The sequence below is a fragment of the Erythrolamprus reginae genome, chromosome 1 (genome assembly GCF_031021105.1).
Source record: "Erythrolamprus reginae isolate rEryReg1 chromosome 1, rEryReg1.hap1, whole genome shotgun sequence".
NCBI lineage: Eukaryota > Metazoa > Chordata > Lepidosauria > Squamata > Dipsadidae > Erythrolamprus > Erythrolamprus reginae.
This window is the reverse complement of record NC_091950.1, coordinates 5932598-6076776: the sequence shown is the minus strand read 5'-3', so window position 1 is coordinate 6076776 and position 144179 is coordinate 5932598. Positions and strand designations below refer to the sequence as shown.

The 144179-nt window shown below is 41.8% G+C and overlaps 4 protein-coding genes and 1 pseudogene across 4 annotated transcripts; all 5 read left to right on the top strand.

The window, feature by feature from the left end:
* The first annotated feature begins 7780 nt into the window (after positions 1-7780).
* Positions 7781-23517, top strand: LOC139158195 (vomeronasal type-2 receptor 26-like). The gene is made up of 3 exons (XM_070735613.1): positions 7781-7957; positions 21230-21359; positions 22613-23517. The coding sequence occupies exons 1-3, from the start codon at positions 7781-7783 to the stop codon at positions 23515-23517; spliced, it is 1212 nt and encodes a 403-aa protein (XP_070591714.1).
* Positions 23518-41648: 18131 nt separating this feature from the next.
* LOC139158194 (vomeronasal type-2 receptor 26-like) lies at positions 41649-47267 on the top strand (annotated as a pseudogene).
* A 9248-nt stretch (positions 47268-56515) lies between these two features.
* Positions 56516-64916, top strand: LOC139158193 (vomeronasal type-2 receptor 26-like). Its single transcript, XM_070735611.1, has 4 exons — positions 56516-57169; positions 59892-60110; positions 61111-61240; positions 64012-64916. The coding sequence occupies exons 1-4, from the start codon at positions 56516-56518 to the stop codon at positions 64914-64916; spliced, it is 1908 nt and encodes a 635-aa protein (XP_070591712.1).
* An 11053-nt stretch (positions 64917-75969) lies between these two features.
* On the top strand, positions 75970-84395 carry LOC139158192 (vomeronasal type-2 receptor 26-like). Its single transcript, XM_070735610.1, has 4 exons — positions 75970-76623; positions 79794-80012; positions 81194-81323; positions 83491-84395. Exons 1-4 carry the CDS (start codon positions 75970-75972, stop codon positions 84393-84395), a joined length of 1908 nt encoding a protein of 635 aa, XP_070591711.1.
* A 1881-nt stretch (positions 84396-86276) lies between these two features.
* Positions 86277-112555, top strand: LOC139158191 (vomeronasal type-2 receptor 26-like). The gene is made up of 8 exons (XM_070735609.1): positions 86277-86398; positions 87333-87624; positions 91851-92684; positions 93932-94150; positions 94272-94580; positions 96476-96569; positions 106431-106592; positions 111651-112555. Exons 1-8 carry the CDS (start codon positions 86277-86279, stop codon positions 112553-112555), a joined length of 2937 nt encoding a protein of 978 aa, XP_070591710.1.
* The last annotated feature ends 31624 nt before the right edge of the window (positions 112556-144179 follow it).

The window sequence follows — 144179 nt, the reverse complement described above, 5'->3', positions numbered from 1 at the left end:
CCCCATTATTATTCATACTATCTAAACAAACTGGAACAGGCCAAAATCCACCTTGTGGGCAGATGCTCAGTTTCATGTAGGTCAAATACCAAACTTCCTCTTAACTATCAAGTCCATTTGTTCTGTGGATCAATAACAAGATAAACAAGATCATGGTTTTCCCCTTCTGGTGTAGGTATTGCTAAGTAGATAGGACAATTGCTTTTGTTTGCAATTATCAGAAAAAACAGCAATTCTTATCCCTGTGGATTGCTACACATAAATATTTTCCAAGATAAAACCTGCTTTAAAAATATACTCTGAGTTCTCCCAGTGAAGGTAGGACATTTCATCTTGGTTGGTCTTGCAAAGAGCTAATTCCTTGGGAGATTAAGATGGGAGATAATTCCTTAGCATATTTTTCCTTAATTGCAGCCCAAACACAGGTAAAAATAGAACATAAAAGAATAGAATTTTATTGGCCAAGTGTGGTCAAACACACACTTGGTGTGCATGCTCTCAGTGAACTTAAAAGAAAAGATAAGTTAAAAAGAAGTGTGGTTGATATAAATTTCCTTTGAGGCCATTCAAGTGGCACAGCCTATCTCTATTTTGTAAATCTCTGATGAAGTCTGCCTGCAATTCATCTTCTACACAAATTTTGATATCTGTTCCAGGAAGGAAAGTGATAAGAATGACTGTCTTGTCTCTCTTTATGCTGATCTTCTGGCTCCTGACTCCATATACTGCTACGAGAACGCCAATCAAATGTGTGTTGACAACCTCTTTCTTGATTCGAGAAAAATGGGATTATTACAGATCTGGTGACCTGATTATCGGTGGGAATTTGGCCCTGATGGCTATGACTTCATTCAAGGATACACAATTTAAAAAATTCCCAAGTCTGCTTCCTGACCAATTTTCGTATGTTTCACTGGCAGGGAAAGATGTAAATAATAGTTTTCTTTGTTTTGAATACAGGGACTCCTTTCAGATATATATATATATTTATTTATTTATTTATTTATTCTGTCCAATACACAATAATGCACAATGAAGGTAATAGAGAACACCTTCGAGGAAATAGAATTAGAGAAAGAATAGAAAAGAGAGTATAGGATAAAATAATCAATGAGAGAATAGAAGAAAGATATAGGGATAGAAGAGAAGATATATGGTATATAGGAGAGACAATAGGACAGGGGTCGGAAGGCACCCTAGTGCACTTATGCACGGCCCTTACTGACCTGTTAGGAATCTGGAGAGGTCAATTGTGGACAGTCTGAGGGTAAAATGTTGGGGGTTAGGGGATGATACTACGGAGTCCGGTAATGAGTTCCACGCTTCAACAATTCGATTACTAATGTCGCATTTTTTACAGTCAATTTGGAGCGGTTAATATTGAGCTTGAATCTGTTATGTGCTCTTGTGTTGTTGTGGTTGAAGCTGAAGCAGTTGTTGACAGGCAGGACATTGTAGCAGATGATTTTATGGGCTATGCTTAGGTCGCATTTAAGGTAACATTGTTCTAAGCTTTCTAAATCTAGGATTGAAAGTCTAGTTGCGTAGAAACTAAGAACCAGGATCAGAACATGGGGGAAAGATCAAAAGCAACATGAGAAAATATTATTTTACTGAAAGAGTGGTAGATCCTTGGAACAAACTTCCAGCAGATGTGGTAGATAAATCCACAGTAACTGAATTTAAACATGCCTGGGATAAACATATATCCATCCTAAGATAAAATACAGAAAATAGTATAAGGGCAGACTAGATGGACCATGAGGTCTTTTTCTGCCATCAATCTTCTATGTTTCTATGAACATAAGATAAAATTCTCAATCCATCCAGTTCCTTAATCAGGAAAATAATAAATCACCTAAAAATCAAGGAGGAACAAATTAGAAATTCTCCTGGCTTAGTGAAGAAGTTGATTTATAATGTTAATTTGGACAGAAAGTCAGGGTGGCAAATTCAAAGAAAATAGCCAGTCCTTTTTCAGTGTGAGTTACTGTGAAAAAAAAGTGAAAATTTGATTTTGAAATCAGCAATGCTCATGAATAATAGCCTTCAGCAAATCTATCTTATGTCCTTCACTGGAGTCTTGCACTCAGTAAGTTTACTGCTCCAAGAGAGAAGTAAAATTGATTTGGGAAGGATTATAGTGCCTGGAGCAAAGTAATTTAATTTAATTTATTCAACTTCTATTCTGCCCAATCCTGTAGGACTCGGGGCAGTTTACAACAATAAAAACAATACAATAATATAATAATAAAAAAGAAGTCGAACAACAACAGTAAATAAAACCCCATGACCCTAACAACCCATTATATATAAAGGTTGTGATTTCACTGTATAGAGCGCGGGTGAGACCACATTTGGAATAATACTGTGTTCAGCTCTGGAGACCTAACCTACAAAAAGATATGGATCAAATTGAACGGGTCCAAAGATGGGCTACAAGAATGGTGGAAGGTCTTAAGCATAAAACATATCAGGAAAGACTTCATGAACTCAATCTGTATAGTCTGAAGGACAGAGGGAAAAGGGGGGACCTGATCGAAATATTTAAATATGTTAAAGGGTTAAATAAGGTTCAGGAGGGAAGTGTTTTTAATAGGAAAGTGAACACAAGAACAAGGAGACACAATCTGAGGTTAGTTGGGGGAAAGATCAGAAGCAACGTGAGAAAATATTATTTTATTGAAAAAGTAGTAGATGCTTGGAACAAACTTCCAGCAGACGTGGTTGGTAAATCTACAGTAACTGAATTTAAACATACCTGGGATAAACATATATCCATCCTAAGATAAAATACAGGAAATAGTATAAGGGCAGACTAGATGGACCATGAGGTCTTTTTCTGCCATCAATCTTCTATGTGTCTATGTGTCTATGTGTCTGTGTGTCTATGTATCTTTGTGTCTATGTTCCTATGTTCCTATGCTTCTATGCTTCTATGCTTCTATGCTTCTATGCTATGTTCCTATGTTCCTATGTTCCTATGTTCCTATGTGTCTATGTGTCTATGTGTCTATGTTCCTATGTTCCTATGTTCCTATGTTCCTATGTTTCTATGCTTCTATCCTTCTATGTTTCTATATTTCTATGTTTCTCCCCCAAATCAATCTAACAAACATTCATACCAAACAAACATAACTCAGGCACGTCTGATGTCAACAAAGCCAGGTCTTAACAGCTTTTGGAAAAGCAAAGTAAGCATACAACATACAAGAGATTTTCAATGTCTAAGTGTGGAGCTGGGTAAAATAACAGATTCAGTGACTTTCTCAGAGGTGTTACCGGTTTGTGGCCAAGAGGATAAAACAACATGTATCAGAGAGTTTAATGTGTGGTTAAGGCAGTGGTGTAAAGCTGAAGGTTTTGGCTATGTAAGTCATGATGTCAGTAGGTGGTGTAATAGGGAGTTGTTTAAGAGGGATGGTTTGCATCCATCATACAGAGGTACCCAGGTACTCGGTGAGGAATGCAGAACTTTTTTGGACAGGCATTTAAACTAGGTAAAGGGGACAGAGATGTAACTGATGTGGGTGATTTCTGTCCCCAACCAATGAGGATAAAGCAGTTTTTGGAAGCTTATGAAAAGGGAGCTGCAAATAAAATAGATGTAGTTGTTGATGATAAGGGGCAAACTAATAATGAAAATAATGTTCTTCGGGTAATGTGCACGAATGCTCGAAGCTTGAGCAACAAGCTCTGTGAATTAATGGCCATAATATCTAGAGATAATTTGGACCTGGTTGCCATAACTGAGACATGGTTTAAGGATTTTAATGAATGGGAAATATCCATACCAGGATATACACTGTATAGGAAGGATAGAATAGAGAGAAAGGGAGGTGGAGTAGCCATTTATGTTAAAGAAAGTCTAAAAACAACACTAATTCAAAATACATGTCAAGATCTAGAGACTCTGGATTTGCATGCAAAATAAAGAAGGTTCTGTCATTAGAATTGGGGTGATCTATAGGCCTCCAGGGCAATCCGAGGAATATGACAACAAGATGGTGGATGAAATTACCCAAATGGCAGTAAAGGGAGATATTGTGGTTATGGGTGATTTCAACATGCCGGATGTTGACTGGAATATCCCCAGTGCCCTTACATGCAAAAGTAAGAATATAGTAGAGGCCTTTACAGGAGCAGCTCTGGCACAGCTGGTTAAGACACCAACTAGAGGGGAGAATATTCTAGATTTAGTTTTTACAAATGGGAATTGGGTTTCAGAGGTCAAGGTGGGAGAAAATTTAGGTTGCAGTGACCATCTATGTTTGTGGTTTGATGTAAAAACTCATTGTGAGCAATCCTATAATGCAACCAAAGTATTGGATTTCAGAAAAACAAATTTTAATGCAATGGGGGAATATTTAGATAATGAATTAAAGGGGAGGGATAAAATGGCAGGAGCGAGCACCCAGTGGACTGTATTAAAAAAGGCCATCTTAAAAGCCACTGGACTCTATGTAAGACAAATAACTAAAGGTAAAAGGAAGAAGAAACCGCTATGGTTTAGCAAAGATGTAAGGGCTATAGTCAATGAAAAAAAGGCTGTCTATAGGAGGTATAAAGAGTCTGGAAGTATAGCTGATAGGGAGGTGTATAAAATGAGACAGAAGGAGGCGAAACAGATAATATATGCTGCTAAAGCCTCAAAAGAGGAAGAAATTGCCAAATCTCTAAAGAAGGGGGATAAAACCTTCTTCAGATATATTAGTGATAAGAAGAAGAAAAACTGCGGCATCACGAAGCTTAGTACCGGGAATAACACATGCATTAATGGGAATAAAGAGATCGCTGACCATTTCAATAGCTACTTCTGTTCAGTTTTCTCAAAAGACACCTTACAAAATAATACTATAGAGCGATATAGCATTGCTTCCAGCTGTACGGATTCAGCTCCAGTGATCTTAGAAGCCGATGTCTTAGAAGAACTTGAACGATTAAAGATAAATAAGGCAATGGGTCCAGATGGCATCCACCCCAGAGTTCTTAAAGAACTCAGATCTGTCATTGCTACCCCCCTGACTGATTTGTTTAACCAATCCTTGTTAACAGGAGATGTTCCTGAGGATTGGAGAATGGCCAGTGTTGTGCCTATCCACAAGAAGGGCAGTAGAGAAGAAGCTGGTAACTACAGGCCAGTTAGCTTGACATCAGTTGTAGTTAAAATGATGGAGACTCTACTCAAAAAGAGGATAAATCAGTACCTAAAAAACAATAACTTATTGGACCCAAATCAGCATGGCTTTACTGAAGGCAAATCATGTCAGACTAATCTCATTGATTTCTTTGACTATGTCACAAAGGTGTTGGATGAAGGTGGTGCCGTGGATATTGCCTACCTGGACTTCAGCAAAGCCTTTGATATGGTTCCACATAAAGAGCTGATAGATAAATTAGTGAAGATTGGACTTAATCCCTGGATAGTTCAATGGATTTGCAGCTGGCTGAAGCGTAGACATCAGAGAGTAATTGTTAATGGCGAGTATTCTGAGCAGAGTCAGGTTACAAGCGGTGTGCCACAAGGGTCTGTTCTGGGTCCTATTCTTTTTAATATGTTTGTGAGTGACATAGGGGAAGGTTTGATAGGGAAGGTTTGCCTATTTGCCGATGACTCTAAAGTGTGCAATAGGGTTGATATTACTGGAGGCGTCTGTAATATGGTAAATGATTTAGCTTTACAGTGATCTCTCGGTTAGCGCGGGGGTTACGTTCCAAGACCTCCCGCGCTAACCGATTTCCGCGTTATACTGGATGCGGAAGTAAAAACCACCATCTGCGCATGTGCGCCATTTTTTTCATGGCCGCACATGCGCAGATGGTGGAGTTTGCGTGTGGGCGGCGGGGAAGACCAAGGGAAAGTTCCTTCAGCCGCCCAACAGCTGATCTGCTCCGCAGCGCGGAAGCAGCGAGGAGCCGAAGATGGGGTAAAGGCAAAGGGGAAACCCCATCTTCGGCTCCTCGCTGCTGCCGCGCTGCGGAGCGGATCAGGTGTTGGGCGGCTGAAGGAACCTTCCCTTGGTCTTCCCGCCGCCCAGGCAAAGGGGAATCCCCAAGATCGCTTGCCGCTTGCCGCTTTGCAGCTTGGAGCCTTGCTTCGCCTCCTTCGCTGCAATAGGCAAGCGGCAAGCGATCTTGAGAAAGAGAGAGAAAGGAGGGCGACTTGCCAGTCCACGCCCCCCTGGATGAACAGCCTCGCATGGCCCCAGCGCCGGGCTCCGCTGTTGCCTCCGCCCCCATTCGGCTCTGCAGCTGAGAGGCCTTCCCGGCAGAGCCCTCCCCAACAGCTCCCGCCGCCAGCGCAAAAAAGAAAAGAAAAAAAAATCCCCAAAAGAGGCAGGCACAAAGCGGGGGCACAAGGGGAGCTGCCCGGCAGAGGTTGCTTTTTTTCTTCTCGTGGGCAAGTGGAGGGGGGGAGAGAGAAGGGAGGAAGAGAGTGTGAGAGAGGAAGAAAGAGAGAGAGAAATAATAGAAAAAAGGGGAGAAAAAAGAGAAATGAGAAAATGATTGAAGCATAGTGACAGGAAAGAAAGAGAAAGAGACAGAGAAGTGACTCTTGGTGATGACGTATGACGTCATCGGGTGGGAAAAACCGTGATATAGCAAAAAAACCGTGGAGTATTTTTTAATTAATATTTTGTGAAAAACCGTGTTGTAGCGTTTCGCACTAATCGAGACCGTGCTAATCGAGGGATCACTGTATATCCATCCTAAGATAAAATACAGAAAATAGTATAAGGGCAGACTAGATGGACCATGAGGTCTTTTTCTGTCGTCAGACTTCTATGTTTCTATGTAACATAGAATAGTAGTGTTGAAAGGGACTTTGGAGTATTCTAGTCTAACTCCAGTCCAGTCTTTTCTTGAAAGCTTCCAGCGATGAAACTCCCACAACTTCTGGAGTCAAGCTATTCCTTTGGTTGATTGTTCTCAGAAATTCCTCCTTCATTTTAGCTTGGTTCTCTTCTTGGTTAGTTTCCTTCTATTATTTCTTGTTTCTTTTTTTTCTCACCAAGCCACCCAGCTTTAAGCAAGGAACATTCTTTAAGCAAAACCCCAAAAATGAATGAAATCTGAGGCTTGCTCCTCCATCAAACAATAAAACAAGACAATGCAAACCAAAAAGCAAAATAAGAAACAATGGATGGAAATTAATCAAGGCGATAAGCAACATGGAAGTAAGGAGAAACTGCCTAACAGTGAGGACAATTAAGCTTCAGAAGTTGTGGGTGACATAGACATAGAGACATAGAAGATTCACGGCAGAAAAAGACCTCCTGGTCCATCTAGTCTGCCCTTATACTATTTCCTGTATTTTATCTTAGGATGGATATATGTTTATCCCAGGCAGGTTTAAAGTCAGTTACTGTGGATTTACCAACCACCTCTGCTGGACGTTTGTTCCAAGGATCGACTACTCTTTCAGTAAAATAATGGAGGAAGAATAAGTCTAAGAGTAAGGGTGCTTCATCATTGGAAGGTTTTAAGAAGAGACTAGATAGCTACTTGTTTGAAATGGTATAAGGTCTCCTGCTTGAGCAGAGGGTTGGATTAGAAGACCTCCAGGGTCCCTTCCAGTTCTATTCTGATAGATTCTGATTGAAACTCCACCTAGACATAATAGCTTTCATGAGTTTTTTCTTTCACATTTCTCTCTCTCTCTAGACCCATACCTAAGAACTACCAGCAAGTCTTGGCCATAGCATTTGCAGTGAAAGAGGTCAACAAGCATTTGGGCTTCCTCCCAAACATCACCCTTGGCTTTCATATTGGTGTTAACATGCAGTTTGCAATGTCAATTTTCTCAAACAGCCTCTCCTTGATCTCCACCCGAAACAAAATTGTTCCCAGTTATAAATGTGACAGGCAGGACTGTCTGCTCTCTGTCATTGGAGATCTCAACCCCAAATCCTCAAGGCAAATGGGCTCCATCTTCAGCATCTACAAAGTCCCACAGGTAAGAGGGCTCCACTGGATGCAGTATGAGGTAGACAAACTACAGAAGTGTGCAAAAGCCAAAAAGGAAACTAAAGGGAAATTTGGGTGGCATAGGAGGGGGATAGGACAACTGTTTGACTTACAGAATCCATAGCAATAGCAATAGCATTTAGACTTACAGTCATAGTTCCCTCTAAGCTGAGCAGTGAGCAATCGCTCACTTAAAAATCATCATCAACTCAGAGTTTTCCAAACCTGCCCAGAAGCTGAGAGGGAAAGAGTGAGAGGGAAGGAGAGAGAGAGGAAGAGAGGAAGAGAGAGAAACAGATAAAAAAAGAGAGGAAGGAAAAGAGAAAGAAAAAGAATGGGAATAAGGAAGAGAGAAAGAAAATCAAAATCTAGTTTGAAACTAGCTCAACTATTTAAGTGGCATTTTGATATTGATAGAGTTGCCCTATTATGAGCTCACTGTTATAGACAGTGTTTTATTTTGAAATTCTCTTAGGCAAAACAGGGTGGGTTTTTTATTTATTTGTTTGTTTGCTTGTTTGTTTGTTTGTTTGTTTATTATTTCTGTGCCGCCCAGTCCCGAAGGGACTGCCGCTCAGACACTATACTTTTCTGCCCACCCCCCCAAAAAATTAGAGGGAACACTGCTTACAGTGATCCCTCGTTTTTCACAGGAGATGCGTTCCAAGACCCCCTGTGAAAAACGAATTTCCATGAAGTAGAGGAAAGATATTTTTTAATGTATTTAACGAGTATTTGGACTTTTAAAACCCACCCTTTGCATTTAACAGTCATTCTATAATGTTTCTCAGCTGGAACTATATGTGATATCCTACCAGTTTCTTTAATAGAGTACAGTAGAATTTTATGCATTTTATGCATTTTTAATGGATTTAAAATTTTTAATGGATTTAAGCCCCCTTTGAAAACCCGTGAAGTAGCGAATCCGCGAAAGATGAACTGCGAAGTAACAAGGGATTACTGTATATACCGCTTCAGAGTGCTTTAGTGCCCATGACTGTAACTTGTTGCTTGTATCCTAAGATTTTTATTAATATTGATTCTTTCTTCATTGCTTATTTGACCCCTATGGTAATATGTTCCATTTTTCTTTTGTCATTTCCAACATTTTGGGAATATATTTGGATACATTTTTGATAAACATGCTGGCGGCAAATTTTGTAAATATTTTCTTTATAAGTGGATGATATTGTTAATTTGTAATTAACAGTCCATATTTTTCCCATTCATCTATGTTAATGGTATAGCCAAAATTTTGGGCCCTTGCTATAATGGAACCTTTGACCTGATCTTCTATCATTTTCATAGTTAAGGAGGAGTTTATATAGTTTTGAGACTAATTTTTCTTCTGAGCCAAATAATATTTTATCTAATTGATTTTTTTTGTTGAAATCTTATACTTTTTTTTCAAAACCTACAAATCTTTAGTTTGTTTGACTCAAGCCTTCCAGCAGATATATTCTCATTGTGCCCAGAAAGAGAAATATCTTTCTCTACCTAGGATCGAATTTACAGCCTCCTGATTCTGACATAGCTCTCTACATGGGGCTACCTCTGAAAAGTGTTCAGAAACTTCAGATCGTGCAGAACACAGCCACGAGAGCCATCGTGGGGCTTCCAAGATTCGCCTACGTTTCTTCAACACTCTGTGGCTTGCATTGGCTGCCGATCAGTTTCCGGTCACAATTCAAAGTGTTGGTCATGACCTTTAAAGCCCTACATGGCAATGGACCAGATTACCTCTGGGACCGCCTGCTACCGCACGAATCCCAGCGACCGATAAGGTCCCACAGAGTTGGCCTTCTCCGGGTCCCGTCGACTAAACAATGTCGTTTGGCGGGCCCCAGGAGAAGAGCCTTCTCTGTGGTGGCCCTGGCCCTCTGGAACCAACTCCCCCCAGAGATTAGAACTGCCCCCACCCTCCCTGTCTTTCGTAAACTACTCAAGATTCATTTATACCGCCAGGCATGGGGGAGTTGAGATAGCTCTTCGCCCTAGGCCATTACAAGTTATGCATAGTATATTTGTGTGTATGTTTGGTTTTATAATAGGGGTTTTTAGTTGTTTTTATTATTGAATTGTACATGTTGTGTTTATTATTGTTGTTAGCTGCCCCGAGTCTGCGGAGAGGGGCGGCATACAAATCCAATAAATTTTATTATTATTATTATTATTATTATTATTATTATTATTATTATTATTATTATTATTATTATTATAAGAGCTTCACCTCTAGGCCACCGTAGCTATCAGGAAACCACAGATTGATGACCCCTAAAGTCAATGCTAAACCTTTACTATGTCTTTGAAAAAAAGAATCTCACTTTCTCCAGCTTGGTGTTGGCTTTGAATTCACTGAAGAAGACAGAAGAGTTTATCCTTCCTTCTTCCAGATTAATCCCAAGGAACTTCCTCGTTATGTGGGTTTAGTTCAGCTGCTCCTGTCTTTCCAGTGGAACTGGGTTGGCCTGGTGTTCCCTGAAAATAATGATAGAGAAAATTTCATCTTGTCTTTGATGCCAATGTTCAAGGAGAAGGAGATCTGCCTTGCCTTTGCTGAAATATTGAAATCTGGTATATCTGAAAATATACCTTTGGATTTAGTTCATATTTTGAGAACATGGTCTAAAGCTGAAGTGATTATTCTATTTGGAGATTCCACTAGTATCGTACAGGTGGCAATGTACACACATCAACTATGGTCAAAGACATCAATTAAAAATGCTTGGGTCCTACCATTTCAGTGGAAATTTTATATGAAACCGCTTTTGGAAGGTATAAAGACCTTGCATGGATCTTTGCATTTTACTGAACAAACCGGTGATGTCTCGAAATTCACCCATTTTCTGCTGTCTTTAGACCCTTTGAACCCACAAGGGAATGTCTTTCTCCCTCTATGGTGGCAAATTGTCTTTGACTGTATTATCCACAAACCAGGACAGATTCTTCCAGAGGGGGGAAACCTATGTACAGGAAAGGAGAATTTGCAGAGCCTGCCCTCTTATGTGTTTGAAACAAGCATGACAAGTGAAAGTTACAATATCTACAATGCCGTTTATACTGTGGCACACGCATTGCATGCGATGTATGGATCAGGAGTGCGACCAGCCATCACGAGACTTGGAAAGAGGATCTCAGATATTCACTCATGGCAGGTAATTTTTTCTGATGTTCTATTCAATCCAGATATCATTAGAGAGAAAACAGATGAGCCGCCCTGAGTCTGAGGAGAGGGGCAGTATACAAATCTAATAAATAATAACGATAACGATAACGACAACAACAACAACAACAACAATAATAATAATAATGATAATGTACGTAATATATGACCTGAAGTTGTACGGAAAATCAGAAACTGAGATACAGTCACTAACCAACACTGTGCGAATCTTCAGCAATGACATCAGCATGGAGTTTGGCCTGGATAAATGTGCCACAGTAGCACTGAAAAAGGGGAAAATCACTGAAAGTGAGGACATTTAAATGCCAAATGGTCAAACCATCAAGTGCCACCAGCCAGAAGCCTACAGATACTTGGGCATCTTGCAACTGGATAATATCAAGCATGGCCATGTGAAAACTGTGATCAGCAAAGAGTACATCCAGAGGACCAGAAAAATTTTGAAGAGCAAACTGAATGGTGGCAACACTATCAAGGCTATAAATACGTGGGCCATACCTGTCAATAGATACACAGCTGGCATAGTGAACTGGACTCAAGCAGAGCTGGACAACCTGGACAGGAAAACCAGAAAATTAATGACGATCCATCATGCACTACACCACCACCCCCCGCAGTGATGTTGACAGGCTGTATTTACCAAGGAAAATAGGCGGCAGATGACTTTTGCAAGTGAAGCAGACAGTAGTAGAAGAGAAGCATGCATTAGCTGACTATGTGAAGGGGAGCAAAGAGTTGATGGAGGTCAACAATAGGAAGCTTCTCAAGGTGAAGCAAACTAAGGACCAATACAGAAAAAATGTAACTCAATGTTGTATGGACAGTTGGCAGAACAAAGCATTGCATGGACAATTTTTGGAGAAGATTGAAGGCAAAGTGGATAAAGAAAAGACCTGGTCATGGCTTACAAGTGGAACACTCAAAAAGGAGACAGAAGGACTAATACTGGTGGCACAAGAACAGGCCATTAGAACAAATGCTGTCAAAGCCAGAATTGAAAAATCAACAGACGATCCAAAGTGCAGACTCTGTAAAGAAACAGATGAAACAATCAATCACATACTCAGCTGCTGCAAAAAGATCGCACAGACTGACTACAAGCATAGACATGATGCTGTGGCACATATGATCCACTGCAACTTGTGCCGGAACTACCATTTACCAATGGCAAAGAACTGGTGGGATCATAAGCCCAAAAAAGTGGTCGAAAATGAGCAAGCAAAACTACTGTGGGACTTCCGACTTCAGACAGACCGAATTCTGAAGCATAACACACCAGACATTGTGATCATGGAGAAAAAGAAAGTATGGATCATCGACATCGCAATCCCAGGAGACAGCAGAATTGAGGAGAAGCAGCTAGAGAAATTAGTGAAATACGAAGATCTAAAAATCGAGCTGCAACGACTCTGGCATAAGCCAGTGAAAGTGGTCCCAGTGGTACTTGGCACGCTGGGTGTAGTGCCAAAGGATCTCAGCGGACATTTGAAAACTATCAGAATTGACAAAATCTCCATCTGTCAATTGCAAAAGGCCGCTTTACTGGGATCGGCAAACATAATTCGCCGCTACATCACGCAGTCCTAGGTGCTTGGGAAGCGCCCGACTGGTGATGAAATACGAAATCCAGCATAGTGATCTCGTTTGCTGTGTTGTACTGACATAATAATAATAATAATAATAATAATAATAATAATAATAATAATAATAATAATAATAATAATAATATGTATTTTTTGAATTGCTGACTAAGTATCTGTAGGCTACTATATAGCAATAGCAATAGTACTTAAACTTATATACTAGTTCACAGTGCTTTGACAGCCCTCTCTAAGAGGTTTAAAGAGTCAGCATATTGCCCCCCACCAATCTGGGGCCTCATTTTATCGACCTTGGAAGGATGGTAGGATGAGTCAACCTTGAGCCGGTGGGACTTGAACTGTCGAACTGCAGGCAATAAGCAGTCAGCAGAAGTCGCCTGCAGTATTGCACTCTAACCATTGTGCCACCATGGCTCTTGTCAATGCCTCTCAGAAATCATTAATGCTACAATAATCTTTTTTAAAAATTAAGTGCAATGTTTTGTTGAAAGAGGGTAGAGGAGTGAGAGGAGACGTAAACCAGTTGTTTTAAGATCCACTGAGGAAAGATCTTCATTTAAGATCCTGAAAGGATCTCAAGGTTGCCTGAGTTTCAGATAGAGGAAGTATCAATTCTGAGCAAGAAGACATCCTGCATGTATTTATACAAGAAACACTAGCAGGTGAGCTGAAGTTGTAGTGGCCACATTTGCAGAAATACCACAGTCTCTGAATCCAAGCTTTTTAAAAAAGATTTATTTATTTATTTATTTATTTATTTATTTATTTATTTATTTATTTATTTATTTATTTATTTATTTATTTATTTATTTATTTATTTATTTATTTATTTATTTATTTTATTAGAGTTGAAAGGGACCTTGTAGGTCATCAAGTCCAACCCCCTGCTTAAGCAGGAAATCCTATAGCACCCCAGCCAAATGACAGTCCAATCTCCTCTTGAAAATGTCCAAAGTTGGGAAGTTCACAACCTCCATTGGCAGGCTGTTCCACTGGTTGACCGCTCTGACCATCAGGAAGCTCTCCCTTATTTCTAGGTTGAATCTCTCCTTGGACAGCTTCCAACCATTGTATCTCGTCTGGCCCTGGAAAACAGTGTGACCCCCTCCTCTCTGTGGCAACCCCTCAAGTACCTGTAAAATGCTATCATGTCCCCCCCTGGCCCTTCTTTTCTCTAGGCTATCCATGCCCAGTTCCAGCAATCTCTCTTCATAAGTCTTGGTTTCAAGTCCCCTAATCATTTTGGTTGCTCTTTTCTGCACCTTCTCCAGAGTTTCAATGTCTCTTTTGAAGTGTGGTGACCAGAACTGAATGCAGTCCTCCAGATGTGGTCTGACCAGGGCGTTAAAGAGTGGTATTAATACCTCTCTGGTCTTGGAGTGTATCCCTCTGTTGATACAGTTTAGGACTCTGTTGGCCTTTTTAGCCACTGTTGCACATTGCTGGCTCATATTTAGTTGATTATCCACCAAGACCGTGAGATCCCTTTCACAGTCACTATTGCTAAGTAGGGTCCCTCCCAGACTGTATGAATGTCTAGGTTTTTTTTACCTAGGTTAAGGACTTTATTCTTCTAGACGTTGAACATCATTTTGTTAGTTTGGGCCCACAGCTTTAATCTATCTAGGTCTTTCTGTATTTGGAGCCTATCTTCTAGGGTGTTGGCTATCCCTGCCAGCTTGGTGTTGTCTGCAAATTTGATTAGTTTCCCCTCTATTCCCTCATTTAGGTCTTTGATGAAAATAGAAACATAGAAAAAAAAACTAGAAACAAGGAAACAATCAATCAATGGAAAAGCTTGCCTTCAGATGTTGTGGGTGCTCCATCACTGAAGGTTTTTAAGAAGATTGGAGAGGGATCTGTAAAAAATGATATAGAGTCTCCTGTTTGAGCAGGGGTTGAACTGGATTACCCTAAAAGTCTCTTCCAACACTGTTATTCTAACCTTGTGATGGCAAACCTTTGGCACAAGTAGATCTGTATTTGCACTCCAGGCTTTAAAGCTACTAGCATTACTAGATAAGTGGTCAAAGCAATGGAAACTGCAGTTTAATGTTTCCAAATGTAAAATAATGCACTTGGGGAAAAGGAATTCTCAGAATATTATATTGGCAGTTCTGTGTTAGCTAAAACTTCAGAAGAGAAGGATTTGGGGGTAGTGATTTCTGACAGGCTCAAAATGGGTGAACAATGCGGACAGGCAGTAGGGAAAGCAAGTAGGAAGCTTGGCTGCATAGCTAGAGGTATAACAAGCAGGAAGAGGGATATTATGATCCCACAGTATAGAGTGCTGGTGAGACCACATTTGGAATACTGTGTTCAGTTCTGGAGACCTGACCTACAAAAAAATATTCATAAAATCGAACTGGGTCCAAAGATGGGCTACAAAATTGGGGGAAGGTCTTAAGCCTAAAACTGATCAGGAAAGACTTAATGAACTCAATCTGTATAATCTGGAGGACAGAAGGGAAAAGGGGGACATGATTGAAACATTTAAATATGTTAAAGGGTTAAATAAGGTTCAGGAGAGAAGTGTTTTTAATCGGAAAATGAACACAAGAACAAGGGGGCACCATCTGAGGTTAGTTGGGGGAAAGGTCAGAAGCAACATGAGAAAATATTATTTTACTGAAAGAGTAGTAGATGCTTGGCACAAACTTCCAGCAGACATGGTTGGTAAATCCACAGGAACTGAATTTAAACATGCCTGGGATAAACATAGATCCATCCTAAGATAAAATGCAGGAAATAGCATAAGGGCAGACTAGATGGACCATGCGGTCTTTTTCTGCCATCAGTCTTCTATGTTTCTATGTTTCTAAGTACCATAGGTGGCACACAGTGTCATATTAGAGGGCACGCAAAACATTGCCCTATGTTTGTTCCAGCACATATGCATGCACTGGCCAGTTGATTTTCGGCCATGGAAAAGGCTGTTTTCCCCTCCAGAGGTTTCAGCGATGCTTCACTGAAGCCCTGGAGTGCAAAAAAACCCCACCCAATGGACAAACTGGAAGTTTGGAAAATGTACTTCCATTTTACCTGTTATGCTTTTTTCTTTTTTTGCACTCCAGAGGGTTTAGGGAAGTTTCCTGAAACCCCAGAGTGCAAAAAACATCCGGGTGTTTGTTTGTTTGTTTGTTTGTTTGTAGTTTTGCCCATTTGGGTGTTTTTTTCACATCCCAGTGAGGCCTGTGCATATGCGCAGGGACAGGGAGAATTGTGCGCTGGTGTGGGGGCAGCGCAAGAGGGCGTGGGCATGTGCAAGCATGCTAGCATACCCCCACCCTTCATTTTGGCCTGAAACCTCTAACCTCTAATCCAGTGTTTCCCAACCTTTTTTGAGCCGCGGCACATTATTCATGTTTTCAAAATTCTGGGGAACACTGAAGGGGGGCGGGGGGGGCTAAAGAAAAGTTTGGACAAAAAAAATATATCTTCCTCCATTTCACTCTATTTCTCCCTCCCTCTTTCTCTCTCTTCCTTCCTTCCCTTCTTTCTCTCCATCCCTCTTTCTTTCTTTCTTCCTCTCTTTCTTCCTCTCTTTCTCTCTCCCTCCTTCCCTCCCTCTATGTCTTTCCCTCTCCCTCCTTCCCCCCTTTCTTTCTCTCTCTCTCTTGCTTTCTTTCCCTCTCTCTTGCTTTCTTTCTCTCATTCTCTCTCCCCTCCTTTTTCTCTCTCTCTCTTTCTCTCTCGTTCACCACGCCAGCAACAGAGAGAAAAAGAAAGAGCGAGAGAGAGCCGGAGAGAGAGTGGAGTGTGCAGCAGCCATCAGCCTCCTCGCCCTCCCAAACGTCCCCAGCGCCCGGCCTCGCGCCGCCTCCCGTTAGCCCGGCCGAAAGCCACACAGTCCCGGACTCCCGGATCACTCGCTTCTCCGGCCAGCATGGCGCTTTCCTGGGCAGATGGCTTTGCTGACCGGAGAAGCGAGCGATCCGGGAGTCCGGGACTGTGTGGCTTTGCGCCATGAAGAGAAAACGGCAGCAGGGAAAAGTCGGCCGTTTTCTCTTCATGGCGCAAAGCCACACAGTCCCGGACTCCCGGATTGCTCGCCCCAAGGCAGGAGGCGGCAGCGGAGGAGAGTGGGCAGATCGGGCGGGCAATGGGGCAGGGCGGAGAAGCCAGGGGCGCGTTTGGCCGGAGGCACCGTGGGGAGGCAGGGGCAGGGAGGTGCGGCAGTAGGTGCCTCCGGCCAAATGCGCCCCTGGCTTCTCCGCCCTGCCCCATTGCCCGCCCGATCCGCCCACTCTCCTCTGCCGCCTCTCACCGTGGCACACCTGACGGTGTCTTGCGGCACACTAGTGTGCCGCGGCACACCGGTTGGGAAACGCTGCTCTAATCAGTGAAGGGCCACCCAAAATTTTTACTACCACACTGTGGGCGTGGCTTATGCAGGATGCTCTGCATTTTCTTTCAACATCTGTGCTCAGTTCTGGAGACCTCACCTACAAAAAGATATCAATAAAATTGAACAGGTCCAAAGACGGGCTACAAAAATGGTGGAAGGTCTTAAGCATAAAACTTATCAGGAAAGACTTAATGAACTCAATCTGCATAGTCTGGAGGGCAGAAGGGAAAGGGGGGACATGATCAAAACATTTAAATATGTTAAAGGGTTAAATAAGGTTCAGGAGAGAAGTATTTTTAATAGGAAAGCGAACACGAGAACAAAGGGGACACAATCTAAGGTTAATTGGGGGGAAAATCAGAAGCAACGTGAGAAAATGTTATTTTATTATTTTACTGAAAGAGTAGTAGATGCTTGGAACAAACCTCCAGCAGACGTGGTTGGTAAATCCACAGGAACTGAATTTAAACATGCCAGGGATAAACATAGATCCATCCTAAGATAAAATACAGGAAATAGTTTAAGAGCAGACTAGATGAACCATGAGGTATCTTTCTGCCGTCAATCTTCTGTTTCTATCTTTCAGTGCAAATTGGGTGCTCTGGGGTGGATCTCCATTTTCGCTACCCCACTGCATTCCCCCCCCCGCGCCCGTCCGGTTAGTAGCCCACCCCTGCCTCTAATGTATTCTAACTTATGTAGGTATCGTTCTGTTAAAACGGAAGAAACAGGGATATAAATGTCCAAAAACAATGAACACCTTTTGTAGGGTTGGGAGCAGAGTCAAATATTTGATGTTAGTCTTGATTGTTCAGATCTCCATCAAGGGAACTCCTGTATTTTGCGTTCATATTCTAAGATAATGGACATGACCGTGATGTCTCATTTGTGGCTTTCAGACAATTGCTCCAATTTCTGAAGGCCTCTTTCCTTCCCCAGCTTCTTCCCTATCTGAGGAATGTCCAGTTCAACAACAATGTTGGAGATGAAATTTCCTTCTCAGGAAATGGACTGGGGTCTGGTCGTTATAATCTTCTCAACTTGATTCTCCTCCCCAATCAATCTTTAGTCTCTGTGAAAGTTGGACAAATAGATCCCGGAGCTCCTCCAGGCCAGGATTTCACCATTAACTCTAATGCAATTGTCTGGGCAAGAAAGGTGAGCTGGAAGAAAATGTGGATGTGCTGTCGGGCTCTCTGGTAGAATCCTCCCCAAAATTCATAGGTACAAATTTCAGACACACACTCGTTTGAAAATTCAAAACAATATTCTTTATACCAAAAATGCAAATAAATGAAGCACTCTTTTTGTATAGCAAAGAGCACTCGTCTCCAAACAAACTGGTAATTTGTACAAGTCCCTTATCAGTGATATTTAGCTTGCAGCTGTGAGGCAGTTCATAGTCCTTCTTCTTTCACAAAGTGAAACACACTTTGCTCTGGTTTAGTTTCAACGCGGGGGAAAATCAGCACACAAAAGGTCAAAGTCAGTAAAGCAGTCAAGAAACACAACGATCAGATAATCCTCCACAATGGCCAAACCCACAGGCTGCTCTTTATAGCAGCCTCACTAATGATCACAGCCCCACCCAACCACAGGTGGCCTCATTTTCTTTGATAATAATCTCTCAGTTGTTGTTCCCTGTGCATTGCTCTCCTCATGCGTGGCTGTATCATTAACTCTTGTTTGAATCCAAGGAGGAGCTAGATAATTGATCTCCTTCTGAGCTGTCTGCCACACTCTCCTCCTCCCTGTCACTCATGTCTTCTTGGACAGAGGAGCCGTCATCGTCAGATTCCACCGGGGGCAAACCAGGCCTGCAGCATGTGGATGTCTCCTCCTCATCCACAGTCCTTGGGGCAGGAGCTGGGCCAGAGCTAACCACAACAGTGGATATGCAGAACATTTATTCTGCAGGAGGTTTATTCACTCCTGGATATGCAGAACATTCTTCTAACTGCAAAATGTGTCAATTGAATCAGAAAACATGGCAGCCATTTGGTGAAAAACCTGGTTTCTGCGGAACATATTTGAAGACTGATTTGTCACTGATCCATGAAAAGTTGGGATTGGGAAGAATTTCTGTGGAAAGTCAAAGGGGAATTAGAGCAGGTAATATTTATTCCCATGAACTATTCCTATTCAATTGGGCCCTTATAATTGAAAAACACAGTTGGAAGAGAACTTGGAGGTCTTTTTCTTTTTTTAAGAATAGAAAAATATAGAATGGAATGGAATGGAATGGAATGGAATAGAATAGAATAGAACAGAATTCTTTATTGGCCGTGTATGATTGCACACACAAGGAATTTGTCTTTGGTGCAGATGCTCTCAGTGTACATAAAAAAAAAAGATACACACTTGGAATACTGGATGCAGTATTCCAAGTGTGGCCTTACCAATGTATTATAAAATGGTATCAACATTTCTTGTGACCTTGATTCTAGCCCTCTGTTAATACAGCCTAGAACTGTGTTGGCTTTTTTGGCAGCTGCTTCACACGGCTGGCTCATATTTAAATGGTTTGTCCACTAGGACTCCAAGATCTCTCTCCCAGTTGCTACGGTTGAGCAATGTACCACATATACTATACCTGTGCATTTTGTTTTTCTTGCCTAAACCTTACTTTTCACACCATTGAATTTCATTTTGTTAGATAGCATCCAATGTTCAAGTCTGTCAAGATCCTTCTGTATCTTTAACCTATTTTTTGGAGTGTTGCATCCTCACAATTCTTTTTTTAGGGAAAAATGTAGTCCAAAATTATAAGCTTTCCTTTACAAGCCAACATTCCAGTTCCAATTTCCAGCATCCATTGATAGTTTGGGAGTGCTGATTGCCTGAATCTCCTCAGAGATTAATAATAATTAATAATAATTTATTAGATTTGTATGCCACCCCTCTCCGTAGACTCGGGGTGGCTCACAACAGCAATAATAACAATATAACAAATCTAATACTTAAAAACATCTAATACCCATCATTAAAACCATACAACACAAGCATACCATACATAAACTATATAAGCATGGGAGGGTATCTCAATTCCTCCATACCTGGTGACCTAGGTGGGTCTTAAGCAATTTACGACAGGCAAGGAGGGTGGGGGCAGTTCTAATCTCAGGGGGGAGTTGATTCCAGAGGGCCGGGGCCACCACAGAGAAGGCTCTTCCCCTAGGGCTTGCCAGATGACATTGTTTTGTCGACGGAACCCGGAGAAGGCCAACTCTGTGGGACCTTATCGGTCGCTGGGATTCGTGCTGCAGAAGACAGTCCTGGAGGTATTCTGATGCCATGTAGGGCTTTATAGGTCATTACCAACACTTTGAATTGTGACCAGAAACTAATTGGCAGCCAGTGCAGGCCAGAGAGTGTTGGGGAGATGTGGGCAAATCTAGGTAGCCTCACGATAGCTCTCACGGCCGCATTCTACACGATCTGGAGTTTCCGAACACTTTTCAAAGGTAGCCCCATGTAGAGAGCATTGCAGTAGTCAAACGTTAAGGTGATGAGGGCGCAAGCAACTGTGAGCAATGATTCCCTGTCCAAATAGGGCCAGATCTGGTGCACCAGGCAGACCTGTGCAAACGCCCTACTCGCCACAGTCGAAAGATGATTGACCTGGTTTCTGTTATACCATTGTGAATCATCTCTTATGAAGTCAGATGGAGGACAGAAAAAAAAGAGGGGACATGATCGAAACATTTAAATATGTTAAAGGGTTAAATAAGGTCCAGGAGGAAAGTGTTTTTAATAGGAAAGTGAACACAAGAACAAGGGGACACAATCTGAAGTTAGTTGGGGGGAAAGATCAAAAGCAACATGAGAAAATATTATTTTACTGAAAGAGTAGTAGATCCTTGGAACAAACTTCCAGCAGACGTGGTGGTTAAATCTACAGGAACTGAATTTAAACATGCCTGGGATAAACATATATCCATCCTAAGATAGAATACAGAAAATAGTATAAGGGCAGACTATATTGACCATGAGGTCTTTTTCTGCCTTCAGACTTTTATGTTTCTATGTTTCTAAGTCATTCTGAAAAGAAAAACAGGAATGTGAAAAAGAATTAATGAAGCAAACACATTACTTAGATCACCGCAGCCTTTTTGTCTTCCCCTTTAGAAGGTGCCCTTTGCCAGGTGTGGCAGGAAGAGGTGCCAGGCAGGAGAGAAGAGAAGAGTTCCAGAGGGAAAGCCGGTTTGCTGCTACCAATGTGAACATTGTCCAGAAGGGACCATTTCTAATCAGACAGGTAGGGCAAATCTGTGGGACCCCTTTCAATTGCAGATCTTCCTAGGGAAAAAAAACCCCTCTTATTACTTTCAATCATGGGGACATGGAATGACAGCTAAGATGGTGCTCTCTTGTTTTATGTGCTTTAAAAATAGATTTTATGTTTAACAGTTATTGCTTTTATAGCTATTTATTGGGAGATTCTTAATTACGTTTTGTCCATCGTTCAGAGTTTTTCTCTTGTGTCAAACATGAACATGCAGACCCAGATATGTAAAATTCAAACTAGCTACTTTATTGCTCCATACCTATTTCACAGGAATCTGCTCCAGACTGGCAATTGTCACCTGGAGAAAGCCAGATAAAGTTGAAAGGCATTTGGGGGAGTCAGATAAAATACAACCACCATCCAGAAGCCAAACCATGGTGGCAACTCCAACTGCTGCATCCCCCTCCAACACACACCCAAAGCAAATTGACACACACCATAAATACATAGCCAGACCACAAATTTGGAGTCAAAATCCGGGATGTTACACCACCGACATACATTACAAAACAGCTGACTAGTCTGCAGGCATCAACTGCAACAACTACTCAGGTTGTCCCCCTCCCCTCTAATCTGCAAACGTCAACTAATCTGCATACCTCAATTGCATCAACTAGTCAAGGTGTTAACCCACCAACTAATCAGGATGTTACAACACAGCCAACCAACCTACTTGCAGCAGCCGAGCTATCACTCCACACCAACCCACCAGCATTTATAGAAGGATGGCAGCTCAGACCATGCTTTGTTCACACTAGCATGAAGCCCAAGCTCTTTTGGTCTCTTCAGCTAGTCATACTCTTACCGGGGGAATTTTGAGGTCCATGAATTTCAACTCCCAGAATTCCCCATCAGGTATGTATTCTCAGAGTTGAAGTCCACACATCTGAAAGTTGCAGAAATGGAGAAACACTGATGTAGATAAAAATGCAATAGGGAGATACAGTATATGGCTGAGAGATCTATTCATGTTCCAATATAAAGTTTAAAAAAACCTCGACCAACTTATCAGACCATTGGAATTCAACAGGTGTCTCTGATCATCTTGAACCAACAAAGTTTTGACATTTCTGGTTGCCATAAGCTATACAGGGGTCCTTTCATCTCTTATTTTTTGTAGTTGACCCCTGTGGGAGGATTCACACATGAAACATTTGCTAGAACAGAGATCTTGCTCATGGCTGTTGCAATTAAAATATTGAGACAATGACTTTTGATTTCAGATGCAGCTTACTGCGATCCTTGCCCAGAAAATCAATATGCCAATAACAATAATGACAACTGCATTGTAAAGAAGATCCACTTTCTTTCCTATCAGGACAGCCTGGGATACTCTTTAGCATCTCTTGCCTTTTCTCTTTCTGTCATCACATCTACAGTCCTGGTGATTTTCCTTAAACATCATGACACACCAATTGTCAAGGCCAACAACCGAGATCTCACCTACATCCTCCTGGTCTCCCTCTTGCTCTGTTTCCTCTGCTCCTTCCTGTTCATTGGTCAACCTGGGAAGCTCACATGTCTCTTCCAACAATCTGCCTTTGCCATTCTCTTTTCCCTGGCGGTTTCCTCTGTGTTGGCAAAAACTGTCATGGTGGTTCTGGTCTTTATGGCCACCAAACCAGGGGGCAGGACAAGGAAACTCATAGGAAAACCACTGACCAACTCCATTGCCTTTGGATTTCCCCTGATCCAAGTGGTTCTTTGTGTCAGCTGGCTGGTAACCTCTCCCCCATTTCTTAACCTTGACTTCCACTCCTTAATGGGAGAATCCATCTTAGAATGTAATGAAGGCTCAGTTTCAATGTTTTATGCTGCCCTGGCCTACCTTGGTTTCCTGGCCCTCATCAGTTTCACTGTGGCCTTCCCGGCTAGGAAATTGCCTGACAGCTTCAATGAAGCCAAGTTCATTACTTTTAGTATGCTAATCTTTTGCAGTGTTTGGATCACCTTCCTCCCCACCTACCTGAGCACCAAAGGGAAATCCATGGTGGCTGTGGAGGTCTTCTCCATCTTGGCCTCTGGGGCTGGTCTCTTGGCTTGCATCTTTTCTCCTAAATGCTACATTATCCTACTGAAGCCCAATCTGAATTGTAGGGAGAACATAATGAGACACAAGAATCTCTGATTTATGTGGAGATTGGAAACCTTTATTTTGACTTTGGGCTATTTTTGTACTTAATCTCTTTTTTCCTTTAAAATGGTGAATATTAAATAATTGGTAATCAAATGATTGGCTTTATTTATTTATTTATTTATTTATTTATTTATCAGATTTGTATGCCGCCCCTCTCCGCAGACTCGGGGCTGCTCACAGCAATAATAATACAATGTAAACAAATCTAATATTTAAGTTAATTTAAAACCCCAAGTTAGAAACCAATCATACATACTAGCATACCATGCATAAATTTTATAAGCCTAGGGGGAGGGAAAGTATCAATTCCCCCATGCCTGACAACAGAGGTGGGTTTTAGGGAGCTTACGAAAGGCTAGGAGGGTGGGGGCAACTCTGATATCTTGGGGGAATTGGTTCCAAAGGGTCGGGGCCGCCACAGAGAAGGCTCTTCCCCTGGGTCCCGCCAAACGACATTGTTTAGTTGACGGGACCCGGAGAATGCCAACTCTGTGGGACCTAACTGGTCGCTGTGTATGTTATTCATTAAGGAAAATCTGTCAATTTATTCATTAAGGAAAATCTGTCAAATTATCATTTTATTCATTAAGTAAAACCTATCAAATTATTATTTTATTGTACCCAGTGATCAATATGGAAAAAATGTGGTTATTAGTGATAAAATTGTTAAGGTTAAACGTAACACTTTGAAAGACACAAAGATTTTGTTTTTCTAATATTAGCAAATAGTGCTATCATTTGTTCTAAAAATCCCATTAAAAGTTGGGATTGTGACATGATCTCACATCATCAATTTTGTAGACAAATTATTTTCTTCCAAAGCTTCTAATCCTGGCTGTAGGTGGGTTAAATGCAACTGGGTAGTTGGTGAAGAATTTTAAAAAGTGCCCCAGAGAGAAACCAGGTTAATGTGAGAAAAGTCAAGTGAGGTAAAAAAAGCGGAGTAGACTACAACACATGCAGATGGATCAATAGCTGGCTGACCAGCCGCACCCAATGAGTTGTCCTCAGTGGTTACAAATCCACATGGAAGAACGTAGGCAGTGGGGTACCACAGGGTTCTGTCCTGGGCCCTGTGCTCTTCAACATTTTCATCAACGACTTGGACCAGGGAATAGAAGGGCAACTGATCAAATTCGCAGATGACACAAAGCTGGCGGAGGTAGCCAATACCATAGAAGACAGGCTCAAATTACAGAAAGACCTAGACAGACTAACACAGTGGGCCCACACCAACAAAATGATGTTTAACATCGACAAGAGCAAAGTCCTTCACCTAGGCAGAAAAAACCCTGGACACACATACAACTGGGAGAAACCCCTCTGAGCAGTAGCGACTGCAAAAGAGACCTCGGAGTCTTGGTGGACAATCAACTAAACATGAGCCAACAATGTGCAGCAGCAGCTAAAAAAGCCAACACAATCCTAAGCTGCATCAACAGGGGAATAGACTCCAAGACCAGGGAAGTCTTAATACCACTCTACTACGCCCTGGTCCGACCACACCTGGACTACTGTATTCAGTTCTGGTCACCACACTTCAAAAGAGACATTGAAACTCTGGAGAAGGTGCAAAAAAAGAGCAACCAAGATGGGATTGGAAACCAAGACTTACAAAGAGAGACTGAGGGAACTGGGCATGGATAGCCTAGAGAAAAGGAGGGCCAGAGGGGACATGATAGCAGTCTACAAGTATATGAGGGGATGTCACAGAGAGGAGGGGATCACTTTATTCTCCAGGGTACCAGAGGGCCGGACGAGGAACAACGGCTGGAAGCTGACCAAGGAGAGATTCAACATGGAGATAAGGAGGAACTTCCTGACGGTCAGAGTGATCAACCAATGGAACAACCTACCAGCGGACATTGTGAACTCCAACACTCTGGACATTTTAAAGAGAAGATTGAACTGCCACTTGACTGGTGTACTATAGGGTTCCTGCTTGGGCAGGGGGTTGAACTCGATGGCCTTCATGGTCCCTTTCAACTCTAACAATAAATAAATAAATAAATAAATGAATGAATGAATGAATGAATGAACGAATGAACGAACAAACAAACAAACAAACAAACAAACAAACAAACAAACAAATAATACCACTCTATAAAGCCTTAGTATGTCCATACCTAGAGTACTGCATCCAGTTTTGGTCACCATACTGTAAAAAAGATGTTGAGACTCTGGGGAAAAAAAGTGCAGAGAAGAGCAGCCAAGATGATTTTTTAAAATATTTACTGGTATTTGTTTGTCAAACATTTACAAGATAGCAGGTATATGTATAAACATATACAAATCAAGCACAGATAAATGAGAACAGTAAGACAGGAATGGTAAGCACTATGGTGTGCTTATGCATGCTCCTTAAAAACCTCTTAGGGATGGTGTGAAGTCAACTGTTGACAGTCTAAGGTTAAAGTTTTGGGGTTTGGGGATGAAACTACAGAATCATGTAGGGCATTCCAGGCATTGATCACTCTGTTACTGAAGTCGTATTTTCTGCAATTGAATTTGGAGCGGTTTACATTAATTTTATATAGAAACATAGAAGATTGATGACAGTAAAAAGACCTTGGGGTCCATCTAGTCTGCCCTTATACTATTTCCTGTATTTTATCTTAGGGTGGATCTATGTTTATCCCAGGCACATTTAAATTCAGTTACTGTGGATTTACCAACCATGTCTGCTGGAAGTTTGTTCCAAGCACCTACTACCCTTTCAGTAAAATAATATTTTCTCAGGATGCTTCTGATCTTTCCCCCAACTAACCTCAGATTATGCCCCCTTGTTCTTGTGTTCACTTTCCAATTAAAAACACTTCCCTCCCGAACCTTATTTAACTTATATTTACTGTGTGCTGGTGTATTGTTGCAGTTGAAGCTGAAGTAGTCCTTGACAGGTAGGACATTGTTGCATATAATTATTAGGTCATACATAAGGAAGCATAGCTGCAAATTGTCTAAGCCCAAAATTTCAGTTCTGGTGGTATAAGGTATTTTGTTGCAAGCAAAAGAACGGAAGACTTTTCTCGTGAAATATTGCAGGACCCCCAATTGTATTAATGCTTGATATGAAGTGCAGGTTCCAGACAGGTGAGCTGTATTCGAGAAGGGGTCTGGTGAATGTTTTGTATGCTCTGGTTAGCAGTGTAATGTTGCCAGAGAGAAGGCTATGCAAGATTAGGTTAACAACCCTTAGTGCATTTTTGGCAATGTTGTTATGGTGACCTTTGGTACTTAGATCATTAGATATAAGCATTCCAAGGTCCTTGACAGAGAGAGGGTCATCTACAAGGTCGTGTCCTCAGAGCATTTGTTGGTTGAGATGTGAAGTTGCCATGGTTTGACCATTCTGATCCATAGTCAATGTCTTTTTAAAGGGTAGTACTATTGTTAGTGGTGTTAAATAGTTTAACATCGTCAGCGAATAGAATACAGTTACTTATAATATAATTACAAAAGTTAAATGGTTATAGGAACTGACCATGGCTAGTCTAATGAAGAGAAGGACAAGGGAAGACATAATAGCAGTGTTCCAATATTTGAGGGCCTGCCACAGAGAAAATGGGGTCAAGCTATTATGCAAAGCACCTGAAGGTCATACAAGGAATTATGGATGGAAATTGACCAAGGAGAGATTCAATCTAGAAATAAGAAGGGACTTTCGGACAGTGAGAACAATGAACTAATGGAACAGAAGTTGCCCTGAGAAGTTGTGGGAGCTTCATCATTTGAGACTTTCAAGAAGAGATTGGACTGCCATTTGTCAGAAATGGTGCAAAGTCTCCGGCTTGAGAGGGGGGTCAGAGTAGGAGACCTTCCAACTCTGTTAATCAAATAAACTTCACCTTGACTCTCAAGTCCATCTACTCTATGGATTAGTCACAAGAGACATAATCATGTTTTTTACTATATGATGTTCAAACAACATCTTTTGCTAAGAAGGTAGGATAATTGCTTCTCCGTGGTTATCAGAACAGTAATTTTTTAAACGGTCCCTGTGGGAACATGCATACTGTAAATCTTTCAACCCACAAAAATCTTCCAAGGAAAAACCTGGCAGAAGACTTTGCCTTCTCTTTCAAAGAGCGAATGCCTTGGTTTGGTGAGACTTATCAGACCATGTCAAAGCCCAAACGCAGATAAGAGCCCCAAGGCCATCCAGCAGGCAAGGCCATCTCAATTTTTTAAATCTGTGAAGATTTCAAGGGCTATCTGCAATTCTGCTTTGGCACAAACTTTGATTTCTAATCTGGGAAGGAAGGTGAGAAGAATGGCTGGGCCACCTCTCCTCCTCCTGCTGCTGATCTTCTGGCTCCTGCCTCCAACTTCTGCTAAGAAGATTCAAACCATTTGTGTTCCACCAAAAGGTTTAAACAGTCAGAATGAATGGGAATTTTACAGATCTGGTGATATAGTTATTGGGGGGAATTTACCCTTGGTAGCTCCTTTGTTCCCCATTCCTCCAGACTTTCAAAATGACCCATTCCTGCTTATTGTTAATTTCTAGTAAGTTTCACTTGAGTGGAAATATTTATATGCTTTTTTTCTTGCTTTGGATTCAGGGGCTTCTTTCAGAAATAATTGTTCTAGTATTGTCTGCAATGTCTTTGTGTAATTCAGATCTTTGTCCTTTTCTCAATAATAAGCCAAACTCAAGAAATGGACTAGAATTCCCAGCCTTAATAGAAGATTCATCAGCATGATTCTAATGCATATAAAAATGGGAAGGGCAGCACCTTAAAGACTCTGCTATGCTAGTGAACAAGTTGTTTCATGATATTAATTTGGACACAATATCAAGGTGAAGAAAAACCTGAAATTTCACAACCCTTTTCCAATGTGGGATAAAGCCAAAATCCCTCTGCTTTGGAACCAGCATTTCTCATGAATAATATCAAGGAAGCAATCAAGGAATATTTATTATAAAAAATCAATGAAGCTTGGGACTTCTGCTGTTGCAAACTAAACCAAAAATATGGCAAATATGCCAATGTTTTATTTCCTCTATAGCGTCATACCCAAAAACTTCCAAGAATTCCTGGCCTTGATGTTTGCAGTTACAGAAGTCAACAAGGATCTGGTTTTGCTTCCCAACATCACTCTTGGCTTCGATATGTATGAAAATCACCAGAGTGAGAGGAATACTTCTTTATTCAGCTTCTCCCTGCTCTCCACACGAGGCCAAATGATTCCAGGTTATAAATGTGACCAGCAGGACCCCCTGCTCTCTGTTATTGGGGGTGACAATCCCAAATCCTCCAGGCTGATGGACTCCATCTTCAGCATCTTCAAGGTCCCACAGGTAAGGGGAATACAATGAGGAATAGAGAAACAACAAAAGGACACACATTTTTATCCTAAAAATGTAAGATATTTGCAGAGTTTGTGGAGAGGGGCGGCATATAAATCCAATAAACCTAATTTTACACATAATAACAGCGGCAAGGATCGCATTCGCAGAGAAATGGAAAAAGCCACTAATACCGGAAGACAAAGAGATAATCAAGAAAATCTACAAATGTGCCGAGATGGACAGGCTGACTATGGAACTAAATAATCCAATTGATTCGGACTATTACTCAATCTGGACAAAATTGTATTCATGAACTAAAAAGAGGAATCCACAACAAGAGTAGGAATAAGACATATATATACAGTGGTACCTGATGATACGAACCCCTCGTCTTACGAACATTTCGTGATACGAACCTGGGGTTCATGATTTGTTTGCCTTGTCTTAAGAACCATTTTCACCTTACGAACCCGAGCCGGGGGTGTGGGTTCTCCTACTGCGCATGCGCTCTACCTTGTACTCTCTTACTGCAGCAGGGATTTCCCTGCCTTGTGACTGTCATTTCCGGAATTTCCTCCCTGCCTCCCTCCTATTCCTCCTCCTCCTTCTGTATTCCGCCTCCCTCCCAGCCTTCGGGCAGCATTCGCCTTCCTCCGCCGCCATCGGCACCCAGCTGCTCCTTGTCTTCTCACTTCTTTACAAGTTGACAGTCGGGCGGCGGCGCAGAGGCTGGGGGCGGTGAGGGTGTGTGGAAGAGGCACCTAAGGCAGAACTTTCAGCTTCTTGGTGAATGGGAGGAGTTAAGTGGCTGGGCTGGCAAAATCTCCGTGCTGCTTAGTTTCTCCCAAAGCTGAAAGAAACGCTGTTAAATAAAAGGCAGAACTTGCAGCTTCTGGGTGGATGGGAGGAGTTAAGTGGCTGGGCTGGCAAAATCTCCGTGCTGCTTAGTTTCTCCCAAAGCTGAAAGAAACGCTGTTAAATAAAAGGCAGAACTTGCAGCTTCTGGGTGAATGGGAGGAGTTAGGTGGCTGGGCTGGCAAAATCTCCGTGCTGCTTAGTTTCTCCCAAAGCTGAAAGAAATGCTGGTAAATAAAAGGCAGAACTTGCAGCTTCTGGGTGGATGGGAGGAGTTAAGTGGCCGGAGGAATCAATGTAAAACGCCGCTGGGCTGTAGCTCCTCCCATCCACCCAGAAGCCGAAAGTTCTGCCTTTTGTTTACAAGCCTCCACGCGTTTCTTTTGGCTTCGGACTGCTTGCTCTCCCGGAAAGACCCCAGCCCACACCTTCAGGAGCTTCCCAGCCGGGTCCCTTCCACGGGGCAGTGGCCACGGCTCCCCCCAGTTCTCCCGCTGACCCTTTCCATACACGCACACCATCCCCAGCCTTCGCGCCGCCGGCTGTCATCTTCTAAAGAAGCAAGAAGAGGAGGAGGAGCTGGGCGCCGGTGGTGGCAGAGGAAGGCAAATGTGGCCCGGAGGCTGGGAGGGAGGCGGAATACAGGAAGAGGAGGAGGAGGGAGGCCAGGAGAGAGAGGGGAAAGGAGGGAGGGAGGAGAGAGAGAGAAAGGTTTCTGCCTAAACTTACAGATAGGGTGGCGGCGCAGCGCGAATCCGGCAAGGGCTTCCCCAACCTTTCCCCAACTGCTACCGGACTCCCGCAAGATGATCCTAGAACCCCAGTGGGGCCTCCCAGACACAAAAAATCAGAGAAGACGCACGTACAAATCGCCCGTGCGTTTCCCTCCCTTCCCTTCTCGTCATTGCAAGCCGGACAGTAACTGTTGACTTTTCGGTTAATCCACCCATGAGGGTCCCTCCGGGCAGCCTGCGCTGTCTCCCCCTGTCTCCCCCCCTCCACCCACCTCCGAACAAAATCCGAATGCTAGCGGTAATGAGGCAAAAGGGGTGAATTTGGGGCTTGCACGCATTAATAGCTTTTCCATTGATTCCTATGGGAAACATTGTTTCGTCTTACGAACTTTTCACCTTACGAACCTCCTCCTGGCACCAATTAAGTTCGTAAGATGAGGTATTACTGTATGTATATATATATATGTGTGTATATATGGCTAGCTGATGAGGCCAAAATAAGGCCGAAATAGATCTATCCTAGTCTCCCTTAATTTTCAAATTCAGCTTAAACATGTGACATATATATATATATATATATATATATATATATATATATATATATGTATATATATATATATATATATATATATATATATATATATATATATATATTTGTTTTCGTAAATTTTCACGGGTATATGTATGTAGATTGTTCTGAGTTCGGGTTTTGCCCTGTGTAATGTTTTGCATGTCTATGCGACGTTTCGGTGAAATCACATTCACCATCTTCAGGCTGGAGTTCCAATCTTTGTGTTGTTGTTTACAACAACACAAAGATTGGAACTCCAGCCTGAAGATGGTGAATGTGATTTCACCGAAACGTCGCATAGACATGCAAAACATTACACAGGGCAAAACCCGAACTCAGAACAATCTACATATATATATATATATATATATATATATATATATATATATATATATATATATATATATATATATATATATAGATTGTTCTGAGTTCGGGTTTTGCCCTGTGTAATGTATATATATATATATATATATTTGTTTTCGTAAATTTTCACGGGTATATGTATGTAGATTGTTCTGAGTTCGGGTTTTGCCCTGTGTAATATTTTGCATGTCTATGCGACGTTTCGGTGAAATCACATTCACCATCATCAGGCTGAAGTTTCAAGCTTCGAAGCTTGAAACTTCAGCCTGATGATGGTGAATGTGATTTCACCGAAACGTCGCATAGACATGCAAAATATTACACAGGGCAAAACCCGAACTCAGAACAATCTACACACACACATGTGTATGTATATATATATATATATATACCTGTATATATATATATATATATATATACATTACACAGGGCAAAACCCGAACTCAGAACAATCTACATACATATACCCGTGAAAATTTACGAAAACAAATATATATATATATATATATATATATATATATATATATATATATATATATACCTGTATATATATATATATACCTGTATATGTTTTCGTAAATTTTCACGGGTATATGTATGTAGATTGTTCTGAGTTCGGGTTTTGCCCTGTGTAATGTTTTGCATGTCTATGCGACGTTTCGGCGAAATCACATTCACCATCTTCAGGCTGTAGTTCCAATCTTTGTGTTGTTTTAAATGGAATGTTTGCAACTGACATTTCTTCCTAGTATGTAGTGTGGGGGTGGAGATTTGCTTTGAATGTAGCAAATAGATTGGGTGACCACGTTTCAGTGATCTGATTGGTTGGTGAAATCATAGTTATTAGAAGGAATGATATGGAGATTTTTTTGAGGTGTTTTGTTTAAGGCTGATTTCCAAATATAAAATTCTAAAATCATAATTATTAGAAGGATTGACATGCTGATTATTATGAAGTGTTTATTTTGTTTAAGGCTGGTTTCCAAATCTCTGGCAGGCGGGAGGTATCATCTCTTTTATTTAGACAAAGGGGTCTTCTCTCAATTTCGATAGCTTCTAGAGAAATTCTTCTATATAAATTCTCTGTTTTGTGGAGTAATTTAGTTTTTTCAAAGTCAATTTCGTGCCCTGTTTTTTTAATGTGCTGGACAAGGGAGGAGGTCTTTTCTTGTTTTTTGACTGCATTCACATGTTCTGCTATGCGTTGGCTCACTCTTCGGTTAGTTTGTCCAATGTATGTGGGTTTTAAGGAGTTTACGGAAGGCAGGAAGAGTAGGGGCAGTTCTAATCTCCGGGGGGAGTTGGTTCCAGAGGGCCGGGGCCGCCACAGAGAAGGCTCTTCCCCTGGGGCCCGCCAACCGACATTGTTTAGTTGACGGGACCCGGAGAAGGCCCACTCTGTGGGACCTAATCGGTCGCTGGGATTCGTGCGGCAGGAGGCGGTCTCGGAGATATTCTGGTCCGATGCCATGAAGGGCTTTAAAGGTCATAACCAACACTTTGAATTGTGACCGGAAATTGATCGGCAACCAATGCAGACTGCGGAGTGATGGTGAAACATGGGCTTACCTAGGTAGGCCCATGACTGCTCTCGCAGCTGCATTTTGCACGATCTGAAGTTTCCGAACACTTTTCAAAGGTAGCCCCATGTAGAGAGCATTACAGTAGTCGAACCTCGAGGTGATGAGGGCATGAGTGACTGTGAGCAATGAGTCCCGGTCCAGATAGGGCCGCAACTGGTGCACCAGGCGAACCTGGGCAAACGCCCCCCTCGCCACAGCTGAAAGATGTTGTTCTAATGTGAGCTGTGGATCGAGGAGGACGCCCAAGTTGCGGACCCTCTCTGAGGGGGTCAATAATTCCCCCCCCAGGGTGATGGACGGACAGATGGGATTGTCCTTGGGAGGCAGAACCCACAGCCACTCCGTCTTATCCGGGTTGAGCTTGAGTCTGTTGACACCCATCCAGGCCCCAACAGCCTCCAGGCACCGGCACATCACTTCCACCGCTTCGTTGACTGGGCATGGGGTGGAGATGTAAAGCTGGGTATCATCGGCATATTGATGATACCTCACCCCATGTCCTTGGATGATCTCGCCCAGCGGTTTCATGTAGATGTTGAATAGCAGGGGGGAGAGGACCGACCCCTGAGGCACCCCACAAGGGAGAAACCTAGGAGTCGACCTCTGGCCCCCCACTAACACCGACTGCGACCGGCCAGAGAGGTAGGAGGAGAACCACTGAAGGACAGTGCCTCCCACTCCCAACCCCTCCAGCCGGTGCAGAAGGATACCATGGTCGATGGTATCGAAAGCCGCTGAGAGGTCAAGGAGCACCAGGACAGAGGAGAAACCCCTGTCCCGGGCCCGCCAGAGATCATCCATCAACGCGACCAAAGCGGTTTCCGTGCTGTAACCGGCCCTGAAACCCGACTGCTGGGGACCTAGATAATCGGCTTCTTCCAAGGACCGCTGGAGCTGGAGTGCCACCACCTTCTCGACAACCTTCCCCATAAAGGGAAGGTTGGAGACTGGACGATAGTTGTTAAGTACGGCTGGGTCCAGAGAGGGCTTCTTGAGGAGGGGGCGCACAAGCGCTTCTTTATAGAGTGATGGAAAAACTCCCCTCCCCAAGGAAGCGTTGGTAATCTCCTGGGCCCAGCTCCGTGTCACCTCCCTGCTGGCCGAAACCAACCAGGAGGGACACAGATCCAGTAAACAGGTGGCGGAACTCACAGCTCCGATGGCCTTGTCCACTTCATCAGGTGTCACCAGATCAAACTCTTCCCAGACAGGTGGACAAGTACGTGCCCCAGTCATCTCGACTGACTCGTTGTCAGTCGACTCTGTTACACAATTGGAGTCGAGATCGGCCCGGATCCGAGCGACTTTATCAGCGAAAAACGTGTTAAAATCCTTGGCACTACTCTGTAAGGGCTCCCCAACTCCCCCCTGGTTAAGAAGGGAGCGGGTCACCCTAAACAGAGCGGCCGGGCGGGATTCCGCTGATGCAATCAAGGCGGCATGGTACGCGCATCTTGCCGCCTTGAGCGCCACTTTGTAAGTCTTAATAAAAGCTCTTACAAGTGTTCGATCGGATTCAGACCTACTCTTCCTCCATCGCTTCTCTAGACGTCTCTTTTGGCGTTTCAACTCCCGGAGCTCCTCGTTGAACCATGGGGCTCTACGGGGTCTAGCGCCATGGAGAGGTCGCAAAGGTGCAATCCGGTCAAGAGCCCCCGCTGCAGCCCTGTTCCAGGCCTCCGCGAGAGACTCCGCCGAACTGTGGACGAGTGCCTCTGGAATAACCCCAAGCGCCGTCTGAAAGCCCTCTGGGTCCATCAGGCGCCTGGGGCGGAACATCTTCATTCGTTCCGCCTCCCTGCGGGGGAGGATTGGAGCCAGGAAGTCAAGCCGTAGTAGAAAATGGTCTGACCATGACAAAGGCAACACTTCTAAGCCCCTTAGTCTCAGACCATTACTCAATTGCTCAGAAAGGAATACCATGTCAGGTGCGTGCCCTCCCTCGTGAGTCGGACCCTGAACTACTTGAGTCAGGTCCACGGCTGTCATGGTGGCCATGAACTCCTGTGCCAACCCAGAGGTTTCGCCGAGTGACGGCAGATTGAAGTCCCCCAAGACAATAAGTCTGGGGAACTCTACCGCCAACCCGGCTACCTCCTCGAGTAGCACAGGCAGGGCTTTTGACACGCAGCTGGGAGGCAGGTACGTGAGAAATAAGCCCACCTGAACTCCTAAGTCCAACTTCATCAAGAGAGACTCGCAACCCGCTATTTCCGGAGCAATGAGTCTACGCAGGCAAAGGCTCTCCCTGGCTACAATAGCCACTCCTCCCCCCCTCCCCTGGGGTCGCGGTTGATGCCATATCTGAAACCCGGCTGGGCAAATTTCAGAGAGAGGAACACCTCCCTCCGGGCCCAGCCAGGTTTCAGTAATACATGCCAGGTCGGCCTCCTCATCCAGGATCAAATCCCGGATGAGGAGAGCTTTATTAACCACCGACCTGGCATTCAACAGCAGCAACCTGAGCCCAGGGCCAGAGTTACACTCATCACCAGTACCCAAGATTGGGCTCACAGAGCCAGAACAGGGGACCGTTATTAAGCAACGGTCCCTCGTTCCCCTGGAACGGCTAACTCTGTGGCCCCCGCCATATCTGCCTCTCCCCAGCAACACAGGGATATTCCGACCCCCTGCCACCCCAGAGATCGGTGCCCCTCCCTCTCCTGTCTCCCGGGCGTCAGGTGGGCCAGACATATCATTCACACTACTATCGGTACATTCATCCATACCATACCCCCCCCGCCCCCGCCCATCCAATCGTACCAGTCATTCCATTCGTAACCACAAGTATGTTTATCCCAGTCATCCATTACTTAAAGCCCCAATTTCGTTAAAAATCAATTAAATTAATAATAATATAAAAAGACAGTTAACAGCAATTTAAACACTAAAAACATTAAAATATAAATATATAAAATATACGCTAAAATTATAAATTAGTATAAAATTGATATCGATGGTGGTATAAACAGATCTTTAAAAACTCTTCAATCATCAGAAGTTAGTCAGTCCAGGCATGATGGTCTTCTGGTCTTCAATGGTCTTAGGTCTTGATCTAATTTAAGAAAGTCTTGGTCTTAATTTTCTCTCTTCCTGATGTCTTTTTTAAAACAGTCCACAAGGGGGCGAAGTTCTTCAATTTATCCACAGTCCGGAAGGGGTATAGTCTTTTAGTAATAGTATACATAGATCACAAAATTAAGGATTAAGAGGGGGGGAAGGGGGGGAGGGGGGAGGGGAAGAGAGTTCATGGAATAATTTCCAGTTTTGAACAAAGATATAAACAGATAGAGGGAGCCCCCATGGGATCACCTCTATCACCTGTCATAGCCAACCTCTATATGGAATATTTCGAAAATAATGCTTTAGAGCAAGCCAAATACAAACCCAAACTTTGGCTGAGATATGTTGATGATACCTTTGTAATTTGGCCACATGGTAAAGAAAAACTAGACAATTTCCTCACACATCTCAACAGCCTACACCCCAAAATACAGTTTACTATGGAAACAGAAATCAATGATCAACTTCCCTTTCTAGATGTACTGGTCTATAAAAAACCCAATGGCAGCCTAGGACATACTATCTACCAAAAGAAAACCCATACCAACCGTTATCTAAATGCACACTCACACCACCACCCCGCACAAATCACCTCAGTGGCCAAAACTCTCATCACCAGAACCAAACGCTTAGCTGACCATGAGCACTTAAAAACTGAATTGAACAAACTCAAAGATGTACTAATTTCTAATGGATTCAAAGAGAAAACAATAACAAACCTAATCAATAAAGAGACACCCCCCAAAAAACAAGATCAAGAACAGGACAATGGCACCACCATCCTTCCTTACATCAAAGGCACCACGGATAAAATTAGTAAAATTCTGCACAAACATAACATCAAAACCTCATTTTGCACTAACCAAAAAATATCTAATATCCTAAGGAGCCCCAAAGATAAAATCCAATTGGAATACCAAGGAATCTATGAAATCCCTTGCAAAACATGTGCAGCCACATACATTGGACAAACTAACCGAAGAGTGAGCCAACGCATAGCAGAACATGTGAATGCAGTCAAAAAACAAGAAAAGACCTCCTCCCTTGTCCAGCACATTAAAAAAAACAGGGCACGAAATTGACTTTGAAAAAACTAAATTACTCCACAAAACAGAGAATTTATATAGAAGAATTTCTCTAGAAGCTATCGAAATTGAGAGAAGACCCCTTTGTCTAAATAAAAGAGATGATACCTCCCGCCTGCCAGAGATTTGGAAACCAGCCTTAAACAAAATAAACACTTCATAATAATCAGCATGTCAATCCTTCTAATAATTATGATTTTAGAATTTTATATTTGGAAATCAGCCTTAAACAAAACACCTCAAAAAAATCTCCATATCATTCCTTCTAATAACTATGATTACACCAACCAATCAGATCACTGAAACATGGTCACCCAATCTATTTGCTACATTCAAAGCAAATCTCCACCCCCACACTACATACTAGGAAGAAATGTCAGTTGCAAACATTCCATTTAAAACAACACAAAGATTGGAACTACAGCCTGAAGATGGTGAATGTGATTTCGCCGAAACGTCGCATAGACATGCAAAACATTACACAGGGCAAAACCCGAACTCAGAACAATCTACATACCTGTATATATATATATGTCACATGTTTAAGCTGAATTTTTTTGAAAATTAAGGGAGACTAGGATAGATCCATTTCGGCCTTATTTTGGCCTCATCAGCTAGCCATACCCACTGGGACTTGAACCTGCAACCTTTGCCTTGTAAGGCAGAGAATTATCCTCTAGGCCAGTGTTTCCCAACCTTTTTTGAGCCGCGGCACATTATTCATGTTTTCAAAATTCTGGGGAACACTGAAGGGGGGGCGGGGGGGGGCTAAAGAAAAGTTTGGACAAAAAATATCTCTTCCTCCATTTCACTCTATTTCTCCCTCCCTCTTTCTCTCTCTTCCTTCCTTCCCTTCTTTCTCTCCATCCCTCTTTCTTTCTTTCTTCCTCTCTTTTTTGCTCTCTTTCTCTCTCCCTCCTTCCCTCCTTCTATGTCTTTCCCTCTCCCTCCTTCCCCCCTTTCTCTCTCTCTCTTGCTTTCTTTCCCTCTCTTTCTCTTGCTTTCTTTCTCTCATTCTCTCTCCCCTCCTTTTTCTCTCTCTCTCTTTCTCTCTCATTCACCACGCCAGCAACAGAGAGAAAAAGAAAGAGTGAGAGAGAGCCGGAGAGAGAGTGGAGTGCGCAGCAGCCATCAGCCTCCTTGCCCTCCCAGACGTCCCCAGCACCCGGCCTCGTGCCGCCTCCCGTTAGCCCGGCCGAAAGCCACACAGTCCCGGACTCCCGGATTGCTCGCTTCTCCAGCCAGCGCGGCGCTTTCCTGGGCAGATGGCTTTGCTGACCGGAGAAACGAGCGATCCGGGAGTCCGGGACTGTGTGGCTTTGCGCCATGAAGAGAAAACGGCAGCAGGGAAAAGTCGGCCGTTTTCTCTTCATGGCGCAAAGCCACACAGTCCCGGACTCCCGGATTCCTTGCCCCAAGGCAGGAGGCAGTGGCGGAGAAGAGTGGGTGGATCGGGCAGGCAATGGGGCAGGACGGAGAAGCCAGGGGCGCGTTTGGCCGGAGGCACCGTGGGGAGGCAGGGGCAGGGAGGTGCGGCAGTAGGAGTAAAGGGAGCCGCGGCTGCCCCTGCCTCCCCACGGTGCCTCCGGCCAAACGCGCCCCTGGCTTCTCCGTCCTGCCCCATTGCCCGCCCGATCCACCCACTCTCCTCCACCGCCTCTCGCCGCAGCACACCTAACGGTGTCTCGCGGCACACCAGTGTGCCGCGGCACACCAGTTGGGAAACGCTGCTCTAGGCTACAGTATCCAATCCCTTCAGCTCTGTACCAGGGAAGGGTTACATTTTGTGTCGAATCACCCTGGTATATTGAAGGAACATCACAGCTCCTTTTTTGCCTCTCGGCCCAACCCAGGGCCATTTCCAAGGCAGTTAATTTTATTGATAGCCGACAATTCTATCTGTATGTGTCACATGTTTAAGCTGAATTTTTTTGAAAATTAAGGGAGACTAGGATAGATCTATTTTGGCCTTATTTTGGCCTCATCAGCTAGCCATACCCACTGGGACTTGAACCTGCAACCTTTGCCTTGTAAGGCAGAGAATTATCCTCTAGGCTACAATATCCAATCCCTTCAGCTCTGTACCAGGGAAGGGTTACATTTTGTGTCGAATCACCCTGGTATATTGAAGGAACATCACAGCTCCTTTTTTGCCTCTCGGCCCAACCCAGGGCCATTTCCAAGGCAGTTAATTTTATTGATAGCCGACAATTCTATCTGTATGTGTCACATGTTTAAGCTGAATTTTTTTGAAAATTAAGGGAGACTAGGATAGATCTATTTCGGCCTTATTTTGGCCTCATCAGCTAGCCATACCCACTGGGACTTGAACCTATATATAGATATATATAGATAGATAGATATAGATATATTTGATAAGAATGTATATACATGATGTAGATTCACCTGTAAATATGCATATACGTTGTATCAAAAAATAAAAAAGCATTAATAAATATTATTTTTTAAAAAAGAAAGACACACAGAAGCCAAGGTTGGACACAAAGTTCTGACAATAAGACTTAGCTAATCTTTCCTGAAGTTCAATTTATTGTTATATTTTACATATCAAGATACATTTTATATAACCAGAAGTAAATATCGATATACTTCATTGAGAAATTGTTAGCATACTGAATTTAGTAGCCTACAATAGGTGAATAGGTTGATTACTTAGTGCTGGCTCATTCATGAGGTAATCTGCATTATGATTGGTTGCTATAAAGGTGGCATTTCCCTTCCCCCCTCCTTTTTCTTCTGTGTTCTGTATATTATTTAGATTTACCTCATGATCCTCCCCTGTTCCTGACTATCTTATGTTTTTTTTTTTCTGGATGATGACAAAGTGCTGTAAATTTCAATGTGAAATATATTCATACAAAATATTACAAATTTGTGTCAGGTTCTCTGACTTTATCTGGGCAGCGGCCCTGCAATACCTTGAGAGAAATCAATTCCTGACTTCCATAAAAAATTATCATATTCCTGCAGCTTTCAATGCAGTATATTCCCTGTATTAGGTTAATAGTTTGAGTTCTGATCTATAGAAACATAGAAGTTTGACGGCAGAAAAAGATCTCATGGTCCATCTAGTCTGCCCTTATACTATTTTCTGTATTTTATCTTGGATGGATATAAGTTTATCCCAGGCATGTTTAAATTCAGTTACTGTGGATTCATCTACCACGTCTGCTGGAAGTTTGTTCCAAGGATCTACTACTCTTTCAGTAAAATAATATTTTCTCATGTTGCTTTTGATCTTTCCCCCAACTAACTTCAGATTGTGTCCCCTTGTTCTTGTGTTCACTTTCCTATTAAAAACATTTCCCTCCTGGACCTTATTTAACCCTTTAACATATTTAAATGTTTCAATCATGTCCCCCCTTTCCTTCTTTTCTCCAGACTTTACAGATTGAGTTCATTAAGTCTTTCCTGATACGTTTTTTGCTTAAGACCTTCCACCATTCTTGTAGCCCATCTTTGGACCCGTTCAATTTTGTCAATATCTTTTTGTAGGTGAGGTCTCCAGAACTGAACACAGTATTCCAAATGTGGTCTCACCAGCACTCTATATAGCGGGATCATAATCTCCCTCTTCCTGCTTGTTATACCTCTAGCTATGCAGCCAAGCATCCTACTTGCTTTCCCTACCACCTGACTGCACTGTTCACCCATTTTGAGACTGTCAGAAGTCACTATCCCTAAATCCTTCTCTTCTGAAGTTTTTGCTAACACAGAACTGCCAATACAATACTCAGATTGAGGATTCCTTTTCCCCAAGTGCATTATTTTACATTTGAAAATATCAAACTGCAGTTTCCATTGCTTTGACCATTTATGTAGTAAAGCTAAATCATTTACCATATTACAGACGCCTCCAGGAACATCAACCCTATTGCACACTTTAAAGTCATCGGCAAATTGGCAAACCTTGCCTACCGAACCTTCTCCTACGTCACTCACAAACATATTAAAAAGAATAGGACCCAGAACAGACCCTTGTGGCACACCGCTTGTAACCTGTCCCTGCTCAGAATACTCGCCATTAACAATAACTCTCTGATGTCTACGCTTCAGCTAGCTGCAAATCCATTGAACTATCCAGGGATTAAGTCCAATCTTCACTAATTTATCTATCAGCTCTTTATGTGGAACTGTATCAAAGGCTTTGCTGAAGTCCAGGTAGGCAATATCCACGGCACAACCTTGATCTATCACAACCGGACAAAATAGGTAACTGGTGGCTCTTCCTAAGCAGTGAGAAATATGAAGCTTGCCACTCACAATGAGTAAATCTGACAGATAGGGCAATCAACTACTCAATGAGGATACTTAAAGTCAGCATTAAACTGTAATTTGTGCTTTAAAGAGGATTCTCGTTTTCTTCAGCTTGGTGTTGGCTTTGAGTTCACACAGGGAGACAGAAGAGTTCATTCTTCCTTCTTCCGGATTAACCCCACGGAATCTCCTCAGTATGTGGGTTTAGTCAAGCTGCTCCTGTACTTCCAGTGGAACTGGGTTGGGCTTTTTGCCCCTGAAAGTGACAGTGGAGAACATTTCATCTCAGCTCTGATGTCAGTGTTCAAGGAGAAAGAGATCTGTCTGGCCTTCATCGAAACAAGGAAATACAATTTTTCTGGTATTACAGGGTCAAAATTTCTTCATATTTTTAAAACTTGGTCTACAGGTGAAGTGATTATTCTGTTTGGAGACTCAAATGCTGTCGCCAATGTACAAATGGCTGTGTTTATTTATGAAACATGTATCAATGCATCATTTCTGAAAGTTTGGATCTTTACATCCAGTTGGAAACTGAATGTGCTGAAACCTCAATATCTATTGCAAGGTATAAAGACCTTCCACGGGGCTTTGCAGTTTAGAGACCACTCCAGTCAAGTCGCAGAATTCAGTTATTTTCTCATGTGTTTAGACCCTTTGAACCCACGAGGGGATTTTTTTCTCCCGCTGTGGTGGGAAAAGGTCTTTGGCTGTGAAATCAACAAGCCAGGCAATATGCCTCCAAAGGGGAGAAAACCATGTACAGGAAAGGAGGATTTACAGAATCTGCCATCCTATGTGTTTGAAACAAGCATGACAGGTGAAAGTTACAATATCTACAATGCCATTTATGCTGTGGCACATGCATTGCATGCAAGATATGGATCCAGAGGGTGACCAGCAACAATAAGATTTGGAAAGAAAATATCAAATGTCCAGTCGTGGCAGGTAATCTCTGATTTTTTTTAAAAAAAATCAATTCCACAGATCATTAGAGAGGAAGCTCCCAATTTCTACGTGACATCATATCGCTGTATGAAATCTGCATCAAACCAGATTAAAACTGTAATTATGATTATTTTTTAAAATCAAACTTATTAAGTACAATGTTTTGTTGAAAGGATATGGTGGTGGGGGGCAGGAAAAAAAGCAAACCAATTGTCCATAAGTTTCATGTATGAAGGAGTTTCCTAGATGTTCTTCAAAAGTCTTCAAATGTTGTTTATGTTTCATAAAACTTTCATTATGGGGAGGTAGTATAGTTCCAGAGCAACAAAGAACATAAAACAAGATTACAATTTTGCCCAATGTTTCAACTGTCCTAGTGGGCATATTTGCAGAACCATCTCAGTTTCCTTCTGGATGTAGCCTCGGTGGTGGTGGTGGTGGTGATGATACTGATGATGTAATCCATTCAGTCATGTCCAACTCTTGCTGATTCTATGGGGCGAGTCTCCCCACCAATGTTCCCTCTAATTTTTTTTCGGTGTGGGCAGAAAGGTATAGTGTCTGAGCGGCAGTCCCTTTGGGACTGGGCGGCATAGAAGTGTATATATATACTTGGTATATTCGGGTTTCTTCACATGTAGGATTTGGAAATTTCTGGCGACGTTTCAATGAGGTCCCACTAATCATGTTCAGGCTGGTGTTTCTGTCCTTGTTCTAGGGCGAACACAGTGAGACCTGAGCTGCCTTCCTTCTATAAATACTGGTGGCTGGGTATGGTTTGATGGCTCAGCAATTGCCTGCTGTGTAGAAACTTCCTGGTGAGTCAGTGGGGTAACACCTGGGGTCGTTGATGTAGCTGAGGTATGCTGATTAGTTAATGGTTGTAGATTAGGCGTGATTAGTGATATCCCTTATCTACAACCATTAACTAATCAGCATACCTCAGTTACATCAAGGAACCCAGGTGTTACCCCACTTTTGATTTTGTTGGGTCTGTTACTTGGAAGCCTGACAGTCTTTTTTCTTTCAGCTTCTTCCCTATTTGAGGAATGTCCAGTTCAACAACAATGCTGGAGATGAAATCTCTTTCTCGGGAAATGGACTAGGATCTGCACGTTATGATCTTCTCAACTAGGTTTTGTTCCCCAATTTATCGTTTGTCCTTGTAAAGGTTGGACAGATATATCCAGGGGCTCCCAAAGGCCAAAATTTCTCCATCAATTTTGATTCAATTGTCTGGGCAAGAAAGGTGACCAGGGAGATTAAATAAATCAAGCAAAAGACTTGTTCTCTTCTAGGGATTCAAGATATTCTCCTTACTGGAAAATAGATTCCTGTGTCAAAACTTTAGCAACCATTTGATGAAGAATTTATTGCATGTAACATATTTGAGGTTTGATTTGTGACAGATCAAAAAGGTGGAGATCAGGAAGAAAGTCTGGATGAAACCCAGGATGGAGTTTGGATTCTGTTATGCCGGGCTTTATGTTACGAGCCCTAATTAAGTCAGAAGTGTAAATTCATACGCTGTTGTAAAGTAAACAGAGAGTTGGTTTATCAAAACAAAAGTATTGTACACACACACATTAAACAGCCAAAGTGCTCTCCCACAAACCATAAGCCTGGAATGCTGTGAAAAGCAAAAAACAAAAACAGAGCAGATAAAGGCAGCTGTGAACATGTCACAACCACCCCCCTTCAAGAGTCCACAAACTGTACTTAACTGTGAAATATTCAAAAGGTCTTTGCAAATCCTGGTACAGTCCAAAACAAACAACACTGGTTCTTCTCCAAATAGATAATCTCCCATGCATGCTTTCAGCAATGCTGGCAATTTATCAGCAACCCCATTAGCATAATTGCCCCAGCCACAGGTGTTCTCCCTTATCTTCTATAATATTTGCGCAGTTGTTCCCTTCCCGTCATAAACCTGCGCATGCGAGCATCTATTAATCCCTCTTCCTCTGAGTCTAATGATGACCCACTAATGGGGTCATTAACTAATGGGATGCCTATATCAACCTCATCATCCGGTTCTGCTTCACTCCCAGAGTCTGCCTTTGACACAGAATCTTCACTGTCTGAAGCTGTTGGCAGTAAAACCGGTCTTTGATAATGTGAGGATTCTCCCAGTACTCGGAGTAGGAGCTGGCCCAGAGCCAACCACAATAGATTCCATGGACCATTCCCATTCAGTTGGATTTCCATCACTGTTTGCTTCAGAAAAGCTATAGCTCGATTCATTTGCATACCAGTTCCATTCTCCGGCATCCACTGGTGATTTAGAGTGGCACTCAATACCCCAGAGCATTTCCTTATTTGTGCTAACCATTGCTTTTGAAGACATTCTGATATTAGAAACAGAAATATACAAATGAATAAATGAAGCATATTAATTGCTAGGTGGTTTTTTAAGCATTTTTCTTTTGTCTTTTAGAAGGTGCCCTTTGGCAGGTGTGGCATAAAGAGGTGCCAGGCAGGAGAGAGGAGAAGAATTCCTGTGGGTGAGCAAGTTTGCTGCTACCAATGTGACCTTTGTCCATAAGGGACCATTTCTAATCAGACAGGTAGATCACACTTTCACCTCTAGACTGCTATCATGTTCCCCCTGGTGCTTCTTTTCTCTAGGCTATCCATGCCCAGTTCCAGGACTCTCTCTTCATAAGTCTTGGTTTCTAGTCCTCTAATCATTTTAGTCGCTCTTTTCTGCACCTTCTCCAGAGTTTTTATGTCTCTTTTAAAAAGGTGGTGACCAGAACTGAATGCAGTACTCCAGATGTGGTCTGACCAGGGCGTTATAGAGTGGTATTAATACCTCTCTGGTCTTGGAGTTTATCCCCCTGTTGATACAGTTTAGGATTGTGTTGGCCTTTTTAGCCGCTGCTGCACATTGGTGGCTGATATTTAGTTGATTATCCACCAAGACTCCGAGATCCCTTTCACAGTCACTTATCTTGCATCCCATCAGGAAAATCAGCTGCCAAATTTTTCATGAAGTAGAGGGGTGTCAGATTTCATTATATAGGGCAGTGATGGTGAAACTTTTTTTCCTCAGGTGCCAAAAGAGCATGTGTTGTATAAGGGCAGACTAGATGGACCATGAGGTCTTTTTCTGCCATCAATCTTCTATGTTTCTATCATGCATGCACATGTGCCCACACCCATAATTCAATGCCTGGGGAGGGCAAAAGCAGCTTCCTTCATCCCCCCAGAGGCCCTTTGGATGCCAGGAACAGTCCATTTCCCAAATTCTGGTGGGCCCAGTAGGCTCGTGTTTTGTCCTCACCAAGCCCCAAAGGCTTCCGCAGAGCCAAAGGAAGGTAAAAACGCCCTCCTCCATCCCCCCGGAGCTCTCTGGAAGACAAAAACATACTCTCAGAGCCTTGTGTGAGCCAATGCATGGTGGAGTTGAGCTAGGGCAACGAATCACATGCCAGAAGATATGGCTCTATGTGCCATGTGTGGCACCCATGCCATAGGTTTGCCATCAATGATATAGGGTAGGTATATTCCATCAGCATTTAAAGTTTTCTAGCACCCGTTGGGGAAGAGGAAGATCCATCTAACTGTCTCTGCCTACCCTTCTCTGCAAAGTTATTGTCTGAATGAGTTAAGGCAAAATACAAAGCAACTTGATCCCCAAAGGTGAAAACCCGCTTGCTCATTTTTGACCACTTTTTCTGGGTTATGATCCCACCAGTTCTTTGCCACTGGTAAATGGTAGTTCCGGCACATCATCATCATCATCATTATTGTTATTGTTATTGTTGTTGTTATTATTATTATTATTATTATTATTATTATTATTATTATTATTATCGTCATCAGTTTCCTAGCAGATAGACAGACCTGTTGGGGAAGAGGAAGATCCATCTAACTATGTCTGCGTAACCTTCCCTGTAAAAATATTGTCTGAATGACTTAAGGCAAAATACAAAGCAGACAGCTTGATCCCCAAAGGCGAAAACCTCCTACCCTCATATCTGCAGGATAATCAATATTGAAGGATGATTTGTCCTTTTTGAGAGACCATCAAATACAAAATGATTCTTAATTTCAGATACAGCTTCCTGTGATCCCTGCCCAGAAGACCAATATTCCAACATGGACAAGGACCATTGCATTGCCAAGAAGATACACTTCCTTGCCTATCAAGAAATCCTTGGATACACTTTAGTTTCTCTCATACTTTCTCTCTCTGTTATCACATCTGCAATCCTGGTGATTTTCCTTAAACATCGTGACACACCGATTGTCAAGGCCAACAATCGTGATCTCACCTACATCCTGCTGTTGTCCCTCCTACTCTGCTTCCTCTGCTCCTTCCTTTTCATTGGTCAACCTGGGACCCATATCTGTCTCTTCAGACAAACTGCCTTTGCCATCCTCTTTTCCCTTGCAATTTCCTCTGTGTTAGCAAAAACGGTCATGGTGGTTCTGGCCTTCATGGCTACCAAACCAGGGAACAGGGCAAGGAAACTCTTAAGAAAACAACTGACCAACTCCATTGTCTTAACCTGTCCCTTTACGCAAGCAGTTCTTTGTGCAACCTGGCTGGCAACCTCTCCACCATTTCCCACCTTTGATTTCTACTCCTTAATAGGAGAGGCCATCTTGGAATGTAATGAAGGCTCTGCTTTAATGTTTTATGCAGTCCTTGCCTACCTGGGTTTTTTGGCTCTGGTCAGTTTCACAGTGGCCTTTTTGGCTAGGAAATTGCCTGACAGCTTCAATGAAGCCAAGTTCATTACTTTTAGCATGCTTATCTTTTGCAGTGTTTGGATCACCTTCCTCCCCACCTACCTGAGCACCAAGGGGAAATCCATGGTGGCTGTGGAGATCTTCTCCATCTTGGCCTCTGGGGCTGGTCTCTTGGTTTGCATCTTTTCCCCCAAATGCTTCATTATACTATTTAGGCCCAATTTGAATTGTAGGGAAAACATAATGAGGCATAAGAATCTCTGATAAGCAGGGATTGGAAACTTTGATTTTGAGGCATTTTTTGTATTTAATCTGACTTCTTAAAAATTATGAATATTAAATTATTGGTAATAAAATTATGTAGCTCTTAGCAGCATACAAGTTTATCATCAATATTTTTTTATTTTTCCTTTACTCAAGTTGTCCCCAATAAGGCTCTATTGACCTTAAAAATAAACATTAATATGAAAGATGTGGTTTTTAATGTTTCCCAAAGTAAAATAATGCACTTGGGGAAAAGGAATCCTCAATCTGAGTATTGTATTGGCAGTTCTGTGTTAGCAAAAACTTCAGAAGAGAAGGATTTAGGGGTAGTGATTTCTCAAAATGGGTGAACAGTGCAGTCAGGCGGTAGGGAAAGCAAGTAGAATGCTTCGCTGCATAGCTAGAAGTATAACAAGCAGTTTTGGGAGCTTCATCATTTGAGACTTTCAAGAAGAGATTGGACTGCCATTTATTAGAAATGGTGCAAAGTCTCCTGCTTGAGTGGGGGGTCAGACTAGGAGAGATATAAGGTCTCTTCAAACTCTCTTAATCTGTTATAGAGAAAAACAGTCCTGGGAGCATCCCTCCCACAACTTCTGTACTGGACAGAAATTCCTTCCTAGATTTGGTCTTTTTGAAAGATGTTTTCACTTGGAAACAAGTTTGAACATTTCTGCAAACAATGAAATGAAAATTGAAATGAAAAAATTAATGCCTATTGGTTTATTTTGATCATAAAATGCGCCCCACCCCCGTTTTTGTGAATTATTTTCAATTTATAAATAGTTTTGCCTCCAAAATGCGTTCTATGTAACTAAAGTTGGTGTGGGATTGGTAGCTTGAACATTTCTGAACATAATGATATGAAAATTGAACTGAAAAAAATTGATGATTATTGGTTTATTTTGCTCATATAAGGGCCCTCATGCTTGTACTCAAATAGGCTTATACTCAAGTATAAGACCATATGATCTTATATTTGAAAATAAACCGGTAATCATCATTTTTTTCAGTTCATTTATATTTTTCTTATGATCAGGAATGTTCAATTTTGTATTTCAAACCTTTTGGGGGAAAATCCCTTGGAGATTTGTAGCCTAAAAAAAATATAAACTGACACAAAATGCTCAAAAATGGGGGGGGGCTTCTTGATCAAAATAAACCAATAAGCATCAATCTTTTCAGTTCAATTTGCATATCATTTTGTTCTGAAATTTTCAAACTAGTTTCCCAGTGAAAAAAGTTTTGAAAATAGCCAATTTTAAGTACCTAAAATATTTTTTTTGTTTCGGATCAAATAGACCCGGGAACAGTACAAGTGTAGGTAAAATTTTATCCAGAAAAAAGTTTGCCCCCATTCCCAAAAATATTTTTATGATGATCAACAATGTTAAATTTAGTAGATCAATGCCTAAGATATTATAAATATTTCTGATTTGGAGCCTAAAAAATTTTTAAAGTGAAAATGGTTGCAAGCATTTGGGGGGGGGGGTTTAAGGCCTCATTTCTGATTTAAAAAAAAACCCAATAAGCATCGTTTTTTCAGTTCATTTATATTTTTGTTATGTTCAGAAATCTTCAATCTATCAATTCCACACCAACATTATTAAAATTGAATGCATTTTGAAGGCTAAACTATCTATAAATTGAAAAAAGTTCACAAAAATGGGGGGGGGGCTGCCTTTAAGATCAAAATAAACTAATAAATTCAATTTTCATATCATTGTGTGCAGAAATGGTCAGACTACTTTCCAAGTGAAAAATGTTTTCAAATTGACCAAACATAAGCACCTCAAATGAAGAATTTTTGGGCCGGTTCAGGGTAACCCAGGAAACAGAACTTTGGGGACTTTTTTTCAGCAAGAAAGAAGCCCCCCAGCCCCCCAAAAATTCAAACTCTGTTAATCTGTTAAATCTGTTAAAGAGAAAAACAGTTCTTTGCAAAAAATACTTTGCAAAAAATACTGGACAGAAATTCCTTCCTAGAAGTCGAACAAATAAACTTCACCTTGACTCTCAAGTCCCTCTACTCTGTGGATTAGCCACAAGAGACATAAACATGTTTTTCACTATATGATGTTCAAACAACATATTTTGCTAAGAAAGTAGAATAATTGCTTCTCTGTGGTTATCAGAACAGTAATTTTTAAAACTGTCCCGCTGGGAACATACATACTGTAAATCTTTCAACCCACAAAAAACCTTCCAAGGAAAAACCTGGCAGAAGACTTTGCCTTCTCTTTCAAAGAGCTAATGCCTTGGTTTGGTGAGACTTATCAGACCATGTCAAAGCCCAAACACAGATAAGAGCCCCAAGGCCATCTCAATTCTTTAAATCTGTGAAGATTTCAAGGGCTATCTGCAATTCTGCTTTGGCACAAACTTTGATTTCTAATCTGGGAAGGAAGGTGAGAAGAATGGCTGGGCCACCTCTCCTCCTGCTACTGATCTTCTGGCTCTTGCCTCCAACATCTGCTAAGAAGATTCAAACAATTTGTGTTCCACCAAAAGGTTTAAACAGTCAGAATGAATGGGGATTTTACAGATCTGGTGATATAGTTATTGGGGGGAATTTACCCTTGGTAGCTCCTTTGTTCCCCATTCTTCCAGACTTTCAAAATGACCCATTCCTGCTTATTGTTAATTTCTTGTAAGTTTCACTTGAGTGGAAATATTTATATGATTTTTCTTCTTGCTTTGGATTCAGGGGCTTCTTTCAGAAATAATTGTTCTAGTATTGTCTGCAATGTCTTTGTGTAATTCAGATCTTTGTCCTTTTCTCAATAATAAGCCAAACTCAAGAAATGGACTAGAATTCCCAGCCTTAATAGAAGATTCATCAGCATGATTCTAATGCATATAAAAATGGGAAGGGCAGCACCTTAAAGACTCTGCTAAGCTAGTGAACAAGTTGTTTCATGATATTAATTTGGGCACAATATCAAGATAAAGAAAAACCTGAAATTTCACAACCCTTTTCCAATGTGGGATACAGCCAGAATCCCTCTGCTTTGGAACCAGCATTTCTCATGAATAATATCAAGGAAGCAATCAAGGAATATTTATTATAAAAAATCAATGAAGCTTGGGACTTCTGCTGTTGCAAACTAAACCAAAAATATGGCAAATATGCCAATGTTTTATTTCCTCTATAGCGTCATACCCAAGAACTTCCAAGAATTCCTGGCCTTGATGTTTGCAGTTACAGAAGTCAACAAGGATCTGGTTTTGCTTCCCAACATCACTCTTGGCTTCGATATGTATGAAAATCACCAGAGTGAGAGGAATACTTCATTATTCAGCTTCTCCCTGCTCTCCACACGAGGCCAAATGATTCCAGGTTATAAATGTGACCAGCAGGACCCCCTGCTCTCTGTTATTGGGGGTGACAATCCCAAATCCTCCAGGCTGATGGACTCCATCTTCAGCATCTTCAAGGTCCCACAGGTAAGGGGAATACAATGAGGAATAGGGAAACAACAAAAAGACACATTTTTATCCTAAAAATGTAAGATATTTAATTTTGCACATAATAACAGCGGCAAGGATTGCATTCGCACAGAAATGGAAAAATCCACTAATACTGGAAGACAAAGAGATAATCAAGAAAATCTACAAATGTGCCGGGATGGACAGGCTGACTATGGAACTAAATAATCAAATTGATTCAGATTATTAGTCAATCTGGACAAAATGGTATTCATGGACTAAAAAGAGGAATCCACAACAAGAGTAGGAATAAGATATGTATATGTACAAATGTAATCAGGGATATATTCGATAAGAATGTATATACATGATGCAGATTCACCTGTAAATACGAATATATGTTGTACTGAAAAATAAAAAAGCATTAATAAACATATCTTTTTTTTTAAAAGAAACACACAGAAGCCAGGGTTGAACAATTTATTTTTTTATTATTATTATTTTTAAATCCACAGTAACTGAATGTATTTTTAAAAAAAATAAATTGTATTAAATTGATTTTAAAAACAACATAATAACCAATGAAAAAACAACAACAAACAAACATAACAACAAACAAACAAACATTTACATATTTGCAACTACAAAAAGAAGAAAATGCGAATAAAAACAAAAAACAAAAAACAATAAACAATAACAACAATAAACAGATAACAAAGTATACAGTGTTCCCTCGATTTTCGCGGGGGATGCATTCCAAGACCACCCGCGAAAGTTGAATTTTCGCGAAGTAGAGATGCGGAAGTAAATACACCATTTTGGGCTATGGACCGTATCACAAGCCATCCCTTAACACTTTAAACCCGTAAATTACCATTTCCCATTCCCTTAACAACCATTTACTCACCATTATTACTGGTACTCACCATTGAATAAGACACTTAGTGATCCTGATATTTATAAACATAATTATTTATTAACAATAATTTTTTTTTGTTATTTATTTGCAAAAATTATTAGTTTGGCGATGACGTATGACGTCATCGGATGGGAAAAACCATGGTATAGGAAAAAAAACCACGAAGTATTTTTTAATTAATATTTTTTGAAAAACCATGGTATAGGCTATTCGCGAAGTTCGAACCCGCGAAAATCGAACACTGTATATCATTAATGTCCTCATGTGAGGAGGAAAAATACAATCCCTTCTAGTATCAAATTATTTTCTGGTGAAAGACAATCGGTATTCACTGTTATTCCTTTTGATTATCAATATCTTATTTGTTATTAATGTTTTCTTAGCTGCCTTCTATACACTCTTTGTTAATTGATTTAATTTCATAAAAATTTTGTTTTCACAAAACAATTGTATGCATATTGACCGAAACCTCCTTGTTTTATATTATCCTGTAAGTACTGTATTTTAATCCTAGATATTTTCCCTGCCCAAATAAATTTTGTTATAATTCTATTAAGTTTTTGGAAAAAGGTTTTTTTTAAAGTAATTGGGATTGTCCTAAATAGGTAAGACGGACATTTTGATTGCGGAGATTCTTCCAATAGGGAAATCGGTAACTTATTACATTTTTCTAATTTTGTTTGAATTTCTTTGATCAATACTGTATAGTTAACTTCTTTAATTGCTATTGCCCTTGGTGACAGGTTTATACTTAAATATATAACTCTTTTTACAATTTAGAAACATAGAAACATAGAAGACTGACGGCAGAAAAAGACCTCTTGGTCCATCTAGTCTGCCCTTTTACTATTTCCTGTATTTTATCTTAGGATGGATATATGTTTATCCCAGGCATGTTTAAATTCAGTTACTGTGGATTTCCCAACCACGTCTGCTGGAAGTTTGTTCCAAGGATCTACTACTCTTTCAGTAAAATAATATTTTCTCATGTTGCCTTTGATCTTTCCCCCAACTAACTTCAGATTGTGTCCCCTTGTTCTTGTGTTCACTTTCCTGTTAAAAACACTTCCCTCCTGAACCCTATTTAACCCTTTAACATATTTAAATGTTTCGATCATGTCCCCCCTTTTCCTTCTGTCTTCCAGACTATACAGATTGAGTTCATTCAGTCTTTCCTGATACGTTTTATACTTAAGACCTTCCACCATTCTTGTAGCCCGTCTTTGGACCCGTTCAATTTTGTCAATATCTTTTTGTAGGTGAGGTCTCCAGAACTGAACACAGTACTCCAAATGTGGTCTCACCAGCGCTCTATATAAGGGGATCACAATCTCCCTCTTCCTGCTTGTTATACCCCTAGCTATGCAGCCAAGCATCCTACTTGCCTTTCCTACCGCCCGACCACACTGTTCACCCATTTTGAGACTGTCAGAAATCACTACCCCTAAATCCTTCTCTTCTGAAGTTTTTGCTAACACAGAACTGCCAATGAAATACTCAGATTTAGGATTCCTTTTCCCCAAGTGCATTATTTTACATTTGGAAACATTAAACTGCAGTTTCCATTGCTTTGACCATTTATCTAGTAACGCTAAATCATTTACCATATTACAGACCCCTCCAGGAATATCAACCCTATTGCACACTTTAGAGTCATCGGCAAATAGGCAAACCTTCCCTACCAAACCTTCCCCTATGTCACTCACAAACATATTAAAAAGAATAGGACCCAGAACAGACCCTTGTGGCACACCGCTTGTAACCTGACTCTGCTCAGAATACTCGCCATTAACAATAACTCTCTGATGTCTATGCTTCAGCCAGCTTGAAATCCACTGAACTATCCAGGGATTAAGTCCAATCTTCACTAATTTATCTATCAGCTCTTTATGTGGAACCGTATCAAAGGCTTTGCTGAAGTCCAGATAGGCAATATCCACGGCACCACCTTGATCCAACACCTTTGTGACATAGTCAAAGAACTCAATGAGATTAGTCTGACACGATTTGCCTTCAGTAAAGCCATGCTGATTTGGGTCCAATAAGTTATTGTTTTTTAGATGCTGATTTATCCTCTTTTTGAGTAGAGTCTCCATCATTTTAACTACAACTGATGTCAAGCTAACTGGCCTGTAGTTACCAGCTTCATCTCTACTGCCCTTCTTGTGGATAGGCACAACACTGGCCATTCTCCAATCCTCAGGAACATCTCCTGTTAACAGGGATTTGTTAAACAAATCAGTCAGGGGGGTAGCAATGACAGATCTGAGTTCTTTAAGAACTCTGGGGTGGATGCCATCTGGACCCATTGCCTTATTTATCTTTAATCTTTCAAGTTCTTCTAAGACATCGGCTTCTAAGATCACTGGAGCTGAATCCGTACAGCTGGAAGCAACGCTATATCCCTCTATAGTATTATTATTATTTTGTAAGGTGTCTTTTGAGAAAACTGAACAGAAGTAGCTATTGAAATGGTCAGCGATCTCCTTATTCCCATCAATGTATGTATTATTCCCGGTACTAAGCTTTGTGATGCTGCAGTTTTTCTTCTTCCTATCACTAATATATCTGAAGAAGGTTTTATCCCCCTTCTTTACAGATTTTGCTATTTCTTCCTCTTTTGAGGCTTTAGCAGCATATATTATCTGTTTCGCCTCCTTCTGTCTCATTTTATACACCTCTCTATCAGCTATACTTCCAGACTCTTTATACCTCCTATAGGCAGCCTTTTTTTCATTGACTATAGCCCTTACATCATTGCTAAACCATAGCGGTTTCTTCTTCCTTTTACCTTTAGTTACTTGCTTTACATAAAGTCTTGTGGCTTTTAAGATGGCCTTTTTTAATACAGTCCACTGGGTGCTTGCTCCTGCCATTTTATCCCTCCCCTTTAATTCATTATTTAAATATTCCCCCATTGCATTAAAATTTGTTTTTCTGAAATCCAATACTTTGGTTGCAGTATAGGATTGCTCACCATCAGTTTTTACATCAAACCACAAACATAGATGGTCACTGCAACCTAAATTTTCTCCCACCTTGACCTCTGAAACCCGATTCCCATTGGTAAAAACTAAATCTAGAATATTCTCCCCTCTAGTTGGTGTCTTAACTAGCTGTGCCATAGCTGCTCCTGTAAAGGCCTCTACTATATTCTTACTTTTGCATGTAAGGGCACTGGGGATATTCCAGTCAACATCAGGCATGTTGAAATCACCCATAACCACAATATCTCCCTTTACTGCCATTAGGGTAATCTCATCCACCATCTTGTTGTCATGTTCCTCAGATTGCCCTGGAGGCCTATAGATCACCCCAATTCTAATGACAGAACCATCTTTATTTTGCATGCAAATCCAGAGGGTCTCCAGATCTTTACATGTATTTTGAATTAGTATTGTTTTTAGACTTTCTTTAACATAAATGGCTACTCCACCTCCCCTTCTCTCTATTCTATCCTTCCTATACAGTGTATATCCTGGTATGGATATTTCCCATTCATTAGAATCCCTAAACCATGTCTCAGTTATGGCAACCAGATCCAAATTATCTCTAGATATTATGGCCATTAACTCACAGAGCTTGTTGCTCAAGCTTCGAGCATTTGTGTACATTACCCGAAGGACATTATTTTCATTATTAGTTTGCCCCTTATCATCAGCAACTACATCTATTTTATTTGTAATTCTAATTTATTTTCTAGTATTTGCTTTTCTTTGTTTGTCAGATTTTTTGTCAATATTTTAGTCTTCTGTTTACTAATTTTTAATCCTGCTACTTTCCCAAATTTCACAATCTCTTCTAATAATTTTTCACCGGATTCAATTGGATCTTCTATACTAAATACTAGATCATCGACGAATGCCTCGATCTTATATTCTTGTCCTTTTATTTTCAGTCCTTTAATGTCTTTATTGGATCGAACCTGTGTTAATAAAATTTCTATGGCCAGTACAAAGATTAATGGGGAGAGAGGATATCCTTGTCAGACACCTTTTTCAATATTTATGCTATCAATTTAATTGAATTTATTTTTATATTTTACATATCAAGATACATTTTATATAACCACAAATAAATATTGATATACTTTGTTGAGAAATTGTTAGCATACTGAATTTAGTACCCTACAATAGGTGAATAGGTTGATTACTTAGTGCTGACTCATTCATGAGATAATCTGCATTATGATTGGTTGCTGTAAGTATAAAGGCAGCATTTCCCTCCCCCCCACTCCTTTTTCTTCAGTGTTCTGTATACTACTTAGATTTACCTCATGATTTTCCTCTGTTCCTGACTATCTTGGGGGGTTTTCTTTCTGGATGATGACAATGAGTGCTGTAAATTTGAATGTGAAGTATATTTATACAAAAGATTACAAATTTATGTCAGGATCTCTGACTTCATCTGGGCAGCAGCCCTGCAATTATTTGAGAGAAATCAATTCCTGACTTCCATAAAAATTTATCATATTCCTGCAGCTTTCAATGCAGCTCATTCTTCATATCAGGTTGCTGATTTGTTGAATTGAGTTCTGACCTATTACAACCAGACAAAATAGGTAACTGGTGGCTCTTCCTAAGCAGAGAGGAAGGTGAAGCTTGCCACTCACAATGGGTACATCTGACAGATGGGGCAATCAACTACTCAATGAGGATACTTAAAGTCAGCATTCAACTGTAATTTGTGCTTTAAAGAGGATTCTCCTTTCCTTCAGCTTGGTATTGGCTTTGAGTTCACACAGGGAGACAGAAGAGTTCATTCTTCCTTCTTCCGGATTAACCCAACGGAATCTCCTCAGTATGTGGGTTTAGTCAAGCTGCTCCTGTACTTCCAGTGGAACTGGGTTGGGCTTTTTGCCCCTGAAAGTGACTGTGGAGAACATTTCATCTCAGCTCTGATGTCAATGCTCAAGGAGAAGGAGATTTGTCTGGCCTTCATTGAAACAACGAAATACAATTTTTCTGGTATTACAGCATTAAAATTGGTTCATATTTTCAACACTTGGTCTAAAAGTGAAGTGATTATTCTGTTTGGAGACTCCAGTGCTGCTGCCAATGTACAAATGGTTGTGTTTCTTTATGAAACATGGAAAAATGCATCATTTCTGAAAGTTTGGATCTTTACATCCAGTTGGAAACTGAATGTGCTGAAACCTCAATATCTATTGCAAGGTATAAAGACCTTCCACGGGGCTTTGCATTTTAGAGACCACTCCAGGGAAGTCTCAGAATTCAGTTCTTTTCTCAGGTCTTTAGACCCTTTGAACCCACAAGGGGATTTCTTTCTCCCGCTGTGGTGGGAAAAGGTCTTTGGCTGTGATATCAACAAGCCAGGCAATATACCTCCAAAGGGGAGAAAACCATGTACAGGAAAGGAGAATTTACAGAATCTGCCATCCTACGTGTTTGAAACAAGCATGACAGGTGAAAGTTACAATATCTACAATGCCATTTATGCTGTGGCACATGCGTTGCATGCAAGATATGGATCCAGAGGGCAACCAGCAACAATAAGATTTGGAAAGAAAATATCAAATGTCCAGTCATGGCAGGTAATCTCTGATTTTTTTTTAAAAAAAAATCAATTCCACAGATCATTAGAGATGAAGCTCCCCATATAAATGTGACATCATATCGCTGCATCAAATCTGCATCAAACCGGATTAAATCTGTAATTAAGTACAATGTTTTGTTGAAAACATATGGGGGTGGGGGGCAGGAAAAAAAGCAAACCAATTGTCCATAAGTTTCATGTAGGAAGGAGTTTCCTAGAAGTTCTTCAAAAGTCTTTAAATGTTGTTTATGTTTCGTAAAACCTTCATTATGGGGAGGTAGTATAGTTCCAGAGAAACAAGGAACATAAAGCAAGATTGCAATTTTGCCCAATGTTTCAATTGTCCTAGTGGGCATATTTGCAGAACCATCTCAGTTTCCTTCTGGATATAGCTGGAGTGGTGGTGGTGATGATACTGATGATGTAATCCATTCAGTTATGCCCGACTCTTGGTGATTCTATTGTACGAATCTCCCCTCAACTCAGTTCATTTTAACCCTTTGGTTTATTTTCTATGGCTTAACATACTGTGAATCTCTCCGTGCATTTGCATTAATTCCACTGTCAATAATCCTAAGAAACACAAAACTGGGATACCCAATCTGAAGCAAGCATGGCAAGATAAAAAGCATCTGGTTTATGTGGATGACTTAAGAATGTGTGCAAATAGCCCCACTGAACTTAAATCAATATTCAACAGGAGGACGGTTACAAATACCTAGATATATTGGAAGCAGAAAGCATCTTGAATGGAAAAGTCAAAGAGTCAACACAAAAGGAATACATCAGGAGGGTCCACAAAATATTAAAATTAAAACTGAATGCTGGAAACTTAATTAAAGCCATGGGCAGTTCCAGTGATACGCTACTAGCTGGAATAATCAACTGGAGTTCTGCTGAATTGTCTTTGTTGGAAGTTGGTCCCAGCTTCTTCTACTCTTTCTGTGAAGTGATACATTGAAATTTTTGTAGATATCATTTTCATTAAAATGTGGTGAAGAAGTCGTGATACAAAATGCCCAATGTGAAAGAAAAAAGTTTGAAGTTTAGGGGAAGGACTTAAAGATTGGGTGTTACTCACAATTGCTGAGATCTCCACCAAGGAAACACTTTTAGATTCTCAAATATATTACAGGGATGGGCCATGAGTCGCAATGGCGGGAATGCCGTTCCAGTGGCAGAAATGGAACACATAGCCTAGCTCCATTGCTGCTGGGTGGGCACAGGCAACCGGCGTGATTCCGGTAAAAATTACCGGGGGTTTTGCTTCTGCACATTTGCGGAAGCAAAGAAACCAGCAATGTTTGCTGCCAGAAGGACGTCCGTGAGAGAGATTTTGGCAGCTGAAGCCAGTGACCTGCTCTCTGAACTCCCAGGCTGCAGGCATCTCTTGGCAGATGCAGCGATGGCACCCTGAGTGGGTCATGGCCTTTTGGAGCAGCGCTGTGCTCCTGAAGGCCACGACTTGCTCAGGGTACCAACGCCGTGCTGAGAGAAGCCTGTGATGCAGAAGAGTACAAAGTAGGCCTCGAAGCCAGAGCTCGGGGCTACCTGGTCTGCTCCCTGTGCCATGGCCAATCCTCGTACGCAGTTCAAAATACCAGAAACAACCACCCCCCTAAGGTATCAGTCAATCTCTCCCTTCTTGAGGCCAAGGGGCTAACACGGGGTCTCGAAAAAGGTTCCTCTTCCCAATGGGCCTAATTGAAGGCAGAAACTACCCCATTGAGAAACCCAATTAGCCCCATAAACCCAAAGGGGGAGGGACCGGAGAGGGGTTGGTTAAGTATAGAATACTAAAGGTGGGGCGGGGGGGCAGGGGAAGGCTCGAATAGCCCAAAGAAGGTGGAGGCCTAAATGAGGCCTAACAGCAAAGTAACAATTGCACTCGCTTTTTCCCCAAACCAGTGTCCAACCCACGCCACATGGCTCCATTTTCGGCGAACAGCAGAGTGTTCGCTCTTCAGCAGCCGGGGTGAAAAGGAGGTTGAAACTTGGCACAGCCTTATTTATAGGGCTTGCCCAGCCCGCCTACAGCTGCATCATAAGCCAGTGCCATAAGCCACCACGAGCAGTGCAGTAGAGCGGTAGGACAGGTGGGCTGAGCTGCCATTCACAGCAGGATGGAAACACAGTGAGTGGCAATGAGCAGCAGGACAAGCAGCGGAAAGCAGCGGGGCGAACGGCGACAAGTGGCAGGGCAAGCAGCAGCAGTGACTTACCTTTTGGCCTATTTTTGGGCCTTTTCGCTTCTGTGCATGAAAAACCGGAAATCTCTCATGTTCATCCTCTCACGAGATTCAGCTGCACATGTGCAAAGCTGAATCCTGCACCGGGTGCATGCCCACACGTGCACTCCTGCACTCCCAGACTCCCGGACCATTCTGGTAGCACCAGGAATGGTGGCCTGACCCTGGATATATACACATCTCCTACAATGATGGCCATCAAAGAATGACAAAAGCCATGATGCCTTATTTTCCAGTTTATTATTCCAATTTCTGAAGCTCTGAAACCATTATGGAAATCTTCAGGGCTGCCATAGCAAGTCTGGTTGCACCTGTGGAAACTTAGAGGTTTTGATTTGGGTGGGGAAATCCTCAGGTCCTTCAGAGTCAGGTTCTTCATAATAAATTCGTACTTTGACAAAACTCTGGGCCTCAGACTTTTGATTTTGTTGGGTCTGTTACTTGGAAGCCTGACAGTCTTTTTTCTTTCAGCTTCTTCCCTATTTGAGGAATGTCCAGTTCAACAACAATGCTGGAGATGAAATCTCTTTCTCGGGAAATGGACTGGGATCTGCACGTTATGATCTTCTCAACTGGGTTTTGTTCCCCAATTTATCTTTTGTCCCTGTCAAAGTTGGACAGATAGATCCAGGGGCTCCCAAAGGCCAAGATTTCTCCATCAATTTTGATTCAATTGTCTGGGCAAGAAAGGTGAGCTGGGAGATTAAATAACTCAAGCAAAAGACTTGTTCTCTTCTAGGGATTCAAGACATTCTCCTTACTGGAAAATAGATTCCTGTGTCAAATCATTAGCAACCATTTGATGAAAAATTTGTATTGCATGTAACATAATTGAGGTTTGATTTGTGACAGATCAAAAAGGTGGAGATCAGGAAGAAAGTCTGGTTGCTGTGAAAAGCAAAAAACAAAAACAGAGCAGATAAAGGCAGCTGTGAAGATGTCACAGCCACCCCCCTTCAAGAGTCCACAAACTGTACTTAACTGTGAAATATTCAAAAATCATTGTAAATCCTCAAACAGTCCAAAACAAACGACACTCGTTCTTCTCCAAATGGATAATCTCCCACGCAGCATGCTTTCAGTGATGCTGGCAATTTATCAGCAGTCCCATTAGCATAATTGCCCCAGCCACAGGTGTGCCCCCTTATCTTCTATAATACTTGCACAGTTGTTCCCTTCTCGTCATAAACCTGCGCATGCAAGCATCTATTAATCCCTCTTCCTCTGAGTCAAATGATGACCCACTAATGGGGTCATTAGCTAATGGGCTGCCTGTATCTACCTCATCATCCGATTCTGCTTCACTCCCAGAGTCTGCCCTTGACACAGAATCTTTACAGTCTGAAGCTGTTGGCAGTAAAACCGGTCTCTGATAACGTGAGGATTCTCCCAAACCAACACCCACAGTCCTCGGAGTAGGAGCTGGCCCAGAGCCAACCACAATATATTCCATGGACCATTCCCATTCAGTTGGATTTCCATCACTGTTTGCTTCAGAAAAGCTATAGCTCAATTCATTTGCATACCAGTTCCATTCTCCGGCATCCACTGGTGATTTAGAGTGGCAGTCATCTTAATACCCCAGAGCTTTTCCTTATTTGTCCTAACCATTGCTTTTGAAGACATTCTGATATTAGAAACAGAAATATACAAATAAATAAATGAAGTGCATTTTTCTTTTGTCTTTTAGAAGATGCCCTTTGGCAGGTGTGGCATAAAGAGGTGCCAGGCAGGAGAGAGGAGAAGAATTCCTGAGGGGGAGCAAGTTTGCTGCTACCAATGTGACCTTTGTCCAGAGGGGACCATTTCTAATCAGACAGGTAGCGCACACTTTCAATGTAGATCTTCCAGAATCAAGGGAACCATTCAATAGGAACAAAGGTCATCTTTGTTGTAATTTTTAGTAGATTCACATACTTCTACATATTCACACTTTTCAGCAAAACATCTGTATTCATGGATTTAAACTGTCCTGCCACACTCCTCCTCCTGGCCAAATTCATGCTCCTGTGCAATGTAACGGAGAGTAATTTAATTCACTGCTAGGCTTTATATATTACCCGCTGTGGCCTAGAGGCGGAGTTCATGCTCCCAGCCAGGAGGTTGTGAGTTTGATCCTAGGTAGAGAAAGATACTGTATAGAGTCCCTAGCCTGGGCAGAGGGTTGGCCTAGATGGCTTGCAAGGTCCCTTCCATCTCTAGTCATTTGTTTGCTAACTCCTTATTTGTTTGTTTGTTTGTTTGTTTGAGTTGAAAGGGGCCTTGAAGGTCATAAAGTCCAACCCCCTGATTAAGCAGGAAATCCTACAGATCCCCAGCCAATCTCCTCTGGAAAATGTCCAAAATTGGGGAGTTCACAACCTCCGCTGGCAGGCTGTTCCACTAGTTGATCACTCGGACTGTCAGGAAGTTCTTCTTTATATCTAGGTTGAATCTCTCCTTGGTCAGTTTCCAACTGTTGTTCCTCATCTGGCCCCCTGGTGCCTTGGAAAACAGCTTGACCCACTCCACTCTGTGGCAACCCCTCAAGTACCTGTAGACTGCTATCATGTTCCCCCTGGCCCTTCTTTTCTCTAGGCTATCCATGCCCAGTTCCAGCAATCTCTCTTCATAAGTCTTGGTTTCTAGTCCTCTAATCATTTTAGTTGCTTTTTTCTGCACCTTGTCCAGAGTTTCTATGTCTCTTTTAAAGTGTGGTGACCAGAACTGAATGCAGTACTCCAGGTATGGTCTGAATAGGGTGTTATAGCCGCCCCGAGTCTTCGGAGAGGGGAGGTATAAAAATCTAATAAACTATAACTATATGGACTGATATTAATACCTCTCTGGTCTTGGAGTGTATCCCCCTGTTGATATAGTTTAGGATTGCCTTGGCCTTTTTAGCCACTGCTGCACATTGCTGGCTGATATTTAGTTGATTATCCACCAAGACTCCGAGATCCCTTCTACAATCACTTATCTTGCATCCCATCAGGAAAATCAGCTGCCCAATTTTTCATGAAGTAGAGGGGTGTCAGATTTCATTATACAGGGCAGTGATGGTGAACCTTTTTTTCCTCTGGTGCCAAAAGACTATGTGCCCATGCTATCATGCATGTACAAGTGCCCACACCCATAATTCATATTTTGTCCTGGGGAGGACAAAAATAGCTTCTCTCACCCCCTGGAGGCCCTCTGGATGCCAGAAACAGCTCATTTCCCAACTTCTGGTGGGTCCAGTAGGCTCGTGTTTTGTCCTCACCAAGCTCCAAAGGCTTCCCCAGAGCCAAAGGAAGGTTAAAAACGCCCACCTCCATCCCCCCGGAGCTCTCTGGAAAACAAAAATGTCTCCGGAAAGAGCCAAAAATCAGCTAGCGGGCCCACACATGCAGGTAACAGATCATGTGTCAACAGATATGGCTCCATGTGTCACCTGTAGCAACCGTTCCATAGGTTCGCCATCACTAATATGAATATTCCATCAGCATTACCACCTTTGAGACACCTTTTCCCCAGGCTCTTTATATTTTATGTGTGGTATGTATGTGTTGTTTGGTTTTTAAATATGATAGGGTTTTATATGCTTCTTTTTAAATATTAGATTTGTTTCGCTATAATATTGTTTTTTATTATTGTTGTGAGCCGCCCCGAGTCTTCGGAGAGGGGCGGCATACAAATCTAATGAATTGTTATTGTTGTTGTTGTTGTTGTTGTTGTTGTTGTTGTTGTTGTTGTTATTATTATTATTATTATTATTATTATTATTATTATTATTATGTCAGTACCACACAGCAAACGAGATCACTATGCTGGATTTCATATTTCATCACCAGTCGGGCACTTCCCAAGCACCTAGGACTGCATGATGTAGCAGCGAATTATGTTTGCCGATCCCAGTAAAGCAGCCTTTTGCAATTGACAGATGGAGATTTTGTCAATTCCGATGGTTTTAAAATGTCCGCTGAGATCCTTTGGTACTGCGCCCAGCGTGCCAAGTACCACTGGGACCACTTTCACGGGCTTATGCCAGAGTCGTTGCAGCTCGATTTTTAGATCTTCGTATTTCACTAATTTCTCTAGCTGCTTCTCCTCAATTCTGCTGTCTCCTGGGATTGCGATGTCGATGATCCATACTTTCTTTTTCTCCACGATCACAATGTCTGGTGTGTTATGCTTCAGAATTTGGTCAGTTTGAAGTCGGAAGTCCCACAGTAGTTTTGCTTGCTCATTTTTGACCACTTTTTCTGGGTTATGATCCCACCAGTTCTTTGCCACTGGTAAATGGTAGTTCCGGCACATCATCATCATCATCATTATTGTTATTATTATTATTATTATTATTATTATTATTATTATTATTATTATTATTATCGTCATCAGTTTCCTAGCAGATAGACAGACCTGTTGGGGAAGAGGAAGATCCATCTAACTATGTCTGCGTAACCTTCCCTGTAAAAATATTGTCTGAATGACTTAAGGCAAAATACAAAGCAGACAGCTTGATCCCCAAAGGCGAAAACCTCCTACCCTCATATCTGCAGGATAATCAATATTGAAGGATGATTTGTCCTTTTTGAGAGACCATCAAATACAAAATGATTCTTAATTTCAGATACAGCTTCCTGTGATCCCTGCCCAGAAGACCAATATTCCAACATGGACAAGGACCATTGCATTGCCAAGAAGATACACTTCCTTGCCTATCAAGAAATCCTTGGATACACTTTAGTTTCTCTCATACTTTCTCTCTCTGTTATCACATCTGCAATCCTGGTGATTTTCCTTAAACATCGTGACACACCGATTGTCAAGGCCAACAATCGTGATCTCACCTACATCCTGCTGTTGTCCCTCCTACTCTGCTTCCTCTGCTCCTTCCTTTTCATTGGTCAACCTGGGACCCATATCTGTCTCTTCAGACAAACTGCCTTTGCCATCCTCTTTTCCCTTGCAATTTCCTCTGTGTTAGCAAAAACGGTCATGGTGGTTCTGGCCTTCATGGCTACCAAACCAGGGAACAGGGCAAGGAAACTCTTAAGAAAACAACTGACCAACTCCATTGTCTTAACCTGTCCCTTTACGCAAGCAGTTCTTTGTGCAACCTGGCTGGCAACCTCTCCACCATTTCCCACCTTTGATTTCTACTCCTTAATAGGAGAGGCCATCTTGGAATGTAATGAAGGCTCTGCTTTAATGTTTTATGCAGTCCTTGCCTACCTGGGTTTTTTGGCTCTGGTCAGTTTCACAGTGGCCTTTTTGGCTAGGAAATTGCCTGACAGCTTCAATGAAGCCAAGTTCATTACTTTTAGCATGCTAATCTTTTGCAGTGTTTGGATCACCTTCCTCCCCACCTACCTGAGCACCAAGGGGAAATCCATGGTGGCTGTGGAGATCTTCTCCATCTTGGCCTCTGGGGCTGGTCTCTTGGTTTGCATCTTTTCCCCCAAATGCTTCATTATACTATTTAGGCCCAATTTGAATTGTAGGGAAAACATAATGAGGCATAAGAATCTCTGATAAGCAGGGATTAGAAACTTTTTAAATATATTTTAGGCATTTTTGTATTTAATCTGACTTCTTAAAAATTATGAATGTTAAATTATTGGTAATAAAATTATGTAGCTCTTAGCAACATACAAGTTTATCATCAATATTTACTATTTTATTTTTCCTTTACTCAAGTTGTCCCTAATAAGGCTCTATTGACCTTAAAAATAAACCTTAATATGAAAGATGTGGTTTTAATTTTGCAGCAGAATAGTTGCTCACTTTATTTATTTTTATCAAAAGAACCGTTAGAGAATCTTTTGAATCTTAAGTGGTCAAAGCACTGGAAACTGCAGTTTAATGTTTCCCAATGTAAAATAATGCACTTGGGGAAAAGGAATCCTCAATCTGAGTATTGTATTGGCAGTTCGGTGTTCAGAAAATCTTCAGAAGAGAAGGATTTAAGGGTAGTGATTTCTCAAAATGGGTGAACAGTACAGTCAGGTGGTAGGGAAAGCAAGTAGAATGCTTCGCTGAATAGCTAGAAGTATAACAAGCAGGAAGAGGGAGATTGTGATCCTGCTGTATAGAGTGCTGGTGAGACCACATTTGGAATACTGTGTTCAGTTCTGGAGACCTCACTACAAAAAGATATTGATAAAATTGAACGTGTCCAAAGACAGGCTACAAAAATGGTGGAAGGTCTTAACCCCACTTATCAGGACAGATTAATGAACTCAATCTGTATAGTCTGGAGCAGCGGTCCCCAAACTACGGCCCGCGGGCCACATGCGGCCCACGGAGGCCATTTATCTGGCCCGCGGGTCTTTTCCAAGGCCGCACTGGAAAAGCAGTGAGAACATCCCCCTCAATCTCATCTCACCTGAGTTACAGTAAGGCTTGCTGAAAGCCGAGCTGGGCACAACACACACATACACACACACAGCCGCCTCGTCCTCCTCTTTGAGTTGCTAGCTCCCGTTTTCTGAATGGGGATTGAATGGGAGTCCGGGGTTGGAGGGTGGAGGCTTGTCAGGTGAGTCCTCCGCGGGGAGAGAAGAGGGAGGGTGAAAGAGGGAAAAGAGAGAGAGAGAAGTGGAGAGAAAGAAAGAAAAGGGAAAGAGAAGGGAAAAAGAGTGAGGGAAAGAAGTGGAGAGGAAGGAAGGTGGGAGGGAAGAGAGGGAGGGAAGGAAGGAAGGGGGAGAGAGGGAGAGAGAAAGGGAAGGAAGGAGGAAGAGAGATAGCAAGAGAGAGTGAGAAAGACAGAGCAAGAGACAGAAAGAAAGCAAGAGAGAGAGCAAGAGAGAGAGGGAGAGAAAGAAATAAGGTATGTGCAGTGTGCATAGGAATCTGTTCACAGGTTTTTTTTATAGTCCGGCCCTCCAGCAGTCCGAGAGACAGTGAACTGGCCCCCTGTGTAAAAAGTTTGGGGACCCCTGGTCTGGAGGACAGAAAGAAAAGGGGGGCATGATCAAAACATTTAATTATGTTAAAGGGTTAAATAAGGTTAAGGAGGGAAGTGTTTTTAATAGGAAAGTGAACACAAGAACAAGGGGACACAATCTGCGGTTAGTTGGGGGAAAGATCAAAAGCAACATGAGAAAATATTATTTTACTGAAAGAGTAGTAGATCCTTGGAACAAACTTCCAGCAGGCATGGTTGGTAAATCCACAGCAATTGAATTTAAACATGCCTGGGATAAACATATATCCATCCTAAGATAAAATACAGGAAATAGTATAAGGGCAGATTAGATGGACCATGAGGTCTTTTTCTGCCATCAATCTTCTATGTTTCTATGGTATAACGTATTTTGCTGCAAGCAGAAGTGTGGAGGACTGGACACCTAATTTTATTAATGCTTGGTATGAAGTGCAGGTTCCAGACAATTGAGCTGTTTTCAAGAAAGGGTCTGGAGAATGTTTTGTATGCTGTGGTTAGCAGTATAATGTTGCCAGAGAAGAGACTACGTGAGATTAGGTTAACAACCCTTAGTGTATTTTTGGCAATGTTGTTATGGTGGCCTTTGGCACTTAGATCATTAGATATAAGCACTCCAAGGTCCTTGACAGAGAGAGGGTCATCTACAAGGTCATGTCCTCTGAGCTTGTATGTTGTGTTCTGATTCTTTTTGCCAATGTGTAAGGTGGAGATGTGAAGTTGCCAATGGTTTGACCATCCAAACCATTGTCCTTGGAGAGGGAGGGGATACAAATCTAATAAGTTGTTGTTGTTGTTGTTATTATTATTATTATTATTATTATTATTATTATTATTATTATTATTCTGATACATAGACAAGGTCTTTTTAAAGGGTACTACTATTGTCAGTGGTGTTAAACAGTTTAACATAATCAGCGAATAGAATACAGTTACTTATAATATAATTACAAAAATTAAATGGTCACAGAAACTGGGCATGACTAGTCTAATGAAGAGAAGGACAAGGGGAGACATGATAGCAGTGTTCCAATATTTGAGGTGGTCAAGCTGTTATGCAAATCACCTGAAGGTCAGACAAGTAATAATGGATGGAAATTGACCAAGAAGAGATTCAATCTAGAAATAAGAAGAGACTTTCGGACAGTGAGAATAATGAACTAATGGAACAGAAGTTGCCCTGAGAAGTTGTGGGAGCTTTATCATTTGAGACTTTCAAGAAGAGATTGGACTGCCATTTGTCAGAAATGGTGCAAAGTCTCCGGCTTGAGAGGGGGGTCAGACTAGGAGACCTTTAAGGACCCTACCAACTCTGTTAATCAAATAAACTTCACCTTGACTCTCAAGTCCATCTACTCTATGGATTAGTCACAAGAGACATAAACATGTTTTTCACTATATGTTGCGGTGCAGTCGGAGTAACAGTCGGACACAAGGAATGGGTATAAATAGGGTCACTTTTATTAAAACCAACTTGAATTAACTATTTAACCAAATAAGCCCACGTGACCTGCAGTGGTGCATAAATCAAATGGGGGCGGAGTTAACTTTCCAAACAAACTCAACTGAGCAACTTCTAGGGCGAAAGCTCCAAGCCTGGGTGCAGGGTCATGGTAAAATTACACCTGCCCCCTGCCCCTTGCCACGCCCCCATGGCGTGTGGGATGGCTCGCCACTGGTCTCTGATAATCTCCATGCAGCGAGCCACAGGAGGGACCTCCCTCACCGAACCCAGGCCGGTCGAGCCCTGTAATCCGAGAAGGAGATCCCCCCACACCTCAGTAGAGGTGCCCCTAAAGGAGATCACACAGTTGCTTACGCCCATTTCCGCCCCCTATCGGCCACAGCAGGGGGTGAAATTATAATTTATTCCCCCTGCTCCCCCCCCGCACATGAATGTGCAGGCACCTCTGCAGGTCCGCTATAAATTTGTCATTACCTTTATCTGTTAAATGTACCCCGTCCTGTCTATATAAGTCTACCTGGGAAGCCCTGACATCGGGGTGGTCTATCACTCCCCCCCCGCCTGTAGTACCCACTTCTTAACTGCTCTGTTGACCCTCTTCCTGGCCCCATCAACCGCCCTGGGGTTCCTAGCATGCCTCCAGCACCTACGTGGCAAGATGTTGGACCACAATACGCGGGTATCCGGCCACCGCTTCCAGATTACCTGTAAACCATCCCAAATGTGCCACAACAAGTCAACGCCAGTCAGTGCTCCCAGGTCGTTGCCTCCCACATGTAAGACCAACCATCCCGGCACCCCATGCACCTTCCCGCTGTTGAACAACAGGGGAAGCAAATCCAACCACCGTAGGCCTCTACGGCCCAACCATTGAACAATCACATGCCGGTCCAGCTCCAACTGCGTGCCTGGCGTTGTAACCTGGGCCCGCCTCTCGGCCCAGTATATCATGCTGTGGCCACAGATCAGGACTCTCTGCGCACCCTGTGCGTTCTCTAAAAGGAAGGGAGGAAACAAAGCAGCGTCAGAAGTGGCCGCGCAGGCCGCACCCAGTCCCGCCCTACTCACCTAAGGGCGGATGTAAGTCCGGAAGGCCGCAGATCGCCACCGGCCCACCGCACGTATGTCCGGCGCGCTGAAACCCTCTTCCGCTGCAAAAGAAGCTGCCCCAATCCTGAAAGAGTGAGTCCCATAACGCTTGGGGTCCAGGCCCATCCGGGCCAGGGTCCTGGTCGTCACCGCCCCAAACTGGTACCTGGTGAGAGGTTCCCCGGAGGAATGACAGAAAAGCGGGCCGGGATCTCCGCCCCTAAGGGCCCAATACGCTGAGATTGCTCTCACCGGGCACACCCTCCTGTGGCTGGTCCTGGAAAGCTTAACTGTCACGCCCCGTCCCTTCTGATCCATTTTGGATCGTCGCAACCGCGGGAAGACTGAGCCCCGCCTGAATCTAATGTCCCTAGCCGTAAAGGCCCGGCCGGAGCTGTCAAACCTGGATGCCGCCAAGACCTTGCTTATACGAAAAGCCCCAAAAAACAACGTCACCGCAGCCGCGTGATAAAGTGCCGCCTCGTACTGAGAGCGGCAAAGCCTATCCCACAAGTCGCCCAAACCCCTCAGGTGAACTAACCTAAGGGGGCGTCTGCTGTCACCCCGGGTCGGGCCCTTCTCTCTGATCCACCCCTCCAGTGTTTTCCTAACCCTAAAGTCCCCCGTGGTGTCTGAAAAGCCCCGTGACTTGGCTATAAAAGCCAATCCAGCCAGCTTGGCCCGAATGGTGCGGGCTGACAACCCCCGGTGCTTACTCAGTGTACAAAACTCCAGTAGATGTTCGACCGGGGCCGGCCAAAGCTGATCGTATCTCCTAAGTTGACGAAAAGCCCAAAATTCCCTACCTGCCCGCTGGTAGGACCTCCTGGTGCTTGCGGCAATGGACGTGTCCAATGCCCTGTTTACGTCGGCCCTCCAATCAGCCACAGGTGCTGGGGGGCTGCCTCCGGGTACTCCTCGGCCTGTGGGGCAAGCAGCCGGAACCTAGCTAACTGTCCCCTGGATAATGCGTCTGCTACCCCGTTCCTAATCCCCGGGACATGGTGTGTGCGAAAGAGCATGTTATGTGCCAGGCACCTCATTACCATGTGACGAACCAACCCCATCACCCGTTCGTTCTTGGAGGAAAGCGTGTTAACCACATGTACGACCGCCATGTTGTCGCACCAGAAATGTACTGTCTTCCCGGTGAAGCTAGGGGACCAAAGCTCGATGGCCACGACAATTGGGAACAGTTCCAAAAAGGTCAGATCCCTGCAAACTGCGGTACCCAGCCACCCCTGCGGCCAGTCCGCCCTAAACCACCTATCCTTCCAGACCACACCAAAACCAGCCGTCCCGGCTGCGTCCGACTTCACCTGGAAGTCGCCTTTCAACAGCATGTCTTGTCTCCAAAAGGAGACCCCGTTGTACGTGTCCAAAAATTGTTGCCACACCCCCAGGTCCTTCCTAACGCTAGCTGTCAAGCGAATCCTGTGGTGCGGCTTGCTCAGACCTACCGTCGCCTGGTAAAGCCTAAACATGAATGCCCTACCCGGCGCTATCACTCTACAAGCGAAGTTCAACAGTCCAGCTAGCTCCTGAACCTGGCTAAGGGTCACTCTTCTAGCGGCCCGCACAAACCTCACCATGTTCCGCAGCCTCGCTAGCTTGTCTTCAGGTAGCCTACACGTCTGCGCTACCGAATCCACCTCAATGCCTAGAAATGTAAGCGTAGTGGTGGGCCCCTTGGTCTTTTCGTGTGCCAGAGGCACGCCGAGGTCCATGCATAAATCCTGAAACCCTGCCATCCCCCGCTGGCATTCGTCAGAGCCCGCCGGCCCTGCGAAAAGAAAGTCATCTAAATAATGGACAACTGACCGAATCCCGGTACTCTTCACGTGGGCCCACTCTAGGAAAGAACTAAACTTCTCAAACAATGAACATGAAATTGAACAACCCATCGGCAGGGCCCTATCAACAAAGAACCCCCCTTCAAACTGAAAACCTAAAAGGTCGAAATCCTCGGGGTGAATCGGCAAAAGTCGAAAGGCTGACTTAATATCAAATTTACCCATCAGGGCCCCCGGGCCGCACCCCCGTACCATCGAGACAGCCATCTCGAAGGGCGTGTAGCGCACCGAGCACAGCTCTTCAGGGATGTGATCATTTACCAAGGCACCCGGAGGGAAAGACAGGTGATGAATGAGCCTGAACTCCCCGGCTGTTCTCTTGGGCACCACTCCCAGGGGGGATACCTGCAAAGAGGGCAGGGGCGGCCCCATAAAGGGGCCCAGCACCCGTCCCTCCCGCACCTCCTTCATAATTTTGTCCCGTACCACATGCCCCATGCCGGCTACTGACCTCAGGTTGTCCGCAAGGCAAGCGATCCTAGGCCCCTCGTACGGAATCCTAAAGCCCTCCGAAAAACCTGCAACCAAAAACTCGGCACCCTTCCTAGGTCGATAGCCGGTAAGCCTGGCTCTCAACCTGTCCAATCTAACGGGGGTTGGTCCCCTTACCCTGAGCTCCTGCTGCCTGGGGCTTGGAAGGGCCCCCTGCCACCTTATTGCCGCCTCCCCCCCTGCCCCTGTAGCAGGCTGAAGTTGGGTGCCTGCCATTACACAAAGCGCAGGCGTGGCGAAAGCGGCAAACTGGCCTGGAACAGGCTCCCCTGGCGCCGTACTCATAACAGTATGGCGGGATCCGAAAGGGCGAACCAGCCCCACTATGCTGTGCAGAGGCCTGGGTCCCCGAACCCACCCCGGGGCGGGGAAGGGTGGCTTCCTTTCCCTGGGTCAGCAGCAGGTGGCCGGTAGGCGTCCGCCCACTAGCCGGGGTAGCTGCTTGCTGCGTGGCTTGAAGCCACAGGTCGTTGTGCCTCATGTCCCAAGGCCAGTGCCTATTGTGTGCGGCAAATCTCCGAAACGTTTCATCGTACTGCTTCCAAGCCTCACCCGCAAACTCCTGATACGCCATTAAGATCATATTCATATATAGGATAAGCTCGTGGGTCTTGTGCACATCATCCTCCACAACCACCGAATGATATGCCAGGAAGGCATAGGCCCACGCCAATATCCCCTTATCCATTTTGGTGTCCTTTGCCTCATCAGACCCCTTCTTACCGTCCTTGTCCTTATCCTTCTTAGATTTCTCGGGTAACAAAATGTTGAAGATATCTACATAAGCCCCGCGCCAAATTTTTCGCTTAAGGGCCTGCGACATGTGCATGCTCAGCGGCGTGTCAGGGAGGCCGGGTGCAAAGGGGTTGTCACTGTCACCCTCGTAGGGGTCAGTGGACTCCGTTGTTGTGGACTCCGAGCTATCCCTCGAAATGTCCCTTCTCCTTCTGCCCCGCTTTGTCACACCACGATTGCGGCCCCTCCCCCACACCTGGGCCACCGTGCGCGAACGCCATGTTTTGTGTGCCTTATGTGTATTGCATTTAACCGCCCGTAGCCTGCCTCGTGGCCCCCGTGGCCGGGATCACCGATGCTTAGGCACAGGGCACTCACCCCAATGTGAAGAGTCGTCATCAGCTTCCTCTGAGCAGGAAGCCGCCCTGCTTCCCCGTCTCCTCTTGCGCTTTTTCTTAGCGCGCCGGTCGGATCTCACCCTCTGGGACCTTTCCTCCGAGTCCGAGGAGCTCCGGGTCCCCTCTGCGCTCGTGGCACCCCTGGCGTCCTCGTGCTGGGACCTGCCCCTCTTCCTTGGCCCCTCATCCAATTTCTCGAGCAAGGCAGAAAGAAGGTGTGAGGAGACAGACACTGACTCATCCCCTGCCCCCTCATTACCAACCGCCCATGCCGTGGGGGACCCCTCATCAGACCCACTCATTTCTACTGGGCTGGGGTCCCCCTCCCCGGGATCAGAGGCCTCTATCCCTCTGCCACGTGGCCCCCGGGATGGGGCCCTCCCCTGGCGGTGGCCTGCTGCCCTAGGGGTCGGCCACCTGCGCCTTGCGGCCCGCCCCCTGCTGCTTTCCTCCCCCCTGGAGCTGCCCTCTCTGCCCGGCCTACTGGCCTGTCCAGCCCCAGGGGCCTCCCCCCATGTCCTCTTGGGGGCCCTCCTCCTTCCCGTACGGCGGGGCTCGATGGGGGGGTGCCCTGATCGCCAGCCTGCCCCCCCGCTGCCCGCCGCCGGGTCCCCGACTTAGCCCTGCTGCCCCGCGCCATTAATAACCCCCGAAATCCAAACCAGAAGAGGCCCGACAGACAGCCGATGCCTCAGTCACTGCCGGCCCGAGCCTCAAAATGCCGCCCACGCGTCCTCTTCGGCCTTCAGGCCTAGCCGCGCTCTCCTCGCCGCGTCCGGGTGCTGCAGGGCTGTGTCTCACAATGCCGGGCGAGAGAACTACGCCACGAGGCAGCCCCTTTTATAGGGCTGCCTCACTCTCGCCCGGCCAAACAACATCACAGCGGCCCCCGGGGATGACGTGGGGCTGCCGGCTCTGCCTCCAACATGGCGGCCTCCTTCCCCCGACCACGCCGCAACTCCGCGCCGGCTGGTAAGGTCGCCGGCGGTTATGTTCAAACAACATATTTTGCTAAGAAGGTAGGATAATTGCTTCTCCGTGGTTATCAGAATAGTAATTTTCTGTCCCCTGTGGGAACACACATACAGTAAATCTTTCAACCCACAAAAATCCTCCAAGGAAAAACCTGTCAGAAGACTTTGCCTTCTCTTTCAAAGAGCTAATGCCTCGGTTTGGTGAGACTTATCAGATCATGTCAAAGCCCAAACACAGATAAGAGCCCCAAGGCCATCCAGCTGGCAAGACCATCTCAATTCTTTAAATCTGTGAAGGTTTCAAGGGCTATCTGCAATTCTGCTTTGGCACAAACTTTGATTTCTAATCTGGGAAGGAAGGTGAGAAGAATGGCTGGGCCACCTCTCCTCCTGCTACTGATCTTCTGGCTCTTGCCTCCAACATCTGCTAAGAAGATTCAAACAATTTGTGTTCCACCAAAAGGTTTAAACAGTCAGAATGAATGGGGATTTTACAGATCTGGTGATATAGTTATTGGGGGGAATTTACCCTTGGTAGCTCCTTTGTTCCCCATTCTTCCAGACTTTCAAAATGACCCATTCCTGCTTATTGTTAATTTCTTGTAAGTTTCACTTGAGTGGAAATATTTATATGGTTTTTTTTCTTGTTTTGGATTCAGGGGCTTCTTTCAGAAATAATTGTTCTAGTATTGTCTGCAATGTCTGTGTAATTCAGATCTTGGTCCTTTTCTCAATAATAAGCCAAACTCAAGAAATGCACTAGAATTCCCAGCCTTAATAGACTTCATCAGCATGATTATAATGCATATATAAATGGGAAGGGCAGCACCTTAAAGTCTCTGCTAAGCTAGTGAACAAGTTGTTTCATAATATTAATTTGGACACAATATCATGGTGAAGAAAAACCTGAAATTTCACAACCCTTTTCCAATGTGGGATACAGCCAGAATCCCTCTGCTTTGGAACCAGCATTTCTCATGAATAATATCAAAGAACCAATCAAGAAATATTTATAATAAAAACACAATGAAGCTTTGGACTTCTGCTGTTGCAAACTAAACCAAAAATATGGCAAATGTGCCAATGTTTTATTTCCTCTATAGTGTCATACCCAAGAACTTCCAAGAATTCCTGGCCTTGATGTTTGCAGTTGCAGAAGTCAACAAGGATCTGGTTTTGCTTCCCAACATCACTCTTGGCTTCGATATGTATGAAAATCACCAGAGTGAGAGGAATACTTCTTTGTTCAGCCTCTCCCTGCTCTCCACACGAGGCCAAATGATTCCAGGTTATAAATGTGGCCAGCAGGACCCCCTGCTCTCTGTTATTGGGGGTGACAATCCCAAATCCTCCAGGCTGATGAACTCCATCTTCAGCATCTTCAAGGTTCCACAGGTAAGGAGAATACAATGAGGAATAGAGAAACAATAGAAAGACATACATTTTTGTCCTAAAAATGTAAAATATTTAATTTTGCACATAATAACAGCGGCAAGGATCGCATTCGCACAGAAATGGAAAAATCCACTAATACCGGAAGACAAAGAGATAATCAAGAAAATCTACGAATGTGCCGAGATGGACAGGCTGACTGTGGAACTAAATAATCAAATTGATTCGGATTATTACTCAATCTGGGCAAAATGGTATTCATGGACTAAAAAGAGGAATCCACAACAAGAGTAGGAATAAGATATATATATGTACAAATCTAATCAAAGATATATTCGATAAGAATGTATATACATGATGTAGATTCACCTGTAAATATGAATATATGTTGTATCGAAAAATTAAAAACCATCAATAAATATTATTTTTTTAAAAAGAAAGACACACAGAAGCCAAGGTTGGACACAAAGTTCTGACAATATGACTTAGCTAATCTTTCCTGAAGTTCAATTTATTTTTATATTTTACACATCTAGATACATTTTATATAACCAGAAGTAAATATCGATATACTTCATGGAGAAATTGTTAGCATACTGAATTTAGTAGCCGACAATAGCTGAATAGATTGATTACTTAGTGCTGACTCATTCATGAGGTAATTTGCATTATGATTGGTTGCTGTAAGTATAAAGGCGGCATTTCCCTTCCCCCCTCCTTTTTCTTCTATGTTCTGTATATTATTTAGATTTACCTCATGATTTTCCACTGTTCCTGACTATCTTATGTTTTTTTTTCTTTCTGGATAATGACAAAGAGTGCTGTAAATTTGAATGTGAAATATATTTATACAAAAGATTACAAATTTGTGTCAGGTTCTCTGACTTTATCTGGGCAGCGGCCCTGCAATACCTTGAGAGAAATCAATTCCTGACTTCCATAAAAATTTATCATATTCCTGCAGCTTTCAGTGCAGTATATTATCTGTATTAGGTTAATAGTTTGAGTTCTGATCTATCACAACTGGACCAAATAGGTAACTGGATTCTCATTTTCTTCAGCTTGGTGTTGGCTTTGAGTTCACAAAGGGAGACAGAAGAGTTCCTTCTTTCTTCTTCCGGATTAACCCCACGGAATCTCCTCAGTATGTGGGTTTAGTCATGCTGCTCCTATACTTCCAGTGGAACTGGGTTGGGCTTTTTGCCCCTGAAAGTGACAGTGGAGAACATTTCATCTCAGCTTTGATGTCAATGCTCAAGGAGAAGGAGATCTGTCTGGCCTTCATCGAAACAACGAAACACAATTTTTCTGGTATTACAGGGTCAGAATTTCTTCATATTTTTAACACTTGGTCTAAAGGTGAAGTGATGATTCTGTTTGGAGACTCCAGTGCTGTTGCAAATGTACAAATGGCTGTGTTTATTTATGAAACATGTATAAATGCATCATTTCTGAAAGTTTGGATCTTTACATCCAGTTGGAAACTGAATGGGCTGAAACCTCAATATTTATTGCAAAGTATAAAGACCTTCCATGGGGCTTTGCATTTTAGAGACCACTCCAGGGAAGTCTCAGAATTCAGTTATTTTCTCATGTCTTTAGACCCTTTGAACCCACAAGGGGATTTCTTTCTCCCGCTGTGGTGGGAAAAGGTCTTTGCTTGTGAAATCACCAAGCCAGGCAATATGCCTCCAAAGGGGAGAAAATCATGTACAGGAAAGGAGAATTTACAGAATCTGCCATCCTACGTGTTTGAAACAAGCATGACAGGTGAAAGTTACAATATCTACAATGCCATTTATGCTGTGGCACATGCATTAAATGCAAGATATGGATCCAGAGGGCAACCAGCAACAATAAGATTTGGAAAGAAAATATCAAATGTCCAGTCATGGCAGGTAATCTCTGATTTTTTTAAAAAAAATCAATTCCACAGATCATTAGAGAGGAAACTCCCAATTTCTACGTGACATCATATCGCTGTATGAAATCTGCATCAAACCAGATTGAAACTGTAATCATGATTATTTTTTAAAATCAAACTTATTAAGTACAATGTTTTGTTGAAAGGATATGGGGGTGGGGGGCAGGAAAACAAGCAAACCAATTGTCCATGAGTTTCATGTAGGAAGGAGTTTCCTAGAAGTTCTTCAAAAGTCTTCAAATGTTGTTTATGTTTCATAAAACCTTCATTGTGGGGAGGTAGTATAGTTCCAGAGCAACAAGGAACATAAAGCAAGATTGCAATTTTGCCCAATGTTTCAATTGTCCTAGTGGGCATATTTGCAGAACCATCTCAATTTCCTTCTGGATATAGCTGGGATGGTGGTGGTGGTGATGATGATACTCATTATGTAATCCATTCAGTCATGTCCGACCCTTGGTGATTCTATGGGGTGAGTCTCCCCACATCTTCCGAACTTGCATTACTTTTTAAAGAGACCCTCAACTCAGTTCATTTTATCCCTTTGGTTTATTTTCTATGGCTTAACATACTGTGAGCCTCTCCGTGCATTTGCATTAATTCCACTGACAATAATCCTAAGAAACACAAAACCGGGATACCCAATCTGAAGCAAACATGGCAAGATAAAGCATCTGGTCTACACAGATGGCTTAAGAATGTATGCAAAACGCCCCACTGAACTTAAATCAATATTCAACAGGATGAGGGTTACAAATACCTATGTATATTGGAAGCAGATAACATCTTGAATGGGAAAGTCAAAAAGTCAACACAAAAGGAATACATCAGGAGAGTCCACAAAATGTTAAAATTAAAACTGAATGTTGAAAACATAATTAAAGCCATTAATACATGGGCAGTCCCAGTGATACGCTACTAGCTGGAATCATCAACTGGAGTTCGACTGAACTGTCTTTGTTGGAAGTGATACATTGAAATTTTTGTAGATATCATTCTGATAAAACTGTGGTGAAGAGGTTGTGATACAAAATGTCCAATGTAAAAGAAAAAAGTTTGAAGTTTAGGGGAAGGACTTAAAGATTGGGTGTTACTCATGATTGCTGAGATCTCCACCAAGAAAACTCTTTTAGATTTTCAGATATATTACAGGGATGGGCCATGATCTGGAATGGCGGGAATGGAAATGGAAGAAGGCAGTGGCAGAAATGGAATGTATAGCCTCGCTCCATTGCTACACACGCAACTGGCATGATTCCAGTAAAAATTACCGGGTTACTGAACATGTTTTCTGCATATGTGCAGAAGCAAAGAAGCCAGCAATTTTTGCTACTAGAAGGACGTCTACGTGAGCGATTTTGGCTGCTGCACATGCGCAGCAGCCGAATCTCACTGCGGCATCTAGAGCGGTAGCTGGAGCAAGTGGCCTGCTCTCTGATCTCCTGAGCTGCAGGCATCTCTTGGCGCACATGGCGATGGCACCATGAGTGAGTTTTGGCCTTTTGGAGCAGTGCTGTGCTCCTAATGGCCACAACTTGCTCGGGGCACCAGCGCCGCACCGAGAGATGCCTGTGATATGGGAGAGCACAGAGAGCACAGAGCTTCCTGTGCAATGGCCCATCCTCTCGCACCCCTGCAGGAGGTGATCAAGGTAAGGCAGGCTAACCAATAAAAATGAAATAACACATTACCAATTAGAAAAAAAGAAAGAAATAGCACTAGAATACTATAAAGAATTATACAGTGAAGAAAATATTAAAGAAGAAGACATATTAAAATATTTAGAGACATGCCAAATTAAATTGATAAGTAAATAAGATAAAGAAATGTTGAATAAAGAAATAACTAAAGAAGAACTGGAAAAAATAATTATGAAACAGAATAATAATAAAACACGAGGCCCAGATGGTTTCCCAATTGAATTCTATAAAGCAACACTTCACATAACAGGAGAATTATTATTAGAAATCTACAATAAAATGTTAACAAACGGTGAATGTCCGGCATCATGGCAAGAAGCTAATATAACATTGATACATAAAGAAGAAACAGACGCAAAATATATTAAGAACTACAGACCAATATCCTTATTAAATGTAGACTACAAAATTTATATGTCCTCTCGGCGCCCCTGTAGGAGGTGATCAAAGGTAAGGAAGGCCACTTGTGGCGAAGCCACCATGAGCAGCGCAGTGGAGCGGTGAGGCAGGTGGGCAGGATGGAGCCACAATTATTTATTTTTATTATTTATTTATTCAACTTCTGTGCCGCCCAATCCTGAAGGAAACACGGCGGCTTACAACAGCAGTACAAATACAATAAGAATAAATACAAAACAGTAAAAGAAGTGAGCGGCAGTGAGCAGCAGGACAAGCAGCGGAAAGTGGCGGGGTGAGCGGCAGCAAGTGGCAAGGCAATCGACAGCGGTGAATTATCTTTTGGCCTATTTTCAGGCCTTTTTGCTTCTGCGCATGAAAAACCAGAAATCCTGAACGTGCATCTTCACACGAGATTCAGCTGCACATGCACATAAGCTGAATCCTACCCCGGGTGCATGCACACATGCCCACTCTTGCACTCCCAGATTCCCAGCCCATTCCAGTTGGGCCAGGAATGGTGGCCTGACCCTGACGCCCCAAGTGTCTGAAGAGGGGCGGCATACAAATCTAACAATAACAATAACAATAACAATAACAATAACAATAACAATAACAATAACAATAACAATAACAATAACAATAACAATAACAATAACAATAACAATAACAATAACAATAACAATAACAATAACAATAACAATAACAATAACAATAACAATAACAATAACAATAACAATAACAATAACAATAACAATATATACAAACCTCCTAATGATGACCATTATGATAGAAGCCATGATGCCTTATTTTTCAACTTATGATTCCAATTTCTGGAGCTCTGAAACCATTATGGAAATCTTCAGGGCTGCCATAGCAAGTCCTGTTGCAGCTGTAGAAACTTAGTTTTGATTTGGGTGGGGAAATCCTCAGGTCCTTCAGAGTCAGGATTTCATAATAAATTCTTACTTTGACGAAACTCTGGGCCTCAGAGTTTTTATTTTGTTGGGTCTGTTACTTGGAAGCCTGACAGTCTTTTTTCTTTCAGCTTCTTCCCTATTTGAGGAATGTCCAGTTCAACAACAATGCTGGAGATGAAATCTCTTTCTCGGGAAATGGACTGGGATCTGCACGTTATGATCTTCTCAACTGGGTTTTGTTCCCCAATTTATCTTTTGTCCCTCTAAAGGTTGGACAGATAGATCCAGGGGCTCCCAAAGGCCAAGATTTCTCCATCAATTTTGATTCAATTGTCTGGCCAAGAAAGGTGAGCTGGGAGATTAAATAAATCAAGCAAAAGACGTGTTCTCTTCTAGGGATTCAAGATATTCTCCTTACTGGAAAATAGATTCCTGTGTCAAAACTTTAGCAACCATTTGTTGAAAAATTTGTATTGCATGTAACATAATTGAGGTTTGATTTGTGACAGATCAAAAAGGTGGAGATCAGGAAGAAAGTCTGGTTGAAACCCAGGATGGAGTTTGGATTCTGTTATGCCAGGCTTTACCTTACAAGCCGCAATTAAGTCAGAAGTGTAAATTCAAACACATACGCTGTAGTAAAATAAACAGAGAGTTGGTTTATCAAAAGAAAAGTATTTTACCAACACACCTTAAACAGCCAAAGTGCTCTCCCACAAAAAAGCAAAAAACAAAAACAGAGCAGATAAAGGCAGCTGTGAAGATGTCACAACCACCCCCCTTCAAGAGTCCACAAACTGTATTTAACTGTGAAATATTCAAAAGTCTTTGTAAATCCTGGAACAGTCCAAAACAAACAACACTCGTTCTTCTCCAAACGGATAATCTCCCACGCATGCTCTCAGTGATGCTGGCAATTTATCAGCAGCCCCATTAGACTAATTGCCCCAGCCACAGGTGTTCTCCCTTATCTTCTATAATAGTTGTGCAGTTGTTCCCTTCTCATCATAAACCTGCACATGCGAGCATCTATTAATCCCTCTTCCTCTGAGTCTCACTAATGGGGTAATTAGCTAATGGACTGCCTGTATCTACCTCATCATCTGATTCTGCTTCACTCCAGAGTTTGCCCTTGACACAGAATCTTCACTGTCCGAAGCTGTTGGCAGTAAAACCGGTCTCTGAGAATGTGAGGATTCTCCCAAACCAACACCCCCAGTCCTCGGAGTAGGAGCTGGCCCAGAGCCAAGCACAACCGATTCCATGGACCATTCCCATTCAGTTGGATTTCCATCACTGTTTGCTTCAGAAAAGCTATAGCTCGATTCACTTGCATACCAGCTCCATTCTCCGGCATCCACTGGTGATTTAGAGTGGCACTCATCTTAATACCCCAGAGCTTTTCCTTATTTGTCCTAACCATTGCTTTTGAAGACATTCTGATATTAGAAACAGAAATATACAAATGAATAAATGAAGCATATTAATTGCTGAGTGCTTTTTAAAGCATTTTTCTTTTGTCTTTTAGAAGGTGCCTTTTGGCAGGTGTGGCATAAAGAGGTGCCAGGCAGGAGAGAGGAGAAGAATTCCTGAGGGTGAGCAAGTTTGCTGCTACCAATGTGACCTTTGTCCAGAAGGGACCATTTCTAATCAGACAGGTAGCACATACTTTCAATCTAGATCATCCAGAATCAAGGGAACCATTCAATAGGAACAAAGGTCACCTTTGTTCTAATTTTTAGTAGATTCACATACTTCTACATATTCACACTTTTCAGCTGGACCTCTGAGTTTATGGATTTAAACTGTCCTGCCACCCTCCTCCTCCTGGCCAAATTCATGCTCCTGTGCAATGTAATGGAGAGTAATTTAAGGGTACAATTCATAGATTCATTGCTAGGCTGCTGTGACTTAGAGGTGTTCATGCTCCCAATCAGGGTTTTGTGATTTTGATCCTAGGTAAAGACAGATTCTGTATAGAGTCTTCAGCTTGGGCAGAGGATTGGACTAGATGGCTTGCAAGGTCCCTTCCATCTCTAGTCATTTGTTTGTTAACTCCTTATCTTGCATCCCATCAGGAAAATCAGCTGCCAAATTTTTCATGAAGTAGCGGGGTGTCAGATTTCATTATATACGGCAGTGATGGTGAACCTTTTTTTCCCTCTGATGCTGAAAGAGCATGTGCACATGCTATCATGCGAGCACCCATTGGATTGTATTTAAAAAGGCCATCTTAAAAGCCACTGGACTGTATGAAAGGCAAATAACTAAATGTAAAAGGAAGAAGAAACCACTATGGTTTAGCAATGATGTAAGGGCTATAGTCAATGAAAAAAAGGCTGCCTATAGGAGGTATAAAGAAGAAAAACTGCAGCATCATGAAGCTTAGTAATGGGAATAATACATACATTGGTGGGAATAAGGAGGTCGCTGACCATTTCAATAGCTACTTCCATTCAGTTTTCTCAAAAGGCGCCTTACAATATAATACTATAGATGGATATAGCATTGCTTCCAGCTGTACGGATTCAGCTCTAGTGATCTTAGAAGCAAATGTCTTAGAAGAACTTGAACGATCAAAGATAAATAAAGCAATGGGTCCAGATGGCATCCACCCCAGAGTTCTTAAAGAACTCCTGACTGAGTTGTTTAACCAATCCCTGTTAACCAATCCCTGTTAACAGGAGATGTTCCTGAGGATTGGAGAATGGCCAGTGTTGTGCCTATCCACAAGAAGGGCAGTAGAGAAGAGGCTAGTAATTACAGGCCAGTTAGCTTGGCATCTGTTGTAGTTAAAATGATGGAGACTCTACTCAAAAAGAGGATAAATCAGCACCAAAAAAACAACAACTTATTGGACCCAAATCAGCATGGCTTTACTGAATGGAAATCATGTCAGACTAATCTCACTGATTTCTTTGACTATGTCACAAAGGTGTTGGATGAAGGTGGTGCCATGGATATTGCAGTCAATGAAGCAGTGGAAGTGATGTGCCGGTGCCTGAAGGCTGTTGGGGTCTGGATGGGTGTCAACAGACTCAAACTCAACCCGGATAAGACGGAGTGGCTGTGGGTTCTGCCTCCCAAGGACAATTCCATCTGTCCATCCATAACCCTGGCGGGGAGGAATTATTGACCCCCTCAGAGAGGGTCCGCAACTTGGGCGTCCTCCTCGATCCACAGCTCACATTAGAGAAACATCTTCCAGCTGTGGCGAGGGGGGCGTTTGCCCAGGTTCGCCTGGTCCACCAGTTGTGGCCCTATTTGTTTCCGGTCATAATTCAAAGTGTTGGTTATGACCTATAAGGCTCTTCATGGCATCAGACCAGAATATCTCTGGGACCGCCTTCTGCCGCATAAATCCCAGCGACCAGTTAGGTCCCACAGAGTTGGCCTTCTCCAGGTCCCCTCGACTAAACAATGTCGTTTGGCAGGACCCGGGGGAAGAGCCTTCTCTGTGGCAGCCCCAACCCTCTGGAACCAACTCCCCCCGGAGATCAGAATTGCCCCCACCCTCCTCACCTTTTGTAAGCTCCTTAAAACCCACCTTTATCGCCATGCATGGGGGAACTGAGATATTCCCTTCCCCCTAGGCCTGTACAATTTATGCATGGTAGGCTTGTGTGTATGTTTGGTTTTTTAAATAAGGGTTTTTAAAATTATTTTAAATATTAGATTTGTTACATGTTGTTTCATTATTGTTGTTAGCCGCCCCGAGTCTATGGGGGAGGCATACAAATCTAATAAATAAATAAATAATCAATATTGAAGGATGATTTGTCCTTTTTGATAGACCATCAAATACTAAATTATTTTTAATTTCAGATACAGCTTCCTGTGATCCCTGCCCAGAAGAGCAATATTCCAACATGGGCAAGGACCGTTGCATTGCCAAGAAGATCCACTTCCTTGCCTATCAAGACATCCTTGGATACACTTTAGTTTCTCTCATACTTTCTCTCTCTGTGATCACATCTGCAGTTCTGGTGATTTTCCTTAAACATCGCGACACACCGATTGTCAAGGCCAACAATCGTGATCTCACCTACATCCTGCTGTTGTCCCTCCTACTCTGCTTCCTCTGCTCCTTCCTCTTCATTGGTCAACCTGGGACCCATATCTGTCTCTTCCGACAAACTGCCTTTGCCATTCTCTTTTCCCTTGCAATTTCCTCTGTGTTAGCAAAAACTGTCATGGTGGTTCTGGCCTTCATGGCTACCAAACCAGGGAACAGGGCAAGGAAACTCTTAAGAAAACAACTGACCAACTCCATTGTCTTAACCTGTCCCCTTATTCAAGCAGTTCTTTGTGCCACCTGGCTGGCAACCTCTCCCCCATTTCCCACCTTTGATTTCTACTCCTTAATAGGAGAGGCCATCTGGGAATGTAATGAAGGCTCTGCTTTAATGTTTTATGCAGTCCTTGCCTACCTGGGGTTTTTGGCTCTGGCCAGTTTCACAGTGGCCTTTTTGGCTAGGAAATTGCCTGACAGCTTCAATGAAGCCAAGTTCATTACTTTTAGCATGCTAATCTTTTGCAGTGTTTGGATCACCTTCCTCCCCACCTACCTGAGCACCAAGGGGAAATCCATGGTGGCTGTGGAGATCTTCTCCATCTTGGCCTCTGGGGCTGGTCTCTTGGCTTGCATCTTTTCCCCCAAATGCTTCATTATCCTATTTAGGCCCAATTTGAATTGTAGGGAAAACATAATGAGGCATAAGAATCTCTGATAAGCAGGGATTGGAAACTTTGATTTTGATTTTGAGGCATTTTTGTATTTAATTCAATTCAATTTATTGGATTTATATGCCGCCCTTCTCCGAAAACTCGGGGCGGCTGATTTCTTAAAAAATATGAATATTAAATTATTTGTAATAAAATTATATAGCTCATAGCAACATACCATTTTATCATCAATATTTACTATTTTATTTTTCCTTTAGCCATGTTGTCTCCATCAAGGCTCTATTGACCTTGAAAATAAACCTTGGTGTTCTGCCAGGCTTCTCGGCACGAGCCCTCAATGAAGTTCAAAGGTAGGAATTCAGACACACACAGATGTAAGTCAATAACACGGTTTTTTATCGACAGTAAAATAGGAGCCAAGCACACTTTTAGTCAGGCAAAATGCTCACCTTCAAAGCAACAGCCTTGAGTGCCGTGAAGAACAATAAACAAACAAAAAGCAGATAACAAGCAGCTGTGAAGATGTCACAGCCACTCTCCTTGAAGAGATTGCAAAGTCACAAACCTGACTATGATTTAGTTCAATAGTCCTGGAAACAGGTCAAAGAGAGTCCTTGTAGAATCCTGATACAAAATACACGTCCTCCTTTACCGAATGGATAAATTCCCAGATGCCAGAACACTGACTATTTAACAGCCGATGGCGAAGGAGGGATTGATGCTCCCTCCCTCCCTTTCCCCCCTATCTCTCTCTCCCGGGCCAAAACAGTGGCCACTGCAAAAAGACTGGTTCCCAGCATGTCCCCCTCTTCCGAGGAAAGTAGTTGGGGGGCTTCTTTTCGGAGTGGGGGCCAATGAAGGGCTACCAAAATTTTTACTACCACATTAGGGGTGACTTATGCAACACGCCCTAGATTTTCTTTCAACATCTTTCAGTGCAAATTGGGTGCTCTGGGATGGAGCTCCATTTTCGAGACCCCACTGTATTCCCCACCATATGGTCAGTAGCCAACCCCTGGTAGGGGCTTATTTCAATGCATGTCCCAAAAAGCCCTGTTAGGCTTATTATTGGGAAATGTCTTATTATAGGGAAAACACGGTAGTAAATAGTGTTGCAAGAATTATTTATTTAGCAGAGTGATGGTGTTTGGGAAAAACTGTACTTGTGTCTAGTTGTTCTGGTATGCGGTGCTTTATAGCATCATTTTGAGGGTAGGTGTTGAAATTATTGATCAATCTTAGAAGGCTACAGTGAATCACCATGCTTAGCTCCCTCCCCCTCTATCTGAACAAACTCATCCTGGATGCAGGTGCTCAGATTCAGGTAGACTAAGTGCCACCTGCATCTTGATGCTCAGGTCCATCTGGTCCATGGATCAATAACAAAAGACACAAATAGGTTATTCCCTTCAGGTGTACAGAGAGAAGCTACTACTAAATGGGTAGGATGGTAATCCGCCTTGCAATTATCAAAAGAACAGTAATTCTTCTTGTATCCTCCATAGATTTCTACCCATAGAAATTGTCCAAGATAAAACTTGCTTAAACAAAGCCATCCCAAGGGGAGTTGGACAAGTCACCTTTGGTTGTTTTGCAAAGATGTAATATCTTGCAATCAATGAATCTTAACTGGCCTCAGTGTTTTCTTCTGTCAGAAGTCAGATAAGAGAAAGTACACTTAGTATTAATTTGCCCTGAGGCCACCCAAGTGGCATCATCTGCTTCTTCTGTGCTAAAGCCCTGGTAATATTGTATGCGAAACAGCCTGAAGTCCAGCTTCACATTAAGCATTGATTTTTGGTCAATGGAGGAAGATGAAAAAAATGAATGGGCTGCTTCTCCTGCTGCTTCTTTTTTGGCTCCTGCCTTCAACAACTCATAATGAAATGCAAATTGTATGCATAGCTAGGACCCCTTTGCGAACTATGGAGGACCACTATGGGCCTGGTGATCTCATTATTGGAGCAAATTTGCTCCTGAAAAAGATTTATAACCTTGAAGAGTTGAAATTTGACCAAGAGGCATCAAAGACAGAAACGACAAGCAGGTACATTTCACCTGGAAGGGAATGGTGTTAGAGGATTGTCTCCTTTGTTTGAGATTCTGCTGCTGTTAAGCAGATTTGGTACTTTCCAAGATAAAAAAACCATTTTAATAAAATAGACTGCCATGTTGCAGTTTCATCATGAAGATGATATCATAAAAAGTGAGGAAGGGATGCATGTTAGAAACTGTGGTGTTATGACATTCATTTGGACAGGAAGTCATGGTGAAAAATTCAAAAGGCTGATATTTGGGTATATCAAAAAAGGCAAACTGTTATGGAATAATTTGTGCTCATTTGCAAAGCTAGCTTGTATTCTCCAGTGGAGTCCTAGGAACAGCAGTGGATCTCAGAGCTGAGAGAGTTTTTCAGAGTGACATCCAAACTGCTAAAGTTTCCTCAGATATTTCTCCCATGCAAAAGGTTCCCTGTAATAGTCCCAAATGTTTTCTCACTTTAGAACAGTAGAAAAAACAAATTACTGCCAACCGTCCTTCCATTGAATATCTGTGCACTGCAGAGTCAAAAAGAGGGCTGTGAAAATATTTACTGACCCCACACATCCTGGTCATACATTGTTTCAACTCCTACCCTCAAAACAACGCTATACACAACTAGACACAAGAACACTTTTTTCCATAATGCCATCACTGCGCTAAACAAATAATTCCCTCATCACTGTCAAACTATTCACTAAGGCTGCTTTCCTATTACTACTAATCTTATTTGTACCTTATGGCAACCATTAGGTGTTGTTGTACCTCATGATTCTTGAAAATGTATCTTTTCTTTTGTGTACACTGAGAACATATGCACCAAAGACAAATTCCTTGTGTGTCCAATCACACTTAGCCAATAAAGAATTCCATTCCATTCAATTCTGTTCCATTCCATTCCATTCCCTCTCCTCTCCTCTCCTCTCCTCTTCTCTTTATAGTGTTACATTCAAGAATTATCAGCTATTCCAGGTCTTGGTATTTGCAGTAATGAAACTCAATAAGGATTTGGTTCTGCTGCCAAACATCACACTTGGCTTCCATATTTTTGACAATAAAGAGTCTGTTAGCAGGGTTTCCTGGAACAGCCTCTCTCTTCTGTCTACACGAGGCCAAATGCTTCCAAATTACAAATGTGACAATCAGGACCCTCTACTCTCTGTCATAGGAGATCTCAGCTCCCAATACTCAAGGCAGATGGCCTCCATCTTCAGCATCTTCAAGGTCCCACAGGTAAGGGGGTTCCATAGGGTACCAATTTGGAGCAGACACAGAACAAAAGCATATAGAGAAGTCAAAGATGTAGCTGAAGTCAGCTTGGGGCAATTAGGAGACCGTCTTTTGTTAAATTCATGCAAGAGTTTGTTTTATTTTTATATTTTATATGTCAAGATATATTCTTTATATCCCCATCACAAAGTAACAAATGAATGAAATCCCTACCTAATTTATTCTTTGAAATGTAACCATGCTTCAATCTGGTTTATTGTATGAATAAAGGTGATGATTCATTATCTTGGTTTTTCACATGCCAGAGCCACACAATCTATGTCATAGTAGTGGGTTCTAAATCCTGTCATTACCTGTTTGTGCAAGCACAATGTATCTATGCAGAAGCATCCAGGGCAGGTAGGCGGAACCTCCTGAGAGATTGGGTGGAGCCTCCTGCCGCCGCCACTAATGGTTTGTTGAATCAGGCCAAACTGGGAGCAACCACCACTGCTATGCTGGTGGTGTTTTTCATAATAGAAGAATAACAGAAAAACAGAGCTTGAAGGGACCCGGGAGGGTCTTTGCAAGGCCCACAGTCATTATGTGAAGTCCAAGGTGGGCCTCACGCAGTTTGGGAGTGAGTGTGAGAGAGAGATATACCACCACACGTTCCTTTCTGCAGATGCCATAGTAACAAACACAGGAAGGAATCAGCAATCCTGCATCGGATTGGTCCTCATGACTGTCCTTTTGGGTGTGGGGATATGATATGGGGTTTTGATCCGGATGTAATCAGAGTTGGAATGATTCCAGTCGAATCCAGACATGGCTGTTAATAAATCTTACCCGGCGAGAAGCACAGGAGTGAAATTGATTTATTTCTCAGAATGCTATTTGGTTCGCTAACAGTCTTTTAATCTAACCCTCCTGCTCAATCAGGAAACCCTATACCACTTCAGAAAAATGGTAAAAACTTCCAATGTGGGCGCACCCACAACCTTTGGAGGCAAGCCATTTTGCTGATTAATAGTTCTGTCAGGAAATTCCTTTTTAGTTCTAGATTGGTTCCCTCCTTGATTAGTTTCCATTCATTACTTCTTGTTCTGCCTTGAGAATAGATTGACTCCCTCTTCTTTGTGGCAGCCCCTCAGATTTTGGAACATTGCTATCATGGATGATCTCTGGCAGGCCCAGGACAGGGGTTTATCCTCTGTCCTGGTGCTCCTTGACCTCTCAGCGGCTTTCGATACCATCGACCATGGTATCCTTTTGCACCAGCTGGAGGGGTTGGGAGTGGGAGGTACTGTTCTTCAGTGGTTCTCCTCCTACCTCTCCGGTCGGTCGCAGTTGGTGTTAGTGGGGGATCAGAGGTCGACCCCGAGGTCTCTCCCTTGTGGGGTACCTCAGGGGTTGGTCTCTCCCCCCTGCTATTTAATATCTACATGAAACCGCTGGGCGAGATCATCCAAGGGCATGGGGTGAGGTATCATCAGTACGCTGATGATACTCAGCTTTACATCTCCACCCCATGTCCAGTCAATGAAGCAGTGGAAGTGATGTGCCGGTGCCTGGAGGCTGTTGGGGCCTGGATGGGTGTCAACAAACTCAAACTCAACCCTGATAAGACGGAGTGGCTGTGGGTTTTGCCTCCCAAAGACAATTCCATCTGTCCATCCATCACCCTGGGGGGGGGGAAATATTGATCCCCTCAGAGAGGGTCCACAACTTGGGCGTCCTCCTCGATCCACAGCTCACATTAGAGAAACATCTTTCAGCTGTGGCGAGGGGGGCATTTGCCCAGGTTTGCCTGGTGCACCAGTTGCGGCCCTTTTTGGTCCGGGAGTCACTGCTCACAGTCACTCATGCCCTCATCACCTCGAGGCTCGACTACTGTAATGCTCTCTACATGGGGCTACCTTTGAAAAGTGTTCAGAAACTTCAGATCGTGCAGAATGCAGCTGCGAGAGCTATCATGGGCTTTCCCAAAAATGCCCATATAACACCAACACTCCGCAGTCTGCATTGGTTGCCGATCAGTTTCCGGTCACAATTCAAAGTGTTGGTTATTACCTATAAAGCCCTTCATGGCATCGGACCAGGGTATCTACGAGACCGCCTTCTGCCGCACGAATCCCAGCAACCTTTTAGGTCCCACAGAGTGGGCCTTCTCCGGGTCCCGTCAACAAAACAATGTTGCTTGGCGGGGCCCAGGGGAAAAGCCTTCTCTGTGGCAGCCCCGACCCTCTGGAATCAACTCCCCCCAGAGATTAGAATTGCCCCCACCCTCCTTGCCTTTCGTAAGCTCCTTAAAACCCACCTCTGTCGTCAGGCAAGGGGGAATTGAGACATTCTTTCCCCCTAGGCCTTTATAATTTATGCATGGTATGTTTGTTTGCATGGATGTTTAGTTTTATAATAAGGGTTTTTCAGTTGTTTTTAGTATTGGATTTACATGATGTTTTAGCCGCCCCGAGTCTACGGAGAGGGGCAACATACAAATCCAATTAATAATAATAATAATAATAATAATAATAATAATAATAATAATAATAATAATAATAATATCACCCCTATTCCTTCTTTTCATTAAACTAATCATTCCCATTTCCTACAACTGGTCTTCATATTTTTTGCCTTCAGTTCCCTGCTGGTCTGGTCATTTTGCTGCTCTTCTCTGTACTCTTTCCAGAGTCTGAACATCTTGTATTATATCATAGCAATCAACACCAGATGTAATATTGTGTGGTCTTAACAAGGCTTTATAAAGTACCACAATCCTTTTAAGTGATCTTGATTCTATTCCTATGTTAATGCAGTCTAGGATTACATTGGCTTTTTTAACAGCTGCAGCACACTACTGGCTCATATTTAAGTGATTGTCCACTAGGTTTCCAAGATCCCTTTTGGAGTTATTACTATTGAGCCAGGTATCACATACGGTGGTACCTCTACTTAAGAACGCCTCTACTTAAGAACTTTTCTAGATTAGAATTGGGTGCTCAATATTTTTTTTTGCCTCTACCATTTTCTACTTAAGAACTCGAGCCCAGAAAAGTTTCCCAGGAAATTTGAGAGCAGCATGAAGGCCCAACCAGTTTCCTGCCATTCCCCCTTTAATCCCAGCCATCGTGGGCTTTTCTGGGCTGCCAAAGGAAACTTTTGGTGGCGCTTAAGGAGACTTTGGTAGCCCAGAGCGAGTAGAGCATTTTCTGGTCTCTGGGCACTTGGAGAGAGAATAAGCCACTTCGCTGTGGTGACTCCCTCATGCTGCCTCCCATACACCTGGCGCTTTGTTGCCTCTCAGAGCATCTGGTATGGAAAGGCAAAAGGGGGTGCTCACCTCACCTTCTTCCTTCGGCAGCAACTGTCCTCCTCCTCCTCTTCTTCTTCCTCCTCCTATCCAAATTCCAAGCTTTTATTTCTTTCCTAATGGGTTTGCATGCATTATTTGCTTTTACATTGATTCCTATGGAAAAAGTTGCTTCTACTTAAGAACATTTCTACTTAAGAACCTGGTCATGGAATGAATTAAGTTCTTAAGTAGAGGTACCACTGTATTCTATATTACTGCATTTGTTTTTTCTTTTCTAAATGCAGAACCTTTCTTCTCTCACCATTGAATATCATATTGATAACTAAGGCTCAGTGTTCAAGTCTGCCAATATCCATCTGTATCTGTAAGGGAAAGGAAACTGATATTTACCATGTCTGGAAAGAAAGACTTCTTTCCTTGTGGATTGTGTTCCTTGGGACTTTAAGAGAGCAAAGGATTCCAGCTGCAGCACAGGGGGATAAAAGAGAAACTTGGGAGGTAATGGGGGATGGGTGGGAGAGAGAAGGGACACAGCAGGAGATGTATTTACCAAAGTTTTGTGGAGACAGCAAGGGGTCTCTGAAACTTCCACAGCTGATTAAAGTGATAAAGGAGCCTTACAGCCCCACAAGCCTTCCAAATATGAAAACCAGCTACAGCCATCTGATCACAATGGATTAAGGGCTGCAGAAGCAGCTCAGCAAAGATGAGTCAAGGCTGAGTGGAAGTTAAGCAGAGCCTACTGAAGTATCCAGAAAGGTAGGGTAGTGTAAGGCCTACCTTCTCAGCGCAAGAAAGTAGAACTCTTGAAACATTTTGCATTTGAAAAGGAAGCTTTTATTGAAGCCACAAGATGGTAAGCCTTAAACTCATCATAAACTATGACCTTTGCATGAAAAATTCATTTGTAAAACCAGACTCTCCCTTCTTACAGCTTGGATTTGATTTCCTAAAGTTCACTCAGAGAGACAGAAATGTTTACCTTTCCTTCTTCCGGATTAATCCCAAGGAATTTCCACAGTATGAGGGTTTAATCCAGCTGCTCTTCCACTTCCAGTGGAACTGGGTTGGGCTGGTGGCCCCTCAAAGTGATGCTGGAGAACGTTTCACCTCAACTGTGATGCCCATGCTGAAGGAGAAGGAGATCTGCCTGGCCTTCACTTACTTGTTGGAATCTGGACATGCTGCATATGCAGCAGCGAAATTGGTTCCTCTCATCATAACTTGGTTTAAAGCTGAAGTGATCATTTTGTTTGGAGAACCCAAGTCTATTAAAACTGTATATGCGTCTCTGCAGTATTTTCAAAAATCCAATAAGATTCCATTTGCAACTGTTTGGATCCTGACTTCCCATTGGGAAATCAGCGCATCTCCCAAAGCTTTGAAATTTCTGAAGTTCTTCCATGGAGCTTTGCATTTCAAGGACCACAGCCACGATGTCCCAGAATTCAGGAACTTACTTCTGTCTTTAGATCCCTTGAAACCCCAAGGGGATGTCTTTCTGCATATATGGTGGGAAAGGCTCTTTAACTGCAGGTTCCACAAACCAGGATTGATCCTTAAAAAGAAGGAAAAACTATGTACTGGAAAGGAGAGTTTGCAGAATCTGCCTTCTTACATGTTTGAAGCGAGCATGACAGGTGAAAGTTACAACATCTACACTGCTGTTTATGCTGTGGCACATACAGTGCATGAAATGCATGGATCAGGAGCGCGACCAGCCATGATGAGGCTTGGAAAGAGGGTTTCCAATATACAGTCATGGCAGGTAAGTTTTGAAACTTTCTATCTAGGTTCATTTTTAGAGGTTCTCATGGCTATTTATATATTCCCATGCTACCCATTTCATGACATTTGAAAATAAACTAAATCAGTGGGTTTTTAAAAAAATTACAGTATAATAAGTAGGATGATTTGACTTTTTTTTTTTTTAAAAAGGAAGGGTAACCTTACACATTGTCAGAAAGTTCCAGGTTGGATAGGTCTTCATTTATTGTTTATTTTATTTTATTTTATTTATTTGTCAAAACATGTACAAGATAGCAGGTATTGGTATGAACATTAACAAAAGCAAAGTAAGTACAAGTAAATTTGGACAAAAACAGCAACAAAATGACAGGCAGCAGGGACAACAAAGTGACAAGCAGTGCTACTCAACACATTTTTTCAATCTGTCTTTACACAAAGGGAAAAAACAGCCCAACCTTTCAAAAAATATATTAAGAACACAAGTTAAAATAGGGAAGAAAATGGTAAGGGAACACCTGTTCACCCTAGATGAATTCAAATCACCAGGACCAAATAGATTACACCCCAAGGTTCTGAAAGTACTGGCAGACAAGAGCTCAGAACCACTGAAATATATCTTTCAAAGATCCTGGAGCACCGGGGAATTGCTAGAGGACTGAAAAAGAGCTGATGTAGTTCCTATATTCAAGAAAGAGGGAAAAAACAGGTCCAGGAAACTACAGACCTATCAGCCTGACCTCAATACCAGGGAAGATGTTGGAAAAGATAATCAAACAATGAATCAACAAACACCTAGAAATAATAATAATAATAATAATAATAATAATAATAATAATAATAATAATTAGATTTTTATGCCGCTCTTCTCCGAAGACTCGGAGACAAGTAATAACCATAAGCCAACATGGGTTTGTCAAAACAGATTATGCCAGACTAATCTTTTAGCATTCTTTGACAAAGTGACAAAATTAGTGGACCAGGGGAATGCCATTGATGTGTTTTACTTGGATTTCAGTAAGGCTTTTAACAAAGTAGACCATAACCTACTACTAAATAAAGTAGGAAAAATGTATAAATAAATAGAATATTTTTACAATGATGGGTTCACTCATGCCCAACAATACATTCCTGTTATTGGATGGTATTCCTGATGTCTAGATTCAGTCTTGCAATTATCTCCTAAAGTGATGGTCAACATGGAATGCTAGAAGCCATGGTTTGTCATTTCCAATTATCCTAGTTGCTAAAATCCTTTTTTTCTTTCAGCTTCTTGCCTATTTGAAGAATGTCCGATTCAATGACAGCAGTGGAAATGAAGTCACAATCTCAAAAAATGGACTTGGAACAGCTCAGTATGATCTTCTCAACTGGCTTTTCCTCCGCAATCAGTCTTTTGTCCATGTGAAAGTCGGGCAAAAAAATCCCAGGTTTTCCCTAGGCCAAGATTTTACTATCAACCCTGGTTCAATCACCTGGGCCAGAAAGGTAGGCTAGAAAGAAATGTTATGAATGTCAAGGTTCCAGGTAACATCCAAACTAAATCATAATCCAATTGGGTCATCTTCATCGCTGTTCCTTCCCTCCCAACGAGTTGCCACTTCTGTAGATGAGGTCTCATCATTTTCTGGAGGAGGAGGAGGAGGAGGAGGAGGAGGAGGAGGAGGAAGAGGAGGGGGAGGAGGAGGAGGAGGCTCTTCTGACCACAATGCCAACTGTCCAAATTCTGGTGGTCTTTGGCCTCTTTGTCTGGAAGTGGGAGATGGTCTGGGTGCGGCCGATGGGGGGACAACCTGACAACCTGCTGGGGGAGGCCTCTGACTTAATTCCCTCTTTGATGCCTCCATTGGCCTATGCCCCATGTGGCCCCATCTGTCCGAAGATGGAGTGGCAGGTGCAGTCAGACTTGGCATTGCAAGTGGGATGCTCAGTTGCAGGGGTATCCCAGGGTCTACTGGATCTTTGCCCACCCCACTCCAGGGAAGACAGTCCATCCTGGTTGGGCTTGCCACAGTGGCATTGCTTCCAGGCCTGGGATGGGGTTGCTGGTGTCACTTCCCCCACTCCCCACTGCCATTGCTGGGCGATTCCTAGGTTGGGCTGGTCAGCTAGCTTTGGAGGAGGGTACTGGGTTGTCCAAGTAAGCTTCCCCCCAGTGGAGAGACCCCCTGCTTGCCTTTGTATGGAAAACACATGTTCCTGCTCAATAGGGGCCCTGGTGCCTTTCTGGGAAGGAGAACTTTGGCTGTGATTTAGGGCTCATCTAACTCACGGTTAAATGTTCAAACTGGTCAGAAAGGTCCATCATTGGCTGACGGTATGACAGCTGGAATCTTTTACCGTCATAGCAGGGTGTGGGCATAATTTCTTGCTTTCTCCATTCCTCTCTGGTAGCTGTGAATCCTTGGAGTGGATTGTAGAGGCCTTCAAATCCCCTAGCATCTTGCTCCTTCCCTTTTATCACTTTGTTTTCCTTTTTTGAGTTTTCATACTGCCCGGTGCGGGTTGGATGTGGGGATTCAGTTGCCCTCCCCAGCACCCAACAGGTAGCTGGGTAAGAATTTATGAGAGATCCAGGTTAAAGATGTCAAAGTTCCAGGTAACATCCCAACTAAATCAGAATCTGAGTCAAAGTATTCCTCAAAGTTCCAATTTATTTCTGGAGCCATCCTGGCACCTAGACAGGGAAACCTCAGTTTCTCACTCAGTTGAAAGTTCACATCTGTTGTCTCACACCCACAAACTTGTCACACTGTCCATTCAGATGGTGCCAACCTTTCTTCACTTCCACCCCACTGGGTAGGCATGTCCTTGAACCACTCGAAATAATGCTTTGACAGCTGAATCTGTTCTCCCCGGGCATTCACCCCTTCCAAGTTCCCACAAACATCAGGTCTTCTACAGACAGTGTGACAAGCCATTTATTTATCACCAACTTCTGCAACAGCTTGACAATAAATTCAGGGAGTGATTCATTCTCCCTTAGCAAGGCAGAATTTCCTTGTCATTGAGGGTGGGGAAAATGGATTGAGATAGAGAGATGGTATTAGGAAAACACAACAATAGCACCTATATACTACATAATGCTGTGCAGCCCTCTGCATATTGCCCTTAACAATCTGGGTCCTCATTTTACTGACCTCAGAAAGAAGGATGAATAAACCTTGAGCTGGTCAGCATTGAACTCATGGCAGTGGGAAGAATCATCATGCAACACTGCATTCTAACCAGTCCACCATAACCCTTCCCCTTCCTTCCTTCTTTCCTTCTTTCTTTCTTTCCTTCCTTCCTTCCTTTCTCCCTTCCTTCCCACTTAGACTTATATTCCACTCTGCAGTACTCTACAGAGTCAGCATATTGCCCCCAACAATCTGGGTCCTCCTTTTGCTGACTTTTAAAGGACAGTTAGTCCAGGATCAAGCTGCTTGCAGTGGGCAGAATCAGACTGCAATGTTGCATTATAGCCACTGAGCCATCATGGCCCTCCCTCCCTCCCTCCCTTCCTTCCCTCTTTCTCTCCTGCCCTCCCTCCCGCCCACTTAGACATATATACAGTACCATTTCACAGTGTTTCATAGCCATCTATAAGCAGTTTACAGAGTTAGCCTATTGACCCCAAGAATCAAGCTGCAATGTCGCATTCTAGCAACTGAGCCACCATAGCCCTTCCTTCCTTCCTCCGTCCCTCCCTCCCTTCCTTCCCACTTAGACTTATATACCACTTCACAGTGCTTTACAGCCCTCTCTAAGCAGTTTACAGAGTTAGCCTATTGCCCCCAACAATCTGGGTCCTCATTTTACCCACCTCGGTAGGATGGAAGAATGAGTTTGAGGACTTCCGGGTGGAGCTCGATCGCGCCGGAGGTGCGGAAGCCAAGCTCCGGCTCCGTGGCCTTCGTTTCACCCCGTAGGACGCCGCGTTGCATTGTGCCGACACCCAGATGGGGTCGGCCTAGGACAGGGGGTCTCCTGGACCCCCCGGGATGGATCGCCGCGACCCGGGGGTTAGGGACAGCCCCGCAGCTACGGGAATGGAGAGCTGCAACCAGACGGCCGTCTGGGCGCAGCCATAGCGATCGCCGAAAGCGGAAGTTAAAGAAAGATCAAGAAGTCTACAAACCAGCAGATCGGCAGATAAGGGAGATTTACAGCACCACACGGAATGTTTCGGAATCTTTTTTTTTTTCAGAAAAAAGAACTTTGAAGGCGAACACAGGCAGAGGAAGAATAAACAAATTGTAAGTCATATCCATACGCGGAGAGAAGCCTAGCCGGAACTACTTGCCTTTGTTAAATCCATTAGCACTGTATAATCCTTTTCTTTTTCAATTTTTTCTACAATCTTAGGATAGTGTGGTGTCTTTGTTGTTTATTCCTCACTTTTGTTTTTCCTTTTAAACCATATTTTTATCTGACAACTAAAGACTGATTTGACAGCTACCTGACTAGATAAAGTAAAAATGTTTAAATGAATTGAATATATGACAACATGGATTGAACTGAAATTACCTTTTTATAATGGAATTTTACTGAGATTGTAATTGTCTGGAGTAAATTTTGAACAGTATATTTTATTTTTATATCTTTATAATTCTTTTCGATTGGATTTTTTCTTTTTTATGGACTAAGAGGGACTATTTTCCTTTCAACACGAATTTGGAGGCGTAAGGATATTTTTCGTGTTCGTTCCTTCTTTCCTTGTTTTCCTTTTTTAATCCTTTTTTACAATAAGAAGATACTTATTTTAATTGGATATTATATTGGACATTACATTGGGCATTCGCTTGGAGTATTTTTCTTTTTTTTTAGAGATTTTCATCAAGCATATTTTGGCATTTTTGGACTTAATAGTTTCCTTTCTTTTTTGCTTCTTTTTTTTACCTGTTGGATTTTTCTTTTAGATTTTTTAGATCCTTTTTTCTTTTACCTTTTTTTAGTTAATTGATTATTATTATTGTATTGTTATTAATTTTTTTTCTTTTATATATATATCCCTTCATATTTCATTTCTTCCTTTTTTCTTTTAAAGGAATTTTTTACAGTTTTTTCTCTTCCCCCCCTATCATTTTCTTCTCTTTAAAGAAATCTCCCTACCTTTTTACCTATTTTCTTCCTTCTTTTCTTTCTTCTCGCTTTCCCTTTTCCATCTTTTATTTTTAATTATTTTCCCTCTTTTTTAGTATTAAATAGCTATGTGCTAGAAATATTGGTTTCTTCCTTTCCCCCACCTGATCCCCCCCCAAGAAGTCTAGGAAATATTTCTCTACCTTTCCACCCCCTTTTTTCTTTTCTTTTTCTTTTTAATTTCCCTTTCTAATTAAACCAAAATAATTAATTATAACATTAACTGAATTGAATTGATATACTTAATTTCCTCCTTTTCTCTTTTCTTTGTACCATTTTCTTACTAAGAATATAAGAATATATAAGATTTTGATTAAAATAATTTTTAAAATAAAATAATAACAGTGATTTTGGATTATTAAAGGTACCCACAGGGCACAGAGTGTGACTTCAGTGACTACAATAACATCACGAAAACAACCAACTACTCCCGTCCCTACTTCTACACCCAGGGTATCCCCAACTTCATACCCACAATGTTGGCCAAAGAGAAAGAAAAAGACAAGCCTATGATGGACCCTAACTTCCAGATTATCCAAGAAGCACTAGCAGACATCAAGGCACTACAAACCCAGGCAAAAACTCAAAGTGACACAAATAAAGAAGAAATGAAAACCTACTTACAAGAACTGAGGCAAGAGATGAAGGAGATGAAAGACGAAATCAAAAAAGAAATTGCGGAACTTAAAACTGAATTAACTGAAGTAAAAGGGAATGTTGCCGAAATGGACGGAAATATAAAAGTCATTCAACAAAAATTACAAGACAGCGAAAAGAGAATACAAGTGACAGAAGGAAAAATCCAAGATGTGGGACAGAGAGTAGAAGAATATGAAGATCGTAACTATGCAGCCCGCAGAGACTTTGATATAGCAATAACCAATCTAGAACTTCACTCCGCACTGCATGGCTTGAGGTTCCAAAACATTGAAGAAGAAAAAGATGAAGATTTGCCTGCAAAAATGGCAGAAGTCATGGGAGCTATTTTGCAGCTGGACCCAACAGACCTGGTAAAATAAATCGACGAAGTCTACCGAGTCCAGACCGGATATGTAAGGCGCCATAATTTACCCAGAGAAGTCCACATTAAGTTCACAAGAAGAATTGTCAAAGATGCGATACTGAGATACACAAAAAACGAGTCCCTTCAATGCGACGGGAAAGAAATCACGATTCTGAAACAAGTCCCGAGGAGAGTCCGAGAGAGTAGAAGACAATATTATTTTCTCACAAACATTTTAATCAGAAAGAACATTCTTTTCAGATGGCTGATACCAGAAGGGCTGACTTTAACATGGCAATCAACGAGAGTGAAAATAGAAAGTGTAGAACAAGCAAGATCTTTCCTAGCACGCAGTGGACTGGACAGTACCGCACAAATTCACATTCAACCAAAGCCTAGCGATGATATGATGGGGGCTACGGGTGGCGGAGGGGAAGAAGCATTGTTCGTGAAGCCGAAACAACTAGAGATCTCACAGGATTTAATCTTGGATATTCGACTCCAAGAACCAAAAGAAGTCAAAAGGTACTATAAATAAAGATGACACATGATCTGAAAATATTTTCAGTCAATATCAACGGATTGAATAACCCAAGGAAGAGAAACCAAGTATTAACTAAACTTACGAAACAAAAAGCCCAGATAAACATTTTACAAGAAGTTCATATTAAAAAATCAAAAAGAAGTCTCCTTAAAAACCCAAAATTGGGGAAATTATATACTAGTTTGGCCAATCAAAAGAAAAGAGGTGTAGCAATGTATATTGATGAACTAATTGAATCTAAAGAAATATATAATGATGGGGATGGAAGGATTTTGATAGTACAATTAGACTTAGAAACAAAACCATTAACAATTGTCTCAATTTATGCACCAAATGATAATCAAAAAGAATTTTATAAAGATTTACATGAAAAAATTAATGAGTTATCAATTGAAAATATGATAATAGTAGGAGACTTCAATGCAATTTCAGATGATCATATGGATTATAATGGGAAAAGAAAAGAAAAGAAAAAAAAGGTAATCTTACCGGTCTCATTTTGGAAAATGAGTTCAGAATTAGCACTAAAAGATGTATGGTGAGAACAGCATTTAAAAGATAAACAGTATACTTTTTATTCTAACCCGCATAAGACATGGTCTAGAATTGATATGGCTTGGGCCCCTACACACATAATGGAACAAATAAGTGAAATGGAAATAGAGACAAATACTTGGGCGGACCATAACCCTTTATCCATATATTGGAAAGGTAAAAAGAGAATAAAGAATTGGTCAATGAATAGAACTATAACAAAAGATCCTGAATATAAGAAATGGATAGAGAAGGAATTAGAGATTTTTTTGAAAATAAATAAAAATACAGATACTACACCTCAAAATTTATGGGATACAACCAAAGCATATATACGCGGACTAACAATATCATTTACAGCAAGAAAAAATAAAGAAAAGAAAAAATACCAAGGAACACTAGTAGAAGAACTAAGAAAATTAGAAATTTTAATGCAAAAAGAGGATAAGGATGACAAATTAAAAAATCAGAGAGAATTAATAAGACATAAACTGAGATTAATAGAACAAGAATCAATTGTAGAAAAGATAAAGAGAGTAAAACAAGACTATTTTGAGCATGCGAATAAACCCGGAAGATGGCTGGCATACAAACTAAGAAAAGAGAGAGAAAATAAAATTATAAAAAATTTGATAGATTCAAAAGGTATAATAAAACATAGAATAGAAGATAAAAAGGAAATAGTATTGGAATTTTATAAACAATTATATAAGAAAGAAGAGATAAGTGAGGATTTATTTTTTAAATATCTGGAAAAAATAGAACTTCCAGTTTTAACCGAAACACAACAGCAAAGTTTAAATAGACCTATTACAGATATAGAATTAAAACAATCTATAAAGAATCAAAAAAACAATAAAGCGACTGGTCCAGACACAATACCAGCTGAATTTTATAAATTAGAACTAGAAATACTTTTTTCAAACATGCTTCAGATATATAATCAAATATTGACAATAGGTAAATTACCAAAAACTTGGTCAGAAACTTTAATAACTTTAATACATAAGGCTAAAACAAAGAAGGAAAAAATTGAAAATAACAGACCTATTTCATTGTTGAACGTCGATTATAAAATTTTTATATCAATATTTGCCAATAGACTTAAAAGTATTATAAATAATATGATACATAGTGACCAAAATGGATTTTTACCAGGTAGACAAATTAAAAATAATTTAAGAATAATAATTAATACCTTGGAATATTATGAGCAACATCCTGAAAGGCAAATGGCACTTATATTTTTAGACGCCAGAAAAGCATTTGACAATGTGGATTGGAATTTTATGAAAATACAATTAAATAAGATGGAAGTAGGAACAAAATTTTTCAACATAATAGACGCTATATACTCTGAACAAACTGCTAAAATTATAATAAATAGTGAACAGACAGAAAAAGTAGTTATACAAAGAGGAGTAAGACAAGGCTGCCCAATATCACCATTGTTATTTATTTTAACTTTAGAACCATTGTTAATAAAAATAAGATCAGATAAGGAAATAAAAGGATTGAAAATTAGAAAAGAAAACTATAAAACACAAGCATTTGCCGACGACATAGTGTTTGTCTTGGATGATCCAATAGAATCTATTTCAAATCTAATAAATGCGATTGAAGAATATGGGAAAGTTGCAGGATTGAAAATAAACAAGGAAAAGACACAGATATTAACATAAAATATGACTGAAATACAGAGAAAATATTTAGGAGACCTATCAAACATGAAGATCGTGAAAAAAGTGATATATTTAGGGATATGGATGACTTCCAAAGCCGTATCTTTAAAAAATGACAATTATCTAAAATTATTAAATCAGATCAAAAAAGACTTAGAAATATGGAGTAATCTACAATTATCATTAGTAGGAAGAATTTCCACAGTTAAAATGAACATCCTCCCAAAAATATTGTTTCTTTTTCAAGTGATCCCAATAAATCCAGGAACGAAATTCTTTGCCGAATTGAATAAGATAATAAAAAAATTTATTTGGCAAGGTAAAAAATCAAGAATAAAACAAAATTCATTAGAAGATCATAAGGAAAGAGGAGGCCTAGGTCTCCCAAATTGGAAACTATATTATTATGCCACGGCCCTGACATGGATAAAAGAATGGTTGACATTAGAAAATCAAAGATTGCTCAATTTAGAAGGACAAGACTTGATGGTAGGTTGGCATGCATTTGTATGGTACGATAAATTAAAAACCCACTCATATTTTAAAAATAATGTTATCAGGAAAGCATTGATAGAAGTGTGGAATGAAATAAAGAAGAACCATTTTCTAGTAATGCCAGAATGGGTTTCACCCTTTGAAGCCATTGTACACCCGAATCTTAAAGGGAAAGGCAAGATTTGGAAATATAGTGACTTGTTAGATAATCAACTAAAATTAAGAACAAAACAAGAGTTATACGAGTTAGGTATAGATTTAGACTGGTGGCAATACATGCAGATTAGTTCCAGGTATCAAATAGATGCAAAGATCTATATCTTTAAAAAAGAAAACAATGTATTGAGCAAATTATTATTTCAAAACCAAATAAAGACAATTGGAAATGTTTATAAATATTTACTAAACCACAGAACGATTGGTTGGATATTGAAAGACAATATGATCAGTTGGTGCAAAAATTTTGGCAAAGAGATTGATTTAGACACTTGGGAAAAGATATGAATGTATAATTGGAAAATAACAAAATCAATTTCCTTTAAAGAAAATCAAATTAAGATGTTTTATAGATGGCACCTTCCACCATATAGAATTTCTAAAATGCTTCCATCTGTATCGCCTATTTGTTGGAAATGCAAAAATGAAGTTGGTACATATTATCATGCATGGTGGACCTGTTCTGAGACAAAAATATTTTGGAATAAAGTAGAGAATTGGATAAATGAAATCACTAAGGAGAAGATTAAAAAATCTCCTGAATTTTTCTTATTGGGTATTTCAAATATAAAGTATAAAAAAGAAGTTTACTATTTAATAATACATATATTGACGGCGGTGCGAATAGTATTCGCACAGAAATGGAAAGAAAAGACGATACAGAAAAGATACGGAGGTATTCAAAAAAATTATAGAATGTGCAGAATTAGATATGATGACTAAAGGTGGTGCCGTGGATATTGCCTACCTGGACTTCAGCAAAGCCTTTGATACGGTTCCACACAAAGAGCTGATAGATAAATTAGTGAAGATTGGACTTAATCCCTGGATAGTTCAATGGATTTGCAGCTGGCTGAAGCGTAGACATCAGAGAGTTATTGTTAACGGTGAGTATTCTGAGCAGAGTCAGGTTACAAGCGGTGTGCCACAAGGGTCTGTTCTGGGTCCTATTCTTTTTAATATGTTTGTGAGTGACATAGGGGAAAGTTTGGTAGGGAAGGTTTGCCTATTTGCCGATGACTCTAAAGTGTGCAATAGGGTTGATATTCCTGGAGGCGTCTGTAATATGGTAAATGATTTAGCTTTACTAGATAAATGGTCAAAGCAATGGAAACTGCAGTTTAATGTTTCCAAATGTAAAATAATGCACTTGGGGAAAAGGAATCCTCAATCTGAGTATTGTATTGGCAGTTCTGTGTTAGCAAATACTTCAAAAGAAAAGGATTTAGGGGTAGTGATTTCTGACAGTCTCAAAATGGGTGAACAGTGCAGTCAGGCGGTAGGGAAAGCAAGTAGGATGCTTGGCTGCATAGCTAGAGGTATAACAAGCAGGAAGAGGGAGATTATGATCCCGCTATATAGAATGCTGGTGAGACCACATTTGGAATACTGTGTTCAGTTCTGGAGACCTCACCTACAAAAAGATATTGACAAAATTGAACGGGTCCAAAGACGGGCTACAAGAATGGTGGAAGGTCTTAAGCATAAAACATATCAGGAAAGACTTAATGAACTCAATCTGTATAGTCTGGAGGACAGAAGGAAAAGGGGGGACATGATCGAAACATTTAAATATATTAAAGGGTTAACCAAGGTCCAGGAGGGAAGTGTTTTTAAAAGGAAAGTGAACACAAGAACAAGGGGACACAATCTGAAGTTAGTTGGGGGAAAGATCAAAAGCAACATGAGAAAATATTATTTTACTGAAAGAGTAGTAGATCCTTGGAACAAACTTCCAGCAGACGTTGTAGATAAATCCACAGTAACTGAATTTAAACATGCCTGGGATAAACATATATCCATCCTAAGATAAAATACAGAAAATAGTATAAGGGCAGACTAGATGGACCAGGAGGTCTTTTTCTGCCGTCAGACTTCTATGTTTCTATGTTTCTATGTTTCTAAACATTTGAATAATCAAACCGAAACAGAGTTTTACAAAATATGGGATAAAGTATATGATTGGTGGAATCTTAAAAATAGTATTAAAAATTTAAATATGATTATTTGAAAAATTATAAGATAGAATTAAATAGTTTTTATGATAACTTAGAAGTGTTTATTTTATTTTATTTTCTGTATTACTAATAATTTGTTTATCGCTTTTTACAAACATATATATATATACAAGTATATCATTTATAATAAAAAATATGTGTATATATATATATATGTGTGTGTGTGTATGTGTATGTATATATATATATAAAAATATATATATATATATATATATATATATATATATATATATATATATATATATAAAGAAATGTAATCAACAATTTTAATCTTAAAAACATAGTATTAAATTTAATGACAATGTAATCTGTAAGTGTGGATTTCTGCTTAGATCTGGAAATAGTTTGAGTTTTTTATATTCTGTATTAGTTAGACTTCTACGAAAGAGGAGCAATGGTAGCTCCTTAAATGTTAAATGTTGTATGTCTTTGTCTGTCTTTTTTGAAAAAAGGATGGAAGAATGAGTTAACCTTGAGCCAGTCAGGATCAAACTCCTGGTAATGGGCTGCAGAGTTTCCCTGTAATACTGCATTCTAACAACTGTGCCACCATGGTTCTATCCTAGTTAAAACCCAGTTGAATCCTAATTTTTACATTGGTTCTGCCTACCTGACCATACCCTACCTGACCATACATGTCCAGTCAATGAAGCAGTGGAAGTGATGTGCCGGTGTTTGGAGGCTGTTGGGGCCTGGATGGGTGTCAACAGACTCAAACTCAACCCTGATAAGACGGAGTGGCTGTGGGTTTTGCCTCCCACGAACAATTCCATCTGTCCGTCCATTACCCTGGGGGGGGAGGAATTACTGACCCCCTCAGAGAGGGTCTGCAACTTGGGCGTCCTCCTCGATCCACAGCTCACATTAGAGAAACATCTTTCAGCTGTGCGAGGGGGGCATTTGCCCAGGTTCGCCTGGTGCACCAGTTGCGGCCCTATTTGGACCGGGAGTCACTGCTCACAGTCACTCATGCCCTCATCAACTTGAGGCTCGACTACTGTAACGCTCTCTACATGGGGCTAACTTTGAAGAGTGTTCGGAAACTTCAGATCGTGCAGAATGCAGCTGCGAGAGCAATCATGGCCTTTCCCAAATATGCTCATGTTACTCCAACACTCCGCAGTCTGCATTGGTTGCCGATCAGTTTCCGGTCACAATTCAAAGTGTTGGTCATCACCTATAAAGCCCTTCATGTCACCGGACCAGGTTATCTACGACACTGCCTTCTGCTGCACGAATCCCAATGACCGGTTAGGTCCCACTGAGTTGGTCTCCTCCGGGTCCTGTCAACTAAACAATGTCGTTTGGTGGGACCTACAGGAAGAGCCTTCTCTGTGGCGGCTCCAACCCTCTGGAATCAGCTCCCTCCAGAGATTAGAATTGCCCCCACCCTCCTTGCCTTTTGTAAACTCCTTAAAACCCACCTCTGTCGTCAAGCGTGGGGGAACTGAAACATCTCCCCCTGCCTATGTAGATTTTTGCGTATGATATGACTGTATGTATGCTTTTTATATATATTGGGGTTTCCTGTTTTTTAGACTTTTTAAAATGTATTATTGTTATTTTAGATTTTAACTATTAGATTTGTCATATTGTTTTTATCATTTCATACAAATATAATAAATATAATACATATAATACATATAACACATATAACACATATAACACATATAACACATATAACACATATAACACATATAACAAATATAATAAATATAATAATAATAATAATAATAATAATAATAATAACAACAACAACAACAATAACAACAACACCCGTAGGAGCCCATAACTGGCTCTGGGTCTTCTCAACAGACCATGACTGAGGGACCTCTTAGTGCACTATGGCAATGACAGTATTTTCCCAATTGCATGACACTTATATTAGAAAGCCCATAATATGGTTGTAAAACCACAGTACTGGGAATTTATGCAGAGGAACAGGAAGGAAGGTACCATTAGAACAATGAATCTGTAAAACATCTTGTAGCCAAGAGTTGGGGGTGCTCCAACACTGGAAGTTTTTAATAAGAGATTTGAGAATCAGGGTTTCCTCCCTGAGCAAGAGGTTGGGCTAGCAGATCTCCAAGGTTCCTTCTAACTCTGTTATTCTCTTAATTTGGAAATTAAATGATGCATTGTCATTAATTAGATCATCTCAAACGTTTCTCTTTTCTCTTTCAGAAAGTGCCCTTTGCCAGGTGTGGCAACAAGAGGTGCCAGGCAGGAGAGAAAAAAAGTGTCCCAGAAGGAAAGGAGGTCTGCTGCTACCATTGTGTCCCTTGTCCAGAAGGGACCATTTCTAACCAGACAGGTAGAGTGTACATCAAATGTAGACCTGGCCCTAACAAAATGAAATTGAATGTAGAGAAAAGTAAAGTCCTACAGTTAGGTAAGAAAAACCAAAAGTACAAATATTAACTGGGGGAAACCAGGATTAATGGTAGTGACTGTAAGAGGGATCTTGGAGTCTTACTGGACAACCAGCTAAATATGAACCAGCAGTGTGCAGCGGCAGCCAAAAAAGCCAACACAATCCAACATTGCATTAACAGATGGATTCAATCAAGATCAAGGGAGATGCTAATACCGTCTATAAAGACTTAGTAAGACCACACCTAGAGTACTGCATCCAGTTTTGGTCACCACACTATAAAAAAGATGTTGAGACTCTAGAAAGAGTGCAGAGAAAAGCAACCAAGATTTGTCTGGAGGCTGGAACATTTATTTATTATTTATTTATTTTATTTATTCATTTGTCCAATACACAAATACATAGGAAGAAAAATAGACATGTAGTAATATATATAAGGGTAAAGTGAACTTAGAGGAGAGGATATATGAAAGGAAGAGAATATATAAGATAGGTGAAAGAAAGGAAAGACAATTGGACAGGGGAAGAAAGGCACACCAGTGCACTTATGTACGCCCCTTACTGGCCTCTTAGGAACCTGGAGAGGTCAATCATGGAGAGTCTAAGGGAGAAATGTTGGGGGTTAGGGGTTGACACAATTGAGTCTGGCAATGAGTTCCACGCTTCGATAACTTGATTGTTGAAATCATATTTTTTACAGTCAAGTTTGGAGCGGTTCGTATTAAGTTTGAATCTGTTGCGTGCTCTTGTGTTGTTGTGGTTGAAGATGAAGTAGTCATTGACTGGTAGGACGTTGCAGCATATGATATTGTGAAGAATGTGAAGAATGGTTATAGGAACTGGACATGGCTAGTCTACTGAAGAGAAGGAGCAGGGGAGACATGAGAGCAGTCTTCCAATATTTGAAGGACTGCCACAGAGAGGAGGGGGTCAAGCTATTTTCCAAGGTACCTGAAGGCTACACAAGGAATAGTGAATGGAAACTAATCCAGGAGAGATTCAACCTAGAAATAAGGAGGAACTTTCTGACAGTGAGAATAATCAACCAATGGAACAGACGTTGCTTTGAGAAGTTGTGGGAGCTTCATCAAGTGAGACTTTCAAGAAGAGATTAGAGTGCCATTTGTCAGAAATGGACGAGGGTTTTCTGCTTGAGCAAGGTTTGAACTAGATGTATTTATTTATTTATTTTATTTATTTATTAGATTTGTATGCTGCCCCTCTCCGTAGACTCAAGGCGGCTAACAACAATAATGAAACAACATATAACAAATCTAATATTTAAAATAATTAAAAGACCCTTATTTAAAACTGAACAGATGACCTACAAGGCCCCTTACAATTCTGTTAACTATGTTAATCCTGTTAATCTTCCGGGATCAAGGAATAAGCCCAAATATGAAAAGAATCTTGATCATGTGTGTGTGGTAGGTATAACATGCTTCATAATATGGATGGAAATTATTCTGATTTTCAGTCTAATTCCCCATCCTTTTAATAATGGTTTTTTTAGTGTTTTTAAATTATTAGATTTGTTTTACATTGTTTTATTGTTGGTGTGAGCCACCCCGAGTCTACGGAGAGGGGCAGCATACAAATCTAATTAATAATAATAATAATAATAATAATAATAATAATAATAATACAGAAGGACTAATACTGGCGGCACAAGAAAAGGCCATTAGAACAAATGCTGTCAAAGCCAGAATTGAAAAATCAACAGACGATCCAAAGTGCAGACTCTGTAAAGAAACAGATGAAACAATCGATCACATACTCAGCTGCTGCAAAAAGATTGCACAGACTGACTACAAGCATAGACATGATGCTGTGGCACAGATGATCCACTGGAACTTGTGCCGGAACTACCATTTACCAGTGGCAAAGAACTGGTGGGATCATAAGCCCGAAAAAGTGGTCGGAAATGAGCAAGCAAAACTACTGTGGGACTTCCAACTTCAGACTGACCGAATTCTGAAGCATAACACACCAGACATTGTGATCATGAAGAAAAAGAAAGTATGGATCATCGACATCGCAATCCCAGGAGACAGCAGAATTGAGGAGAAGCAGCTAGAGAAATTAGTGAAATACGAAGATCTAAAAATCGAGCTGCAACGACTCTGGCATAAGCCATTGAAAGTGGTCCCAGTGGTACTTGGCATGCTGGGCACAGTACCAAAGGATCTCAGCGGACATTTGAAAACCATCGGAATTCACAAAATCTCCATCTGTCAATTGAAAAAGGCCGCTTTACTGGGATCGGCAAACATAATTCACCGCTACATCACACAGTCCTAGGTGCTTGGGAAGTGCCCGACTGGTGATGAAATACGAAATCCAACATAGTGATCTCGTTTGCTGTGTTGTACTGACATAATAATAATAATAATAATAATAATAATAATAATAATCATCATCATCATCATCATCATCATCCCTGAGGAATGAGAACTTTTACTGAGGAAAAAGTGATTGCAGAAAAGAAAGGGGAGATCAGGAAAATCCTGTGCAAAGCACACAGCATTCATTCATTTCATTAAACTCAACCCCCCAACCACCCAGATCAGTCCATCAGCAGCCAATGTGATGTACAAGATTTTTATGGAAACTCTGAGGTACTAGGCAGATAACGGTTCACTCTTAGGGCACAATGGCCTTGGCATTATGCTGTAACTATCTGGGAAGGAATTCCCAAGCAACTACAGTCAAACTAAAAGCATGTGAAAATGCCAGCAAGCTTCCTTTCCCCTTCTTACTTACTTACTTACTTACTTACTTACTTACTTACTTACTTACTTATTTATTTATTTATTTATTTATTTATTGGATTTGTATGCCACCCCTGTCCGTAGAGCAGAATGATAGGACACAATGGTGGACCTGACAGTTGAGTTCCTAGCAATGTGCTGCTTCTATCAGGACTATCAGTCTCCCTGAAAACAAAAAGGCCTGTCAGAGATATAGATCAATCTGTCTATGTCTGCTATTTTCCTTTTTTTTTTTTCACTATAAGAGGCATCAAAATATAAGAGGCATCTAGATTTCGAAAAGAAAAGCCAAAAAACCCACCACTGGGTGAGATCATCGAAGGGCATGAAGTGAGGTATCATCAGTATGCTGATGATACCCAGTTATACATCTCCACCCCATGTCCAGTCAACGAAGCAGTAGAAGGGATGTGCCGGTGACTGGAGGATTTTGGGGTCTGGATGGGTGTCAACAAGCTCAAACTCAACCCAGACAAGACGGAGTGGCTGTGGGTTCTGCCTCCCAAGGACAATTCCATCTGTCCATTCATTACCCTGGGGGGAGGAATCATTGACCCCCTCAGAGAGGGTTCGCAACTTGGGCGTCCATCTCGATCCACAGCTAACATTAGAACACCATTTTTTGGCTCTGGCGAGGAGGGTGTTTGCCCAGATTTGCCTGGTGCTCCAGTTGCGGCCCCACTTGGACAGGGAGTCATTCCTCACAGTCGCTCATGCTCTCATCACCTCGAAGTTCGATTACTGCAATGCTCTCTACATGGGGCTATCTTTGAAAAGTGTTTGGAAACTTCAGATCATGCTGAATGCGGCCGCGAAAGCTATCATGGGGCTTTCCAGATTTGCCCATGTTTCTACAACACTCCGCGGCCTGCACTGGCTGCCAATCAGTTTCCGGTCACAATTCAAAGTGTTGGTTATGACCTTTAAAGCCCTACATGGCATTGGACCAGAATACCTCCGGAACCGCCTTTTACCGCATGAATCCCAGCGGCCGATAAGGTCCCACAGAGTTGGCCTTCTCCGGGTCCTGTCAACAAAACAATGTCGTTTGGTGGGCCCCAGGGGAAGAGCCTTCTCTGTGGTGGCCCCGGCCCTCTGGAATCAACTCCCCCCCAGAGATTAGAACGGCCCCCACTTTCCTTGTCTTTCGCAAGTTACTCAAGACCCACCTATATCTCCAGGCATGGGGGAACTGAGACATCTCCCCCAGGCTTTTTATATTTTATGTTCGGTATGTATGTGTTGTATAGTTTTTAACTGCTAGGGTTTTTTATATATATATTTTATTTTATTATTAGATTTGTTTCAATGTTACACTGATTTATTATTGTTGTGAGCTGCCCCGAGTCTTCGGAGAGGGGCGGCATACAAATCTAATAAATTATTATTAATTATTATTATTCTGCATGTCCAGTTTTTATCCTCCTCATACCCCAAGAGCTCTTTGCAGTTCCCAACCCCAGTTTTGACAAAAAATGCACCCATTGCCAAAAACAAGATGCACAGGAGGGGATTGGGAGGCTAAAAGCGCCAATATTCAATCTATAAGATACACCAAAATTATTACCCACAAGAGCGGAATGCATTTTACACTCTGAAAAATATGGTACTCCTTTGCAAAAAAAAAAATCTGATTGAATGATAGGAGAAACGTATTTCAAATTGAGGAATTGCCTCTCCCTTGTCCCATGGTATGCTTGTGTGTGTGTGTCTGTTAGTATATGGGTTTTTTTAAATCTTTAAATATTTTAATTAATTGGATTATTATGATTGTTTCACTTGTTCTTCGGAGAGGGGTGGCATACAAATCCAAATAATAAATAAATAAATAAATAAATAAATAATAAATTACATAGAAAAATGCATGTGTTATGATCATAGAACAGCAAAAAGTAGGATTCTTGACTGAAAGGACAATTGTCTTCAACTTCCATTATGAGGGAGTGGGGAGTGCCAATCTTTTTTCTCACGGAAAGCCAAAATAACAATGCAAGTGCCCAGAGATTAGAGTGAAAGAAATGAGAATCTCTGACAAATTATACCCAGGTTCCTATTGAACCAGGATGTTTTGCCCTTTTCAGGGTCATAAGTTGGTGACAGGTCCTTCCAACACTTTCCTTTTGAGTTAGCCCCTATACATGGGAATTAAATCTGAGACCCTAAGTGGGAGGGAAGAAACTCACTGTGGATGCCCATGAAATACTGAACCAAAGACTCTTAATTCCAGATGCAGCTCGCTGTGACCCTTGTCCAGAAGACCAATATCCCAACAAGGAGAAGGACCACTGCATTGCCAAGAAGATCCACTTCCTTTCTTATCAAGAGACCCTGGGATATGTTTTAACTTCTCTGGCTCTCTTCCTTTCTCTGATCACATTAGCAGTTTTGGCAATTTTCCTTAAGCAACGTGATACACCGATTGTCAAGGCCAACAACCGAGATCTCTCCTACATTCTTCTGATTTCCCTCTTGCTCTGCTTCCTCTGTTCCTTCCTTTTCATTGGTCAACCCAGAAAGTTCACCTGTCTCTTCCGACAAACTACCTTTGCCATTCTCTTTTCCCTTGCAGTTTCCTCAGTGTTAGCAAAAACTGCCATGGTGGTTCTGGCCTTCATGGCCACCAAACCAGGGAACAAGGCAAGGAGATTATTAGGAAAGCCACTGACAAATTCCATTGTTGTAGCCTGTCCCTTGGTCCAAACAGTTCTTTGTGCCACCTGGCTGGTAACCTCTCCCCCATTTCCCAACTTGGACTACTACTCATTGACTGGAGAAATCATCTTGGAATGCAATGAAGGCTCAGCTTCAATGTTTTATACTGTCCTCACCTACTTGGGTCTCCTGTCCCTCGTGAGTTTCACAGTGGCTTTTCTGGCTAGGAAACTCCCTGACAGCTTTAATGAAGCCAAGTTCATTACTTTCAGTATGTTGGTCTTTTGCAGTGTTTGGATCAGTTTCCTCCCTACCTACCTGAGCACCAAAGGGAAGTCCATGGTGGCTGTGGAGATCTTCTCCATTTTGGCCTCTGGGACTGGTCTCTTGGCTTGCATCTTTTCCCCCAAATGCTATATTATCATACTGAGGCCCCATCTTAACTGTAAGGAAAATATGATAAGAAACAAACATTTCTAATGCAGGGATAGGAAACATTTATATTTATATTGAGTTTTGTTTAGTAAGTGATAATATTTCTAAAAGATAATTACAGAGAAGGAGAAACACATTGATTAAATAATAGCTTATGAAGTGCTATAGCCGGTCACAATATATCTGATGTCAGCAACCATCACCTAACCTCCCCTCCTCTCCTCCCATGTTTTCCTATTGCCCCCAGTGAGACCCCTGGCCCTCTTTGGAAATAACGCTTGGTGTTAAATTTATGTTTGTTATATTATGGAGGATATTTTGTTATTTTACTCATTTATTTTCTATTTTTATTATAATATTTTAAAATGTCAGGTTTGGTGTTATGGTCTGTTTCCATGGTCTCTTGAGGTTTTGAGAATTCCCTTCTAGTGTCTATGGATATTCTCAATCATCCAAATATTGGTTGTCCCAAAGCTGTTTTTTCAAGAGCTAACCTGATTTTCTTTCAGTAATAAACACTCCCTATTTGACTTTTCATGGATGTCAGTTGTCCCTAGTGAGCATCTTTTGTCCCAGGAGCTGGTCCCCCAAATGCTCCATTTTCTGCCTGCTGATGTCCAAACAGAATCACAGAGAAAACAAGAACAAAAATCTCACTAATGTAGGGATTGGAAACTTTTGTTTTGACTTTGGGGCTTGTTTAGAATGTAAAAGCATTTCAGACAAGTGAAGAAAAGACCATTTCACAACTGATATTCAACTGATGTGACTGATCACAATACATTCATTAGCCACCCAGAGTCACCTTGTGTAGGGCAACAAAAAAATTAAATAAAGAGTCTGCAATAGTCACCCACACTTTTATTTTACATGAAAGTCACTTGTTCCCAGTGAGGCTTCCTCCCCAATCTGGTAATATATATTATTTTTCGGAGTATAAGACGCACCAGAGTATAAGCAGTATAAAAGTATAGGCAGCGTACTAGGTCCTACCCTTTTCATCCTATACATAAATGACCTCTGCGATAATATCACAAGCAATTGTGTGCTTTTTGCCGATGACGTGAAACTTTTCAACACCACTGACAACACACTCACTCTCCAAAAAGACCTTGACTTTGTTTCAGATTGGTCTAACACCTGGCAACTTCAAATATCAACCAACAAATGCTCTACCCTCCACATCGGCAAAAAGAATCCAAACCTCACATATGAACTGAATAAACAAACCCTCACAGCCAACCCACATTCAGTAAAAGACCTTGGAATACTAATATCAAATGACCTAAGTGCTAAAGCCCACTGCAACTATATCGCCAAAAAGGCTTCCAGAGTTGTTAACCTGATCCTACGTAGCTTCTGCTCTGGCAATCTCACACTACTGACTAGAGCCTACAAAACTTATGCCAGACCCATTCTCGAATACAGCTCATCTGTCTGGAACCCACACCACATTTCAGAAATCAACACTATCGAAAACGTCCAAAGATATTTCACCAGAAGAGCCCTTCACTCCTCCACTCGAAACAGAATACCTTACGAAAACAGACTAACTATCCTAGGTTTTGAAAGCTTAGAATTGCGGCGCCTAAAACACGATTTAAGTATTGCCCACAAGATCATATGCTGCAATGTCCTTCCGGTCAACGACTACTTCACCTTCAACCGCAACAACACAAGAGCATGCAACAGATTCAAACTTAATATTAACCGCTCCAAACTTGACTGTAAAAAATATGACTTTAACAATCGAGTCGTCGACGCGTGGAACTCATTACCGGACTCTATAGTGTCTACTCCCAACCCCCAACATTTCTCCCTTAGACTCTCCACGATTGACCTCTCCAGGTTCCTAAGAGGCCAGTAAGGGGCGTACATAAGTGTACTGATGTGCCTAACGTCCCCTGTCCAATTACCTCTCCTTTTCTCATATATCCTATATATTCTCTCCCTCTCATCCACTCCTCTTCTTTCTTACTTACTATCCCTATATATACTACTTAATGTCTATTTCATTCCATATGTATTGTATATTGGACAAAGAATAAATAAATAAAAATAAATAAATAAATAAATAAATAAGATGCACCTTAGTTTTTGGGGAGGAAAATAGGGGAAAGAATCTGCTTGCCATGTATTCATCTGTCTAGCATCCTTAGTCTGCTCAGCTTCAGCACATGAATTTATCCCCGGTTTGGGTTTTTTTAAATCTTATTCAGAGAGAGTAACAATGAAAGAGTTTTGAAGCCAGTAAGAGCTGGGAACATCATTAGCACCTGGAAAAAAGCAGTCCAAACATGTAGAGCAATGGAAAAAACCTGCAAATACATAGGGCTTGGACAATATTCTTTTTCACAGAGAGTAATAATGAAAGAGCTTGTAAGCAAGTAACAGCTGGGAACATCATTAGCACCTGGTTAGGGCTGGAAAGAAACATTTGGAGCAAGGTAGACCAATGGAAAAAAACCTTGCAAAGACTTATGGCTTTTTGGCTTTCAGAATATTATGAGGATGGATGGTTCTGGAGTGGTTCTGTGAACTGTTAGCACCAGCAGTGGGATGCTTCACCCAACTGCCTGGATGACTTCTGTGTATACACAGAAGCATCCCACAAGTGAGAGCACTAACTGGTAGCAAAGGGTTTTACAACACACTACTGGATTGATGGGTGTTAATTAATGGAATAGTTGGAAATTTGTGAGTAAAGGTAATAACGTTGATGTGGTGGTGCATCTTGGCACAAATGATTTCTCCCAGAGAAATGTTAATGTAGTAAAAAGAGATTTTCAATGTCTAAGTGTGGAGCTGGGTAAAATAACTGATTCAGTGACTTTCTCAGAGGTGTTACCGGTTTGTGGCCAAGAAGATAAAACAATGTGTATCAGAGAGTTTAATGTATGGTTAAGGCAGTGGTGTAAAGCTGAAGGTTTTGGCTATGTAAGTCATGATGTCAGTAGGTGGTCTAATAGGGAGTTGTTTAAGAGGGATGGTTTGCATCCATCATACAGAGGTACCCAGGTGCTCGGTGAGGAATTCAGAACTTTCTTGGACAGGCATTTAAACTAGGTAAAGGGGACAGAGATGTAACTGATGTGGGTGATTTCCGTCCCCGACCAATGAGGATAAATCAGTTTTTGGAAGCTTATGAAAAGGGATCTGCAAATAAAATAGATGTAGTTGTGGATGATAAGGGGCAAACTAATAATGAAAATAATGTTGTTCGGGTAATGTGCACGAATGCTCGAAGCTTGAGCAACAAGCTCTGTGAGTTAATGGCCATAATATCTAGAGATAATTTGGATCTGGTTGCCATAACTGAGACATGGTTTAAGGATTCTAATGAATGGGAAATATCCATACCAGGATATACACTGTATAGGAAGGATAGAATAGAGAGAAGGGGAGGTGGAGTAGCCATTTATGTTAATTAAAGAAAGTCTAAAAACAACACTAATTCAAAATACATGTCAAGATCTGGAGACTCTCTGGATTTGCATGCAAAATAAAGAAGGTTCTGTCATTAGAATTGGGGTGATCTATAGGCCTCCAGGGCAATCTGAGGAATATGACAACAAGATGGTGGATGAAATTACCCAAATGGCAGTAAAGGGAGATATTGTGGTTATGGGTGATTTCAACATGCCTGATGTTGACTGGAATATCCCCAGTGCCCTTACATGCAAAAGTAAGAATATAGTAGAGGCCTTTACAGGAGCAGCTCTGGCACAGCTGGTTAAGACACCAACTAGAGGGGAGAACATTCTAGATTTAGTTTTTACGAATGGGAATTGGGTTTCAGAGGTCAAGGTGGGAGAAAATTTAGGTTGCAGTGACCATCTAAGTTTGTGGTTTGATGTAAAAACTCATTGTGAGCAATCCTATAATGCAACAAAAGTATTGGATTTCAGAAAAACAAATTTTAATGCAATGGGGGAATATTTAGATAATGAATTAAAGGGGAGGGATAAAATGGCAGGAGCGAGCACCCAGTGGACTGTATTAAAAAAGGCCATCTTAAAAGCCACTGGACTGTATGTAAGACAAATAACTAAAGGTAAAAGGAAGAAGAAACCACTATGGTTTAGCAATGATGTAACGGCTATAGTCAATGAAAAAAAGGCTGCCTATAGGAGGTATAAAGAGTCTGGAAGTTTAGCTGATAGGGAGATGTATAAAATGAGACAGAAGGAGGCAAAACAGATAATATATGCTGCTAAAGCCTCAAAAGAGGAAGAAATTGCCAAATCTGTAAAGAAGGGGGATAAAACCTTCTTCAGATATATTAGTGATAAGAAGAAGAAAAACTGCGGCATCACGAAGCTTAGTACCGGGAATAATACATGCATTAATGGGAATAAGGAGATCGCTGACCATTTCAATAGCTACTTCTGTTCAGTTTTCTCAAAAGACACCTTACAAAATAATACTATGGAGGGATATAGCATTGCTTCCAGCTGTACGGATTCAGCTCCAGTGATCTTAGAAGCCGATGTCTTAGAAGAACTTGAACGATTAAAGATAAATAAGGCAATGGGTCCAGATGGCATCCACCCCAGAGTTCTTAAAGAACTCAGATCTGTCATTGCTACCCCCCTGACTGATTTGTTTAACCAATCCTTGCTAACAGGAGAAGTTCCTGAGGATTGGAGAATGGCCAGTGTTGTGCCTATCCACAAGAAGGGCAGTAGAGAAGAAGCTGGTAACTACAGGCCAGTTAGCTTGACTTCAGTGGTAGTTAAAATGATGGAGACTCTACTCAAAAAGAGGATAAATCAGCACCTAAAAAACAATAACTTATTGGACCCAAATCAGCAAGGCTTTACTGAAGGCAAATCATGTCAGACTAATCTCATTGATTTCTTTGACTATGTCACAAAGGTGTTGGATGAAGGTGGTGCCGTGGATATTGCCTACCTGGACTTCAGCAAAGCCTTTGATACGGTTCCACATAAAGAGCTGATAGATAAATTAGTGAAGATTGGACTTAATCCCTGGATAGTTCAATGGATTTGCAGCTGGCTGAAGCGTAGACATCAGAGAGTTATTGTTAACGGCGAGTATTCTGAGCAGAGTCAGGTTACAAGCGGTGTGCCACAAGGGTCTTTTCTGGGTCCTATTCTTTTTAATATGTTTGTGAGTGACATAGGGGAAGGTTTGGTAGGGAAGGTTTGCCTATTTGCCGATGACTCTAAAGTGTGCAATAGGGTTGATATTCCTGGAGGCGTCTGTAATATGGTAAATGATTTAGCTTTACTAGATAAATGGTGAAAGCAATGGAAACTGCAGTTTAATGTTTCCAAATGTAAAATAATGCACTTGGGGAAAAGAAATCCTCAATCTGAGTATTGTATTGGCAGTTCTGTGTTAGCAAATACTACAGAAGAGAAGGATTTAGGGGTAGCGATTTCTGACAGTCTCAAAATGGGTGAACAGTGCAGTCAGGTGGTAGGGAAAGCAAGTAGGATGCTTGGCTGCATAGCTAGAGGTATAACAAGCAGGAAGAGGGAGATTATGATCCCGCTATATAGAATGCTGGTGAGACCACATTTGGAATACTGTGTTCAGTTCTGGAGACCTCACCTACAAAAAGATATTGACAAAATTGAACGGGTCCAAAGACGGGCTACAAGAATGGTGGAAGGTCTTAAGCATAAAACGTATCAGGAAAGACTTAATGAACTCAATCTGTATAGTCTGGAGGACAGAAGGAAAAGGGGGGACATGATCAAAACATTTAAATATATTAAAGGGTTAAATAAGGTCCAAGAGGGAAGTGTTTTTAAAAGGAAAGTGAACACAAGAACAAGGGGACACAATCTGAAGTTAGTTGGGGGAAAGATCAAAAGCAACATGAGAAAATATTATTTTACTGAAAGAGTAGTAGATCCTTGGAACAAACTTCCAGCAGACGTGGTAGATAAATCCACAGTAACTGAATTTAAACATGCCTGGGATAAACATATATTCATCCTAAGATAAAATACAGAAAATAGTATAAGGGCAGACTAGATGGACCAGGAGGTCTTTTTCTGTCGTCAGACTTCTATGTTTCTATGTTTCTATGTCTTGGCAGAGAGGAAGAAAGACAACTGTTGTGTGACAGTTTTAGATGTTTCCTGAACTTTCAAGAATGCTTAGAGATAGAGGGGGCTGACACTAAAGCACTCCATTTAAGAGAGCCCCCTAGGCTGACCTCTCATTTTCCACCACCATGAACTGAAACAGTTCCTGACTGGAACCAGTGCAGAGACAAGTCCCCAATCTCCAACCTTACCAGGTAGTCCAGCTGGATGCCCTCCTTGATGACATGAAGACCACATGAATGAGGATGAACAGTTCAGTATCTTTCATCTCTCTGGAACCCTGTAAATGCAGGATTTGTCTATAGGGTGATGATCGGGTATTATGCTTGTCACTCAAGGGAAGGTAACCCTTCCTTGTTCAAACCATAAGAATGGTATAGAGCGGAATGGTGCACCTAATGGAAGATCTTGATTCTGTCCAAAAGCAGAGTGATAGCTTCTGAAATACTTGTTTAAAAATATTATTGACCCATTCAAGTGACAGGGAGATTGGGCAGAAAATATCTTAGTGATAAAGGGTTCCTGCTTGGGCAGGGGGTTGAACTCGATGGCCTTCATGGTCCCTTTCAACTCTAACAATAAGTAAGTAAGTAAGTAAGTAAGTAAGTAAGTAAGTAAGTAAGTAAGTAAGTAAGTAAGTAAGTAAGTAAGTAAGTAAGTAAGTAAGTAAGTAAACAAACAAACAAACAAACAAACAAACGGATGGATGGATGAATCAATGAATGAATCAATGAATGAATCAATGAATGAATCAATGAATGAATCAATGAATGAATCAATGAATCAATGAATGAATAGAATGAATGAATGAATGAATCAATGAAGGAAGGAAGGAAGGAAGGAAGGAAGGAAGAAAAGAAGAAAGCTTGTGATTGTTGAAAACCATCCAGGTACCCTATAGATGGAAGATATCTCCACTGTCCAGTTAGGGAAATACCACTAAGATAAAGGCCATGGTGAGTTATTCCAGAAAGTCCCAGGGAATTTCTTAATCTGGAAAGAGTTTGGTGATGGCAGCAGAAAAGGTAGACTCCTAAAATATCTCAGAGATTTAAAAAGATTTATAGCATAAACCATTTACCTTCAATAATCTTAATATTAGGCACAATTAATTACAATTAGTTACTATTCACCAATTATGAGAACTTTAACATATTAAACTATACAAATAACTGCATAAGATATGGAACAATATATGTAAAAGTAAGATAGCTATAAGAGAAATAGGATATTTCTTTTTAAAAAAAATTATTTTCCTTTTTTGTTTTTCTTTTTTCTTCTTCTTTTGTCTCTTTTTTGTGTTGGTTGTTTATTTAGGGGTTGTTTGGTTACAGTTGTTAAGTTTGTGTATTGCAATTTTGATACTGTATATGTTTTTTAATACTTTCAATAAAATATTTTTTTAAAAAATAAAAAAGTTTGTCTCATACGCATCGTATGTTAAGGGGATTGGACTTGGTGACACCCCACCCACTCCTGTTCTCACCCAATTCTAAAGCTCCATCAGTGCTCAATCACAGGTGCCCTGTTTACAGACTGAGAGATACAATTGTGGTTTCAGAAATAGGTTTTACTCCTGTCAAAATGGCAGGGGATCCAGAATTATGGGGATAATGTGGACATTTCCCCTCTCCTGGGAGTCACCAAACACTTATTTCATCTCGTGGATTTCCACAAATTAATCCTCCCTAAGCCTAAAGACGTTATGATGAAAACATGTTTATCTATAAGCTCTAAATACTATAGCAGTGTCCTTTTACAGTTGGAGTTTAGATGAATGCTCATTGTGAAGACTGAAAAATCCACTTGAACCCTCTGACGTCTCCAGAGCTTCACTTTTCTGCAAGACCATCCTCTGTAGGAAAAAGGTCTCTTTCTGTGGCCAATGATTTCTCTCTTAGCATTGCTGTGGACCTTGCCTACAGCCATCCAGATGGACCTGAAGCCAAACTGCTTCTGGAGGAGACCTTTCCAAGAACAAAAAGACTATTACAAACCTGGAGATTTCATTATCGGTGGAAACCTACCTCTCTCCTTTACTATAGTTCTGCAGCTCCCACGGGAGCCTCCTGGTGATTGGGATAAACTTGCTCTGTAAGTGTTTCCTTGGTTGTCTTTTTTTCTCTCAATGCAATGTGCAATGTGTTATTCATTCATTCATTCATTCATTCATTCATTCATTCATTCATTCATTCATTCAAGGTATTTATATGCCGCTCATTCCAAAACTGACTCCAAGCAGCTAACAAGTGACATAGAAACATAGAAACATAGAAGACTGACAGCAGAAAAAGACCTCGCTCACATGAAGTAATTATTCTTCTCTACAGTACTTTGGTACGACCACACTTGGAATACTGTGTTCGGTTCTGGGGGCCCCAATTTAAAAAGGACATTGATAAACTAGAGTAAGTTCAAAAGAGAGTTACTAAGATGGGGAGTGGTCTGGAAACCATGTCCTATGAAGAACGGTTAAAGAATCTAGGGATGTTTAGTCTGCAAAGGAGAAGACTGAGAGGAGACTTGATAGCTGTCTAAAAATATCTGAAGGGCTGTCACAGAGCAGAGGGATCAGCATTGTTCTCATTAGCACATGGAAGGACTAGAAACAATGGAATGAAACTGCAAGGGAGTCGATTTAGATTAGATATCAGAAAAAAACTTTCTAACAATAAAGGGTGATAAACCAGTGGAACAGTTTGTCACAAGAGGTGGTGGGCTCGCCTTCATTGGAGGTCTTCAAGCAGAGACTGGACAGTCATCTTTCTGGGATGGGTTGATGAATCCTGCATTGAGCAGGGGGGTTATTTATTATTATTTATTATTTAGATTTGTATGCCGCCCCTCTCCGCAGACTCGGGGCGGCTCACAACAGAATACAACAATTCAGTATTCATCGGGTTGGACCCGATGACCCTGGAGGTCCCTTCCAACTCTATGATTCTATGATTCTAAGGCTGATTCTGTGGGCCCTTACTGGCCACAATGAGGTATAAGATCAGAGGCAGAATGTAGATAGTCTGAGCCTGAGCCATTTACGGCTTTAGTTGTAAATCCCACCCAGCCTATGTTGATGTAGAGCCTTCCTAATTAGAACACATTGATTCAATCTCCCTCTAATCTCCTCCTCAAGCCCTCTGACTCTTCAGTGGTGAAGAAAACTTTATCACACCTGAGTAGGGAGAAAAACTTTTGTGGTTTTTTTTCTTTTCAAGATGTTTTGCTTGCCATCCAAAAAGCCTCTTCAGTTCTGACAGGAGAGTGGGGAATGGAAGGATTTATATTCCTTGCAAACAGCTACTAATAGAATAAAATAGAATAGACTAGAATAGACTAGAATAGAATAGAATAGACTAGAATAGAATAGAATAGAATAGAATAGAATTCTTTATTGGCCCAGTGTGATTGGACACACAAGGAATGCGTCTGTGGTGCAGATGCTCTCAGTGTACATAAAAGAAAATATACATTTGTCAAGAATCCTAAGGTACAGCACTTAATGATTGTCATAGGGGTCAAATAAGCAATGAGGAAACAATATTAATAAAAATATTAAGGATACAAGCAACAAGTTCTGGTCACTGCACCTCAAGAAGGATATAATGGAACTGGAAAAGGTGCAAAAAAGGGCAACAAGTATGATCAAGGAAACGGAGCCCCTCCCTTATGAAAACAGGTTGCAACGCATTGGTCTCTTCAGCCTTCAAGAATGGCATTTAAGGGGTGACTTGATCGAAGTGTATAAAATCATGCATGGGATAGAAAAGGTGGATAGAAAAAAAAATATTTTCTCTATCACACAATACTAGGATGAGGGGGCACTTCCTAAAGCTCATAGGTAAGAAAGTGAGGACAAATCAAGTGAAAAATTTCTTCACCCAGAGGGTCGTTGGTTTGTGGAATTCACTTCCAGAAGATGTTGTGACAGCTGTCAGCCTTGATAGCTTCAAGGCAGGATTAGACAGATTCATGGATGCCAAGTGTATCAGTGGTTATTGAAACAGATGTACATGTGCCAACTCTATGTTGGTTGAGGCAGGCAGGATTCCCTTGAGTGCCATTTGTTGGGGGTCAAGGGAAAGGGAGGGTCTTGCCTTCTCTTTCTACTCAAGATCCCCATGTACAATTGGTGGGCCACTGTGTGACACAGAATGCTGTACTCGATGGGCTTTGGCCTGATTCAGCAGGGCTCTTCTTATGTTCTTAAGTTACAGTCATAAGTGGGAAGAAATGAGTGATAGGAATGATGAGAAAAACTAATAGTAATAGTGCAGACTTAATAAATAGTTTGACAGTGTTGAGGGAATTTGTTTAGCAGAGTGATGACGTTTGTGCAAAAAACTGTTCTTGTGTCTAGTTGTCTTGGTGTGCAGTGCTCTGCAGTGATGTCTTGAGGGTAGGAGTTGAAACAGTTTATGTCCATGATGCGAAGGGTCTTTTTGACTCGTGAAGCTACAACACAATGATTATCATAGGGTTCTTATAAGCAATCAGGAAACAACCAATATTGATATAAATTGTAGCAATACAAGCAACAAGTTATAGTCATACAATCATAAGTGCGAGGAGATGGGTGATCGGAATGAGGAGAAGACTAATAGTAATAGTAAAGCAGTCTTAGTGAATAGTTTGACAGTGATGAGGAAATTATTTGTTTTTACCCTGTCAGAGTTGAAGAAGCTTCTTGGATGTGAATTGAAATGTGTTCAAAAGAAAAACAAGAAAGTCCGGTTGCCTCCTGAAAAAAACACCTTTGGGATCCTTCATGCTTACATTACATTTCATGTAATAAGAGTCCATCTTTATTCCCACCAAGTCTGTCTTCCCACCAATCTCTGGTTAAACCTAGCACTTCTAGATGAGTGGAGTGGGCTTCTTTGGAGAACCCCCAAACAGAAAGAGTCCCACATTCTGAGACACTAAAAGTATTTTTTTCTAACTGGGGGGCCATCCAGATATATTGGCATCATCATTTCTAGCCAGAAAAAGTCAACCTGATCAGACATTCAATTTAATATAATTTTTTGTATTTATAAGCCATCTAATTCAAAAGGACTCTTAGAACATGATAGGGTGCCCCAACAATAAGGTTGTTGAGAAGGTGGTGGCGCTCCAACTCCAACGGTCCTTGGAAGAAGCCGATTATCTAGGCCCTCAACAGTCAGGATTCAGGCCCAGCTACAGCATAGAAACCACTTTGGTTGTGCTGGTGGATGATCTCTGGCAGGCCCAGGACAGGGGCTTGTCCTCTGTCCTGGTGCTTCTTGACCTCTCAGTGGCTTTTGATACCATCAACCATGGTATCCTTCTGCACCGACTGGAGGCATTGGGAGTGAGAGGCATTGTTCTTCAATGGTTCTCCTTCTACCTCTCCAGTCGGTCGCAGATGGTGTTAGTGGGGGGGGTCAGAGGTCAACCTCTAGGTCTTTCCCTTGTGGGGTACCTCAGGGGTTGGTCCTCTCCCCTCTGCTATTCAATATCTACATGAAACCGCTGGGTGAGATCAACCAAGGGCTTGGGATAAGGTATCATCTGTATGCTGATGAAACTCAATAATACATCTCCACCCCATGTCCAATCAGCGAAGTGGTGGAAGGGATGTGCCGGTGCCTGAAGGCTGTTAGGGTCTGGATGGGTGTCAACAAGCTCAAACTCAACCCTGACAATACGGAGTGGCTGTGGGTTCTGTCTCCCAAGGACAATTCCATCTGTCCGTCCATCACCCGGGGGGGGAATCATTGCCTCTCTCGGAGAGGGTCCACAACTTGGGCATCCTCCTTGATCCACAGCTGACATTGGAACATCATCTTTCGGCTGTGGCGAGGAGGGCATTTGCCCAGGTTCGCCTGGTGCACCAGCTGCGGCCCTATTTGAACAGGGAGTCATTACTCACAGTTGCTCATCCATCATCACCTCGAGGTTCGACTACTGCAACGTTCTCTACATGGGGCTACCTTTGAAAAGTGTTTGGAAACTTCAGAGCATGCAGAATGCAGCTGCAAGAGCCATTGTGGGGTTGCCTAGGTTCACCTACATCTCTACAACACTCCGTGGCTTGCATTGGCTGCCGACCAGTTTCTGGTCACAATTCAAAGTGTTGGTAATGACCTATAAAGCCCTACGTGGCATCGGACCAGAATAACTCTAGGACCATCTCCTGCCGCACGAATCCCAGCGGCCAATAAGGTCCCACAGAGTTGGCCTCCCCGGGTCCAGTCGACTAGACAATGTCATCTGGCTGGCCCCAGGGGAAGAGCCTTCTCTGTGGTGGCCCTGGCCCTCTGGAATCAACTCCCTCCAGAGATTAGAACTGCCCCCACCCTCCTTGTCTTTCATAAATTGTTTAAGATCCACCTGTACCACCAGGCATGGGGGAATTGAGACATCTTCCTCAGGCTTTTATATTTATGTATGGTATGCGTGTGTTGCATGGTTTTTAAATGATGGGTTTTTAAAATGTTTTTTAATATTAGATTTGTTTATATTGTAACACTTTTATTATTATTGTTGTGAGCCACCCCGAGTCTTCGGAGAGGGGCGGCATACAAATTTAATATATTATTATTATTATTATTATTATTATTATTATTATTATTATTATTATTATTATTATTATTATTATTGGAAAGTTCTTGGGAATGTAGCACAGCCTTAAAGTTCTCCATGACTGGCTATAATAAATGGTGTAGTTTTATCAAGATATTCAACCAGATTTTCTTCACTGGACTGAAAAGTTCTTTTTGGAAAAGGTAATATTGACTTCAATTGAAAAGCTGTAAATAATAATAATAATAATAATAATTATTATTATTATTATTATTATTATTATTATTATTATTATTTATTAGATTTGTATGCCGCCCCTCTCCGAAGACTCGGGGCAGCTCACAACAATTCAATTATAACCCAATTCAATGTGGTGCAGAGAGTGGGAGAGGAGGCTTTATCAAACACTTTTGACAACTGATTGCCAGCAATTCTGTTTTTGACTACAGTAAAACAAATCAACTAATTATCAGTTTGATAATGAAGTCTGAGAATTTTGGTAACGAAATAATAGAATAAACACCTCCCTCTTGCTCCTGTCTAATTTTTGTCCTCTAACACTTGCAACAAAGACCTGTTCCCAAGAACTACCAACATATTCTGGCTTTGGCATTTGTCATTCAGGAGGTCAACAAAGACCCACAGCTTCTCCCCAACATCACCCTTGGCTTCCGCATCTACGAAGAGAACCATTATACAAGCATGACTCCAGATGTCAGCCTGTCTCTGCTCTCCAGCCGGGGGAAATTGCTTCCTAACTATAAGTGTGACAGAGAGGATAACCTTCTCTCTGTCCTTGGAGGTCTCAGCTCAAGAACATCATACCAGATGGCAATCTTGTTTGTCAATTTCAAGGTTTCTCAGGTACATGGATACAAACATGATGAAAGGGGGAGTGCTATAAGTCAACGAAGCAGTGGGAGTGATGTGCCGGTGCCTGGAGGCTGTTGGGGCCTGGATGGGTGTCCACAAACTCAAACTCAACCCAGACAAGATGGAGTGGCTGTGGGTCTTGCCTCCCAAGGACAATTCCATCTGTCCATCCATTACCCTGGAGGGGAAACTACTGACCCCCTCAGACAGGGTTCACAACGTGGGCGTCCTCCTCGATCCACAGCTGACATTGGAACATCATCTTTCGGCTGTGGCGAGGAGGTCGTTTGCCCAGGTTCGCCTGGTGCACCAGTTGCGGCCCTATTTGGACAGGGAGTCATTGCTCACAGTCACTCATGCCCTCATCACCTCGAAGTTCGATTACTGCAACACTCTCTATATGGGGCTACCTCTAAAAAGTGTTCGGAAACTTCAGATCGTGCAGAACGTAGCCGCGAGAGCCATCGTGGGGCTTCCAAGATTCGCCCACGTTTCTTCAACACTCCGTGGCTTGCATTGGCTGCCGATCAGTTTCCGGTCACAATTCAAAGTGTTGGTCATGACCTTTAAAGCCCTACATGGCAATGGACCAGATTACCTCCGGAACCGCCTGCTACCGCACGAATCCCAGCGACCGATAAGGTCCCACAGTGTTGGCCTTCTTCGGGTCCCGTCGACTAAACAATGTCATTTGGCAGGCCCCAGGGGAAGAGCCTTCTCTGTGGCAGCTCCAGACCTCTGGAACCATCTCCCCCTGGAGATTAGAACTACCCCACCCTCCCTGTCTTTTGTAAACTACTCAAGACTCATTTATACCGCCAGGCATGGGGGAGTTGAGATAACTCTTTCCCCTAGGCCATTACAAGTTATGCATGGTATGTTTGTGTGTATGTTTGGTTTTATAATAGGGGTTTTTAGTTGTTTTTATTATTGGATTGTACATGTTGTGTTTATTATTGTTGTTAGCCACCCTGAGTCTGTGGAAAGGGGCGGCATACAAATCCAATAAATTATTATTAATTAATTATTATTATTATAAGCTCTACCTTGTGTGGTTACTGCCAGTAACTTGCAGAGCCAATTCTGTGACCAGAAGAAAAGAATAAAATAGAATAATTGAGCTGGAAGAGACCTTGGAGGTCTTCTAGTCCAACCCCCTTCTTAGGCAGACAAGCCTACTCTACTTCAGATAAATTGTTATCCAGTCACAACTGGAGGCAAGTTGTTCCACTAATTAATTGTTCTAACGGTCAGGAAATTTCTCCTTAGCTCTGAGTTGCTTCTCTCCTTCATTATTTTCCACCCATTGCTTCTTGTCCTGCCTTCAAGTGCTTTGGAGAATAGAATCCCCACTTCTTTGTGGCAGACTCTGAGATATTGGAACACAGCTATCATGTCTCCCCTAGTCCTTCTTTTCATAAAACTAGATATATCCAGTTCCAGCAACTATTCTTTAATATGTTTTAGCCTCCAGTCCCCTAATCTAGAGTACTGCATCTGGAGTACTGCATCCAGTTCTGGTCACCACACTTCAAAAGAGACATTGAAACTCTGGAGAAGGTGAAGAAAAGAGCAACCAAGATGATTAAGGGATTCAAAACCAAGACTTACGAAGAGAGATCGCGGGAACTGGGCATGGATAGCCTTGAGAAAAGGAGGGCCAGAGGGGACATGATAGTTGTATACAAGTATACAAGGGGTTGCCACAGAGAGGAGGGAGCCACTCTATTCTCCAGAGCACCAGAGGGCCGAACGAGGAACAACGGCTGGAAGCTGACCAAGGAAAGATTCAACCTATAAGTAAGGAAGAACTTCCTGACGGTCAGAGCGATCAACCATTGGAACAACCTGCCTGCAGAGATTGTGAACTCCCCAACTCTGGACACTTTCAAGAGGAGATTGGACTGCCATTTGGCTGGGGTGCTTTAGGATTCCTGCTCAGGCAGGGGGTTGGACTTGGTCTCTTTCAACTCAATAAATAAATAAATAAATAAATAAATGAATAAATAAATAAATAGGTAGGTAGATAGATAGATAAATAAATAAATAAATAGATAAATAGATAAATAGATAAATAGATAAATAAATAGGTAGGTAGGTAGGTAGATAGATAGATAGATAGATAGATAGATAGATAGATAGATAGATAGATAGATAAATAAATAAATAAATAAAATCTTTGTTGCTCTTCTCGGCCCCATTTCTAGAATTCAACATCTTTTTTACATCGTGGAGACCAAAACTGGATGCAATAATCCAAATGTGGACTTACCAAGAAGTTATAAAGTGGTATTAATACTTCATGTGATCTTGATTCTATCCCTCTGTTTATGCAGCCTAGAACTGTGTCAGCTTTTTTGGCAGGTATTGTACACAGCTGGTTCATATTTTAGCGATTGTCCACTAGGACTCCAAAATCCCTCTCACAGTCACCACTATTGAACAAGATATCACATATACTGTTCCTGTGCATTTTGGGGTTTTTTGCCTAAATGTAGAACCTTACTTTTTTCACCCTTGAATTTCATTTTGTTAGATAGCGCCCAATGTTTGTCTGTCAAGATCCTTCTGTATCTTAAGCCTATTTTCCAGAGGGTTGGCTATTCCTGCTAACTTGATGTCATCAACAAATTTGTTATGTTTCACATCTATCCCCTCATCCATGTCATTGATGAAGATGTTGACGAGTACTGGCCCTAAAACAGAGCCCTGGAGTACCCCACTGCATACCTCCCTCAGTGTAGATCCAGTTCCATTGAGCACTACATATTGAGTGTGGTTGGTACGCCAGTTACGCATCCATCTGTTGGTGATGCTGTCTAAACCAATTTTTCTATTTTATTAAGTAATAGGTTATGGTCTATTTTATCAAATGCCTTACTGAAGTCCAAGCAAATTATATTGACAGCATTCCTCTGCTCCAATAATTTTGTCACTTTGTCAAAGAATGCAATAACATTAGTGTAGCATGATCTGTTTTGGACAAAGCCATTTTGACTTTTGGTTATTGCTTTGTTTGATTCTAGGCATTTGCTGATTTGTCACTTGATTATCTTTTCCAGAATCTTATTTGTTTGTTTGTTTGTTTGTTTGTTTGTTTGTTTGTTCGTTCGTTCGTTCGTTTGTTCGTTCATTCATTCATTCATTCATTCATTCATTCATTTATTTATTTATTTATTTGTTTGTTCATTTATTTATCTATTTATCTATTTATCTATTTATCTATTTATCTATTTATCTATTTATCTATTTATCTATTTATCTATTTATCTATTTATCTATTTATCTATTTATCTATTTATCTATTTATCTATTTATCTATTTATCTATTTATCTATTTATCTATTTATTTAATTTGTATGCCGCCCCTCTCCATAGACTCGGGGCGGCTCACAGCAGTGATAGAAACAATGTACAATACAAATCTAATAATACGAAGTTAAAAACCCATAATTTAAAAAACATGCACACAATACACCATACATAAATTATACAGGCCTGGGGAAGATATTTCAATTCCCCCATGCCTGACGGCAGAGGTGGGTTTTGAGAAGTTTATGAAAGGCAAGGAGGGTGGGGGCAATTCTGATCTCTGTGGGGAGTTGGTTCCAGAGGGCCGGGGCCACCACAGAGAAGGCTCTTCCCCTGGGTCCCGCCAAATGACATTGTTTAGTCGATGGGACCCGGAGAAGTCCAACTCTGTGGGACCTAACCGGTCGCTGGGAATCTTACCTGGTATTGAGGTCAGACTGATCAGTCTTAGTTTCCTGGATCTTTTTCTCCCCCTTTTTGGAGATGGTTTTTTTCCCCCAGTCCTCTGACAGTTCCCCGGTGCTTCAGGATCCTTGAAGGACATACTTCATGGTTCCGAGATCCCAGTTCCTTCAGAACCTTGGAGTGCAGTCCATTTGGTATTGGTGATTTGAACGGATCTAGGGTAGATAGGTATTCACCATCTATTTTCTTTGCTATTTTAACTTGTGTTCCTAATCTGATTATTTGTGCTGCTGTTTTTGATAGATTGGACTGTGTTTTCCTTGTAAAGACAGATACAAAAAAACAAGTTAAGTAATTCTGATTTCTCTTGTTGTTTGTTACTTTCTTGCCACTTTCTTGCAGGAATGGACCAATTGTTTCCATGACTTTTGTTTGTTGTGAGCCTTAGCTTTCCTCACTTTATTTTTGCAGGCTAGGGATATTTACTGATATTATGCCTTAGTTATTTGCCCCTCTTTCTACATTTTATACTTGTCCTTTTTATCTTTATATTTGTCAGAGAGTTCTTTATGCAGTTATGCTGGTTTATTTTGAGTGCTGTTATTTTTCTTCCTCATTGGTATTGTGCTAGTCTGGGCTTTTATAATAATACATAAAAATAAAAAAATAAAACATACAAAAAGCGATTGCAGAAAATGAGCTTGGCCAGTCAGGTGAAGAGAAGGACCAGGGGTGACACGATAGCAGGTTTCCTCTGTGATGCCACAGAGAAGAGGGGGTCAGGCTGTTTTCCAAGGCACCAAAAAGCCGAACAAGGAATAACGGATTGAAGCTGACCAAGGAAAGATTCAGCCTGGAAATGAGGAAACACTTTCTGATGGTGAGAACATTCAACCAGTGGAACAGCTAGCCAGCAGAAGTTGTGAGAGCCCCAACATTTGCAACCTTCAAGGGGAGATTGGGAGATTTGAGACAGACAGCAGTCCAATCTCCCCTTGAAGGTCGCAAGTGTTGTGACCTGGTATAGGAACTCTTGCTTGAGTGGCGGGTTGGATTAGATGACCTGCCAGGTCCCTTCCAATTCAAACAAACAAACAAACAAACAAACAAACAAACAAACAAATCAATTAAACCAATAAACCAGTAAACCAGTAAATACATAAATCAATAAATAAACAAATACACAAATACATAAATATCTCACTTTTTAATATTTATTTATCTATTTTATTTATTTATTAGATTTGTATGCCGCCCCTCTCCGTAGACTCGGGGTGGCTAACAACAATAATAAAAAACAGCATATAACAAATCTAATATTTTAAATTTTTAAAAACCCTTATTAAAAACCAAACATACGCACAAACATACCATGCATAAATTGTATAGGCCTAGGGGGAAGGAATATCTCATTTCCCCCATGACTGACTACAGAGGTGGCTTTTAAGGAGCTTACGGAATGCGAGGAGGGTGGGGGCAATTCTGATCCCTTGAGGGAGCTGGTTCCAGAGGGCCGGGACCGCCACAGAGAAGGCTCTTCCCCTGGGCCCCGCCAAACGACATTGTTTAGTTGACGGGACCCGGAGAAGGCCCCACTCCGTGGGACCTACCTGGTCGCTGGGATTCGTGCGGCAAGCTTTCTTTCCCAAGCTTCTTAAGATTTTTTTCCCCTTGAAGATTCTCATCCATGGAATTTATGGAAATGTCGTCCTCCCCTTTAATATTGACTCAAATGCACAGGCAATTCTGTGGCCAAGAGAAAACATCTCATGAAGATTTAAGATTGTGGGGAAGGGGATCTAGATTGTATACCCAGCTAGTCTAGATGGTTTGAGGTTGGTATCAAATATTACAAGTACCATTTTCTTTGGTCAACGTTTTATTTTTACTCCATCTCTACCCTCCCTTCAGCTAGGATATCGTTTCTCTGACCCTGTCTTGAGGGATAAGAGCCAGTTCCCCACCTTCTACCAGATCGACCCCCAGTATCACCTGCAGAATGCAGCCATTGTTCGGCTCTTTCTATATTTCCAATGGAACTGGATTGGCATTGTTGTTCAGAAATCAGAGACAAGTGACCATTTCATCCAGATTTTTGAAGCCACCCTTGCCCAGAATTATATCTGCATACAATTTGTGAAGGAGATCTTACCCCAAATCTTAATATTCAATGAATTGAGCAGCAGACAAATAGATGTGCTTTGGACAATTTTGCATAGTGATGCTCAGGTGGTGATTATCTCTGGGGTTTCAAGTGCTCTTCAAAGCCTTTTAATATCCCTCTCCTTTTATGAAGAAGAGTACCATATTAATTCTGGGAAGGTCTGGATCCTGACCACCCAATGGGAATTTGCAGCTATTGGCTATCAATATGAGTGGGGGAAACTAAAATCCTTCCATGGTGCTTTGTCTTTCACAATCCACACAAATCCAGTGCCAGGATTCAAAGATTACCTCTGGGCTCTGAATCCACATGAACCTCATGGAGATGTTTTTTTGCCCAGCTGGTGGGAAATTGTATTTGACTGTCAGGTTTTGAAGGCAGGTCTGGCCTCACTTGGTGGCCGAAGAGTTTGCACAGGAAAAGAGAACCTGGACACCCTCCCAGTCTCTGTCTTCGATGGAAAGATGACTGGTTTTAGCTACAGTGTCTACAACGCTGCCTATTCTGTGGCACATGCATTACATGCTGCGTATATGTTGGAATCAAAATGGGCATTGAAGAGGGACAGAAAGAGCATACACCTTCACCTCTCTGTGAGTCCCTGGCAGGTAACTCTTCAGATCTTCCCTTCTGGTCAGGAAAACAGCTTTACACCATGTTAAGATTCATTAACATTTCTCTGTGATCTCCATTGCCTTGTTTTTCCCCTAATATTTTCCTCTTTTATTTAAATCTACAAATATTGGAATTTCTATTCTAACAAAAAAAGGGGGGGGAGAGACTTGAGATTTCTGTTGAAATATCTCTATCTATCTATCTATCTATCTATCTATCTATCTATCTATCTATCTGTCTATCATCCATCCATCCGTCCGTCCCTCCATCCATCCGTCCCTCCATCCATCCATCCATCTATCATCCATCCATCCATCCAACCATCCATCCATCCATCCATCCATCCATCCTCTGGTTAATCGATCTATCATGAAATTTCTCCTTAGTTCTAGGTTACTTCTCTCCTTAATTATTTTCTATACATTGTTCCTTGTCTGGCCTTCAGATAGTTTGGAAAATAGATTGACCCTCTCCCCCTCTGTGACAGCCCCTCAGTTATTGGAAGACTGCTATCATATCTCCCCTGGTCCTTCTCTTCTTTAGACTAGCCATGCCCAGTTCCTGCAACCATTCTTTATATGTTTTAGCCTCCAATCTCTGATTCATCTTGTTGCTCTTCTTTGCACTCTTTCTAGAGTCTCCACAACTTTTCTTCTGTTATAAATTTTTGAATTCTCTTGAGGTTCATGTGTATCTTCCATGTTTGGACTTTGTGTAATGATAGCCCATCAATATTTAAATCAAGTAAGACCTTGTTCCATTTTAAAGTCATTGTCAGGGTTCCAAATAGCTTCCAAATATAAATCAGAGTCTGCAGCACAGCAGTCTTCAAAGTTCCAATTTATTAACAGAGCCATGTTGGCACATCTGCGAGAAACCTGAATTCAAAACTATGGCGGTTTCTCAACCCAGTTTAATTTATTAACAGAGCCATGTTGGCATATCTGCAAGAAACCCAAACCCAAAATTATGAGCAGGGGTGGGCAGCAAGCAGGATGGGCTGGAACGCAGTTCCACTGGTGGAAATGAAGATGAGTGCACAGCTCCAGCTGATTGGTGGCTGTCACTTCCTGGATTACTGGTCTCAGCTCAGATCTCCTTTTTCCCCTGCTGTTGCTTCTGCGTCTGCGCTCCTTGCTTTTTTCCTCTTTCCTCCTTCCTGGCCTCGGACGAGCTTCCCTCTCTCCTTCCCAGTTCCCCTCCAGCCTCACGTGGCCACCTCCTGCCTGAGGTGCAAGCATCAGACATTTATGCTTCTGGCAGCACCCGTTCGCCTAGCTACCCAGCCTGAGGCATGGGGGCGGGGTGACGACCCAGGAAGGAGAGCGTGGGAAACACAAAGCAAATTGTCACCCCAGCGAGCGCCACTGGTAAGGTTGTAAGTCGATATTTCTGCTACATTTGTGGTGAGTACAAGTTTTAAATTCAAAGACAAGACTGGACTGGACTTTTTAAGAAAGCATCTGATGTGAAATAGTGAATGTAAATAAGCAAGCAAATAAATAAATAAATAAATAAATAAGGAAGAGACTGTATTTTGAGTGTAAGATTAGTGATCTGATAAGGGTCAGGGGTTTGGATGAATAGCAATAAAATTATTTCTGTATCTATAAAGGGAATCAATGCCTCTTGCCAAAAACTGGAGCGCCATGCAATCTTGGTGCATCTCATTCATTACTCTATTAATGAAACAATTCATTAATGGTTTAACCAAAAACACTTAGAACCAGAGTTTGATTCATTTATATTTCCAAGCACCTAGTTTTCCTTAGCAATAATTTGCAGTTTCAACCTTCAAGGTGATTATCCAGCAGCTCCAGAAATAGAACTTTGCCTTGATCTATACCTTAGTTGTAACTTTGATATAAAGTCTCTTCACTTTCATTGACTTCATTTGTTTGCTTTTATTTATTTATTTTGCAATTCCAGCTGCACACCTTCTTGAGAAACGTCCTTTTCAATAACAACGCTGGGGATGAAATCTCCTTTTCAGAAACTGGGATGAAATATGCAGGATTTGATATCCTCAACTGGGTTGTCTTTGCAAACATGACGATACTTCAACAGAAAGTTGGATGGGTCAATCCGGAGGCTCCTTCAGCTAAAGGTTTCAGCATCAACCCCAATGTCATTGTGTGGGCCAGCCAGGTGGGAACTACATGTTGTTCAGGAAAGCTGAGGGGAAGGACCAGGTTGTTGTGATGAAAATTATATTCAGGGAAGGAAGAGGAGGGACTGCTTTAATGCAGACCCTAAAGCCATGTCTACACAGAGGCATATTTTACTGGTTCAGACTGGTTCAGGAGAACTGGTAGTGATGACTTTCATGGAAGGGAGCATGCACAGAAGAGATGCATGTGTCAGGTCCAAAGTCATTATGTGAAGTCCAAGGTGGGCCTTACACAGCTTGGGAGTGAGATATATATATATATATATATATATATATATATATATATATATATATATATATATATATATATGCCACCACACATTACTTTCTCCAGATGCCATAGTAACAAACACAGGAAGGAATCAGGAATCCTGCATAGAATTGGCCCTCATGACTGCACTTGTGGGTGTGGGGATAATAATAATAATAATAATAATAATAATAATAATAATAATAATAATAATAATAATAATTTATTAGATTTGTATGTCGCCCCTCTCCGAAGACTCGGGTATGTGAGATGGGGTTTTGACCCCGATGTAATCTAAGGGACTCAGAGTTGGAATGATTCCAGTCGAATCCAGACATGGCCGTTAATAAATCCTACCTGTGAGAAGCACAGGTGTGGAAATGTTTTATTTCTCAGAATGCTGGTTCGGGAGAACTGGTAGTGATGACTTTCATGGAAGGGTGCATGTGCAGAAGAGATGAAAATTATATTCAGGGAAGGAAGAGGAGGGGTTTTAATGCAGACCCTAAAACCATGTCTACACAGAGGTGTATTTTGCTGGTTCAGACCGGTTCGAGAGAACTGGTAGTGATGACTTTCATGGAAGGGTGCATGTGCGGAAGAGATGAAAATTATATTCAGGGAAGGAACAGGAGGGGCTGCTTTAATGCAGACCCTAAAGCCATGTCTACACAGAGGCATATTTTGCTGGTTCAGACCAGTTCGGGAGAACTGGTAGTGATGACTTTCATGGAAGGGAGCATGCACGGAAGAGATGCATGTGCCTAAATTGGATATGAAGGAGGCTGTGCACTTGTGTGGATATGTGACCCTGTAAAGAAGGTAAGTGAATACCACCTGTTTCTAACATCTCCCACTCAATGCTAAATCTCACTGTCATTTCAGACAAAACCTTTCTCTCGTTGTGTGAAGAGCTGCCTTCCAGGGCAAGCCAGGAAAGTTGTAGAGGGGAAGTGTTCTTGTTGCTATGGATGTTCTTCTTGCCCAGAAGGGACCATTTCTAATGAAACAGGCAAGTTGCTCAAGGAGACCCTCAAGCAGGAATGAGAAGCCATGCCTGGGGAGGAGTGAGATAGAATAAGCAGTGGTAAATCAGTTGAGCCAATCGACATGAAAGTCATTCAGAACTTTTAAGAGTGGGTCCATTGAATGATCTTTCATAAACTCCTTAAAACCCACCTCTGTCATCAGGCATGGGGGAACTGAGACATCTCCCCTTGCCTATGTAGCTTTATGTATGGTATGTTTGTGTGTATGTTTTTTAAATAATGGGGCTTTTAGACTTTTAATATTAGATTTGTTATTTTAGACTTTTAATATTAGATTTGTTACGGTATATTGTTTTTATCACTGCTGTGAGTAGTCCCGAGTCTGCAAAGAGGGGCGGCATACAAATCTAATAAATCAAATCAAATCAAATCTTTCTTTAAATTGTTAGAAGCAGTGTCAGGCCTGGAACATATTTGGCTGTGGATCTTCAGGCCTGCCACACTTAGTGCTACGGAAAACTGGAAGGGGGGTTGTGTGAGTAGAGAACTATAGTCAAAATAACATTCCTTTCTTGGAGAGTCAAGGTCACTCTGTCCTGCACTGCAGTGGTGTTCCTGGGAGGTCTCTCCGGAGGAAGTTCATTCCACAGGGCTGGGGCCACCACAGAGAAGGCTCTTCCCATAAATCTCCAGTTGGGATGGTGCATTGATTAGACTCTGTGGTTGGCATATGGGTGCTGGACTTGGACTTTTGAGTGGGGAAAACCTGGAAGCTTTTATATTTGGTTTGTCCCAGATGTGCCAATATGACATCTCTAATAAAATGGAGCTTTGAGGAAACTTAAGCATCAGAGTTTTCTTTCATTGGGGGTGTTACCTGGAACAAATGACAACAGTTTAATTGTTATATAAGTTTTTATATGTTTTAATATTTTATTGAACATTGCTCAGAATCCCTCGCTATGGGGAATGGGAAATTCAAAATGTGATAAATATAACAAAGTAATTAATTCCCCATGAGAAGTTAATAGGTGCTATCAAATCTGAGGTTGCTTCCTTGAGATGCTTCTATGTGTGTATAGCAGAAGTAAAGAGAGGGAACCTTGTATCTACTTCACTGGGAAAATAGTTCCTCTCAAAGAGAATTCCTATTCTCTGTCTTATATTAGCTGCTCCTCTTCTTCCAGATGCGACACAATGTACCCCCTGCCCAAAAGACCAACAGCCAAACAAGAACCACTTCCTGTACATTCGCAAGACCATGAACTTTCTGTCCTATCAGGATACACTTGGCTTCATTTTAGTTAGTCTAGCTCTTGTCTTCTCTTTGATTACAATTATTGTGTTGGCAGCCTTCATCAAACACCGCAACACACCAATCGTCAAGGCCAACAATCGCGATCTCACCTACATACTCCTGGTCTCCCTCCTGCTCTGCTTCCTCTGCTCCTTCCTCTTCATTGGGCAGCCAAGGAACCTCACCTGTCTCTTCCGACAAACCACTTTTGGCATCGTCTTCTCTACAGCCATTTCATCTGTGTTGGCAAAAACTCTGACTGTAGTTCTGGCCTTCATGGCTACTAAACCAGGAAATAGGGCAAGAAAACTTTTGGGGAAGCAACTGATCATAGTCCTGGCCTGCCCCCTTGTGGAAACAGCTCTTTGTGCCTCCTGGCTGGCAATCTGTCCCCCATTTACCAATTTAGACTTTAATTCTGTGAAGGGAGAAATTGTGATGGAATGCAATGAAGGTTCAACTACTATGTTTTATATTGTTCTGGGCTACATGGGTTTCCTAAGCGTCATCAGCTTTATAGTGGCTTTTTTGGCCAGGAAACTGCCTGATAGCTTTAATGAAGCCAGGTTCATTACATTCAGCATGCTTGTCTTTTGCAGTGTTTGGGTCTCATTTCTACCCACCTATCTGAGCACTAAAGGGAAGTCCATGGTGGCTGTGGAGATCTTCTCCATCTTGGCCTCTGCGACTGGTCTACTGACTTGTATCTTTCTCCCCAAATGCTACATTATAGTCCTGAGGCCAGATCTGAACAATAGAAGTCACCTCATGAGAAAAATTAAATAGAAAAGAAGAAAATGTATAGTCACATTTGTCAGGTTAATAAAGACATTTCCACTCCAACTATTGTCATAGTTCAGAGTAATTAACTCTAGGAAGTCAGAACTCTGACATGTTCAGCTTTAAGAAATCCTTTAATGAATGTATCATATTGTTAGATGACCTACAGGGTCCCTTCCAACTCTAATAAACTGCATCTGTACCTGTATTTGTATATCTGTATCTGTATCTTATTTGTGTCTGGGCCTGGATCTGCACTTAGAAAGATGAAGCTAGCTCTAAATTATTCCCACACATAGGGATAGCAGAATTAAGGAGAAGCAGCTAGAGAAATTAGTGAAATACGAAGATCTGAAAATCGAGCTGCAACGACTCTGGCATAAGACAGTGAAAGTGGTCCCTGTAGTCCTTGGCACGCTGGGCGCAGTGCCAAAGGATCTCAGTGGACATTTGAAAACCACCAGAATTGACAAAATCTCCATCTGTCAATTATTTATTTTTATTATTTATTTATTTATTCTTTGTCCAATATACAATACATATGGAAGACAATAGACATTAAGTAATATATATAAAGATAGAAAGTAAAAAGAAGAGAAGTAGATGGGAGGGAGAGAATATATATGATATAAGAGATAAGGAGAGAATATACGAGACGATAGGCACATCAGTGCACTTATATACGCCCCTTACTGGCCTCTTAGGAACCTGGAGAGGTCAATCGTGGAGAGTCTAAGGGAGAAATGTTGGGGGTTGGGAGTTGACACTATTGAGTCCAGTAATGAGTTCCACACTTCGACAACTCGATTGTTAAAGTCATATTTTTTACAGTCAAGTTTGGAGCGGTTAATATTAAGTTTGAATCTGTTGTGTGCTCTTGTGTTGTTGCGGTTGAAGCTGAAGTAGTCGTTGACCGGAAGGACGTTGCAGCATATGATCTTGTGGGCAATACTTAAATCGTGTTTTAGGCGCCGCAGTTCTAAGCTTTCAAGACCCAGGATAGTTAGTCTATTTTCGTAGGATATTCTGTTTCGAGTGGAGGAGTGAAGGGCTCTTCTGGTAAAATATCTTTGGACGTTTTCGAGCGTGTTGATGTCTGAGATGTGGTGTGGGTTCCAGACAGATGAGCTGTATTCGAGAATGGGTCTGGCATAGATTTTGTAGGCTCTAGTCAATAGTGTGAGATTGCCAGAGCAGAAGCTACGTAGGATCAGGTTAACAACCCTGGAAGCCTTTTTGGCGATATTGTTGCAGTGGGCTTTAGCACTTAGGTCATTTGATATTAGTATTCCAAGGTCTTTTACTGAGTTTGGGTTGGCTGCGAGAATTTGTTTATTCAGTTCATATGTGAGGTTTGGATTCTTTTTGCCGATGTGGAGGGTAGAGCATTTGTTGGTTGATATTTTAAGTTGCCAGGTGTTAGACCAATCTGAAGCAAAGTCAAGGTCTTTTTGGAGAGTGAGTGTGTTGTCAGTGGTGTTGAAAAGCACACAGTTGCTTGCAATATTATCACAGAGTCATTGATGTATAGGATGAAAAGAGTAGGACCTAGTACACTGCCTTGGGGAACGCCACTTTTGACAGGGACTGGGGTGGAAATGGCACTTCCGATTTTGACAACTTGTTGCCTGTTTGACAGGAATGCAGTAATCCAGTTGTGGAGAAGTCCTGAGATACCGTAGGATTTGAGTTTTAGGAGAAGTTTGTTGTGAACCACTGAGTCAAAGGCTTTGCAGAAGTCGATATAAATTGCATTTATGGATTTTCCTTGATCAAGGTGGGTAGTCCAGATGTTTTTGCAGTGAAGTAGTTGTAGGTTGCAGGATAGTTTCTTTCTGAATCCAAATTGTTTTTTTGATAGTAGGTTATTAGATTCTAAGTAAAGGGTGATTGATCGATTTATAATTGATTCCATGATTTTACAAGGGACACAGCATAGTGATATTGGTCTGTAGTTGTCAACTAGTGATGGGTCTCCTTTTTTGAAAATGGGGATGACTACTGCTTTTGACCACAGCTTGGGGAGAGTGCTGGTCCTGAAGGATTTTTGGAAGATAATGCTTAGGAGTTCAGCTATGGCAGAAGAAAGTTTTCTTAGGAAGTATGCACAAAGACCGTCTGGTCCGACAGATAGGGAAGGTTTGAGGTCACAGATTGCTTTTTCAACATAGTCTATAGTGAAGATGATTTGGGTTAGGTTTTTTAATGAGTTTGGAATGCGATTTGCGAAGAGGGGGGATGAGCCATTACTGTTAACAAAAACAGAGCCAAAAAAGGAGTTGAAGAGGTTAGCTTTGGATGGGTCATCGTGGTATTCTTTGTTGTTAGGTCCTATGAGAGGTGGAATAGGTCTGGAGTCGTTAAGTTTGTTGTTGACGAAGTTGTAGAAGGCACAGTTAGATTTGGTGCATAGGAGGTTTTCCTCTTGTTCATTGTGATAGTTGAGACATTCTACTTTTATTTGTTGGCATATGCTTCTGTAGCGGCTTTTAAAGTTGGTTACTGGGCCTTTTTTGTTTCTACGCCAGAGGGATCTTTTTTGGTTTGTAGTTTCTTTATCGAGACTGGTACGTTATTTTTTCGTTTTCTTCTAGGAGAGGTGAGTGGAACATGCAGATCTATAAGTCTATTAATTTGGTGTAAGAACGTGTTGTAGAGGTCATCAATAGTGATGCAGTTAGAGAACAAGGATTGCCAATTAATAAATGAGAGATTGGCGTCTATGAGTTCATAGTTGGCTTTTCTGAAATTGTACTTAGGCGCCGCATATTTCAGGTGAGTGTTTAGATCAGCGTTTCCAACCGGTGTGCCGTGGCACACTATTGTGCCGCGAGACACCGTCAGGTGTGCTGCGGCGAGAGGCGGCGGAGGAGAGTGGGCGGATCGGGTGGGCAATGGGGCAGGGCGGAGAAGCCAGGGGCGCATTTGGCCGGAGGCACCTACTGCCGCACCTCCCTGCCCCTGCCTCCCCACGGTGCCTCCGGCCAAATGCGCCCCTGGCTTCTCCGCCCTGCCCCATTGCCCACCCGATCCGCCCACTCTCCTCCTCCGCCGCCTCCTGCCTTGGGGCGAGCAATCCGGGAGTCCGGGACTGTGTGGCTTTGCGCCATGAAGAGAAAACGGCTGACTTTTCCCTGCTGCCGTTTTCTTTTCATGGCGCAAAGCCACACAGTCCCGGACTCCCGGATCGCTCGCTTCTCCGGTCAGCAAAGCCATCTGCCCAGGAAAGCGCCGCGCTGGCCAGAGAAGCGAGCGATCCGGGAGTCCGGGACTGTGTGGCTTTGCGCCATGAAGAGAAAACGGCCGACTTTTCCCTGCTGCCGTTTTCTCTTCATGGCGCAAAGCCACACAGTCCCGGACTCCCGGATCACTCGCTTCTCCGGTCAGCAAAGCCAGCTGCCCAGGAAAGCACCGCGCTGGCCGGAGAAGCGAGCGATCTGGGAGTCCGGGACTGTGTGGCTTTCGGCTGGGCTAACGGGAGGCGGCACGAGGCCAGGCGCTCGGGACATCTGGGAGGGCGAGGAGGCTGATGGCTGCTGCGCACTCCACTCTCTCTCCGGCTCTCTCTCGCTCTTTCTTTTTCTCTCTGTTGCTGGCATGGTGAACGAGAGAGAAAGAGAGAGAGAGAAAAAGGAGGGGAGAGAGAATGAGAGAAAGAAAGCAAGAGAAAGAGAGGGAAAGAAAGCAAGAGAGAGAAAGAAAGGGGGGAAGGAGGGAGAGGGAAAGACATAGAGGGAGGGAAGGAGGGAGAGAGAAAGAGAGGAAGAAAGAGAGGAAGAAAGAAAGAAAGAGGGATGGAGAGAAAGAAGGGAAGGAAGGAAGAGAGAGAAAGAGGGAGGGAGAAATAGAGTGAAATGGAGGAAGAGATTTTTTTTTTGTCCAAACTTTTCTTTAGCCCCCCCGCCCCCCCTTCAGTGTTCCCCAGAATTTTGAAAACATGAATAATGTGCCGCAGCTCAAAAAAGGTTGGGAAACACTGGTTTAGATGATGTAGGTTGAGGTTGAAGTTGATCGTGCTGTGGTCACTGTTGGAAAAAGGTTCTTTTATGTGCAGTCCATAGATAGCACTTCTGCTGTTGCAGAATATGAGATCGAGACAGTTGTTGAGTCTGGTGTTGTTTGATACTAATTGTTCTAGTCCTAGGCTGGTGACGGCGTTATAGATGGCGGTATGTATAGGTTCAGTGGAGCATTCGTTCAGTGACCAGTTGATGTGTGGTAGGTTGAGGTCACCAAGGAAGATAATGGGATGGGGGCAGGAGGTTGCCCAAGTTAGGAGGGAGGTTAGTTTAGTTGCATGGGTAATGTCGTATTTTGGAGCTCTGTAACACAAAAGGCTGCTTTACTGGAATCGGCAAACATAACTTGCTGCTACATCACACAGTCTTAGGTGCTTGGGAAGCGCCCGGCTGGTGATAAAATACAAAATCCAGCATAGCGATCTCGTTTGCTAATTTATTAGACTTGTATGGCACCCCTCTCTGCAGATTCAGGATACAAGCAACAAAGTTACAGTCATGCAGTCATTTGTGGGAGGAGATGGATGATGGGAAAAATTAGAAGATTAATAGTAGTGCAGACTTAGTAAATAGTTTAAGAGTGGTGAGGGAGTTATTTGTTAAGCAGAATAATGGCATTTGGGAAAACAAACTCTTCTTGTGTCTAGTGGTTCTGGTGTTGAGTGCTCTATAGAGTTGTTGTAAGGGTAGTACTTGAAATTATTGATCAATCTTACAAGGCTACAGCTCATCACAATGCTGAGCTCCCCCTCCCCCTCTATTTGAACAAACTGGCAGAATCCATCCTGGATGCAGGTGCTCAGTTTCAGGTAGACCAACTGCTACCTGCACCCTGACACTCAGGTCCATCTGCTCCATGGATCAACAATAAAAGACACAAACAGGTTTTCCCCTTCTGGTGTATGAAGAGAAGCTACTATTAAATGGATAGGATGATAGTCAGCCTTGCAATTATCAAAAGAACAGTAATTCTTCTTGTATCCTCCCTAGATTATTACCCACAGAAGTCTTCCAAGATAAAACTTAAGGTCTGAGCCTCCCCAAGGGGAGTTGGATATGTTGTTTTTGGTTGTTTTGCAACGATGTAATATCTTGCAATTCATGAATCTTAACTGGCCTCAATGTTTTCTTCTGTCACAAGCCAGATAAGAGAAAGCACACTTGATATTAATTTGCCCCAATGCCACCCAAGTGGAATCACCTGCTTCTTGTATGCTAAAGCCCCTGTGTTATTCTATGGGAGACAGCCTGAAGTTCAGCTTCTCAATAAGCAATGATTTTTGGTCAATGGAGGAAGGTGAAAAAAATGAATGGGCTGCCTCTCCTGCTGTTTCTCTTTTGGCTCCTGCCTTCAACAACTCATAATGAAAAGCAAACTATACGTGTACCTAGGAACCCTTTGCGAAATATGGGGGACCACTATGGGCCTGGTGATCTCATTATTGGAGCAAATTTACTCCTGGAAAAGATGTATAACTTTGTAGAGTTGAAATTTAACTGTGAGCCCTCAAAGGCAAGAATTACAAGCAGGTACATTTCACATGGGAGGGAACAGTGTTAGAGGATTGTCTGCTTTGTTTTAGATTCAGGAACTCCATTCAGAAATTCTTCTTCTGGTGATGTTTCCAAATTCTGCTGCAGTTCAGCAGCTTTGGTACTTTGCAAGATGAAAAGCCATTGTAATAAAATAGACTGCAATGTTGCAATTTCATCACAAGACGAGAACTAGAATCAGGTACATTTCACCTGGGAGGGAATGGTGTTAGAGGATTGTCTACTTTGTTTAGGATTCTGCTGCAGTTCAGCAGCTTTGGTGCTTTTCAAGATAAAGAACCATTTTAATAAAATAGATTGCAATGTTGCAGTTTCATTTATTTATTTATTAGAGTTGAAAGAGACATTACAGGTCATCAAATTAAACCCCCTGCTTAAGCAGGAAACCCTACACCTCCCCAGGCAGATGTCAGTCCAAACTCCTCTTGAAAACTTCCAGAGTTGGGGCATTCACAACCTCCGCTGGCAGGCTGTTCCACTAGTTTATCACTCTGACCATCAGGAAGTTCTTCCTTATCTCCAGGTTGAATCTCTCCTTGGTCAGCTTCCAACTGTTGTTCCTCGTCTGTCCCTCATCATGAAGATTATGTCAGAAAAAATGAAAAAGGGATA

What these genes read in the sequence shown, in the direction of transcription:
- LOC139158195 (XM_070735613.1), top strand. Translation starts at nt 7,781, where the DNA reads ATGCAGTTTGCAATGTCAATTTTCTCAAACAGCCTCTCCTTGATCTCC. An exon ending in GCATCTACAAAGTCCCACAG is followed by an intron (nt 7,958 to 21,229) that starts GTAAGAGGGCTC and finishes CTTCCCCTTTAG; the next exon opens with AAGGTGCCCTTTGCCAGGTG. An exon ending in GACCATTTCTAATCAGACAG is followed by an intron (nt 21,360 to 22,612) that starts GTAGGGCAAATC and finishes TTTTGATTTCAG; the next exon opens with ATGCAGCTTACTGCGATCCT.
- LOC139158193 (XM_070735611.1), top strand. Translation starts at nt 56,516, where the DNA reads ATGTCAATGCTCAAGGAGAAGGAGATTTGTCTGGCCTTCATTGAAACA. An exon ending in CAAATGTCCAGTCATGGCAG is followed by an intron (nt 57,170 to 59,891) that starts GTAATCTCTGAT and finishes TTTTTCTTTCAG; the next exon opens with CTTCTTCCCTATTTGAGGAA. An exon ending in GACCATTTCTAATCAGACAG is followed by an intron (nt 61,241 to 64,011) that starts GTAGCGCACACT and finishes TCTTAATTTCAG; the next exon opens with ATACAGCTTCCTGTGATCCC.
- LOC139158192 (XM_070735610.1), top strand. Translation starts at nt 75,970, where the DNA reads ATGTCAATGCTCAAGGAGAAGGAGATCTGTCTGGCCTTCATCGAAACA. An exon ending in CAATTGTCTGGCCAAGAAAG is followed by an intron (nt 80,013 to 81,193) that starts GTGAGCTGGGAG and finishes TTTGTCTTTTAG; the next exon opens with AAGGTGCCTTTTGGCAGGTG. An exon ending in GACCATTTCTAATCAGACAG is followed by an intron (nt 81,324 to 83,490) that starts GTAGCACATACT and finishes TTTTAATTTCAG; the next exon opens with ATACAGCTTCCTGTGATCCC.
- LOC139158191 (XM_070735609.1), top strand. Translation starts at nt 86,277, where the DNA reads ATGGAGGACCACTATGGGCCTGGTGATCTCATTATTGGAGCAAATTTG. An exon ending in GCATCTTCAAGGTCCCACAG is followed by an intron (nt 87,625 to 91,850) that starts GTAAGGGGGTTC and finishes CCCTTCTTACAG; the next exon opens with CTTGGATTTGATTTCCTAAA. An exon ending in CGTGGCCTTCGTTTCACCCC is followed by an intron (nt 96,570 to 106,430) that starts GTAGGACGCCGC and finishes GTCATTAATTAG; the next exon opens with ATCATCTCAAACGTTTCTCT.